At 46.5% G+C, this 113,952-nt stretch overlaps 2 protein-coding genes across 6 annotated transcripts in view; both read right to left on the bottom strand.

Moving 5' to 3' along the window:
* The window catches only part of cep89 (centrosomal protein 89), a 121,279-nt gene extending 92,049 nt beyond the window's left edge, over nt 1-29,230 (bottom strand). The window contains exons 1-10 of one of the 5 annotated variants that reach the window (XM_029768561.1): nt 28,843-29,229; nt 26,521-26,627; nt 23,101-23,256; nt 22,306-22,516; nt 21,538-21,610; nt 16,954-16,988; nt 12,157-12,214; nt 11,431-11,520; nt 9,098-9,298; nt 7,624-7,766 (exon numbers count right to left, since the gene is read on the bottom strand). In XM_029768561.1, the coding sequence (XP_029624421.1) occupies nt 7,624-7,766; nt 9,098-9,298; nt 11,431-11,520; nt 12,157-12,214; nt 16,954-16,988; nt 21,538-21,610; nt 22,306-22,516; nt 23,101-23,256; nt 26,521-26,627; nt 28,843-28,884 (1,116 nt within the window). In that variant the 5' untranslated portion in view covers nt 28,885-29,229. Of the gene's footprint in view, nt 1-7,623; nt 7,767-9,097; nt 9,299-11,430; nt 11,521-12,156; nt 12,215-16,953; nt 16,989-21,537; nt 21,611-22,305; nt 22,517-23,100; nt 23,257-26,520; nt 26,628-27,979; nt 28,573-28,842 lie in introns of those variants that run through there. The other 4 variants (XM_029768557.1, XM_029768558.1, XM_029768560.1 and 1 more) reach the window with 4 other exon arrangements.
* Nucleotides 29,231-39,779: 10,549 nt separating this feature from the next.
* Nucleotides 39,780-94,257, bottom strand: LOC115202554 (rhophilin-2). Its single transcript, XM_029766676.1, has 16 exons — nt 94,193-94,257; nt 92,541-92,733; nt 84,381-84,496; nt 74,137-74,265; nt 65,116-65,191; nt 55,709-55,786; nt 55,451-55,575; nt 54,551-54,717; nt 51,931-52,118; nt 50,822-50,978; nt 48,783-48,902; nt 47,930-48,124; nt 44,907-44,983; nt 43,130-43,279; nt 41,794-41,949; nt 39,780-40,211 (listed from the first exon to the last, which is right to left on the bottom strand). Exons 1-16 carry the CDS (start codon nt 94,255-94,257, stop codon nt 39,951-39,953), a joined length of 2,253 nt encoding a protein of 750 aa, XP_029622536.1. The 3' UTR covers nt 39,780-39,950.
* Between the last annotated feature and the right edge of the window lie 19,695 nt (nt 94,258-113,952).

Raw genomic sequence — 113,952 nt, 5'->3', positions numbered from 1 at the left:
CCAGAGCCTTATGGCCAGAGCACTACTATAGACCAGAGCACTACTATAGACCAGAGCACTACTACAGACAAGAGCACTATTATAGACCAGAGCACTACTATAGACCAGAGCACTACTATAGACCAGAGCCTGATAGCCAGAGCACTACTATAGACCAGAGCACTACTATAGGCCAGAGCACTAATATAGAACAGAGCCGTATGGCCAGAGCACTACTATAGACCAAAGCCTTATGGCCAGAGCACTACTATAGACCAGAGCACTACTATAGACCAGAGCACTACTATAGACCAGAGCACTACTATAGACCAGAGCACTACTTTAGACCAGAGCACTACTATAGACCAGAGCCTTATGGCCAGAGCACTACTATAGACCAGAGCACTACTATAGACCAGAGCACTACTATAGACCAGAGCCTTTTGGCCAGAACACTACTATAGACCAGAGCACTACTTTAGACCAGAGCACTACTATAGACCAGAGCCTTATGGCCAGAGCACTACTATAGGCCAGAGCCTGATAGCCAGAGCACTACTATAGACCAGAGCACTACTATGGACCAGAGCACTAATATAGACCAGAGCCTCATGGCCAGAGCACTACTATAGACCAGAGCACTACTAGAGACCAGAGCCTTATGGCCAGAGCACTACTATAGACCAGAGCCTTATGGCCAGAGCACTACTATAGACCAGAGCCTCATGGCCAGAGCCCTACTATAGACCAGAGCACTTCTATAGAACAGAGCACTACTATAGACCAGAACACTACTATAGACCAGAGCACTACTTTAGACCAGAGCACTACTTTAGACCAGAGCCTTATGGCCAGAGCACTACTATAGACCAGAGCACTACTATAAACCAGAGCACTACTATAGACCAGAGCCTTATGGCCAGAGCACTACTATAGACCAGAGCACTACTATAGACCAGAGCACTACTACAGACCAGAGCACTACTATAGACCAGAGAACTACTATAGACCAGAGAACTACTATAGACCAGAGCCTGATAGCCAGAGCACTACTATAGACCAGAGCACTACTATAGGCCAGAGCACTAATATAGAACAGAGCCGTATGGCCAGAGCACTACTATAGACCAAAGCCTTATGGCCAGAGCACTACTATAGACCAGAGCACTACTATAGACCAGAGCACTACTATAGACCAGAGCAGTACTATAGACCAGAGCACTACTTTAGACCAGAGCACTACTATAGACCAGAGCCTTATGGCCAGAGCACTACTATAGACCAGAGCACCACTATAGACCAGAGCACTACTATAGACCAGAGCCTTATGGCCAGAGCACTACTATAGACTAGAGCACTACTATAGACCAGAGCCTTATAGCCAGAGCACTACTATAGACCAGAGCCTTATGGCCAGAGCACTACTATAGACCAGCGCACTACTATAGACCAGAGCACTACTGTAGACCAGAGCACTACTGTAGACCAGAGCCTTATGGCCAGAGCACTACTATAGACCAGAGCTCTACTATAGAACAGAGCACTACTATAGATCAGAGCTCTACTATAGACCAGAGCACTACTATAGACCAGAGCACTACTATAGACCAGAACACTACTATAGACAAGAGCCTTATGGCCAGAACACTACTATAGACCAGAGCACTACTATAGACCAGAGCACTACTATAGACCAGAGCCTTATGGCCAGAGCACTACTATAGACCAGATCATTACTATAGACCAGAGCACTACTATAAACCAGAGCACTACTATAAACCAGAGCACTACTATAGACCAGAGCCTTATAGCCAGAGCACTACTATAGACCAGAGCACCACTATAGACCAGAGCACTACTGTAGACCAGAGCACTACTGTAGACCAGAGCCTTATGGCCAGAGCACTACTATAGACCAGAGCTCTACTATAGAACAGAGCACTACTATAGATCAGAGCTCTACTATAGACCAGAGCACTACTATAGACCAGAGCACTACTATAGACCAGAACACTACTATAGACAAGAGCCTTATGGCCAGAACACTACTATAGACCAGAGCACTACTATAGACCAGAGCACTACTATAGACCAGAGCCTTATAGCCAGAGCACTACTATAGACCAGATCATTACTATAGACCAGAGCACTACTATAAACCAGAGCACTACTACAAACCAGAGCACTACTATAGACCAGAGCCTTATAGCCAGAGCACTACTATAGACCAGAGCACCACTATAGACCAGAGCACTACTATAGACCAGAGCACTACTATAGACCAGAGCCTTATGGCCAGAGCACTACTATAGACCAGAGCACTACTATAGACCAGAGCACTACTATAGACCAGAGCCTTTTGGCCAGAACACTACTATAGACCAGAGCACTACTTTAGACCAGAGCACTACTATAGACCAGAGCCTTATGGCCAGAGCACTACTATAGGCCAGAGCACTACTATAGACCAGAGCACTACTATAGACCAGAGCACTACTATAGACCAGAGCACTACTATAGACCAGAGTCTTTTGGTCAGAACACTACTATAGACCAGAGCACTACTTTAGACCAGAGCACTACTATAGACCAGAGCCTTATGGCCAGATCACTACTATAGACCAGAGCCTGATAGCCAGAGCACTACTATAGACCAGAGCACTACTATGGACCAGAGCACTAATATAGACCAGAGCCTTATGGCCAGAGCACTACTATAGACCAGAGCACTACTAGAGACCAGAGCCTTATGGCCAGAGCACTACTATAGACCAGAGCCTTATGGCCAGAGCACTACTATAGACCAGAGCACTACTATAGACCAGAGCCTTATGGCCAGAGCACTACTATAGACCAGAGCACTACTATAGACCAGAGCACTACTATAGACCAGAGCACTACTGTAGACCAGAGCACTACTATAGACCAGAGCCTTATGGCCAGAGCACTACTATAGACCAGAGCACTACTATAGACCAAAGCACTACTATAGACCAGAGCCTTATGGCCAGAGCACTACTATAGACCAGAACCTCATGGCCAGAGCACTACTATAGACCAGAGCCTCATGGCCAGAGCCCTACTATAGACCAGAGCACTTCTATAGACCAGAGCACTACTATAGACCAGAGCACTACTATAGACCAGAGCACTACTTTAGACCAGAGCACTACTTTAGACCAGAGCCTTATGGCCAGAGCACTACTATAGACCAGAGCACTACTATAGACCAGAGCACTACTATAGACCAAAGCCTTATGGCCAGAGCACTACTGTAGACCAGAGCACTACTATAGACCAGAGCACTACTATAGACCAGAGCCTTATGGCCAGAGCACTACTATAGACCAGAACATTACTATAGACCAGAGCACTACTATAAACCAGAGCACTACTATAGACCAGAGCCTTTTGGCCAGAACACTACTATAGACCAAAGCACTACTTTAGACCAGAGCACTACTATAGACCAGAGCCTTATGGCCAGAGCACTACTATAGGCCAGAGCACTACTATAGACCAGAGCACTACTATAGACCAGAGCACTACTATAGACCAGAGCACTACTATAGACCAGAGTCTTTTGGTCAGAACACTACTATAGACCAGAGCACTACTTTAGACCAGAGCACTACTATAGACCAGAGCCTTATGGCCAGAGCACTACTATAGACCAGAGCCTGATAGCCAGAGCACTACTATAGACCAGAGCACTACTATGGACCAGAGCACTAATATAGACCAGAGCCTTATGGCCAGAGCACTACTATAGACCAGAGCACTACTATAGACCAGAGCCTTATGGCCAGAGCACTACTATAGACCAGAGCCTTATGGCCAGAGCACTACTATAGACCAGAGCACTACTATAGACCAGAGCCTTATGGCCAGAGCACTACTATAGACCAGAGCACTACTATAGACCAGAGCACTACTATAGACCAGAGCACTACTGTAGACCAGAGCACTACTATAGACCAGAGCCTTATGGCCAGAGCACTACTATAGACCAGAGCACTACTATAGACCAAAGCACTACTATAGACCAGAGCCTTATGGCCAGAGCACTACTATAGACCAGAACCTCATGGCCAGAGCACTACTATAGACCAGAGCCTCATGGCCAGAGCCCTACTATAGACCAGAGCACTTCTATAGACCAGAGCACTACTATAGACCAGAGCACTACTATAGACCAGAGCACTACTTTAGACCAGAGCACTACTTTAGACCAGAGCCTTATGGCCAGAGCACTACTATAGACCAGAGCACTACTATAGACCAGAGCACTACTATAGACCAAAGCCTTATGGCCAGAGCACTACTGTAGACCAGAGCACTACTATAGACCAGAGCACTACTATAGACCAGAGCCTTATGGCCAGAGCACTACTATAGACCAGAACATTACTATAGACCAGAGCACTACTATAAACCAGAGCACTACTATAAACCAGAGCACTACTATAGACCAGAGACTTTTGACCAGAGCACTACTATAGACCAGAGCACTACTATAGACCAGAGCCTTATGGCCAGAGCACTACTATAGACCAGAGCACTACTATAGACCAGAGCACTACTACAGACCAGAGCACTATTATAGACCAGAGCACTACTATAGACCAGAGCACTACTTTAGACCAGAGCACTACTTTAGACCAGAGCACTACTTTAGACCAGAGCCTTATGGCCAGAGCACTACTATAGACCAGAGCACTACTATAGACCAGAGCACTACTATAGACCAGAGTCCTACTATAGACCAGAGCCTTATGGCCAGAGCACTACTATAGACCAGAGCCTGATAGCCAGAGCACTACTGTAGACCAGAGCACTACTATAGACCATAGCACTACTATAGATCAGATCCTTATGGCCAGAGCACTACTATAGACCAGAGCACTACTATAGACCAGAGCACTACTATAGACCAGAGCCTTATGGCCAGAGCACTACTATAGACCAGAGCACTACTATAGACTAGAGCCTTATGGCCAGAGCACTACTATAGACCAAAGCCTTATGGCCAGAGCACTACTATAGACAAAAGCACTACTATAGACCAGAGCCTTATGGCCAGAGCACTACTATAGACCAGCGCACTACTATAGACCAGAGCACTACTGTAGACCAGAGCACTATTGTAGACCAGAGCACTACTATAGACCAGAGCACTACTGTAGACAAGAGCCTTATGGCCAGAGCACTACTATAGACCAGAGCACGACTATAGACCAGAGCACTACCGTAGACCAGAGCACTACTTTAGACCAGAGCCTTATGGCCAGAACACTACTATAGACCAGAGCACTACTATAGACCAGAGCACTACTATAGACCAAAGCACTACTATAAACCAGAGCCTTATGGCCAGAGCACTACTATAGACCAGAGCCTTATGGCCAGAGCACTACTATAGACCAGAGCACTACTATAGACCAGAGCACTACGATAGACCAGAGCCTTATGTCCAGAGCACTACTATAGACCAGAGCACTACTATAGACCAGAGCACTAATATAGACCAGAGCACTATTATAGACCAGAGCACTATTATAGACCAGAGCACTATTATAGACCAGAGCACTACTATAGACCAGAGCCTTATGGCCAGAGCACTACTATACTACTATAGACCAGAGCACTACTATAAACCAGAGCACTACTATAGACCAGAGCACTACTATAGAACAGAGCCTTATGGCCAGAGTACTACTATAGATCAGAGCTCTACTATAGACCAGAGCACTACTATAGATCAGAGCTCTACTATAGACCAGAGCACTACTATAGACCAGAGCACTACTATAGACCAGAACACTACTATAGACCAGAGCCTTATGGCCAGAACACTACTATAGACCAGAGCACTACTATAGACCAGAGCACTACTATAGACCAGAGCCTGATAGCCAGAGCACTACTATAGACCAGAGCACTACTATAGACCAGAGCACTACTCTAAACCAGAGCACTACTATAAACCAGAGCCTTATGGCCAGAGCACTACTATAGACCAGAGCACTACTATAGACCAGAGCACTACTATAGACCAGAGCCTTTTGGCCAGAACACTACTATAGACCAGAGCACGACTATAGACCAGAGCACTTCTTTAGACCAGAGCCTTATGACCAGAGTACTACTATGGACCAGAGCACTACTATAGACCAGAGCACTACTATAGACCAGAGCACTACTATAGACCAGAACACTACTATAGACCAGAGCCTTATGGCCAGAGCACTACTATAGACCAGAGCACTACTATAGACCAGAGCCTTATGGCCAGAGCACTACTATAGACCAGAGCACTACTATAGACCAGAGCCTTATGACCAGAGCACTACTATAGACCAGAGCACTACTATAGACCAGAGCCTCATGGCCAGAGTACTACTATAGACCAGAGCACTACTATAGACCAGAGCACTACTATAGACCAGAGCCTTATGGCCAGAGCACTACAATAGACCAGAGCACTACTATAGACCAGAGCCTTATGGCCAGAGCACTACTATATAGTGCACTACTTTAGACCAGAGCCCTATGGAACCCTATTCCCTATATAGTGCACTACTTTTTTGCCCTAAGCGTGTCAGGTAGGTATAGTTAGGGTAGTTATAGTTAGGGTAGTTATAGTTAGGGTAGGGTAGGTAGAGTTATTGTTAGGGTAGTTATAGTTAGGGTAGGTATAGTTAGGGTAGTTAGAGTTAGGGTAGTTAGAGTTATAGTTAGGTTAGTTCTAGTTAGGGTAGGTATTGTTATAGTTAGGGTAGGTATTGTTATAGTTAGGGTAGGTATAGGTATAGTTAGGGTAGTTATAGTTAGGGTAGTTATAGTTAGGGTATGTATAGTTAGGGTAGGTAATGTTAGGGTAGGTAATGTTAGGGTAGTTGAGGTAGGGTAGGTATAGTTAGGGTAGGTATAGTTAGGGTAGGTATAGTTAGGGTAGTTATAGTTAGGGTAGGTATGTTAGGGTAGTTATAGTTATAGTTAGGGTAGGTATAGTTATAGTTAGGGTAGTTATAGTAGGTATAGTTAGGGTAGTTATAGTTAGGGTAGTTATAGTTAGGGTAGGTATTGTTATAGTTAGGGTAGGTATAGTTATAGTTAGGGTAGTTATAGTTAGGGTAGGTCTAGTTAGGGTAGGTCTAGTTAGGGTAGTTATAGTTAGGGTAGTTATAGTTAGGGTAGTTATAGTTAGGGTAGTTATAGTTAGGGTAGTTATAGTTAGGGTAGTTATAGTTAGGGTAGTTATAGTTAGGGTAGGTATGTTAGGGTAGTTATAGTTATAGTTAGGGTAAGTATAGTTAGAGTAAGGGTAGGTGTAGTTATAGTTAGGGTAGTTATAGTTAGGGTAGGTATAGTTAGGGTAGTTATAGTTAGGGTAGGTATTGTTATAGTTAGGGTAGGTATTGTTATAGTTAGGGTAGGTATAGTTATAGTTAGGGTAGTTATAGTTAGGGTAGGTATAGTTAGGGTAGGTATAGTTAGGGTAGTTAGAGTTATAGTTAGGGTAGTTATAGTTATAGTTAGGGTAGTTATAGTTATAGTTAGGGTAGTTATAGTTAGGGTAGTTATAGTTAGGGTAGTTATAGTTAGGGTAGTTATAGTTAAAGTTAGGGTAGGTATAGTTACCTCTTCTTTGCCCAGGGGTCTGAAGCGTGTCTGGTAGCGACTGAGCTCCACGTTGAGGCGATGGACGGTCATCTTCAGCCTGTCGTTCTCGTCTACCAGCTCCTGGCCTTGCTGCCTCAGACTCAGCAGCTCTGCCTGTTCACCTGCAGGGGGCGCTACAGTCAGTGTCTGGTCCACACAGGAAGTACAATGCAGAATACCTATTATCCAGGAAGTACAATGCAGAACACCTATTATCCAGGAAGTACAATGCAGAACACATATTATCCAGGAAGTACAATGCAGAACACCTATTACCCAGGTTACATCCAGAGATCCAGTTGATAACAAACTGAGAAATCATGAAAGCTGGCTTCCATAGCTGGGTTGTAGGTCTCCTGTCTCTCCCCTCCTCTACACTGTCTCTCACGGCCTCCGTCTCTCACGGCCCCCAGTCTCTCATGTCCCCCTGTCTCTCAGGGCCCCCAGTCTCTCCCCTCCTCCCCTCCTGTCTCTCACGGCCCCAAAGTCTCTCACGGCCCCCAGTCTCTCACGGCCCCCAGTCTCTCACGGCTCCCAGTCTCTCACGGCTCCCAGTCTCTCCTCTCCTGTCTCTCACGGCCCCCTGTCTCTCACGGCCCCCTGTCTCTCACGGCCCCCTGTCTCTCAAGGCCCCAGTCTCTCACGGCCCCAGTCTCTCACGGCCCCAGTCTCTCACGGCCCCCAGTCTCTCACGGCCCCAGTCTCTCACGGCCCCCCGTCTCTCCCCTCCTCCCCTCCTGTCTCTCACGGCCCCAGTCTCTCACGGCCCCCAGTCTCTCACGGCCCCCAGTCTCTCACGGCCCCCAGTCTCTCACGGCCCCCAGTCTCTCACGGCCCCCAGTCTCTCACGGCCCCCTGTCTCTCACGGCCCCCTGTCTCTCACGGCCCCCTGTCTCTCACGGCCCCCTGTCTCTCACGGCCCCAGTCTCTCACGGCCCCAGTCTCTCACGGCCCCCAGTCTCTCACGGCCCCCAGTCTCTCACGGCCCTCAGTCTCTCCCCTCCTCCCCTCCTGTCTCTCACGGCCCCCAGTCTCTCACGGCTCCCAGTCTCTCACAGCTCCCAGTCTCTCACGGCTCCCAGTCTCTCCTCTCCTGTCTCTCACGGCCCCCTGTCTCTCACGGCCCCCTGTCTCTCACGGCCCCGTCTCTCACGGCCCCAGTCTCTCACGGCCCCAGTCTCTCACGGCCCCCCGTCTCTCACGGCCCCCCGTCTCTCCCCTCCTCCCCTCCTGTATCTCACGGCCCCAGTCTCTCACGGCCCCCAGTCTCTCACGGCCCCCAGTCTCTCACGGCCCCCAGTCTCTCACGGCCCCCAGTCTCTCACGGCCCCCAGTCTCTCATGGCCCCCAGTCTCTCACGGCCCCAGGGTTTTTCCTCTCCTTGTCACCCCCCTTCCACCCCACCTTATGTCCTCTCCCCTCTTGCCCCCTCACCCCCCAGTATCCACCCCACCTGCTGTAGGGACAGGGGCCTTGCTGAGATCCCGCTCCAGACTCTGGACCCTCTGGTGGCTCCTCTGCAGCTGCAGGCTCTGTTCTGTACACCTCTGTTCCAGCAGCCTCCTGTCTGCCCCCAGGGCCTGGTTCTGCTCTGTTAAAGACCGAACCATCTCCTTCTGCATGTCCAAAACCTCTCTGTAGGCACTGCTGGCCTCTGAGTGTGGCAAGGTGTATGGCACAGCACAGCAAGACACAACACACACAGACAGAGACACACAGACAGAGAGACACAGACAGAGAAACACAGACAGAGAAACACAGACAGAGACACACAGACAGAGACACACAGACACAGACAGAGAAACACAGACAGACACACACACAATGACAGAGAGACACAGACAGAGAGACACAGACAGAGAAACACAGACACACAAAGACAGCGACACAGACAGAGAAACACAGACACACACAGACAGAGACACACAGACAGACAGAGACACACAGACAGAGACACAGAAAGCAAAGAGGAAAAGGAAAGAAATAGAAGAGTTGATGAGAACATAAATACTGCGAGGAAAGGTCCAGACAACACAGATATATAATACTGCGAGGCCAGGTCCGGACAACACAGATATATAATACTGTGAGGTCCGGACAACACAGATATATAATACTGCGAGGCCAGGTCCGGACAACACAGATATATAATACTGTGAGGTCCTGACAACACAGATATATAATACTGTGAGGTCCGGACAACACAGATATATAATACTGCGAGGCCAGGTCCGGACAACACAGATATATAATACTGTGAGGTCCGGACAACACAGATATATAATACTGCGAGGCCAGGTCCGGACAACACAGATATATAATACTGTGAGGTCCTGACAACACAGATATATAATACTGTGAGGTCCGGACAACACAGATATATAATACTGCGAGGCCAGGTCCGGACAACACAGATATATAATACTGTGAGGTCCTGACAACACAGATATATAATACTGTGAGGCCAGGTCCGGACAACACAGATATATAATACTGTGAGGTCCTGACAACACAGATATATAATACTGTGAGGTCCTGACAACACAGATATATAATACTGTGAGGTCCTGACAACACAGATATATAATACTGTGAGGTCCGGACAACACAGATATATAATACTGTGAGGTCCGGACAACACAGATATATAATACTGTGAGGCCAGGTCCAGACAACACAGATATATAATACTGTGAGGTCCTGACAACACAGATGTATAATACTGCGAGGCCAGGTCTGGACAACACAGATATATAATACTGTGAGGTCCTGACAACACAGATATATAATACTGCGAGGCCAGGTCCGGACAACACAGATATATAATACTGTGAGGTCCAGACAACACAGATATATAATACTGCGAGGCCAGGTCCGGACAACACAGATATATAATACTGTGAGGTCCAGACAACACAGATATATAATACTGTGAGGTCCAGACAACACAGATATATAATACTGTGAGGTCCAGACAACACAGATATATAATACTGTGAGGTCCTGACAACACAGATATATAATACTGTGAGGTCCTGACAACACAGATATATAATACTACGAGGTCCTGAATGACACTGAGCCTAAGGATGACTGTGTCCCGGCTGACTCTAAGGATGACTGTGTCCCGGCTGACTCTAAAGATGACTGTGTCCCGGCTGACTCTAAGGATGACTGTGTCCCGGCTGACTCTAAGGATGACTGTGTCCTGGCTGACTCTAAGGATGACTGTGTCCTGGCTCTGAGCCTAAGGATGACTGTGTCCTGGCTGACTCTAAGGATGACTGGCATACTGACAGGAGAGGACTTGATAAGTAGACAGACAGGAGGAACGGTTCTTTCAAGTATCACAGAATAAAATAAACAAGGGTTCTACCTGCAACCCAAAAGTTTTTTTTCGGCTGTCACCATGGAGACCCTCTGTGGAAAGGGTTCTACCTGCAACCCAAAAGGTTTTTTTCAGCTGTCACCATGGAGACCCTCTGTGGAAAGGGTTCTACCTGCAACCCAAAAGGTTTTTTTTCGGCTGTCACCATGGAGACCCTCTGTGGAAAGGGCTCTACCTGCAACCCAAAAGGGTTTTTTCGGCTGTCACCATGGAGACCCTCTGTGGAAAGGGTTCTACCTGCAACCCAAAAGGTTTTTTTCGGCTGTCACCATGGAGACCCTCTGTGGAAAGGGCTCTACCTGCAACCCAAAAGGGTTTTTCTATAGGGATAGCCAAAAAAAACATATAGTTTCTAGAAAGAGGTTTTTGTCAAGATGTACGTCTCTCTCTCTCTCTACCTGATGGTCCATCTCTCCTGCTTCCTGAACTATTGGTTTTCTGGGCTGAAGACCTCTTCTTAGACGCAGGAAAGATTTCTTCTGTTAAATCTGAGAGAAGAAGTAGTTTAGGAATTCACACAGAGTCAGTGTAATTCCTCTCGTCTCCTCCCTCTCACATTTCCCTCTGAAATATACAACTACTGGCAATTAGAAAGCCAGAGAGAGGGGAGAGAGAGGGGAGAGAAAGAGAGGAGAGAGTAGGGTAAGAGAGAGGAGGGGAGGGTAAGAGAGAGGAGGGGAGGATAAGAGAGGAAAGAGGAGAAAAGAGGAGAGAAAGAGACATAGAGACTGATCTAGATTAGCCTACAGTCTAACACCTAGCCTAGATCAGCCTAGATCAGCCTACAGTCTATCACCTAGTCTAGATCAGCCTAGATCAGCCTACAGTCTAACACCTAGTCTAGATCAGCCTAGATCAGCCTATCACCTAGTCTAGATCAGCCTACAGTCTAACACCTAGCCTAGATCAGCCTACAGTCTATCACCTAGTCTAGATCAGCCTACAGTCTATCACCTAGTCTAGATCAGCCTACAGTCTATCACCTAGTCTAGATCAGCCTACAGTCTATTAGACTGTAGGCTGATCTAGACTAGGCTGATCTAGAGAGCTGGTATGGAGAGGATGGGAAATATAATGGGAGTGTTTTTATAGGCGGTCTCACTGGACCAAAGACAGGTCCTTACCTGGGGAAGGCATGCTTCTACGAGACGAAGGCCTCTGCTCCAGTTTGGGTGATGTGGCCTGGGGGAGAGAGAGGGATCGTGAGAAAAAGAAAGAGAGAGAGATAAATCAAATCAAAGTTTATTTGTCACGTGCGCTGAATACAACAGGTGTAGACCTTACAGTGAAATGGTTTCTCTGCCCTGATAATGTTGAGGGAACGTGTGTCTGGTTTCTCTGTCCTGATAATGTTGAGGGAACGTGTGTCTGGTTTCTCCGCCCTGATAATGTTGAGGGAACGTGTCTGGTTTCTCCGTTCTGATAATGTTGAGGGAACGTGTCTGGTTTCCCTGTCCTGATAATGTTGAGGGAACGTGTGTCTGGTTTCTCCGTCCTGATCATGTTGAGGGAATGTGTGTCTGGTTTCTCTGCCCTGATAATGTTGAGGGAGCGTGTGTCTGGTTTCTCTGCCCTGATAATGTTGAGGGAACGTGTGTCTGGTTTCTCTGCCTTGATAATGTTGAGGGAACGTGTCTGGTTTCTCTGCCCTGATAATGTTGAGGGAACGTGTGTCTGGTTTCTCTGCCCTGCTAATGTTGAGGGAATGTGTGTCTGGTTTCTCCGTCCTGATAATGTTGAGGCAACGTGTGTCTGGTTTCTCTGTCCTGATCATGTTGAGGGAACGTGTGTCTGGTTTCTCTGTCCTGATAATGTTGAGACAGCGTGTCTGGTTTCTCTGTCCTGATCATTTTTAGGGAATGTGTGTCTGGTTTCTCTGTCCTGATAATGTTGAGGGAACGTGTGTCTGGTTTCTCTACCCTGATAATGTTGAGGGAGCGTGTGTCTGGTTTCTCTGCCCTGATAATGTTGAGGGAACGTGTGTCTGGTTTCTCTGTCCTGATAATGTTGAGACAGCGTATCTGGTTTCTCTGTCCTGATAATGTTGAGGGAATGTGTGTCTGGTTTCTCCGTCCTGATCATGTTGAGGGAACGTGTGTCTGGTTTCTCTGCCCTGATAATGTTGAGGGAGCGTGTGTCTGGTTTCTCCACCCTGATAATGTTGAGGGACGTGTCTGGTTTCTCTGCCCTGATAATGTTGAGGGAGCGTGTGTCTGGTTTCTCTGTCCTGATAATGTTGAGGGAACGTGTGTCTGGTTTCTCTGCCCTGATAATGTTGAGGGAACGTGTGTCTGGTTTCTCTGCCCTGATAATGTTGAGGGAACGTGTGTCTGGTTTCTCTGCCCTGATAATGTTGAGGGAACGTGTGTCTGGTTTCTCTGTCCTGATAATGTTGAGGGAACGTGTGTCTGGTTTCCCTGTCCTGATAATGTTGCGGGAACATGTGTCTGGTTTCTCTGCCCTGATAATGTTGAGGGAACGTGTGTCTGGTTTCTCCGTCCTGATAATGTTGTGAGAACGTGTCTGGTTTCTCTGCCCTGACAATGTTGAGGGAACGTGTGTCTGGTTTCTCTGTCCTGATAATATTGAGGGAGCGTGTGTCTGGTTTCTCCGTCCTGATAATGTGAGGGAACGTGTGTCGGGTTTCTCTGCCCTGATAATGTTGAGGGAGCGTGTGTCTGGTTTCTCTGCCCTGATAATGTTGAGGGAGCGTGTCTGGTTTCTCTGCCCTGATAATGTTGAGGGAGCGTGTCTGGTTTCTCTGCCCTGATAATGTTGAGGGAACGTGTGTCTGGTTTCTCTGCCCTGATAATGTTGAGGAAACGTGTGTCTGGTTTCTCTGCCCTCATAATGTTGTGAGAGCGCACGCCTGAGCATAAAAGTAACTGGCCTGCAGCACAGAAATGTGCAAAAGTGTTTTTCTAACATCCATTGTGAATGATAAAATATTACAACTGTAGTTCCTCACAGTAAGCTGTGAGTGGTTGACTCGCTGATAGCCTGTTACCTGCAGCTGAATGGGAGGCGCACTTCGGGGGGGCTTTACTTGGCTCATTGAGCTCTAGCGACTCCTTGTGGTGGTCCGGGCGCCTGCAGGCTGATTCCTGTCGTCAGTTGAGCGGTGTTTCCTCCAACACATTGGTGCAGCTGGCTTCCGGGTTAAACGGGCGGGTGTTAAGAAGCGCGGTTTTGCGGGTCATGTTTCGGAGGATGCATGTCTCCACCTTCGCTTCTCCCGAGCCCGTTGGGGAGTTGCAGCGATGAGACAAGATCGAAATTGGATATCACGAAATTTGGGAGAAAAATGTGGTCAAATTTTTTTTTATATATTACATTTAATGTTTAACTCCAGCAGCGACCGGCTAAGGGGCGGCGACCGACCGGCTGACGGACAGCGACCGACCGACTGAGGGGCAGCGACCGGCTGAGGGGCAGCAGGAGAAATCCGGCTCAAAACAGGCTCTGTATGCTGTGTTTCGCTGCATCAGCAAGACAGAACAGCCGTCTCCAGTAACACAAGGGGTGGCGGTCTGTGTCTATTCGTAAATAACAGCTGGTGCGCAAAATCAAATATTAAGGAAGTCTCGAGGAGTATTTTATCAATCAATCAATCAAATATATTTATAAAGCCCTTCTTACATCAGCTGATGTCACAAAGTGGTATACAGAAACCCAGCCTAAAACCCCAAACTGCAAGCAATGCAGGTGTAGAAGCCTACTAAACTGTCGACCACACAATTTACCAACAGAGTTTCCATCTATATTTTTCGTAGCTGTTTATTTATCACCACAAAACTGATGCTGGCTCTAAGACCGCACTCAACAAGCCTTATAAGGACATAAGTAAACAACCCAAATGCTCATCGAGGGGGTGCCCCTAGTGGCCAGGACTCATACAAAACCAGAGACCACCTTTAATCCACACAGAGAGACACGTACAAAGTTCTCCCTCGCCCTCCATTTAGCAAATCTGACCATAATTCTATCCTCCTGATTCCTGCTTACAAGCTAAAACTAAAGCAGGAAGTACCAGTGACTCGCTCAATACGGAAGTGGTCAGATGACGAAGATGCTAAACTACAGGACTGTTTTGCTGCACAGACTGGAATATGTTCTGGGATTCATCCAATGGTATTGAGGAGTTTACCACATCAGTCACTGGCTTCATCAATAAATGCATTGATGATGTTGTCCCCACAGTGACTGTACGTACCACAACCAGAAGCCATGGATTACAGGCAACATCCGCACTGAGCTAAAGGTTAGAGCTGCCGCTTTCAAGGAGCGGGTCTCTAACCCGGACACTTATAAGAAATCCCGCTATGCCCTCAGACGAACCATCAAACAGGCAAAGCGTAAATACAGGACTAAGATTGAATCCTACTACCCCCGGCTTCGACGCTCGTCCGGATGTTGCCGGGCTTGCAAACTATTACGGACTACAAACGGAAGCACAGCCGCAAGCTGCCCAGTGACACGAGCCTACGAGACAATCTAAATAACTTCTATGCTCGCTTCGAGGCAAGCAACACTGAAGCATGCATGAGAGTACCAGCTGTTCCGGACGACTGTGTGATCACGCTCTCTGAACTTTAAACAGGTCAACATTCACAAGGCCACAGGGCCAGACGGATTACCAGGACATGTACTCCGAGCATGCACTGACCAAATGGCAAGTGTCTTCACTGACATTTTCAACCTCTCCCTATCCGAGTCTGTAATACCAACATGTTTTAAGCAGACCACCATAGTGCCTGTGCCCAAGAACACTAAGGTAACCTGCCTAAATGACTACAGACCCGTGGCACTCACGTCTGTAGCCATGAAGTTCTTTGAAAGGTTGGTCATGGCTCACATCAACACCATCATCCCAGAAACCCTAGACCCACTCCAATTTGCATACCGCCCCAACAGATCCACAATCTCTATTGGACTCAACACTGCCCTTTCCCAGAGTGGCGCAGCGGTCTAAGGCACTGTGGCGTCACTACAGATTCGGGTTTGATCCCGGGCTGTGTCGCAGCCTGCCGCGACCGGAAGACCCATGAGGTGGCGCAAAATTGGCCCAGTGTCGTCCGGGTTAGGGGAGGGTTTAGCCGGCCGGGATGTCCTTGTCGAATCAGGCGCATGCAAGATGACTTCGGTCGCCAGGTGTACGGTGTTTCCTACGACACATTGATGCGGCTGGCTTCCACGGCTGGCTTGACTCGGTACCGGTACCCCCTGTATATAGCCTCCACATTGACTCTGTACCGGTACCCCCTGTATATAGCCTCCACATTGACTCTGTACCGGTACCCCCTGTATATAGCCTCCACATTGACTCTGTACCGGTACCCCCTGTATATAGCCTCCACATTGACTCTGTACCGGTACCCCCTGTATATAGCCTCCACATTGACTAGTCTAAAGTAGTGTACTATATAGGGAACAGGGTGCCATAGGGCTCTGGTCTAAAGTAGTGCACTATATATAGGGAATAGGGTGCCATAGGGCTCTGGTCTAAAGTAGTGTACTATATAGGGAACAGGGTGCCATAGGGCTCTGGTCTAAAGTAGTGCACTATATATAGGGAATAGGGTGCAATAGGGCTCTGGTCTAAAGTAGTGTACTATATAGGGAACAGGGTGCCATAGGGCTCTGGTCTAAAGTAGTGCACTATATAGGGAATAGGGTGCCATAGGGCTCTGGTCTAAAGTAGTGCACTATATAGGGAATAGGATGCCATAGAGCTCTGGACTAAAGTAGTGTACTATATAGGGAATAGGGTGCCATAGAGCTCTGGTCTAAAGTAGTGCACTATATATAAGGAATAGGGTGCCATAGAGCTCTGGTCTAAAGTAGTGCACTATATAGGGAATGATTTGATGCACACCAATCCAAGGGAAAAAATGACAGCAGAAACATAAAGAGCGTGTTACCTTCTGAACTGGTGACCGTTGAATCTCAGCTTCCTCTGGAATACAGAGCTTTATTAATTATGGGAAACATCTGTTGAATCTCAGCTTCCTCTGGAATACAGAGCTTTATTAATTATGGGAAACATCTTTTGAATCTCAGCTTCCTCTGGAATACAGAGCTTTATTAATTATGGGAAACATCTGAATCTCAGCTTCCTCTGGAATACAGAGCTTTATTAATTATGGGAAACATCTGTTGAATCTCAGCTTCCTCTGGAATACAGAGCTTTATTAATTATGGGAAACATCTTTTGAATCTCAGCTTCCTCTGGAATACAGAGCTTTATTAATTATGGGAAACATCTGTTGAATCTCAGCTTCCTCTGGAATACAGAGCTTTATTAATTATGGAAACATCTGTTGAATCTCAGCTTCCTCTGGAAAACAGAGCTTTATTAATTATGGAAACATCTGTTGAATCTCAGCTTCCTCTGGAATACAGAGCTTTATTAATTATGGGAAACATCTGTTGAATCTCAGCTTCCTCTGGAATACAGAGATTTATTAATTATGAAAACATCTGTTGAATCTCAGCTTCCTCTGGAATACAGAGCTTTATTAATTATGGGAAACATCTATCTCAGCTTCCTCTGGAATACAGAGCTTTACCTCAGCTTCCTCTGGAATACAGAGCTTTATTAATTATGGGAAACATCTGTTGAATCTCAGCTTCCTCTGGAATACAGCTTCCTCTGGAATACAGAGCTTTATTAATTATGGGAAACATCTGTTGAATCTCAGCTTCCTCTGGAATACAGAGCTTTATTAATTATGGAAACATCTGAATCTCAGCTTCCTCTGGAATACAGAGCTTTATTAATTATGGGAAACATCTGTTGAATCTCAGCTTCCTCTGGAATACAGAGCTTTATTAATTATGGGAAACATCTGTTGAATCTCAGCTTCCTTTGGAATAGAGAGCTTTATTAATTATGGAAACATCTGTTGAATCTCAGCTTCCTCTGGAATTCAGAGCTTTATTAATTATGGAAACATCTGTTGAATCTCAGCTTCCTCTGGAATTCAGAGCTTTATTAATTATGGGAAACATCTGTTGAATCTCAGCTTCCTCTGGAATACAGAGCTTTATTAATTATGGAAACATCTGTTGAACCTCAGCTTCCTCTGGAATACAGAGCTTTATTAATTATGGAAACATCTGTTGAATCTCAGCTTCCTCTGGAATACAGAGCTTTATTAATTATGGAAACATCTGTTGAACCTCAGCTTACTCTGGAATAGAGCTTTATTAATTATTGGAAACATCTGTTGAATCTCAGCTTCCTCTGGAATACAGACCTTTACCTCAGCTTCCTCTGGAATACAGAGCTTTATTAATTATGGGAAACATCTGAATCTCAGCTTCCTCTGGAATACAGAGCTTTATTAATTATGGAAACATCTGTTGAATCTCAGCTTCCTCTGGAATACAGCTTCCTCTGGAATACAGAGCTTTATTAATTATGGAAACATCTGTTGAACCTCAGCTTCCTCTGGAATACAGAGCTTTATTAATTATGGAAACATCTGTTGAATCTCAGCTTCCTTTGGAATACAGAGCTGTAATTTTAACCTTTATTTAACTAGGCAAGTCAGTTCAGAACAAATTCTTATTTATAACGACGGCCTACCAAAAGGCCTCCTGCGGGGACGGGGGCTGGGATTAAAAATATAGGACAAAAACACACATCACGACAAGAGAGACACCACAACATAAAGAGAGACCTAAGACAACAACACAACATGGCAGCAACACAGCATGGCAGCAACACAACATGGCAGCAGCACAACATGGCAGCAGCACAACATGGCAGCAGCACAACATGGCAGCAACACAGCATGGCAGCAACACAACATGGCAGCAACACAAAACATGGCAGCAACACAAAACATGGCAGCAACACAACATGGCAGCAACACAACATGGCAGCAACACAGCATGGCAGCAACACAGCATGGCAGCAACACAACATGGCAGCAACACAACATGGCAGCAACACAACATGGCAGCAACACAGCATGGCAGCAACACAAAACATGGCAGCAACACAAAACATGGCAGCAACACAAAACATGGCAGCAACACAGCATGGCAGCAACACAGCATGGCAGCAACACAGCAACACAGCATGGTACAAACATCACTGGGTACAGACAACAGCACAAAGGGCAAGAAGGTAAAGACAACAATAGATCATGTGAAGCAGCAACAACTGTCAGTAAGAGAGTCCATGACTGAGTCTGAATGAAGAGACTGGAGATACATGGCCATTAATCATTATGCATCCTGTTCCCTACATAGTGCACTACTACAGGGCTCTGGTCTAAAGTAGTGCACTACTATAGGCCTCTGGTCTAAAGTAGTGCACTACTACAGGGCTCTGGTCTAAAGTAGTGCACTACTACAGGGCTCTGGTCTAAAGTAGTGCACTACTACAGGGCTCTGGTCTAAAGTAGTGCACTACTACAGGGCTCTGGTCTAAAGTAGTGCACTACTACAGGGCTCTGGTCTAAAGTAGTGCACTACAACAGGGTTCTGGTCTAAAGTAGTGCACTACTACAGGGCTCTGGTCTAAAGTAGTGCACTACTATAGGGGCTCTGGTCTAAAGTAGTGCACTACTACAGGGCTCTGGTCTAAAGTAGTGCACTACTATAGGGGCTCTGGTCTAAAGTAGTGCACTACTACAGGGCTCTGGTCTAAAGTAGTGCACTACTACAGGGCTCTGGTCTAAAGTAGTGTACTATATAGGGCATAAGGAACCATTTGGGACAATAATGTGTTGATGGCAGTGACTCCATGAGTCAGATTACAGAATACTATCACAGACTAGATGTACTGTTGTGGCAGACAGACAGGAAGGGAGACAGGCAGGCAGGCAGGCAGGCAGGGAGACAGAGAGGCAGGGAGACAGACAGGCAGGCAGACAGGGAGACAGACAGGGAGGCAGACAGGCAGACAGACAGGCAGGGAGACAGGCAGGCAGGCAGGCAGGGAGACAGAGAGGCAGGCAGGCAGGGACACAGGCAGGCAGACAGGAAGGGAGACAGGCAGGCAGGCAGACAGGCAGGGAGACAGGCAGGGAGATAGGGAGACAGGCAGGCAGGCAGACAGGCAGGCAGGGAGACAGGCAGGCAGACAGGAAGGGAGACAGGCAGGCAGGCAGACAGGCAGGGAGACAGGCAGGGAGATAGGGAGACAGACAGACAGACAGGCAGACAGAGACAGACAGACAGACAGACAGACAGACAGACAGACAGACAGACAGACAGACAGACAGACAGACAGACAGACAGACAGGCAGGGAGACAGGCAGGGAGGCAGACAGGCAGGGAGACAGGCAGGGAGGCAGACAGGCAGGGAGACAGGCAGGGAGACAGGCAGGCAGGCAGGCAGGCAGGCAGGCAGGGAGACAGAGAGGCAGGGAGACAGACAGGCAGGCAGACAGGGAGACAGACAGGGAGGCAGACAGGCAGACAGACAGGCAGGGAGACAGGCAGGGAGACAGGCAGGCAGGGAGACAGAGAGGCAGGCAGGCAGGCAGGGACACAGGCAGGCAGACAGGAAGGGAGACAGGCAGGCAGGCAGACAGGCAGGGAGACAGGCAGGGAGATAGGGAGACAGGCAGGCAGGCAGACAGGCAGGCAGGGAGACAGGCAGGCAGACAGGAAGGGAGACAGGCAGGGAGGCAGACAGGCAGGGAGACAGGCAGGGAGACAGGCAGGCAGGGAGGCAGGCAGGGAGGCAGACAGGCAGGCAGGGAGACAGAGAGGCAGGGAGACAGACAGGCAGGCAGACAGGGAGACAGACAGGGAGGCAGACAGGGAGGCAGACAGGGAGACAGACAGGCAGGCAGGCAGGGAGACAGAGAGGCAGGGAGACAGACAGGGAGGCAGACAGGCAGGCAGGCAGGCAGGTAGCCAGGCAGGGAGACAGGCAGGCAGGCAGGGAGGCAGAGAGGCAGGCAGGCAGACAGGCAGGCAGGGAGACAGGCAGGCAGGGACACAGGCAGGCAGGGACACAGGCAGGCAGGCAGGCAGACAGGCAGGGAGACAGGCAGGGAGACAGGCAGGCAGACAGGCAGGCAGGCAGACAGGCAGGGAGACAGGCAGGGAGACAGGCAGGGAGGCAGGCAGGGAGGCAGGCAGGGAGGCAGACAGGGAGGCAGACAGGGAGATAGGGAGACAGGCAGACAGACAGACAGACAGACAGACAGACAGACAGACAGACAGACAGACAGGCAGGCAGACAGGCAGGCAGACAGGCAGGCAGGCAGGCAGGCAGGCAGGCAGGGAGGCAGGGAGGCAGGGAGACAGGCAGGGAGGCAGGGAGACAGGCAGGGAGGCAGGGAGACAGGCAGGGAGGCAGACAGGCAGGGAGGCAGACAGGCAGGGAGGCATTCCGTGACCTCCAGTGTCTGAGGCCATATAGTCTGAATAGTGAGTGCAGAGTGTGTGTGTGTGTGTGTGTGTGTGTGTGTGTGTGTGTGTGTGTGTGTGTGTGTGTGTGTGTGTGTGTGTGTGTGTGTGTGTGTGTGTGTGTCTACCTGGAGGAAGAGGAGACACTATGTCGAAGGCGGAGTCATCAGTCTCCTCTTTTCCCTCTGACAGAACATCACTCTGGAAAAACAGAGACAAGGATTAACACACACACACACAGACACACATACACACACACACTGTTAATACACACACACACACACAACCCATAAAGGGCTCCAGACTACCTGTTTTACAGGCTGGGTGTAGATGTCCATAACCCAAACCCCTTCCTACCTGTTTTACAGGCTGGGTGTAGATGTCCATAACCCAAACCCTTTACTACCTGTTTTACAGGCTGGGTGTAGATGTCCATAACCCAAACCCTTTACTACCTGTTTTACAGGCTGGGTGTAGATGTCCATAACCCAAACCCCTTACTACCTGTTTTACAGGCTGGGTGTAGATGTCCATAACCCAAATCCTTTACTACCTGTTTTACAGGCTGGGTGTAGATGTCCATAACCCAAACCCCTTACTACCTGTTTTACAGGCTGGGTGTAGATGTCCATAACCCAAACCCCTTACTACCTGTTTTACAGGCTGGGTGTAGATGTCCATAACCCAACCCCCTCACTACCTGTTTTACAGGCTGGTTGTAGATGGCCATAACCCAAACCCCTTCCTACCTGTTTTACAGGCTGGGTGTAGATGTCCATAACCCAACCCCCTCACTACCTGTTTTACAGGCTGGTTGTAGATGGCCATAACCCAAACCCCTTCCTACCTGTTTTACAGGCTGGGTGTAGATGTCCATAACCCAAACCCTTTCCTACCTGTTTCACAGGCCGAGCGTATACGTCATATCTGTCTCTGGTAGGACTTCTCCCCTGGCGATCCAGAGATTGGTAGACATGACCATCTTCATCTGACAGAACCGATCTCTCTACGTACTCCTCTTCGTCATCATCATCATCATCATGGTCTTCAGAGAGCCCAGGGGAGGGTAAGCGAGGCCGGCCAGCCAAAGACTCTGGCCATCCGTCTCTAAATAAAGACATGAGAGAGAGATCACAGATCTATTCCTCTGGTATCACTGATTTACATTTCCAGCTTTGGTCACTGAGGGTAGACTACTGTAAGTGACCTACTACAGATGTAGGATCTTCATTTGATCATCATGTTGTTGCAGGAATTTCTTTGTTGTTGTGTATTCGAGGTTTAAAAAAGGTTGCTAATGTTTATAATTTTCCACTTTAAAAAAAATGTTAGACGTGATTTGCCCTAATGAGAAATATATCAACCACTACAATCTATAATCCACATAATAAACTCACATTTCCTGTTGCTGCAGGATTATTTTCCTGCTGTGAAAAACTGGGTCAAATTAAGATACGCCATCTGTAGGTGGCACTGCAGGCTCTTTCTCAATTTATCTGTCCTCGACTCCTCCTCAAAACTCAAAACGTATTGGAGAAGAACGTCTGAGGACCCTGAACCTTCAACCTTCTCCTCCAACACGTTTAAACGAGACGCTAGGAGATAGGACGCAAGGAATCGCGGGAACAATTGGTCGTCAGACTCAAGTGACGTTGACGGAATCCTGAGTGATACCAACAAGCAAGGCCTACCTGGTGTAGAGCGCTGTGCTGGCGTAAGGCTGGAACGTGGCGTGTGTCTCCGAGAGTGAGCGGTCACTCTCGGAGAAGGATCTGGGGCGTGCAGGAGGTAGGGCGATGGTCCGGCCGGTCAACGACGACGACAAGATGGCGGCTGCCAAGGCAGACCTGTAGTACGGACATTGAGCAAAGACAAGTTAAAGAGGAAGTGGAGGATACAGATTAAAAGTAGAAAACACAATGTCACTATGGATTAGGGTTTCATTAAAACACAGACGGAATGAGGTTATCTGTAATAACAGGTTTTAGTACAGATGGAATGAGGTTACCTGTAATAACAGGTTTTAGCACAGATGGAATGAGGTTACCTGTAATAACAGGTTTTAGCACAGATGGAATGAGGTTACCTGTAATAACAGGTTTTAGTACAGATGGAATGAGGTTACCTGTAATAACAGGTTTTTAGGACAGATGGAATGAGGTTACCTGTAATAACAGGTTTTTAGCACAGATGGAATGAGGTTACCTGTAATAACAGGTTTTAGTACAGATGGATTGAGATTACCTGTAATAACCGGTTTTAGGACAGATGGAATGAGGTTACCTGTAATAACAGGTTTTAGTACAGATGGAATGAGGTTACCTGTAATAACAGGTTTTAGTACAGATGGAATGAGGTTACCTGTAATAACAGGTTTTAGTACAGATGTAATGAGGTTACCTGTAATAACAGGTTTTAGCACAGATGGAATGAGGTTACCTGTAATAACAGGTTTTAGCACAGATGGAATGAGGTTACCTGTAATAACAGGTTTTAGCACAGATGGAATGAGGTGTCATGACGTTGGCCTCTTTGGGTACAGGAAGGACAGTTGACCCCCTCCCCTTTGTACCATCACCCAACCTACCTTCCCCCCAACCCAGGGTTGTAAAAATTCCAAGAGGAGAATCTACTACAACATGTTTCATAGAGAGACAAAGGAAATTCTTCCAACTCATAGAATTGGAGAACCGAGTGACATGTGTGTTCTGGAGAAGATATGGAAGATTGATGAAGACTCCAGCTACGAACTGATCCGCTTGGTACAATTTTGTGATACTCAGAAGAGACAATATAGCCATATTACCATAAAACTGTTTATATAATAGCCTCAGCGATGCGACTGGCATCATAATGGTTGTATAAAATGTATTAATAAGGATAAAGCTATTTGTAATACATTGAGATGCTAAGTACTGATGTTAATGTGATAGAATTGTATTTCTGTAACCAAGTCTAACTCAGTCATAGGCACGCCCCCAGGGACACATACAGGACCAGGCGTCATTTGACAAGCCTGTTCTATGGGCACTATAAAACACCCCCTGATTTACATTTCTACAGACCAGGCCTCCACTCCATTGCGAGAAGTGGGCCAGTAGGTTTTATCATCCAAGTACTCTACTGAAAGTGAACCATACCACGTGGTTAACTTTTAGACTATCGATATCGACAGAATAAGAACAAGTCTTTGATATTAATTATTAGTCTGCAGCTAAGTAAATTATATCATCGAACGCGAAGACCAACCACATCCATTCTATGACGACATTAATGAATGTCACTCTGAAAGATCCATTCTAACCGAGAGAGAGAGAGAGAACGCTGACAAACTCTCCATCAGAACATAACTCTTCCAAAGGGATCCCGACGACACATGAGCGTAAATATATATTGATTGCAATTGTTCCCGAATGAGTGAGCCTTCAATTGTCAATTGTTAATATTAATGAACTCTGTGTAACTTCTCAGCTTACCGTTTATGACCCATTGTCTAACAGACCAGCCATGCTTGTTAGCCATTAGGGCACATTACTATACCAATCCTTTGTGACGATAATTACTGTTTGTATGTTTTCTGTTAATTACTTAGTGTAGTAAATAAATGATTTTAAGACAATTGATGTATGGATGATTTTAGTAAAGACTGGGTTCGTGCAGATACAACAATTTACGACGTTTGGGAATGAGACTGGACGCGAGGTAAAATACACCATTCAAACCAGAAGATAATCGGCCTATATTATAATATAGGAAAGTTATATTAGGAAAATTATAACTTTGTAATCTGAATATTTTTCTTGGTGCCCCGATCTCCTAGTTAATTACAATTAAACGATTAATCAGTTTAATCGCGTGATAATAATTACAGGGAGTTAATTGATAAACCTATCTTCAGTTTAATGGTACCCAAAGACACGACAGAGGTTACCTGTAATAACAGGTTTTAGGATAGATAAGTCAGAATTCAGATAGTCATTGATACTTACGTGTACAATAAGTCATCTGAGAGTCATGGCAACAAGGTGAGAAGGAAAAAGGATGACAGAAGAGGGTGGAAGGGAAGAGGAGACAAGGAACGAGGAGACAAGGAACGAGGAGACAAAGAACGAGAAGGGAAGAGGAGAGAAGGAAAGTGGAGACAAGGAACAAGGAGGGAAGAGAAGATAAGTGGAGACAAGGAACGAGGAGACAAGGAACGAGAAGGGAAGAGGAGAGAAGGAACGAGGAGACAAGGAACGAGGAGACAAGGAACGAGAAGGGAAGAGGAGAGAAGGGAAGAGGAGAGAAGGAACGAGGAGACAAGGAACGAGGAGACAAGGAACGAGGAGACAAGGAACGAGGAGACAAGGAACGAGAAGGGAAGAGGAGAGAAGGAAAGTGGAGACAAGGAACGAGGAGACAAGGGATGAGGAGACAAGGAACGAGGAGATAAGGAACGAGGAGACAAGGAACGAGGAGACAAGGAACGAGGAGACAAGGAACGAGGAGACAAGGAACGAGAAGGGAAGAGGAGAGAAGGAACGAGGAGACAAGGAACGAGGAGACAAGGAACGAGAAGGGAAGAGGAGAGAAGGAAAGTGGAGACAAGGAACGAGGAGACAAGGGACGAGGAGACAAGGAACGAGGAGATAAGGAACGAGGAGACAAGGAACGAGGAGACAAGGAACGAGGAGACAAGGAACGAGGAGACAAGGAACGAGGAGACAAGGAACGAGAAGGGAAGAGGAGACAAGGAACGAGGAGACAAGGAACGAGGAGACAAGGAACGAGGAGACAAGGAACGAGGAGACAAGGAACGAGGAGACAATGAACGAGGAGATAAGGAACGAGGAGACAATGAACGAGGAGATAAGGAACGAGGAGATAAGGAACGAGGAGATAAGGAACGAGGAGACAAGGAACGAGGAGACAAGGAACGAGAAGACAAGGAACAAGGAGACAAGGAAAGAGGAGAGAAAGACGTCAGACAGAGTTGAGGGTGCATCCCAAATGACACCCTATATAACCCACTATCCTACGGGCCCTGGTGAAAATGTGTGCATTATAGAGGTAATAGGATGCCATTTGGGATGCGGATCCGTTTGTTAGTGTATATTCCATATAGGTACCTGGGTCTCTCCGGAGAGGGGTACGGGCTGCGGGGGGGAGGGGTACGGGGTACAGCAGGCCTGGGGGCGATGGTGGCTGCAGGGATCAAGCCATGAGCTATGTGCTTCTAAATAAAAACAACCACGGGAAAGCTCGTTAGGGGAAACGTTCACGACAACACAGTGAAGGTGAGTTGATGAGGTGTGAGGAGAGATATCGATGTTACATGGAAGTTGATGATTGTGGAGTTGACGAAGACTATCTTTGAGCGAGTGGACGGAACCACATCATCACTTCCACACACACACACACACACACACACACACACACACACACACACACACACACACACACACACCTAAAAAGAAAGGCACTTCAAAACCACTTCATTCTAGACAATTGCTTTTCTGTTTGTCATACAGTGTTCAATGTAAAGGGGAGAGAGGGGTTAAGTGGAGCCATCTTTTACATACAGGATCACTCTGGAGAAATGCTCACCATCCAACCTGACAGAGCTTGAGAGGATCTGCAGAGAAGAATGGGAGAAACTCCCCAAATACAGGTGTGACAAGTTTGTAGCGTCATACCCAAAGAAGACTTGAGGCTGTAATCTCTGCTTCAACAAAGTACTGAGTAAAGGGTCTGAATACTTACGTAAATGTGATATTTCAGCTTTTTTAATTCTTTTTTAAATATAAATTAGCAAACATTTCTAAAAACCTGTTTTTGAGTTGTCCTTATGGGGTAGTGTGTGTAGATTGATGAGGGGGAAAAAAACTATTTAAATCAATTTTAGAATTAGGCTGTAACCTGAAAAAAATGTGGAAAAAGTCAAGGGGTCTGAATACTTTCCGAAAGGCACTGTAACCACTCCAGGACCCCTGGACATTGAATAAGGTACTGACCTGTATATACAACCACTCCAGGACCCCTGGACATTGAATAAGGTACTGACCTGTCTATACAACCACTCGAGGACCCCTGGACATTGAATAAGGTACTGACCTGTCTATACAACCACTCCAGGACCCCTGGACATTGAATAAGGTACTGACCTGTATATACAACCACTCCAGGACCCCTGGACATTGACCTGTATATACTTGCATTCTTGTGTTCTTTAACTCTCATCCTAGTTCTTGTGTGGTCTTTATTCTTACTTGTATTTTGTATTGTATTTTCTGTTATAATTATATATTATTATTACTACATTGTTGGGAAAGAGCTCTCAAGGTAAGAATTCCACTGTTCTGTTTTACACCTGTTGTATCCTGTTCAAGTGGCGAATTAACTTTGAAACATTCATGCTGGGTTTAGAACCTCATATTGAAGCATAGAGAGCCCGACTAACGTAAAGAACAAACTTAAAATGATCAACTTCTTTGGGTTTAGATACAAAGCATCATGAATCCTTTAAATAATACATTAATTTGACCTGGTGAAATCCGTTTGTTTTGTTTTTTTACCTAACTTGCTTACCACTTTCTCCATGAGGTTTCTTCCTTCAACAGACTCCATGAAATTACTTATCTCTTCCTAAATAGCCTATTTGGTCAAATTATGAAATTTTGTGGATGGTTTCCCTAGAAACAAGGGTGGCTCAACTTAACCCACTCTCCCTATAGCTATTAAATACATTTGGTATATAAATATTATAGCAAAAAAAGTTTAAAATGTCTAAATGTTTTTTTTTTGTTGACTAAATCTCAAGGATGAGAGACATCAGCTCCCATCAATCATTAGCAGCTGGCTCAAATCAGTTCATCACTGAAGTAGCTCATTTAGCTTAAGTTGAAGTAGCTCATTTAGCTTTAGCTGAAGTAGCTCATTTAGCTTTAGCTGAAGTAGCTCATTTAGCTTTAGCTGAAGTAGCTCATTTAGCTTTAGCTGAAGTAGCTCATTTAGCTTAGCTGAAGTAGCTCATTTAGCTTTAGCTGAAGTAGCTCATTTATCTTAGCTGAAGTAGCTCATTTATCTTAGCTGAAGTAGCTCATGTAGCTTAGCTGAAGTAGCTCATTTAGCTTTGCTGAAGTAGATAATTTAGCTTAGCTGAAGTAGCTCATTTAGCTAAGCTGAAGTAGCTCATTTAGTTTTAGGTGAAGTAGCTCATTTAGCTTTAAGTGAAGTAGCTCATTTAGCTTAGCTGAAGTAGCTCATTTAGCTAAGCTGAAGTAGCTCATTTAGCTTAGCTGAAGTAACTAGCGACGTTAGCTAGAAAAAGCGCTAACTAAAGCCATTTCCACCAAGCAGAGAGGCATGTTGGTTAGCTAGCTAACCAGTCTAGTAAGAAGCATAGCTGTCTTGAGAGTCCAAGAGTGAGGGGGTGAAAAAACTTGACTTACAAAGGCTTTCTTTTCACTTCTCCTGAAGCTAAATTTTGACATCCTGTCCTGATGTCGAATTTATGGTTGATTTGGTTGGAGGAAGACGTCTCTTGATGTTTGTTGTTTTTAGGCACTATAATAAAGAGTAGCTAACTAAGTAGATAAAAGACAACAACAAAAAACATTTGTATTCACAGTCTTCTGCTTTCATCTGTTTTTCATATTCAACAAGCGTCAAGATATCTTTACAGAAGCCAGCTACCAGACTCGTATCCAGACGCTTTGCACCTCAGTACAACGGCTAATTTCATTGGCTTATAGTAAAATTAGTAGCCACTCACCGTGTAGCTTTAATCCTCTTAGCAACGCCACCATTTCTCATTTTACACACACTGCACGTCTCATAACAGCAGATGGCGCTATCAGACCAGGTTGGTTTGACCATACAGGGACATGAAATGTACATTTTTACATTTTAGTCATTTAGCAGACGCTTTTATCCAGAGCGACTTACAGTAGTGAATGCATACATTTCATACATTTTTTTTCGAACTGTAGATTCTCTCTCTCTCTCTCTCACTCACTCACTCACTCACTCACTCACACACACACACACACCCGCATGCACACACACTAGTGAAAAAAGTATTTAACTGGTCGAACCAGATTTTAATTATGTACAGAATGTCTAGCCTACTTTTTCATTTCATGCTTATTTCCTGTGATTTTCCTTCTGCAGACTGGAAAGGTCTTATAGCTACTGTAACGTTGGACTCATAGACTACCAATTTCCCCTCATTCCTCTCTCTCTCACACACACACACACTCACTCACACACACACACACACCCGCATGCACACACACTAGTGAAAAAAGTATTTAACTGGTCGAACCAGATTTTAATTATGTACAGAATGTCTAGCCTACTTTTTCATTTCATGCTTATTTCCTGTGATTTTCCTTCTGCAGACTGGAAAGGTCTTATAGCTACTGTAACGTTGGACTCATAGACTACCAATTTCCCCTCATTCCTCTCTCTCTCACACACACACACACACACACACACACACACACACACACACACACACACACACACACACACACACACACACACACACACACACACACACACACACACACACACACACACACACACACACACACACACCACTCTGACATCAGTGCTGGCCTGCAGAAGCCTTCTCTCTTTAATAACTCAGCCAAACCATCCAACCCACAACATCAGAAAGTGGAATCTGGGAGTAATTTAAAACCCATTAGGTCTCCGCAGGCTCTGCAGTGCCCACCGTTCTCATGCTTCTAGTATTCCACAGAGGTGAGAAGGCATGGACATGTTTTAGCGCTTAAAACATATATTATCTGGGTTTGAGGAAGGTAAACGGGCGTGAATTACAGTAGTGAATAGGCCTATATGTAATACTATACGGGTATACAGTTAAATACATATGGATGATACAGCTTTGTTTTCTCCTCTCTTCTCAAAGCTATTGAAAGTATAAAATAAAGACCAAAACAGAACTTCTTTCATAGTCTTTTATAAGAGTAGCCTACATAGGATTTCAGTTGGAGTTTCTGGCTTCTGCTTACAGTGTTGTTGTCACCTGTCTTTCAGCTGTCTATCCCCATGTTAACAACATGGGCTAGTCTCCCTCTCTCAGGTTGGGGTGGCAAGTGCACTATAGCTGTTGATCATATGAGAAGACGGACGGCCAGCCAGCCAGCCAGCCAGAAACAGGAAGTACAGGAGACCAAGTCTTAGTCTTGAGAGAGGAAAGTCACACTGGGCTACATCTGAATCACATGGCGTTCCCAGACCAACACAGACAGAGAGGGATTTGTGCTGCAGTTTCAACAACACTTTCCATGAGGAATAGGGCCAGACTGGCGGGGGGGGGGGTCAATGACAAAAAAATCTGATAGATTTTTAAGTAGACAAATGTTTCTAATTAAATGCATTTTGGTTCTTTAGCAGATGCTCATGTCCAGAGTGACTTACAGACAGTGTATTCAGCTAGAGTATAACTTTTCCCATTATGCATGTAATATCAATATCCAATAAACCAGTGGAATAAAGTACTTAAGGGAAACATACTTTAAAGTACTACTTAAGTAGTTATTTGGGTTTATCTGTACTTTATTTATCAGAACTTTATTTTACTTCACTACATTCCTAAACAAATTGGGTGTCAGGGAAAATGCCACGGATTAAAAAGTATAATTGTTTAGGAATGTAGTGAAGTAAAATAAAGTTGTCAAAAGTATAAATAATAAAGTACAATTACATTTTGAATGCTTAGCAAAACTGGAAAAATTGTCAAATTCACGCACTTGTCAAGGTCATCCCTACTGCCTCTGATCTGACGGGCTCACTAAGCACACATGCTTCCTATGTAAATTATGTCCTAGTGTTGGGGTGTGCACATGGCTATCAGTACATTTTAAAAAACTAAGACAAATGTGCCATCTGGTTTGCTTAAAATAAGGAATTTTAAATAATTTATACTTTTACTTTTGATACTTAAGTACAGTATATTTTAGCAATTACATCTACTTTTGAGCCATAAGTATGTTTTAAACCAAATTCTTTTAGACTTTTACCCAAGTAGTATTTTTTACTTCAAGTAGGATTTTACTTTTACTTGAGTCATTTTCTATTAAGGTATCTTTACTTTTATTAAAGTAAGACAACTGGGCACTTTTCCCACCACTGCAATAAACATGGACTGTATGTTAATTAAGCAATAAGGAACAAGAGGCAGTGCGGTATCATGAACAGGGCATACAATTCACTTTTTTGGTCCAGCAGCCACTGTGGCAGGTCGATTTAAAAATCCAAAAAATGTTTTTTGCTGCTAAAATTACACCAACAAAACGCAAACAAAAAAACAAATGAACATGCTTTGTAATGTTTCTAAAGCAAAACATGTATTACTAGTAAGAAGTAGCTAATGTGGTATATTGTTTAATTGAATTTATGTGAGCCGAGTCTTACAATCAAAATACTGTATCACAGATGAGACAAAAATGTTCACCTGCCCCTTTAAGGAGGGAGATTCGGCGGTAGTGCGACTAGAGTCTGTGGCTTTGAGATTGAGTCTGTTATATTCCCTAGTGGTTGAACCTCAAACATAGAAAATCAGCCTAGCTTGTGAACAAAACAATGTAAATAGCCAAGAAACACAAGGACAAATTCTCACTTCAGTAGACTTTCGTTTCAAGTAAATTAGACCGACTTTTATGCCTGTGGCGCGGCGCTTCTAAAACTGAATCTTTCACTTTACCCTTGTGCAGTAATAGGCTATATTATAAGATTTGTAGTTCTTTTTGATTTTGTGCGATTAATTTACCAGCTATGAAACAAAAAAAACGGGGAAATACTTTGAAAACAGGTACTGCATGCAGCATTTGACTATAAATGTCATCATGTTTGACGATTTTTATTCACAAATGCGAGTGAAACGCTCGCCATGTGGATCCCCTCTCCAACGAGGCTGGTGGGATAAACATTTTACCCTCCTATGCCAAAGTCTACCCTCCATTTGGCAGGCGTCATTTTAGGCCCTGATCATGAATATATTCACCAGGTGAATTAGTTGGGAAAAGCCATTTATTTGCCTGTGACTGTATTCACGATACAGCACTGCCTCAGTCTTTAATTATAAGGACTGGTCGTCCGTTCTTTAACAAAATTGCTGCTATTCAGTCTGAATAAGGTTCACTAGCTAGCTAGCCACCTTGGGCTAACTCAACACTGTCACACATTAAACCTGGAAGGACAGTACAATAACTGCATTTTCCTTTCAGCTTTTTTTCTATTGGCATTTACTTGGATATGTCCATGATAATGACATTGATATGTGATGTCAACTGGCTCAACAACAAAAAAGTTGTCTCCTCTCATCTGCACATTGTTCACTGTGGTACAAAACTGCAGAGATTGACATTTCAAAGTGAAACATGTACCAAACTAAATGCTAGGTTTATATTAACCCCCGCTGTACCAAACCTAATGCTAGGTTTATATTAACCCGTACCAAACTAAATGCTAGGTTTATATTAACCCCCGCTGTACCAAACTAAATGCTAGGTTTATATTAACCCCCGCTGTACCAAACCTAATGCTAGGTTTATATTAACCCCGTACCAAACTAAATGCTAGGTTTATATTAACCCCCGCTGTACCAAACTAAATGCTAGGTTTATATTAACCCCTGCTGTATCAAACTAAATGCTAGGTTTATATTAACCCCCGCTGTACCAAACTAAATGCTAGGTTTATATTAACCCCCGCTGTACCAAACTAAATGCTAGGTTTATATTAACCCCCCCCCCTGTACCAAACTAAATGCTAGGTTTATATTAACCCCCGCTGTACCAAACTAAATGCTAGGTTTATATTAACCCCCGCTGTACCAAACTAGATGCTAGGTTTATATTAACCCCCTGTACCAAACTGAATGCTAGGTTTATATTAACCCCCGCTGTACCAAACTAAATGCTAGGTTTATATTAACCCCCGCTGTACCAAACTAGATGCTAGGTTTATATTAACCCCCTGTACCAAACTGAATGCTAGGTTTATATTAACCCCCGCTGTACCAAACTAAATGCTAGGTTTATATTAACCCCCGCTGTACCAAACTAAATGCTAGGTTTATATTAACCCCCCCCCTGTACCAAACTAAATGCTAGGTTTATATTAACCCCCGCTGTACCAAACTAAATGCTAGGTTTATGTTAACTCCCGCTGTACCAAACTAAATGCTAGGTTTATATTAACCCCCCCCCTATACCAAACTAGATGCTAGGTTTATATTAACCCCCCCTGTATCAAACTAAATGCTAGGTTTATATTAACCCCCGCTGTACCAAATTAAATGCTAGGTTTATATTAACCCCCGCTGTATCAAACTAAATGCTAGGTTTATATTAACCCCCGCTGTACCAAACTAAATGCTAGGTTTATATTAACCCCCGCTGTACCAAACTAAATGCTACGTTTATATTAACCCCCGCTGTACCAAACTAAATGCTAGGTTTATATTAACCTCCGCTGTATCAAACTAAATGCTAGGTTTATATTAACCCCCGCTGTACCAAACTAAATGCTAGGCTGGAAGCGAGGGGAAATAATGTGTGAGTTGAGATAAATACAATAGATGATTCAGACAGCAACATGCGATTCTAGTTTAAATAAATACAAGAGATGATTCGGACAGCAACATGCGATTCTAGTTGAAATAAATACAAGAGATGATTCGGACAGCAACACGCGATTCTAGTTGAGATAAATACAAGTGATGATTCGGACAGCAACACGCGATTCTAGTTGAGATAAATACAAGAGATGATTCGGACAGCAACACGCAATTCTAGTTGAGATAAATACAAGAGATGATTCGGACAGCAACACGCGATTCTAGTTGTGATAAAATACAAGAGATGATTCAGACATCAACATGCGATTCTAGTTGAGATAAAATACCAGAGATGATTCGGACAGCAACACGCGATTCTAGTTGAGATAAAATACAAGAGATGATTCGGACATCAACACGCGATTCTAGTTGAGATAAAATACAAGAGATGATTCGGACAGCAACATGCGATTCTAGTTGAGATAAAATACAAGAGATGATTCGGACAGCAACATGCGATTCTAGTTGTGATAAATACAAGAGATGATTCGGACAGCAACATGCGATTCTAGTTGAGATAAAATACAAGAGATGATTCGGACAGCAACATGCGATTCTAGTTCTGACAAATACAAGAGATGATTCGGTCAGCAACATGCGATTCTAGTTCTGATAAATACAAGAGATGATTCGGTCAGCAACATGCGATTCTAGTTCTGATAAATACAAGAGATGATTCGGACAGCAACATGCGATTATTGAAGCCAATTTATGGTTGATCTGCAGTCGCTGTATGGATGGTGCTGCGTCGCCGTACGTCTCGCAAAATTCTAGGAACAATACGAACGGCTTAAATATAGTTTTGCATTAACATGATTGGTTGACGGTAGGTGAGGAGGCGGGAGGTCCTGTAGAAACTCACTTCCTTGACAACGGCTCTGTGTCGCTCTGCGAAGCACTAGAATTACGATTGCCCTGCTTTCTGCAGAGGCCATATCACCGTAAATGCTGCACGGCCAATGCAGACCTTGCTATATTGTATTTACTTTGCCACCATGGCCTTTTTGCCTATACCTTCCTTATCTCACCTCATTTGCTCACATTGTATATAGTCTTATTTTTCTACTGTATTATTGACTGCATGTTTGTTTTACTCCATGTGTAACTGTGTGTTGTTGTATGTGTCGAACTGCTTTGCTTTATCTTGGCCAGGTCGCAGTTGTAAATGAGAACTTGTTCTCAACTTGCCTACCTGGTTAAATAAAGGTGAAATAAAAAATAAAAAAATTGACCATGCAGTACCTTTTAAGGAAGGCACAGTGATTTTTCAGATGGACCTGTTAGCAGGAATAGGTGTGTCTGTGACGGCCAATAAAGCACAGCTTGGGACCGCTGCTCATCCAATCAGCATTTAGGATACATAACAACCAGTTTTTATAATAATGATTTGTCTTTATAAACTGTATAACACTTTGCTCAAACTCACTCCACTATGTGTGTAATGTCCCCTATTATGGAAGGCAGAAAGATGCGTCACCTATTCCGTTTATTCCCGTAGTTTATTGAGATTCAAGTTGACAGAAACATACATCGTGATGATAAAATAACAAAGGTCATTGATCAACAGCAAGACATTGTCACCACAGCTAATTTGTATTGTGCAGTAAGAAAGTAGGTACAGAGTGAAGCCTTGGAAACATCCAAAATGGCCTCCTATCCCCTTGTATAGTGAACTACTTCTAACCAGCGCTCTATGGGCTCACTATATAGGGAAATAGGGTGCCATTTGGGACGCACAACACTGTAGAAGAACATGAGGACTGTGAAGATATATTTAATATATGCCTCCAAAAACAGAGATTATTAATACTTTATATAATCATGCAGTATACTGTATGCCTCCCAACAGAAACAAAAAGATTAATACTTTACAATAATGTATCAACTCAAATCATATCAATTCATACACACATGACGTCAATATGCCCATCAATTCATTTTCCTTCATAATAAAATGTCACTTCATATTTAAAAACATAACTGAGCAGGACAGCGATACATTATAAACCATACTAGCAAGGCAATAGTCAGTAGTACAGTTTAAACAAGCATTATAAAAAAAAAACTGTACAACAACTATTTAGCCATAATTGACTTCAGTAAAGATGAGACGGGCGATAGAAAAGGAATGTGTCTGTCCTGGGTACAACAGGTGTGTTACAATCAAACTAAACCTAGAGTACCTATGACCTGCATACAATATGCTGCTTTGGAGAATTCAGAAAGCCATGAGTGGCATTTCCTGAAAGAAGATGAAACGCAGTGAGAATATATATATATATATATATTTTTTTACATAAACCTTTGAAGACAATGATCTCAGAAAATACATTACAACAGCCAACAGACTTCACAACTTAACCCGTCTACAAACGCTTTTACTGTCCACAAACGCTTTTACCGTCCACAAACGCTTTACAACGTACACACAGATATTCAGATGTTTATTTTTATTTTTTTATTTTATTACAGAAATAAATTTGATTATCAAACGTATAATAATCTACTTTGTAGATAATGAAATAGTGCAACACTGCAGTGTCAGCTAAATGTACAGGTGTACATCCAGTAGAAACCAGTAGAAACTAGTAGAAACCAGTAAAGACCAGTAGAAACCAGCAGAGACCAGTAGAGACCAGTAGAGACCAGTAGAATCACAATGGTGGAATGAAAACAGGGAACTGTTCCCTTCGATGGAACCCAGTCTTAGCGATATTACCATTAACCTGTTATATACGACTATATTAACGTTAGCATCTGCAATACACTGAAAAAAAAAGACAACACAACACCAGTCTCTCCCTTTTACAAAAATATCCTTCATTTGTTAACAGCAAATATTACAAACATTCACAGAGACAGAACCACAGCTGTCCGATTGGTAGGGAGAGTTGTCCTCGCTCGACCAGAAAATGGTTGTCATTAAAATGGCTGCCAGTCAGCAGTACAGGAGGAGTGGGGATGGATATCTGAGTTCCACTAAAGACCAGTTTCATTTAAAGGCTTGTGTTATAGAACTCACTATTACAATATGTCAGAAGCTTAGGTTGAGAGCTATGTCTTGATGGCCCAGAGGATTTTTGTTGTTGGTGGTGGTTTAGTACACTGCTCAAGGCCCCTTTCTCCATCCTGTACACTTTTTCCCCCTCAACCCAGGCCCCCTCTCCCTCTCTCCTCTATTCCCCTCAACCCAGGCCCCCTCTCCCTCTCTCCTCTTTTCCCCTCAACCCAGGCCCCCTCTCCCTCTCTCCTCTATTCCCCTCAACCCAGGCCCCCTCTCCCTCTCTCCTCTATTCTCCTCAACCCAGGCCCCCTCTCCCTCTCTCCTCTTTTCCCCTCAACCCAGGCCCCCTCTCCCTCTCTCCTCTTTTCCCCTCAACCCAGGCCCCCTCTCCCTCTCTCCTCTATTCCCCTCAACCCAGGCCCCCTCTCCCTCTCTCCTCTATTCCCCTCAACCCAGGCCCCCTCTCCCTCTCTCCTCTATTCCCCTCAACCCAGGCCCCCTCTCCCTCTCTCCTCTATTCCCCTCAACCCAGGCCCCCTCTCCCTCTCTCCTCTTTTCCCCTCAACCCAGGCCCCCTCTCCCTCTCTCCTCTATTCCCCTCAACCCAGGCCCCCTCTCCCTCTCTCCTCTTTTCCCCTCAACCCAGGCCCCCTCTCCCTCTCTCCTCTATTCCCCTCAACCCAGGCCACCTCTCCCTCCCTCCTCTTTTCCCCTTTAACTCAGGCCCCCTCTCTCCCCCTCCCTCCCCTGACATGCCAATCAAATGTAAAAACACAGAGATTTCACAAGGCCTACATCAGAACAGCCCACCACACACACAATATTCCTTCATTCAACCACAGTAATTGTCTTAACAAGAAATGACACAAAAATAAAATAAAATAAAATAAAAAAAATCTAATTTTCCTCAGCTTACAGCGCATTGTGTTAGTCTATCACCCACACACACACTCACTACAGACGTATCAGTTCCTGGTTCAAGAGTTACATCCTTCACCTTTTACATAGTGGGATATCTCCATAGTATAACATGATATTATTTACATTAGAATATCAACGTTGTACACACCGAGTATACAAAACATTAAGAACACCTTCCTAATATAGTGTGACAACGCCTTTTTGCCCTCAAGAACAGCCTCAATGCGCCAGGACAGCCTCAATGCGCCAGGACAGCCTCAATGCGCCAGGACAGCCTCAATGCGCCGGGACAGCCTCAATGCGACGGGACAGCCTCAATGCGACGGGACAGCCTCAATGCGACGGGACAGCCTCAATGCGCCGGGACAGCCTCAATGCGCCGGGACAGCCTCAATGCGCCGGGACAGCCTCAATGCGCCAGGACAGACTCAATGCGCCAGGACAGCCTCAATGCGACAGGACAGCCTCAATGCGACAGGACAGCCTCAATGCGACAGGACAGCCTCAATGCGACAGGACAGCCTCAATGCGCCAGGACAGCCTCAATGCGCCAGGACAGCCTCAATGCGCCAGGACAGCCTCAATGCGCCAGGACAGCCTCAATGCGCCAGGACAGCCTCAATGCGCCAGGACAGCCTCAACGCGCCAGAACAGCCTCAACGTGTCGGGGCATGAACTCTACTACCACACCCCAGTTCAAAGGCACTTAAATATTTAGTCTTGCTCTTTCACCCTCTGAATGGCACACATACACAATCCATGTCTCAATTGACTCAAGGCTTAAAAATCCTTCTTCAACCTGTCTCCTCCCCTTCATCGACACTGATTGAAGTGGATTTAACAGGTGACATCAGTAAGGGATCATAGCTTTCACCTGGTCAGTCTATGTCATGGAAAGAGCAGGTTTTCCTGTTGTATAAACACATTTGTTTTCCAGTTAAAATGTGTTTTGTGTAGTCAATAATCAGCCAATCACAGATCCAGATAAAAACCAGCCAATCACAGATCCAGATAAAAACCAGCCAATCACGGATCCAGATAAAAACCAGCCAATGATCCATGGCATTCTATAAAGTCCTTCATTTTAAAAAAAGTATGGAAGGTAAAAATACAGCCAGTACATACATAGGGGTGACATAGGGACTAGTGGAGTATGGAAGGTAAAAATACAGCCAGTACATACATAGGGGTGACATAGGGACTAGTGGAGTATGGAAGGTAAAAATACAGCCAGTACATACATAGGGGTGACATAGGGACTAGTGGAGTATGGAAGGTAAAAATACAGCCAGTACACACAAAGGGGTGACATAGGGACTAGTGGAGTATGGAAGGTAAAAATACAGCCAGTACATACATAGGGGTGACATAGGGACTAGTGGAGATAATTGCACTGTAACATAGCTGGACCAAACCAGTCAGTCTTGCTGTGTTAATACTACAGCCTCTCCTCCTCCATAACCGTGTCCCAACTCTGAGAAGCAACGCACAGTGCATCAACAACAGAGACCACCACTCTAATGTGTAAATAGCACAACGGGCTATGACTGTGCAAAACCTGTATCTTTACTGACTGTGCAAAACCTGTATCTTTACTGACTGTGCAAAACCTGTGCCTTTACTGAAAACACATTATGGGTTCTCAGGCTGCTCCACAATGGGCACCCTATTCCCTATATAGTGCACTACTTTAGACCAGAGCCCTATAGCACCCTATTCCCTATACAGTGCACTACTTTAGACCAGAGCCCTATGGCACCCTGTGCACTACTTTAGACCAGAGCCCTATGGCACCCTATTCCCTATATAGTGCACTACTTTAGACCAGAGCCCATAGACCTCCAAAGTACTGCACTATATGGGGAATAGGGTGCCATTTGGGACCTTAACACAGTATTCTCTAACCCAGTAGAGTGTGGGTGTGTGTGTGTGTGTGTGTGTGTGTGTGTGTGTGTACAGTCCAGTATGTTTCAGGTCCTTCTCTAGTAAAGAGCGGGGTCGTTGTAGGAGCTGGAGGAAGGGAACGTGGGACAGGGTTTGTTCCAAGGCAGTGTTCCAGAGTAGTCTGCTGTAGGGAGGCTAAGGGTGCTGGAGCTCTTCAGATGATTCTTCACGCCCCAGGACAGGAAGGAGCCCTTCTTGGTCACCTTGCGACCCTTGGGGCTCTTGTCGTCGTCGAAGGCCAGGCAGATCATGGAGTAAGTCTTAGGGATACCTCCGCAGTACGTGGCACTCTTAGTGGGCTGAGGGAAGGAAGACAAGGGAGAGAGAGAAAAGGGGAGAGGGAGAGAAAAGGGGAGAGGGAGAGAGAGAGACAAGGGGAGAGGGAGAGGGAGAGAGAGAGAGGGAGAGAGAGACAAGGGGAGAGGGAGAGGGAGAGAGAGAGACAAGGGGAGAGGGAGAGGGAGAGAGAGAGACAAGGGGAGAGGGAGAGAGAGAGAGAGAGAGAGACAAGGGGAGAGGGAGAGAGAGAGAGAGAGAGAGACAAGGGGAGAGGGAGAGAGAGAGAGAGAGAGACAAGGGGAGAGGGGAGAGAGAGAGAGAGAGACAAGGGGGAGAGGGAGAGAGAGAGAGAGAGACAAGGGGAGAGGGAGAGAGAGAGAGAGAGACAAGGGGAGAGGGAGAGAGAGAGAGACAAGGGGAGAGGGAGAGAGAGAGAGAGAGACAAGGGGGAGAGGGAGAGAGAGAGAGGGAGAAAAGGGGAGAGGGAGAGAGAGAGGGAGAAAAGGGGAGAGGGAGAGAGAGAGGGAGAAAAGGGGAGAGGGAGAGAGAGGGAGTAAGAGGAGACGAGGGAAGAAAGAGCGAGGCGAGAGGGAGAGAAAGAGGGAGAGGGGAGAAGAGGGAAAGGGGGAGAGAGGGAGGCAGGAGAGAGAGATGATGACGCGAGAGAGAGAGAGAGAGAGAGAAGGGGAGAGAGAGAGAGAGAGAGAAGGGTGAGAGAGAAGAGAAGAGCGAGGAAGGGGAGAGAGAGATGAAGAGAGAGAAGGGGAGAGAGAGAGAGAGAGAGAGAGAGAAGGGGAGGAGAGAGAGAGAGAGAGAAGGGGAGGGAGAGAGGTGAGAGGTGAGAGGGAGAGGGAGAGAGAGAGAGAAAGGATATTACTACAGTTAAAGATTAAACATTTCTAATTTCTACTGAAATGAGTGAAACTTTATGTTTTTTTTTTTTTTTATCCCCCAAAACTCTGGGTATTGTCACACAATATAAAAGCTTCCTGCAGTAGTTTGACTAAATGAAAAAAAGAGCCCTTTCAAATGGGAAACGGCACCTTCTGTGTGTAATCACCAAGCTGAGAGAGAGAGGAACTCCTCATCGAGAGCTGAGAGTTTGACAGCCCTGATAACAACTTAATGCAATTTATCTGCCATCGCCTGTCGGTCACAACTGAGGAAACAGAAAGGGCGACCTTCCAGGCTTCCTCAGGAGCCAACAAGGACCTCACGGGCTTCCTCAGGAGCCAAACAAGGACCTCGCGGGCTTCCTCAGGAGCCAACAAGGACCTCGCGGGCTTCCTCAGGAGCCAACAAGGACCTCGCGGGCTTCCTCAGGAGCCAACAAGGACCTCGCGGGCTTCCTCAGGAGCCAACAAGGACCTCGCGGGCTTCCTCAGGAGCCAACAAGGACCTCGCGGGCTTCCTCAGGAGCCAACAAGGACCTCGCGGGCTTCCTCAGGAGCCAACAAGGACCTCGCGGGCTTCCTCAGGAGCCAACAAGGACCTCGCGGGCTTCCTCAGGAGCCAACAAGGACCTCCCGGGCTTCCTCGGGAGCCAACAAGGACCTCGCGGGCTTCCTCGGGAGCCAATCAGAGCCAGAGGGCGGACCTTACCATGGGCAGGCCGCTGTCCATCAAGCTAACAACGCGGATGTCGATCCCGTCCTCGTCCACGTCCTTCAGAAGCCGCATCACCTCGCTCACTACCATCCACTTACAGTCCGTGTCTCCCACGGCAACAATGTAGTCCCCATCTTTCAGCCCGTCAACCTGGTAACGGAGAGATAACAACATTTAGTCATGAACAACAGGTGAAAGGAGGCTTTTAACAAGGGGGGGGTCAGTCCCAGATATAACACTGTCTGAAATGGCACCCTAAATAGATCTCTCCTTCAATTCAATTCAAAAGGGCTATACTGGCATGGGAAACGTGTTTAGATTTCCAAAGCAAGTGAAATAGATCAGAAACAAAAAAGTGAAATAAACAATAAAAATAAACAGTAAACATTACCCTCATAGAGGTTCCAGAGGAAGAGAGACCTTTCAGTTGTCATATAAATGTCTATTTACAGTGTTGTAACGATGTGCAAATAGTTAAAAGTAGAAAAGGGAAAATAAATCAACATAAATATGGGTTGTATTTACAATGGTGTTTGTTCTTCACTGGTTGACCTTTTCTTGTTCAGTTCTGGCATTTAGGTCGACCAGACTATTAAATGCCCCTGGAAATGATTGATTTCCCCTCTGGGATGGAGAAGCCGTCTTCATTAAAGTACTAGTGGGGGGGATTTACAGTGTAATCGGGGGAGAAGGGCTTTGGTCAGGGAGGTGACCAAGAACCTGATGGTCACTCTGACAGAGCTCCAGAGTTCCTCTGTGGAGATGGGAGAAACTTCCAGAAGGACAACCATCTCTGCAGCACTCCACCAATCAGGCCTTTATGGTAGAGTGGCCAGACGGAAGCCACTCCTCAGTAAAAAGGCGCATGACAGCCCGCTTGGAGTTTGCCAAAAGGCACCTAAAGGACATTCAGATCATGAGAAACAAGATTCTCTGGTCTGATGAAACCAAGATTGAACTCTATGGCCTGAATGCCAAGTGTCACGTCTGGAGGAAACCTGGCACCATCCCTACGGTGAAGCATGGTGGTGGCAGCATCATGCTGTGGGGATGTTTTTCAGCGGCAGGGACTGGGAGACTAGTCAGGATGGAGGGAAAGATGAACGGAGCAAAGTACATAGAGATCCTTGATGAAAACCTGCTCCAGAGCACTCAGGACCTCAGACTTGGGCGAAGGTTCACCTTCCAACAGGACAACGACCTTAAGCACAAAACCCTCCCCCCTCATTAGCCTAAGTGTGCGTCCGGCTAAATCTTCCCCCCCTTTAGCCTAAGTGTGCGTCAGCCTACCCCCCCCCCCCCCCAGTAACCAGTAGTATAGCAGACTCACAGCGGCAGGGCAGAGTGGGTCCAGGGAGGTAACCTGGACAGGTACAGGGTCTCCTCTCAGGGTGAAGCCCAGGTCTCTGTCCTCCAGTCTTAACCTGACGGTGCGAGGAGCTGTCCAGCGTAGCTTAGCAGAGAACACTGACAGAGGACCCTGGAGGGGGGGGGGGACAGGTTATTATGGAGGGGGGACAGGTTATTATGGGAGGGACAGGTTATTATGGGGGGACCAGGTTATCATGGGGGGGACAGGTTATCATGGGGGGGACAGGTTATCATGGGGGGGACAGGTTATCATGGGGGGGGACCAGGTTATCATGGGGGGGACCAGGTTATCATGGGGGGGACAGGTTATTATGGGAGGGGACAGGTTATTATGGGAGGGGACAGGTTATTATGGGAGGGGACAGGTTATTATGGGAGGGGACAGGTTATTATGGAGGGGGGACAGGTTATTATGGAGGGGGGACAGGTTATTATGGAGGGGGGACAGGTTATTATGGAGGGGGGACAGGTTATTATGGAGGGGGGGACAGGTTATTATGGGAGGGACAGGTTATTATGGGGGGGACAGGTTATCATGGGGGGGACAGGTTATTATGGGGGGGACAGGTTTTCATGGGGGGGACAGGTTATTATGGGGGGACAGGTTATCATGGGGGGGACCAGGTTATCATGGGGGGGACAGGTTATTATTGGGGGGACAGGTTATTATGAAAACTTCCCATGGACACCCCAACCTCGATAGGACTGACAAGTGTGCATCCCAAATGGTACTATGGGGCCTGGTCAAAGGTAGGGCAATATGGGGCCTGGTCAAAGGTAGGGCACTATGGGGCCTGGTCCAAAGGTAGGGCACTATGGAGCCTGGTCCAAAGGTAGGGCAATATGGAGCCTGGTCCAAAGGTAGGGCAATATGGAGCCTGGTCCAAAGGTAGGGTACTATGTAGGGAACAGATGAGGGTACGTTTGGGACACCACCACTGTTAATGTTATTGATTCACCAAGACAAGGTGACTGAGTAAAGAGGCGTATTAACAGAGTTCAACACCACCGCTAATGACTTAGAGTTGACCCGTTCAGTTGGGGTTGGATCACTGTCTCCAGGGTTAATGTTAGTACTGCCATAGTGGTTCTGTTGGATCCCTGTCTCCATGGTTAATGTTAGTACTGCCATAGTGGTTCTGTTGGATCCCTGTCTCCAGGGTTAATGTTAGTACTGCCATAGTGGTTCTGTTGGGGTTGGATCCCTGTCTCCAGGGTTAATGTTAGTACTGCCATAGTGGTTCTGTTGGGGTTGGATCCCTGTCTCCAGGGTTAATGTTAGTACTGCCATAGTGGTTCTGTTGGGGTTGGATCCCTGTCTCCAGGGTTAATGTTAGTACTGCCATAGTGGTTCTGTTGGGGTTGGATCCCTGTCTCCAGGGTTAATGTTAGTACTGCCATAGTGGTTCTGTTGGGTTTGGATCCAGAAAACAGCACCACACCGTCTGGGTGTTCAGAGAAATTTGAACTGAATTTAACTGTTTTAAAAAAAACACAAATCCAGAGCTTTGTAATGCCATTTTCTGAATAAACCATAGACACTTTACACGAAGGGCCGGTTTCCTGGACACAGATTAATCTTAGTCCCGGACTATAAAAAAACTAGTTTAAAGAGTCACTTGTGATTCTCCATTCACCAAGTTTCATAGTCCAGGACTAGGGGTTTTAAAAATCGGTGTCCCGGGGACAGCAACCCTGAAACGTTAGAACGTTAAAAAATTAGTAAGCCCACATACCAGCCTCCGGAAAAAGTCTGTGACTTTCACCTTTGTGGACATGGGTGATTCCATCTCTGCTTTGTGCTCCGTTTTAGCTGAGGAAGGAAAACAGGTCTGTTTATTACCACAACAACGTCCCTCTGGAGTACAGGGAGAGCATGACGACACCGTAAACATTACATCAATACAACATCCTGTACCTACTAAACTGTCTAAAAGGTTATTTCACAATCCACACACCAATGGAACCTACCAATTGTAATGAGGTCCGAGAGAGAGTCAGTCTCTCAGTCTCTCTCAGTCTCTCTCAGTCTCTCTCAGTCTCTCTCAGTCTCAGTCTCTCTCAGTCTCAGTCTCTCTCAGTCTCAGTCTCTCTCAGTCTCAGTCTCTCTCAGTCTCAGTCTCTCTCCTCAGACTCAGTCTCTCTCCTCAGACTCAGTCTCTCTCCTCAGACTCAGTCTCTCTCCTCAGACTCAGTCTCTCTCCTCAGACTCAGTCTCTCTCCTCAGACTCAGTCTCTCTCCAGTCTCTCTCCTCAGACTCAGTCTCTCTCCTCAGACTCAGTCTCTCTCAGTCTCTCTCAGTCTCACTCAGTCTCACTCAGTCTCTCTCAGTCTCACTCAGTCTCTCTCAGTCTCTCTCAGTCTCTCTCACTCAGTCTCACTCAGTCTCACTCAGTCTCAGTCTCTCTCACTCAGTCTCAGTCTCTGTCAGTCTCTCTCAGTCTGTCAGTCTCTCTCAGTCTCAGTCTGTCAGTCTCTGTCAGTCTCTCTCAGTCTGTCAGTCTCTCTCAGTCTCAGTCTGTCAGTCTCTCTCTCTCTCTCTCAGTCTCTGTCAGTCTCTCTCTCTCTCTCTCAGTCTCTGTCTCTCTCAGTCTCTCTCTCTCTCAGTCTCACTCAGTCTCTCTCAGTCTCTCTCAGTCTCTCTCACTCAGTCTCAGTCTCACTCAGTCTCACTCAGTCTCAGTCTCTCTCACTCAGTCTCAGTCTCTGTCAGTCTCTCTCAGTCTGTCAGTCTCTCTCAGTCTCAGTCTGTCAGTCTCTCTCTCTCTCTCTCAGTCTCTGTCAGTCTCTCTCTCTCTCTCTCTCAGTCTCTGTCTCTCTCAGTCTCTCTCTCTCTCAGTCTCTCTCTCTCAGTCTCTCCGTCTCTCTCTCTCTCAGTCTCTCCGTCTCTCTCTCTCTCAGTCTCTCCGTCTCTCTCTCTCTCAGTCTCTCCGTCTCTCTCTCTCTCAGTCTCTCCGTCTCTCTCTCAGTCTCTCCGTCTCTCTCTCTCAGTCTCTCCGTCTCTCTCACTCAGTCTCAGTCTCTGTCAGTCTCTCTCAGTCTGTCAGTCTCTCTCAGTCTCAGTCTGTCAGTCTCTCTCTCTCTCTCTCAGTCTCTGTCAGTCTCTCTCTCTCTCTCTCTCAGTCTCTCTCTCTCAGTCTCTCCGTCTCTCTCTCTCTCAGTCTCTCCGTCTCTCTCTCTCTCAGTCTCTCCGTCTCTCTCTCTCTCAGTCTCTCCGTCTCTCTCTCTCTCAGTCTCTCCGTCTCTCTCTCTCTCAGTCTCTCCGTCTCTCTCTCTCTCAGTCTCTCCGTCTCTCTCTCTCTCAGTCTCTCCGTCTCTCTCTCTCAGTCTCTCCGTCTCTCTCTCTCAGTCTCTCCGTCTGTCACTCACTCACTCACTCACTCACTCACTCACTCACTCACTCACTCACTCACTCACTCACTCTACATGAAGTACATTTGGAAGTCAGTTGTATTGAATCAACAGTAATGTGGAACCAGAGTGAGTAAAAAGGCTTTTAAATAAGGTTGGTTTCAAGAATAAAACAACAAACTGTTCTAGAGTGGCAAGTGATAAGTCCAGAACCGAATCCCATCAAAAACCTATGGTGAACGTACTAAACGACAGAGAGTTTGACTGTGATATTAGGTTGCTTCTTGTGTAAATATTTTCCGTCTGGATTTTAATGATTTGTATGTGCGTCACTTGAGTGGGTTGAGTCACTGACGTGGTCTTCCTGTCTGGGTTGGCGCCCCCCCCCCCCCTTGAGTTGTGCCGTGCCGTGGTGGAGATCTTTGTGGGCAATACTCGGCCTTGTCTCAGGATGGTAAGTTGGTGGTTGAAGAAATCCCTCTAGTGGTGTGGGGGCTGTGCTTTGGCAAAGTGGGTGGGGTTATATCCTACCTGTTTGGCCCTGTCCGGGGGTTTCATCGGATGGGGCCACAGTGTCTCCTGACCCCTCCTGTCTCAGCCTCCAGTATTTATACTGCAGTAGTTTGTGTCGGGGGGCTAGGGTCAGTCTATTATATCTGGAGTATTTCCCCTGTCTTATCCGGTGTCCTGTGTGAATTTAAGTATGCTCTCTAATTCTCTCTTTCTTTCTTTCGGAGGAGGACGTGAGCCCTAGGACCATGCCTCAGGACTACCGGACATGATGACCCCTTGCTGTCCCCAGTCCACCAACTGTTCTGCCTGCGGCTATGGAACCCTGACCTGTTCACCGGACGTGCTACTTGTCCCAGACCTGCTGTTTTCAACTCTCTAGAGACAGCAGGAGCAGTAGAGATACTCTCAATGATTGGCTATGAAAAGCCAACTGACATTTACTCCTGAGGTGCTGACCTGTTGAACCCTCGACAACCACTGTGATTATTATTATTTGACCCTGCTGGTCATCTATGAACATTTGAACATCTTGGCCATGTTCTGTTATAATCTCCACCTGGCACAGCCAGAAGAGGACTGGCCACCCCTCAGAGCCTGGTTCCTCTAGGTTTCTTCCTAGGTTCTGGCCTTTCTAGGGAGTTTTTCCTAGCCACCGTGCTTCTACACCTGCATTGCTTGCTGTTTGTGGGTTTTAGGCTGGGTTTCTGTACAGCACTTTGACATATCAGCTGATGTAAGAAGGGCTTTGTAAATACATTTGATTTGGGTTGATTGATTGGTTGGTTGGTTGATTGATTGATTGATTGATTGATTGAGTTCCCAATAAGAGGTTCACTCACAAATGTCTGGAGCGTCACAAATACATTTGATTGATTGATTGATTGATTGACTCACAGATAATGTCTGGAGCCTCCAGGTAGTCGGTGAACTCGTCTTCTCGGTCGTTGTCATTGAACTTGGCCAGGGAGCGTTTGTGACTGGCCTGGAGGATGTCCTGCAGCACATCCAGCTTCCTGAGGTGACGACACAGACCATGGATCCTCAGACCCTCCTCATGACCCATCACAGCCCGCCGCAGGTGGGCCTTACCTGGGGGAGGAGAGGGGAGGGAAGGGGAGGTGGAGAGAGGGAGAGTCATTAAGGTAGGTGAGTAAGTATACAAGGTGTAGAGTCCAGACAGTCAGGGACTATATAAACGACAGTGTGTAGAGTCCAGACAGTCAGGGGCTCTCTAAATGACAGCGTGTAGAGTCCAGACAGTCAGGGGCTCTCTAAATGACAGCGTGTAGAGTCCAGACAGTCAGGGGCTCTCTAAATGACAGCGTGTAGAGTCCAGACAGTCAGGGACTCTCTAAATGACAGTGTGTAGAGTCCAGACAGTCAGGGACTCTCTAAATGACAGTGTGTAGAGTCCAGACAGTCAGGGACTGTCTAAATGACAGTGTGTAGAGTCCAGACAGTCAGGGACTCTCTAAATGACAGTGTGTAGAGTCCAGACAGTTAGGGACTCTCTAAATGACAGTGTGTAGAGTCCAGACAGTCAGGGACTCTCTAAATGACAGTGTGTAGAGTCCAGACAGTCAGGGACTATATAAACGACAGTGTGTAGAGTCCAGACAGTCAGGGACTCTCTAAATGACAGCGTGTAAAGTCCAGACAGTCAGGGGCCATCTAAATGACAGCATCTAGGCCTCAACCACATAATTAAAGACCTGTGTAAACATAGCATTGGGTTTGGGAGCCTTACCGACGTGTCGTCTCTCCTCTCTCTTCCTGAGGATGTCGAGTGCGGAGCGGCCATCTGGCATGGCATCATACGCCTGGGACAGAGCCTTCTCCTGTTGGTCCTCATCATCACTGGGTCTCACTGGAAACACAGAGACAGGAGACAGGGATTAGGGACACGGCAACACAGAGACAGGAGACAGTGATTAGGGACACGGCAACACAGAGACAGGGATTAGGGACACGGCAACACAGAGACGGGGATTAGGGACACGGCAACACAGAGACGGGGATTAGGGACACGGCAACCCAGAGACGGGGATTAGGGACACGGCAACACAGAGACGGGGATTAGGGACACGGCAACACAGAGACGGGGATTAGGGATGTGGCAACACAGAGACAGGGATTAGGACATGGCAACACAGAGACAGGGATTAGGGATGTGGCAACACAGAGACAGGGATTAGGGACGTGGCAACACAGAGACAGGGATTAGGGATGTGGCAACACAGAGACAGGGATTAGGACATGGCAACACAGAGACAGGGATTAGGGACATGGCAACACAGAGACAGGAGATGGGGATTAGGGACGTGGCAGCACAGAGACAGGGATTAGGGACACGGCAACACAGAGACAGGATTAGGGACATGGCAACACAGAGACAGGAGACAGGATTAGGACATGGCAACACAGAGACAGGACTAGGGACACGGCAACACAGAGATGGGGATTAGGGACATGCCAACACAGAGACAGGGATTAGGGACATGGCAACACAGAGACAGGGATTAGGGACATGGCAACACAGAGACAGGGATTAGGGACATGGCAACACAGAGACAGGGATTAGGGACATGCCAACACAGAGACAGGGATTAGGGACATGCCAACACAGAGACAGGGATTAGGGACATGCCAACACAGAGACAGGGATTGTAGGGATGTAGCCTTGGCTGTTGGCAGAAAGACAGTGTTGGCAGAGGACAGATCCAGCCTGGGACTGTGAGACAGTTTGGTTTGAACAACACAAAAGACGTGTTACATAAATATTTATAACTGACTATGGAGGTACAGACTCAAACTCTACACTGCTCTGTCGCTCTGTCCTCTTTATAAAACTAAAGGTCTCAGTCCTCTGAGCTGCTCTGTCTCTCTGTCCTCTTTATAAAACTAAAGGTCTCAGTCCTCTGAGCTGCTCTGTTTCTCTGTCCTCTTTATACAACTAAACGGTCTCAGTCCTCTGAGCTGCTCTGTCTCTCTGTCCTCTTTATAAAACTAAAGGTCTCAGTCCTCTGAGCTGCTCTGTCCTCTTTATAAAACTAAAGGTCTCAGTCCTCTGAGCTGCTCTGTCTCTCTGTCCTCTTTATAAAACTAAAGGTCTCAGTCCTCTGAGCTGCTCTGTCTCTCTGTCCTCTTTATAAAACTAAAGGTCTCAGTCCTCTGAGCTGCTCTGTCTCTCTGTCCTCTTTATAAAACTAAAGGTCTCAGTCCTCTGAGCTGCTCTGTCTCTCTGTCCTCTTTATAAAACTAAAGGTCTCAGTCCTCTGAGCTGCTCTGTCTCTCTGTCTCTCTTTATAAAACTAAAGGTCTCAGTGGGGAGATTCCACTAAAAGTATTGATGAGAAGAGTCCATTAAATGTCCATTTAAACTGATACCTGAGATTATGTCTTTGGCATGTGAGAAGAAAGAGGGTGAATGAACCAGTCTGTTCCAGTAAGATCCAGGAAACCCGTCTAGTATCTAACAGAACCAGTAAGGTCCAGGAAACCCATCTAGTATCTAACAGAACCAGTCTGATCCAGTAAGGTCCAGGAAACCCATCTAGTAACTAACAGAACCAGTCTGTTCCAGTAAGGTCCAGTAAACCCATCTAGTAACTAACAGAACCAGTCTGTTCCAGTAAGGTCCAGGAAACCCATCTAGTAACTAACAGAACCAGTCTGTTCCAGTAAGGTCCAGGAAACCCATCTAGTATCTAACAGGCATTACACATCTCCCCTCCCTCTCGATCACGCACAGAAGGGATATGATTAGCTAACGGCTTCTCGACTTACACTGGTGGTCCAATAGCGCAGTAGCCAGGAAGTAGTGTGCCAGTGAACGATAGTGGTTGGTCTTGACCTGAGCCATGGTGGACCAGAAGAACGGGACGTTGTCCTTGATGGGAGTCTGGATCATAGACTGGTGTACCTGGTCATAGGTGTCTCCTACCTGAGAGGGACACACAGAGATGTACTGTTATAGTACACATACTACCTGAGAGGGGGACAGAGATGTACTGTTATAGTACACATACTACCTGAGAGGGGGACAGAGATGTAGTGTTATATTACACATCCTACCTGAGAGGGGGACAGAGATGTAGTGTTATAGTACACATCCTACCTGAGAGGGGATAGAGTACACATACTACCTGAGAGGGGGACAGAGATGTAGTGTTATATTACACATCCTACCTGAGAGGGGGACAGAGATGTACTGTTATAGTACACATACTACCTGAGAGGGGGACAGAGATGTACTGTTATAGTACACATACTACCTGAGAGGGGGACAGAGATGTAGTGTTATAGTACACATCCTACCTGAGAGGGGACAGATGTACTGTTATAGTACACATCCTACCTGAGAGGGGACAGAGATGTACTGTTATAGCACACATCCTACCTGAGAGGGGACAGATGTACTGGTATAGTACACATCCTACCTGAGAGGGGACAGATGTACTGTTATAGTACACATACTACCTGAGAGGGGGACAGAGATGTACTGCTATAGTACACATCCTACCTGAGAGGGGACAGAGATGTACTGTTATAGTACACATCCTACCTGAGAGGGGACAGATGTACTGTTATAGTACACATCGCAAATGAAACTATTCCCTATATAGTACACTACTTTAGACCAGAGCCCAATGTCCACCCTATTCCCTACATAGTGCACTACTTTGCACTACTTTACTTTCAGCGTTAAAGGTGAAACTCTCTCAGATGAACCCCCATTAGGGCAAAGCAGATGTGTTGAACGTTACCCATTGAACGTCACCGGACAAATCCATCCATCTAACAGTGGTACTACACACCTGATTTAATCAAGATCAATCCGTCTGTACCAGCCTGTAGACGGTGGGAGAAAGGATTCAACATTATTGTACATGTACCTTGGCAGCCTCTTGGGCCATCTTGAGGAGAGAGAAGAACTCGTTGCGGATGCCAGACAGAGCGATCTTCTCAAACAGACACTCCTGAGCTTGGGCCAGCATCAGCTTGATGAGCATACTGAGCATGGAGGGACTCATGTCATAGCTGGGGGTGTGGGTGAACGTCTCCTTCAGGTGATGGAGGACTCCTACAGGGGGGAGACAGAGAGAGTGTGGGGGAGGTGAGTATGAAGGGACTCATGTCATAGCTGGGGGTGAACGTCTCCTTCAGGTGATGGAGGACTCCTACGGGGGGGAGACAGAGAGAGAGAGGGGGAGGTGAGTATGAAGGGACTCGTCATAGCTGGGGGGTGAACGTCTCCTTCAGGTGATGGAGGACTCATTTCTAATCGTTCCTTACGGATAAAATTTATGCTCCAAAACATGCATGACCCAGTTTTCACACAAGAGTTTACATTTATAAAAAATGAACTTAAAAATGAACGGCGACTACTCCCAGCGTCTGCCGCTAGACGGCGACTACTCCCAGCGTCTGCCGCTAGACGGCGACGACTCCCAGCGTCTGCCGCTAGACGGCGACGACTCCCAGCGTCTGCCGCTAGACGGCGACGACTCCCAGCGTCTGCCGCTAGACGGCGACGACTCCCAGCGTCTGCCGCTAGACGGCGACGACTCCCAGCGTCTGCCGCTAGACCGCGACGTCTCGCAGCTTCTGCCGCTAGACCGCGACTACTCCCAGCTTCTACCGCTAGACCGCGACTACTCCCAGCTTCTGCCGCTAGACCGCGACTACTCGCAGCTTCTGCCGCTAGACCGCGACTACTCCCAGCTTCTGCCGCTAGACCGCGACTACTCCCAGCTTCTGCCGCTAGACCGCGACTACTCGCAGCTTCTGCCGCTAGACCGCGACTACTCGCAGCTTCTGCCGCTAGACCGCGACTACTCGCAGCTTCTGCCGCTAGACCGCGACTACTCGCAGCTTCTGCCGCTAGACCGCGACTACTCTCAGCTTCTGCCGCTAGACCGCGACTACTCACAGCTTCTACCGCTAGACCGCGACTACTCACAGCTTCTACCGTTAGACATTAGGCCTTTGGGGCAGTACTGTCCTAGTTTGGCTTGACTGCCTTTGGGGCAGTACTGTACTGTGGGACATGATTCATGGGGAAACTAGAGAAGCCAGAAGAGGACGAGCCACCCCTCATAGCCTGGTTCCTCTCTAGGTTTCTTCCTAGGTTTTGGCCTTTCTAGGGGAGTTTTTCCTAGCCACCGTGCTTCTACACCTGCATTGCTTGCTGTTTGGGGGTTTTAGGCTGGGTTTCTGTACAGCACTTTGAGATATCAGCTGATGTAAGAAGGGCTTTATAAATACATTTGATTGATTGATTGATTGATTGATTGATTGATTGATTGAGAGTTAATGATTCAGCTTTACCAGTAGCCAGTCAATAGTTGTTCTGACATGACATTTGAAACTATGAAAATGAAATTGTCAACTGGTTTTCTCTGACGGGCTGTTTTTCCCCTAAAACGGTAAACAAAGATCGCACAAGGAAAGAACTGGTCACTGCACCAACTGTGGAATAAGTGACCTACAAACTTACAAAATGTATAAAACTAAATCAAATCTTGTAAACCTCTTGTTTATTTATTTTTATTTTTTTATTTTACCGTTATTTTACCAGGTAAGTTGACTGAGAACACATTCTCATTTACAGCAACGACCTGGGGAATAGTTTCAGGGGAGAGGAGGGGGATGAATGAGCCAATTGTAAGCTGGGGATGATTAGACAGCCGTGATGGTATGAGTGCCAGATTGGGAATTTAGCCAGGACACCGGGGTTAACACCCCTACTCTTACGATAAGTGCAATGGGATCTTTAATGACCTCAGAGAGTCAGGACACCCGTTTAACGTCCCATCCGAAAGACGGCACCCTACACAGGGCAGTGTCCCCAATCACTGCCCTGGGGCATTGGGATATTTTTTAGACCAGAGGAAAGAGTGCCTCCTACTGGCCCTCCAATACCACTTCCTCCAATACCACTTCCACCACTTCCAGCAGCATCATACCACTTCCAGTTGGTTGTAATCCAACTCTGAGTGTACTGTATATTCCACCAGTGTTATTGGCAATGACTAGAGTCTAGCTGTGTTAGTGTAGTAATGGCCACTGGTGTTGTCCAAAATGGCACCCTATTCCCTACATAGTGCACTACTTTAGACCAGGGCCCTATTCCCTACATAGTGCACTACTTCTAACCAGGGCCCTATTCCCTATATAGTGCACTACTTCTAACCAGGGCCCTATTCCCTACATAGTGCACTACTTCTAACCAGGGCCCTATTCCCTACATAGTACACTACTTCTAACCAGGGCCCTATTCCCTACATAGTACACTACTTCTAACCAGGGCCCTATTCCCTACATAGTACACTACTTCTAACCAGAGCCCTATTCCCTACATAGTGTACTACTTATAACCAGGGCCCTATTCCCTATATAGTACACTACTTCTAACCAGGGCCCTATTCCTTACATATTCCCTCTATAGTGGGTACTATGGGCACTAAGGTGCCATGTGGGACATAGCCGACTGTGATTCTCGCGTCTCCTCACCTGCAGCTTTCTGGAAGGCTGCGATGGCATCCTGGAGGCCGTTGGCTGTCTGGCGGTTGGAGCGCGTGCCGATCTGGGTGTAGAGAGCGCCGATGTTGAACAGAATACTAGCCTTCTCCAGAGACAGGTTCTGCTGGCACACCGGGACACCTGTGAACGAGTCATACCTGGGAGAGAGACAGACAGACAGGTCACTAGTGGAATCAATAACACCATGTTGACCCCTAGAGAGACAGACATGTTGACCCCTGGGAGAGACAGACAGACAGAGAGGTCACTAGTGGAATCATAAACACCACGTTGACCCCCGGGAGAGACAGACATGTTGACCCCCAGGAGAGACAGACATGTTGACCCCCGGGAGAGACAGACATGTTGACCCCCGGGAGAGACAGACATGTTGACCCCTGGGAGAGACAGATATGTTGACCTCCGTACCGTGAGACGCCTAAGACAGCGCTACAGGGAGACAGGACGGACAGCTGATGGTCCTCGTAGTGGCAGACCACGTGTAACAACACCTGCACAGGATCGGTACATCTGAACATCACACCTGCGGGACAGGTACAGGATGGCAACAACAACTGCCCGAGTTACACCAGGAACGCACAATCCCTCCATCAGTGCTCAGACTGTCTGCAATAGGCTGAGAGAGGCTGAACTGAGGGCTTGTAGGCCTGTTGTAAGGCAGGTCCTCACCAGACATCACCGGCAACATCGTCGCCTATGGGCACAAACCCACCGTCGATGGACCAGACAGGACTGGCAAAAAGTGCTTTTCACTGACAAGTCGACTGGGTTTTGGAGACAGTCAGGGGAAGCTACTATAGATACCTTAGACCCCTGGGCTGGATCAGACCACGATTGACTGGGCATTGGAGACAGTGAGATGGAACGTACCAAGTAAAGAAGATGCCCATCGGGCGGGTAGCGGAGAAGAAGCGGCTCTCCAGTAGAGGCATGTGGCTGAAGTACTTGGCCAGGGTCTCGATGCCGGCGTCATTGCGACTGGGGGTACGACAGGCCTGTGGGTACGGTGGGGAAAGAGGGTCAAAATACAACAAGACAGGGATGGAGATGTGTGGTGGGTGATTCCATAGAGAAACCCAGTTTCCCATCTGACATGGTAGATTGCTATGAGACCTATGGTGAAAGTACCTGTCTCAGGTCCATCAGGTCAGCAATCTCCTCCTCGAAGCTGGAGCCATCTTCACTGTAGTGCTCCAGGATGAAGTCCTGGGAAGAAAAAAAACACCAGAACAGGGAGACCATCATCAACACACTAATAAAGTCTTGTGATGTCCAGCCACCGACTCATCAAAACACCATCCACTGTCCCATAGAGTCACCGACCCGTCAAAACACCATCCACTGTCCCATAGAGTCACCGACCCGTCAAAACACCATCCACTGTCCCATAGAGCCACCGACCCATCAAAACACCATCCACTGTCCCATAGAGCCGCCACCCCATCAAAACACCATCCACTGTCCCATAGAGTCACCGACCCGTCAAAACACCATCCACTGTCCCATAGAGCCGCCGCCCCATCAAAACACCATCCACTGTCCCATAGAGTCACCGACCCGTCAAAACACCATCCACTGTCCCATAGAGCCACCGACCCATCAAAACACCATCCACTCTTCTATAGAGCCACCGACCCATCAAAACACCATCCACTGGCCCATAGAGTCACCGACCCAATAAAACACCATCCACTGTCCCATAGAAGCCTGTTACAGACCCAACCAAACCTGAGCCCTCCCCAGACCCAACCTGAGCCCTCCTCAGACCCAACCTGAGCCCTCCTCAGACCCAACCTGAGCCCTCCCCAGACCCAACCCAGCCTGAGCCCTCCCCAGACCCAACCCAGCCTGAGCCCTCCCCAGACCCAACCCAACCTGAGCCCTCCTCAGACCCAACCTGAGCCCTCCCCAGACCCAACCCAACCTGAGCCCTCCCCAGACCCAACCTGAACCCTCCCCAGACCCAACCTGAGCCCTCCCCAGACCCAACCTGAGCCCTCCCCAGACCCAACCTGAGCCCTCCCCAGCGGAGGTGTCTCTCTAGCCGCGTGACGATCAGTGTTGCGTCTCCTGACTAGCAGCCAGACGTCATGTCACTGACACTTGGTCATGAAAGCTAGTTGATTACAGGCTAGAAGTAGGGCACACTTAACTGGTCAGACAGATACAGGAAGTCCACGTCTCAAATGGCACCCTATTCCCTAGCGCACTACGTTTGACCAAGGCCCACAAGGGAGGACCCACAAGGGAGGACCATAGGGCTCTGGTCAACAGAAGTGGTCTATATGGGGAATAGGGTCCAATTTGGGACGTAGCCTAAGTCTATCATCTAGATACTGCCGAGTCCTTATCTGCACCTCACAGCTGTATAAAAAGGTGACATCATGGTATTCCCCACCACCGGTAGGCTTACTGTGCTGTTGTCATTTCCTGGTTGACAGAGCCGTGACCTAGTTGACAATAATAAAGCTGTTTGCTGAGGTTTAACTTGATTCTATTGAACCTGATGAAATGCTGAACAAAATGGTTTATGTCCCAATGGCACTGTATTCCCCGTGTAGTGCACTACTTTTGACCAGGGGACAACAGTAGTGCATAAAATAGGGAATTGGTTGCAATTTGGGAAGTAACCCTATATCTATATATCCAGTACATACTAGAGAACAAATGGAGAATAGAGATTGCTGTCAAAGGAATTGATATCAATGAATTGTGAAACAGCTGCTGTACCTTAACTGTACGCCCTGCCTGGACGTCGGCCTGGATAAGGGCACCTGCCTGGATAAGGGCACCTGCCTGGATAAGAGAACCTGCCTGGATAAGAGAACCTGCCTGGATAAGGGAACCTGCCTGGATAAGGGAACCTGCCTGGATAAGGGAACCTGCCTGGATAAGGGAACCTGCCTGGATAAGGGAACCTGCCTGGATAAGGGAACCTGCCTGGATAAGGGAACCTGCCTGGATAAGGGAACCTGTTAAATGATCTGAAATGTAAGGGAATACCCCCCTGATTTGGACAAAATAACATGGGAACATATTGGCATAGCAAGAATCATACACACGATTGCAAAAACCACCCAAAGCGGCCCATCTCCGGGCCAATCATATGGCAATTTTCCGATGGCAATTGCCAATTGTAACACCCCAAATTTCCTTTAGATGGCGAGCGCGCTCCACCTTGGATTTTCATACAGCAAATGATACCCAATTCTTACCCAAGTCTCAGATTTTGATAAAATGATTTTTTTTGTTGAAAACTTATCACCTTATAAAAAAGTGGTTTCTGGACCGTTTTTCGAATTTTTTTCGATTGTTATGTCAATTACACATGTATAAGAGCTGTATGGACATACTGTTGACATATTTTATTGACATAATTTTTTGGGTTGTTTTTGCTTGTGCATAAGGCATATTTTTTGTGCATTTGGAATATGATTTCATAGGAAGTCAAAAGTGACATATTTGCTTGTGCATAAGGCATATGATTTGTGCATTTGGAATATGATTTCATAGGAAGTCAAAAGTGACATATTTATATTTTTTGCCAAATGCCATTAGAAATGTGCAAATGAAATGTCCAATTCTTTTTTTGTCAATTATACATGTATGAAAGTATTGAATGTGCCAAATCAGTATGTTTGTCCGTTTGCCATGTACGATCATAGGAAGTCGGTTTCCAAACCCAAAAGTCAGTGAACCATGGTCCAAATGGCATTTATACTGCCCAAATGATATATATCCCTATGTTAAGCCATGAATCAACGCAGATGGTCTACTTGTCATGTATGATGAGGGAGAAGTGGGACTCTGTTGCTTTTAACATTTTTAACAAATTTGACATGCTCAGAATGCATAATTGACTGGCCCGATGATCTCGGGATGGCCGTGCAGTGACTGTGGTTCCTCTCCATCGCTCGTTGTGTTGATTTCATCATGTCAACTTTGGTGATATTTTCTGCTGTTGAATCATATTGCAAATGCGCGTTACATTTGCAATATTGCGCGTTACGTTTGCAATATGATTCAATGGGCATTTAGCATCACGAATTTAGGCATGCTCAAAAATACTGCAGAAATGCATTATTGACTGGCTCGATGAACTCGGGATGGCCGGGCAGTGACTGTGGTTCCTCTCCATTGCTCGTCACCCAGCAGTCAGCGTCCATCAGTCAATTAGATGTCATTTTGACACCAAACTGATACCATCTGACACCAAATCCACTTTTTCCAACTCGTATAGAAGCCAACTATCATATATGTCAGAGAAGGCCCATAATTCACAGTGCTTTCAATTTTAACCATAAAAAAACATAAAACACATAGTTACGCTATAGCTGCGGGTCCAGCTCTGACATTATGTGTAGGCCTATGTGAGGCGACCCCGAATCCCAAGTTTCGGCTGGATAGGTCATTCGGTGCCCGAGCAATGGCCTTAATTGGTGCTGAAAATCCACTTTTTCAGGGCGTTACTACGGGGTCCCTGAATGAGCTATCGGACAGAGACATTGGGGTCCGTCTCTATGGGCCAAGCCGGTTTCAATGCACCTAGTCTTGCGACTCTGGGACATTTCTACATGTCGCCATGTCCATGATATTCAAAATGAATTGAACATATTGCAAATGCACGAGGCGGTTTCTCGGTCTGAGAACCTTCTAGAGCCCCATAAATGACTGTGCACTATCGACTTGAGCTCTAGAACAGGTTTCTAAAATTTCGGAGCTCTAGGTCTGACGGTTCTTGAATCGTTTGAACGAAAGTAACTATTGAAGGCGGTATAAGCCTCTAAGCCCCACACTATGTACCTATGGCCAAATTGTGTGTGTGTTTTTGTTTTTTTGCAAAAAGAATAGACACACGTTGTCTTTGGGGTAGGCATATACAGAATCCTGAATATGAAGTCTCTACCTTAAGAATTGACTGAATGACACATGGTTGAGTTGCGTGATTTACACTATTTGCAGGTGGCAATATGACAATAGCTCTAGGCTATTTTTAACAACTTCCGGTTGTCACAGGAAGCTCTTGCTTCACACACGTTTTCTTTGGGGTAGACATAAACAGAATCCTGAATAAGAAGTCTCTACCTTAAGAATTGACTGAGTAACAGATGGTTGAGTTGCGTGATTTTCACTATATGCAGGTTGACCATATGACAATAGCTCTAGGCTGTTTTAACCACTTCCCGTTGTCACAGGAAGTTCTTACTCAACACACGTTGTCTTTGGGGTAGACATAAACAGAATCCTGAATAAGAAGTCTCTACCTTCAGAATTGACTGAGTAACAGATGGTTGAGTTGCGTGATTTTCACTATGCGCATGTAATATGACAATAGCTCTTGGGTGTTTTTAACCACTTCCGGTTGTCACAGGAAGCTCTTGCTTCACACACGTTGTCTTTGGGGTAGACATAAACAGAATCCTGAATAAGAAGTCTCTACCTTAAGAATTGACTGAATGACAGATGGTTGAGTTGCGTGATTTTCACTTTGTGCAGGTTATATGACAATAGCTCTTGGGTGGTTTTAACCACTTCCGGTTGTCACAGGAACCTTAGAATCGACACAGGTAGACCTCACAGTAGCCTGATGGATTGTTGTAGAAGACAGGTTCATAAGGCATTCATAACCCACATAGGCGTCAGGTTGAATTTTGGAGAATAGTCTATGTGTTCCTATGGGGAGAGAAGTCATTGCACACAGTTTGATCTAAACACCTTCTTTTCACTGTGAAGTGTTAATGCCACAGGGTCAAGGTTGGTTTGCACAGATCGGGAGGACCTCAGGAACGCTCCTGGTTCCTCTCCATCGCTCGTTGTGTTGATTTCATCATGTCAACTTTGGTGATATTTTTTGCTGTTGAATCATATTGCAAATACGCGGATGCGCATTTGCAATATGATTCAATGGGCATTTAGCATCACAACTTTGGCATGCTCAAAAATACTGCAGAAATGCATAATTGACTGTCCTGATGAACTGGGGATGGCCGTGCAGTGACTGTGGTTCCTCTCCATGGCTTGATGGTGAGTTTTTTAGTGATTTTTTGAAAAATGTCCAAAATGACTAGGGGCGCCCCATACTGGATGGGCACTGATGGAAGGTGCTCCCTACCCAACCGTGGACCCCTTGCACCACCCTAAAGGCATTTAAAACCCTTCTAAAAAATGACTCCTGGTAACCCATTTCGGGTCACCATGTCCACGGATGCGCATTTGCAATATGATTCAATGGGCCTCAACATCACGAATTTGGCATGCTCAAAAACACTAAAGAAATGCAAAATTGACTGTCCCGATGAACTGGGGATGGCCGGGCAGTGACTGTGGTTCCTCTCCATGGCTTGATGGTGACATGAGAGAAGTGGGATTGTCGTTTTTTAGCGATTTTTTGAAAAATGTCCAAAATGACTAGGGGCGCCCCATACTGGATGGGCACTGATGGAAGGTGCTCCCTACCCAACCGTGGACCCCTTGCACCACCCTAAAGGCATTTAAAACCCTTCTAAAAAATTACTCCTGGTAACCCATTTCGGGTCACCATGTGCACTGATGCGCATTTGCAATATGTTTCAATGGATCTCAACATCACGAATTTGGCATGCTCAAAAATACTGCAGAAATGCATAATTGACTGGCCCGATGAACTCGGGATGGCTGGGCAGTGACTGTGGTTCCTCTCTGTCGCTCATTGTGTTGATTTCATCATGTCAACTTTGGTGATATTTTCTGCTGTTGAATCATATTGCAAACGCACGTTACGTTTGCAATATAGCGCGTTACGTTTGCATTATGATTTAATGGGCATTTAGCATCACAAATTTAGGCATGCTCAAAAATACTGCAGAAATGCATAATTGACTGGCCCGATGAACTCGGGATGGCCGGGCAGTTACTGTGGTTCCTCTCCATTGCTCGTCACCCAGCAGTCAGCGTCCATCAGTCAATTAGATGTCATTCTGACACCAAACTGATAGCATCTGACACAAAATCCACTTTTTCCAACTCGTATAGAAGCCAACTATCACATATGTCAGAGAAGGCCCATAATTCACAGTGCTTTCAATTTTAACCTCTTACATCTAGGGGGCAGTAATTTCACGGCTGGATAAAAAACGTACCCGATTTAATCTGATTATTAGTCCTGCCCAGAAACTGGAATATGCATATAATTATTAGCTTTGGAGAGAAAACACTCCAAAGTTTCTGAAACTGTTTGAATGGTGTCTGTGAGTATAACAGAACTCCTATGGCAGGCAAAAACCTGAGATGCTTCTGTTCAGGAAGTACCCTGTCTGAACATTTCTTGCCCTTCTTGATTATCTCTATCGTTTACAAAGGATCTCTGCTCTTACGTGACACTTCTCACGTCAACAATGGAGTCTCACAGCCCGGGAAAAACAGGAATGATGTAATTCAAAGCCCTGGCTGAAGCACACGAGAGCAAAAGCTGAGTGGTCAGTCAATGGACTAAGCCTTAGGCGCGTGACACGCCCCGCCCCCGGCTTTCGGTTTTTTCCTCAGTTTACAGACAGGCAGATTCCCGGTCGGAATATTATCGCTTCTCTACGAGATAAATTGCATAAATATTGGTTTTAAACAGCGGTTGACATGCTTCGAAGTACGGTAATGGAATATTTAGAAATTTTTTGTCATATTTTGCGTCATGCTCGTGGCCGAGATTTTGCGTTGGGATAGTGTCTAGAACGCACGAACAAAACGTCGCTGTTTGGATATAACGATGGATTATTTGGGACCAAACCTACATTTGTTATTGAAGTAGAAGTCCTGGCAGTGTATTCTGATGAAGAACAAGCAAGGTAAGAACATTTTTCTTATAGGAAATGTGATTTTGGTGAAGGCTAAACTTGCAGGGTGTCTAAATAGCTAGCCCTGTAACGCCGGGCTATGTACTTACATTATTGCAAAATGTGCTTCATCCGAAAAGCTATTTTAAAATCGGACATATCGAGTGCATAGAGGAGTTCTGTATCTATAATTCTTAAAATAATTGTTATGCTTTTTGTGAACGTTTATCGTGAGTAATTTAGTAAAATCACCGGAAGTGTTCGGTGGGAATGCTAGTTCTGAACGTCACATGCTAATGTAAAAAGCTGGTTTTTGATATAAATATGAACTTGATTGAACAGACATGCATGTATTGTATAACACAATGTCCTAGGTGTGTCATCTGATGAAGATCATCAAAGGTTAGTGCTGCATTTAGATATGGTTTGGGTTTATGTGACATGATATGCTAGCTTGAAAAATGGCTGTGTGATTATTCCTGGCTGGGTACTCTGCTGACATAATCTAATGTTTTGCTTTCGCTGTAAAGCCTTTTTGAAATCGGACAGTTTGGTTAGATAAAGGAGAGTCTTGTCTTTAAATAGCTGTAAAATAGTCATATGTTTGAAAAGTGTAAGTTTTCGGATTTAGAGGAGTTTGAATTTCGCGCCCCGCCCATCATTGGATATTGGAGCAGACGTTCCGCTAGCGGAACGTGTAGATGTAAGAGGTTAACCATAAAAAAACATAAAACACATAGTTACGTTATAGCTGCGGGTCCAGCTCTGACATTATGTGTAGGCCTATGTGAGGCGACCCCGAATCCCAAGTTTCGGCTCGATAGGTCATTCGGTGCTCGAGCAATGGCCTTAATTGGTGCTGAAAATCCACTTTTTCAGGGCGTTACTACGGGGTCCCTGAATGAGCTATTGGACAGAGACATTGGGGTCCGTCTCTATGGGCCGAGGCGGTTTCAATGCACCTAGTCTTGCGACTCTGGGACATTTCTACATGTCGCCATGTCCGTGATATTCAAAATGAATTGAACATATTGCAAATGCACGAGGCGGTTTCTCGGTCTGAGAACCTTCTAGAGCCCCATAAATCACCGTGCACTATCGACTTGAGCTCTAGAACAGGTTTCTAAAATTTCAGAGCTCTAGGTCTGACGGTTCTTGAATCGTTTGAACGAAAGTAACTATTGAAGAACAGAATCCTGAATATGAAGTCTCTACCTTAAGAATTGACTGAATGACAGATGGTTGAGTTGCGTGATTTTCACTATCTGCAGGTTGCTTATATGACAATAGCTCTTGGGTGATTTTAACATTTTCCGGTTGCTCCAGGAACCTTAGAATCGACACAGGTAGACCTCACAGTAGCCTGATGGATTGTTATAGAAGACAGGTTCATAAGGCATTCATAACCCACATAGACTTCAGGTTGAATTTAGGAGAATTGTCAATGTATTCCTATGGGGAGAGAAGTCATTGCACACAGTTTGATCTAAACACCTTTTTGTGAAGGGTTAATGCCACAGGGTCAAGGTTAGGCTTGCACAGATCGGTTCTCTCACTGTCACCCATAAGCACTTGACATATTGGTGCAGGCCTCATTTTGGGCCTAGTTTTCTCACGGTCGCTGCGCTCATACCGAGCAAGCTACGGTCAAGTGGGGCGTCTCATTGAACTCGTCTCAGCCTAGAGATAATGGTAATGCCATTGCAGGCTCTTTGTGTCTTTAAGCACCGCACTGTGTCACTCCGTCCTTGCTGTGTGTGTGTTTGAGAGAGCTTTTCTTTGACATCTGATGGGATAAATGACTTATTTACAGTTCATGAGGGTTGCCTAGTCACACATATGAAGTTGTGGAAAGATCTGACCTTTTTAACCCTTCAAAACAACCCCTATGACACCATTTTAAGGCATTTCTGGTTGACACAGGAATCTGAACGTTAGGCTCTTATAGAATATTGAGTTTTAGGTGTTTCTGTTAAGAACTGACTTATTTACAGAGGGTTGAACAAGTGTGTGTTGTTTCAGAAAATCACAGAAAATCACAGAAATCTCGCAGAGCTCCGAAACCTGCCTTAACGGACTCATCTGAACACGCTGCAACTGGATATGTAACTTGTTGGGAAAAAAAACCTCTTGTTGTTGAATATCACCAATGTGTCATTGTACAATTTCTCTGAAATGAACATTGGTAAATGCATGGTTCCTTTTCTCCTGACACCGTAGGCTCATGTAGTTTGATGTGAAGCGGTCAAATCAGCACTCTATTTTCCTGTTTGACTTTCAATCCCAGAAAAATAGCCTTAACTCGAAAAGCGTCGAGGCCTCGACTCCATCCTGTACGGGGCCAACTGCCCATTATGCCAAACCCACGCAGACCGAGTTTCGTCTTCGAATTATCTTCCGTTTAGGAGAAAAAGCCGTGTCGCGATTGGTGATATATGTTACATTTGCAATATGATTCCATACGCCCTCTCGTGGAATAATCCGGGACTGCAAGGAAATGACCAAAATTTGAAAATGTAATTAAACGGAAACGGAAGGTCCGAGAGACTCCGTTCGATGACTTCCTGGAAGATCCGGCCCCTGTGAGCAGCCCGACGCCGTCCGCGGATTTATCGGACGTCTAGTAAGGGAGCGTACATTTACAATATGGACTTTCTCACTAACCATACGGATGGCGCACGTGACGTCCCTTCATGTATGTACAGGTAGTGAAATGGAGGTCTGTACTACCTTGAATGACACAGAGAAGTCCATTTCTTTAGTCTCCTTCAGTCCCAGCGGGATGAGAGGGATGCTGGAGGTCTCTCTGGAAACAGGAAAGGAGATATCGTTAACATGTGATACTTAACTGTTATACAGTGATGTTAGTGGTAAATAGCGAGGCTCAGAGTTTTATGGTCCCCGTGGTGGCTCAGTTGGTAGAGCATGGTGTTTGCAACGCCAGGGTTGTGGGTTCGATTCCCACAGGGGACCAGTACGGAGAAGAAAAAAAAATGTATGAAATGTATGCATTCACTACTGTAAGTCGCTCTGGATAAGAGCGTCTGCTAAATGACTAAAATGTACACACATTAACAGCCATATTGTTGAAGTGACATAACAGACAAGTTGGTAGTGTGATGTTAGTGGTGAGGCTCAGAGTTGATATCACAAATTAAAAGGGGTGAATCCGAACTTCCATTTAAGTCACATTTTCACTTAGTAATCCCATTGACATCAATACATAACTAAATTAAATATAAAAAAATTGGGAGAAAGTTTACATTTGCTCTTCAGATTGCAGGCCAGAGGGAACACCCTTTGACAACAGTCTCTCTTTACATACAGACACACCAACACTGCCCCACAATACACTGCAACCCAGAACAAAACACCCAGGGGTATCTGGGTCCACCTTACTCACACCAACACTGCCCCACAATACATTACAACCCAGAGCAAATACCCAGGGGTATCTGGGTCCACCTTACTCACACCACCAGGGCCCCCCACCTTACAGGCTGACTACACCGCTCGCGTTGCAAAATAAATGTAGAAATCTATATTATGTTTATATCTCAGGACAAATTAGCTAGCAACAGCAAGCTAGCTAAATAGGACAAATTAGCTAGCAACAGCAAGCTAGCTAAATAGGACAAATTAGCTAGCAAGTGCAAGCTAACTAGCTAAATTTCCATAAATGTTTAACGCTTTTCAACCTCTCCCCAAATTAACGTCATTGGTTCAGAGTTTGTTTTGATATTTTAACCTGCGTGTTGTGATTGCGTTTTGGTGTGGGGGGGACAAAATACATTTATGCATGATGGCCCACGCGCGGAGCCAGTTTGAGTTCCATGAGGTGTATTTTCTAATCTTTAAAAAAAAAATCTGATTCTACTGCTTGCATCAGTTACTTGATGTGTAATTGAGTTCTATGTAGTCATGGCTCTATGTAGTACTGTGTGCCACCTGTAGTCTGTTCTGGACTTGGGGACTGTGAAGAAACCTCTGGTTGCATATCTTGTGGGGTATGCATGGGGTGTCTGAGCTGTGTGATAGGTTAGTACACTCAGCTTGTCAACACCTCTTACAAAATTAAGTAATGTTGAAGTCAAATCGCTGTTCTACTTTCAGCCATTAAAGAGTTGAAGTCTGTTAAACTGTTGGCGTTTGATTAGCTCAGACCAGAGGGGTCATAATCAGCCCTCATTAACTAACCAGGACAACATAGCCGAGTACTGTCTGGCTCCAGCCCTCATTAACTAACCAGGACAACATAGCCGAGTACTGTCTGGCTCCAGCCCTCATCAACTAACCAGGACAACATAGCCGAGTACTGTCTGGCTCCAGCCCTCATCAACTAACCAGGACAACATAGCCGAGTACTGTCTGGCTCCAGACCTCATCAACTAACCAGGACAACATAGCCGAGTACTGTCTGGCTCTAGCCCTCATCAACTAACCAGGACAACATAGCCGAGTACTGTCTGGCTCCGGCCCTCATCAACTAACCAGGACAACATAGCCGAGTACTGTCTGGCTCCAGCCCTCATCAACTAACCAGGACAACATAGCCGAGTACTGTCTGGCTCCGGCCCTCATCAACTAACCAGGACAACATAGCCGAGTACTGTCTGGCTCCGGCCCTCATCAACTAACCAGGACAACATAGCCGAGTACTGTCTGGCTCCGGCCCTCATTAACTAACCAGGACAACATAGCCGAGTACTGTCTGGCTCCGGCCCTCATTAACTAACCAGGACAACATAGCCGAGTACTGTCTGGCTCCGGCCCTCATCAACTAACCAGGACAACATAGCCGAGTACTGTCTGGCTCCGGCCCTCATCAACTAACCAGGACAACATAGCCGAGTACTGTCTGGCACCGGCCCTCATCAACTAACCAGGACAACATAGCCGAGTACTGTCTGGCTCCAGCCCTCATCAACTAACCAGGACAACATAGCCGAGGACTGTCTGGCTCCAGCCCTCATTAACTAACCAGGACAACATAGCCGAGTACTGTCTGGCTCCGGCCCTCATTAACTAACCAGGACAACATAGCCGAGTACTGTCTGGCTCCGGCCCTCATTAACTAACCAGGACAACATAGCCGAGTACTGTCTTGCTCCAGCCCTCACCAGGACAACATAGCTTGGTACTGTCTGGCATCATGGACCTGTAGTGTTAACCAGTAAACACCAGTATATCCTCACATCGTGGACCTGTAGTGTTAACCAATAAACACCAGTATATCCTCACATCGTGGACCTGTAGTGTTAACCAGTAAACACCAATATATCCTCACATCGTGGACCTGTAGTGTTAACCAGTAAACACCAGTATATCCTCACATCGTGGACCTGTAGTGTTAACCAGTAAACACCAATATATCCTCACATCGTGGACCTGTAGTGTTAACCAGTAAACACCAGTATATCCTCACATCGTTAACCTGTAGTGTTAACCAGTAAACACCAATACATCCTCACATCGTGGACCTGTAGTGTTAACCAATAAACACCAGTATATCCTCACATCGTGGACCTGTAGTGTTAACCAGTAGTCTCATTAAGCAGATTTCCACTACAAGAGAACCGCAGTCTGTCACAAATAAACAGCTACCTTCCTTCCTTCCTTCCTTTGTCACTTTCCCTACATGCTGAAACCAGTTTGATCTGGTCTGAGTGAAAGCACTTGAGGACGAGGGGCAGAAGATGCTGTAAGAACGAGGGAAGTGGGGAAAGGTGATCCTTCTGTTCCGTGTGGGTCTCTCTACCCAACGTCAGGCCGAGGTAGTATAACAGACAGGTAGAATGAAGCTAAGCTGTCTATTGTAGTGTGTTAGAGTACAGGTGAGTTACAGGTGACTAAGGACTGGCGTTGTGCTGTGCTGGGCGAACACACTGTTCTAACACAACACCTGGAGGTCTACGGTGTTCCCACAGTGCCTCTGTGGTGTCGGGCTATAGCAGGGTTCCTTGTAGCATTGTCTCTGGGTGGGTAGACAGAGAGAGACACACAGAGAGAGAGACACACAGAGAGAGACAGAGAGACACACACACAGAGAGAGAGAGAGAGACAGAGAGACAGAGACACACAGAGACAGAGAGACACAGAGAGAGACACAGAGAGAGAGAGACAGAGAGAGAGAGACAGAGAGAGAGAGACAGAGAGAGAGAGACAGAGAGAGAGAGACAGAGAGAGAGAGACAGAGAGAGAGCGACAGAGAGAGAGAGACAGAGAGAGAGCGACAGAGAGAGAGAGACAGAGACACACACAGAGAGAGACAGAGACACACACAGAGAGAGAGAGAGAAACACAGCAGGTGACTTGGTCTCTGTGGAGCTGAAACAGATGCTGATGGGAGACAGCAACAAAGACTGTTCCCATGGCTGGGGTATGTCTGCTTGATATAGAGGAGGGAGAGGAGAGGGTTTGACCTGATATAGAGGAGGGAGAGGAGAGGGTTTGACCTGATATAGAGGTGGGAGAGGAGAGGGTTTGACCTGATATAGAGGAGAGAGAGGAGAGGCTTTGACCTGATATAGAGGAGGGAGAGGAGAGGGTTTGACCTGATATAGAGGAGGGAGAGGAGAGGGTTTGACCTGATATAGAGGAGGGAGAGGCTTTGACCTGATATAGAGGAGGGAGAGGCTTTGACCTGATATAGAGGAGGGGAGAGGAGAGGGTTTGACCTGATATAGAGGAGGGGAGATGAGAGGCTTTGACCTGATATAGAGGAGGGGAGATGAGAGGCTTTGACCTGATATAGAGGAGGGAGATGAGAGGCTTTGACCTGATATAGAGGAGGGAGAGGAGAGGCTTTGACCTGATATAGAGGAGGGAGAGGAGAGGGTTTGACCTGATATAGAGGAGGGAGAGGCTTTGACCTGATATAGAGGAGGGAGAGGAGAGGGTTTGACCTGATATAGAGGAGGGAGAGGCTTTGACCTGATATAGAGGAGGGGAGAGGAGAGGGTTTGACCTGATATAGAGGAGGGAGAGGCTTTGACCTGATATAGAGGAGGGGAGAGGAGAGGGTTTGACCTGATATAGAGGAGGGGAGAGGAGAGGGTTTGACCTGATATAGAGGAGGGGAGAGGAGAGGGTTTGACCTGATATAGAGGAGGTGAGAGGAGAGGGTTTGACCTGATATAGAGGAGGGAGAGGAGAGGGTTTGACCTGATATAGAGGAGGGAGATGTGAGGCTTTGACCTGATATAGAGGAGGGAGAGGCTTTGACCTGATATAGAGGAGGGGAGAGGAGAGGGTTTGACCTGATATAGAGGAGGGGAGATGAGAGGCTTTGACCTGATATAGAGGAGGGAGATGAGAGGCTTTGACCTGATATAGAGGAGGGAGAGGAGAGGGTTTGACCTGATATAGAGGAGGGAGAGGAGAGGGTTTGACCTGATATAGAGGAGGGAGAGGAGAGGGTTTGACCTGATATAGAGGAGGGAGAGGAGAGGGTTTGACCTGATATAGAGGAGGGAGAGGAGAGGGTTTGACCTGATATAGAGGAGGGAGAGGCTTTGACCTGATATAGAGGAGGGGAGAGGAGAGGGTTTGACCTGATATAGAGGAGGGGAGAGGAGAGGGTTTGACCTGATATAGAGGAGGGGAGAGGAGATGGTTTGACCTGATATAGAGGAGGGGAGAGGAGATGGTTTGACCTGATATAGAGGAGGGAGAGAGGTGGGGTACTGCTAGTGCAATGAAAAAGGCCGTGAGCGTTTTTACTTTTCAGTCCAGGGAATTCAACCCAGATATCCCAGAGCACATCTTGGAGTGTTCCATCCCTCAGTAAAAAAAACACCCAAACACAGACCCCAAAGCATTGTGGGTTGTTTTCAGACGTGTTCAACACTAACAGAGTTAACTTGGAGCCTCTCCAGGAGACGTGGGTTAGGTGGTCACTGTAGTCTGGGGCTCGCCACTACATTCTATATAGTGCCCTACTTTTTCACCAGGAAACACATGGCTCTGGTTTAAAGTAGTGCACTATGTAGGGAATAGGGTGCCATAGGGCTCTGGTCTAAAGTAGTGCACTATATATAGGGAATAGAGTGCCATAGAGCTCTGGTCTAAAGTAGTGCACTATATAGGGAATAGGGTTCCATAGGGCTCTGGTCTAAAGTAGTGCACTATATATAGGGAATAGGGTCCCATAGGGCTCTGGTCTAAAGTAATGCACTATATAGGGAGCTGTTTGGGATGCATCCTAGACGTGCTTCATCCTCAGCCAGGCACTGTCTGTGTGTTTTATACAGGTCGTTAGATATCCCTGTTCCGTCTCACACAAACAGCCTTAGAAAAGGAACTGGACCGCAAAAACACACCGACCAAGAGGCAAGTAGGCCAACGCCATATTACAAAGGCTTTTAGGCCTTCTGGGAATCTGTACAAGATAATACTCAGAGAGGACAATGCAGTGGATGGTACAACAGACATATCCCTGGTGAATTGGTACTGTCTGGCACCCTACTCCCTCTGGGTCTGGCACCCTACTCCCTCTGAGTCTAATCAAAAGTAGTGCACAGAGAAATAGGGTGCCATTTGGGCCGGTCAGACCTTCTTACCAGAATTGGAAGAAAGAGAACGTGCTTGGGCCGGTCTCCAGGGACTCTGATTGGGCCTCAGATTGGTCAGATGTTAGCGAGTGCCCTATCAGAACTTTCTGTTTGTTTCTGGTTGTCATGGAGAACATGGCATCTTACTGAGGAGTGTGTGTCTGCATACAGATGGAGGTGTAGTGTGTTTTCCACTGGTGGAAAAATGACCCAACTGTCATACTTGAGTAAAAGTGAAAGTCACCCAGTAAAATACTACTTGTGTAAAAGTCTAAAAGTTATTTTGGTTTTAAAAATACTTAAGTATCAAAAGTGAAAATGATTTCAAATTCCTTATATTAAGCAAACCAGAGGGGGGACCATTTTCTTGTTTTTTTTCTTTTTAATATACGTGGGTAATCTGCCTCTACCATCGGTCCTATTAGCCAACGTACAATCATTGGATGACAAATTTAGATACGATCACGAATATCCTACCAACGGAACATTTAAAAACGGTAATATTAATTTTTCACCGAGTCGTGGCTGAACGACAACAGGGATAACGTCAAGCTGGCGGGGTTTTCGCCGTAACGGCAAGATAGAACAGTCGCCTCCGGTAAGAAAAGCGGTTTCGATCTGTTTATATTTGTAAACAACAGCTGGTGCACGAAATCTAATATTAAAGGAAGTCTGGAGGTTTTGCTCACCTGAGGTAGAGTATCTCATGATAAGTAAATAGTGTGGTCTACGACTTAAGAGATGTTTATCTATCATTTTTCATAGCTTTCCATTTACTACCACAAACCGTTGCTGGCATTAAGATCGCACTCAATGAGCTGTAGAAGGCAATAAGCAAACAGGAAACCGCTCATCAAGAGGCTGCGCGCAAAGTGGCCGGGGACTTTAATGCAGGGAAACTGAAATCCGTTTGACCCAATTTCTACCAGCATGTTAAAATGTGCAACCAGAGGAAAAAAAAAAAAAATTCTAGACCACCTTTACTCCACACAGAGAGAGGTGTACAAAGCTCTCCCTCCATTTGGCAAATCTGACCATAAGTCTATCCTCCTGATTCCTGCTTACAAGCAAAAACTAAAGCAGGAAGCACCAACTAAGTTCAACGTTGTGTGTTCGTTACATTCTGCGATAGGAGCTTTGAAAGGGCATGCTATTTCCAGCAATAACTTGGTTAGAACGTGGAGCATTCGCAAAATGTTTGTAGTGTATTTAGGTTGCTGGTGTTTTATTTAAGGCCCAGTTGACTGTAGTGTATTTAGGTTCATGGTGTTTTATTTAAGGCCCAGTTTTATTTAAGGCCCAGTTGACTGTAGTGTATTTAGGTTCACAGTGTTTTATTTAAGGCCCAGTTTTATTTAAGGCCCAGTTGATTGTAGTGTATTTATGTTGCTGGTGTTTTATTTATGGCCCAGTTGACTGTACTGTATTTAGGTTCACAGTGTTTTATTTAAGGCCCAGTTGACTGTAGTGTATTTAGGTCGCTGGTGTTTTATTTAAGGCCCAGTTGACTGTAGTGTATTTAGGTTCATGGTGTTTTATTTAAGGCCCAGTTTTATTTAAAGCCCAGATGACTGTAGTGTATTTAGGTTGCTGGTGTTTTATTTAAGGCCCAGTTGACTGTAGTGTATTTAGGTTCACAGTGTTTTATTTAAGGCCCAGTTGACTGTAGTGTATTTAGGTTGCTGGTGTTTTATTTAAGGCCCAGTTGACTGTAGTGTATTTAGGTTGCTGGTGTTTTATTTAAGGCCCAGTTGACTGTAGTGTATTTAGGTTGCTGGTGTTTTATTTAAGGCCCAGTTGATTGTAGTGTATTTAGGTCGCTGGTGTTTTATTTAAGACGGGTCCTACGGACTAGTTCACACCCTCTAGCAACAACTGAACTCATTCAACACTCTGACATCAGAAACCAGATTGTAATAAACCCTAGAAGAAGAGAAACGGAGGAGGTCCTATCAGAACTTAATCCAGGAACTTGTCCTCTCCCATCTGGACGACTGCAACTCGCTGTTGGCTGGGTTCCCCTCTGGTGCCATCAAACCCCTGCAACTCGCTGTTGGCTGGGTTCCCCTCTGGTGCCATCAAACCCCTGCAACTCGCTGTTGGCTGGGCTCCCCTCTGGTGCCATCAAAACCCTGCATCTCATCCAGAACCCTGCAGCCCGCCTGGTGCTCAACCTTCCCAAGTTCTCCCATGTCGCCCCGCTCCTCCTCCTCCTCCTCACACTCCACTGGCTTCCTGTCGAAGCTCGTATCCACTACAAGACCGCGGTGCTTACCTACGGAACAGCAAGAGGAACTGCCCCTCCCTACATTCAGGCTATGCTCAAACCTCCCACCCCAACCAGAGCACTCCGTCCTGCCACCTCAGGTGTCTTGGCCCTCCCACCCCTCCCACTCCATCCTGCCACCTCAGGTGTCTTGGCCCTCCCAGCCTAATGGAGGAACCAGCTTCCCCCAGTAGTTTCCAAACGGTTCACCCGATAGGATTGAAAATATCCTCAAATTAGAACTGACAGTCCTTAAATCTCATAGTTAAATCCAAAATGCTGGAGTACAGAGCCAAATCAACAGCTTGTTTCACTGCACCAATACTTTAGAGATCACTGTATGGTTATATTATATATGACGTTATGGCCAATTCTCACGTGACCACATGTAGCATGATAGGTAGGGTGGTTGGGGGTAAAGAGGAGTAGACAGGGCGGCGTTTAAAAAGGGCCGGCGTTTTAAAGGGCCGCCGTTTTAAAGGGCCGCCGTTTTAAAGGGCCGCCGTTTTAAAAGGGGCGCCGTTTAAAAAGGGGCGCCGTTTTAAAGGGGGCGCCGTTTTAAAAGGGCCGCCGTTTTAAAGGGCCGCCGTTTTAAAAGGGCCGCCGTTTTAAAAGGGGCGCCGTTTAAAAAGGGGCGCCGTTTAAAAAGGGCCGCCGTTTTAAAGGGGCGCCGTTTTAAAAGGGGCGCCGTTTTAAAAGGGGCGCCGTTTTAAAAGGGGCGCCGTTTTAAAGGGGCGCCGTTTTAAAAGGGGCGCCGTTTAAAAAGGGGCGCCGTTTTAAAAGGGGCGCCGTTTAAAAAGGGGCGCCGTTTTAAAGGGGCGCCGTTTTAAAAGGGGCGCCGTTTTAAAAGGGGCGCCGTTTAAAAAGGGGCGCCGTTTTAAAGGGGCGCCGTTTTAAAGGGCCGCCGTTTTAAAAGGGGCGCCGTTTACTCACTGCATGTTCTGGTAGACGTCCACTGAGCTGTTGAGTCCCTCCAGTTGTTCCATGAGCAGCTGCAGGTTAGAGTTTATATAGCTCAGCTCCAGGCCGACCATCTCACACACTTTGTTGTTGGACGTCGCCCTGGAGACGGGAAGGGGAAAGGAAAAAGACATGTTAGCGTCCACAATACGAATTGAAAAAAAGGAGGGTTGTAGGAGTATACAAGAACAACGGTATGTGGGAATTTATTCTTCAAGTATTTGAGATACAAACTTTGACAGATATGTATATTGGTCTGGTGTTCACTCTGAAAAGCAGTGATAAGGCTGTCCCCTAGCCATCATCCTACATGGTAAAGCAGTGATAAGGCTGTCCCCTAGCCATCACCCTACACGGTAAAGCAGTGATAAGGCTGTCCCTAGCCATCACCCTACACGGTAAAGCAGTGATAAGGCTGTCCCTAGCCATCACCCTACACGGTAAAGCAGTGATAAGGCTGTCCCCTAGCCATCACCCTACATGGTAAAGCAGTGATAAGGCTGTCCCTAGCCATCACCCTACACGGTAAAGCAGTGATAAGGCTGTCCCTAGCCATCACCCTACACGGTAAAGCAGTGATAAGGCTGTCCCTAGCCATCACCCTACACGGTAAAGCAGTGATAAGGCTGTCCCCTAGCCATCACCCTACATGGTAAAGCAGTGATAAGGCTGTCCCTAGCCATCACCCTACACGGTAAAGCAGTGATAAGGCTGTCCCCTAGCCATCACCCTACATGGTAAAGCAGTGATAAGGCTGGCCCCTAGCCATCACCCTACATGATAAGGCTGTCTCTAGCCATCACCCTACATGATAAGGCTGTCTCTAGCCATCACCCTACATGATAAGGCTGTCCCCTAGCCATCACCCTACATGGTAAAGCAGTGATAAGGCTGTCCCCTAGCCATCACCCTACACAGTAAAGCAGTGATAAGGCTGTCCCCTAGCCATCACCCTACACGGTAAAGCAGTGATAAGGCTGGCCCCTAGCCATCACCCTACACGGTAAAGCAGTGATAAGGCTGTCCCCAGCCATAACCCTGACTAACCTTGTTTTTTTTATCCTACGTAGTAAACAGTGGACTCCAACATGTCAGAACATGTTCTGTTATTTTCACAACCAGTAAAAGAGAGCGTGCGATAAAACCCTGCTGGAACAACGAAGGGTTTTTCCACAGCTGTCAAAGCCCAAACACAAAGTCTCCCACCAAGGAGACGTCTATAAGGTCAGCTGACCAGCACGATGGAGACCTCTGAGAGACCGGTCTCCAGAGAGTCTTTACCCTGGGTGTCTGCTTCACACAACGGGCCTCACAGCTAGCCTGACCTGTCAGTCGGAGAGCACGCACAGACAGACAGCCTATCATCCAGACAGACAGCCTATCATCCAGACAGACAGCCTATCATCCAGACAGACAGACAGACAGCCTATCATCCAGACAGACAGACAGCCTATCATCCAGACAGACAGACAGCCTATCATCGAGACAGACAGACAGACAGACAGACAGACAGACAGACAGACAGACAGACAGACAGACAGAGACAGACAGAGACAGACAGACAGAGACAGACAGAGACAGACAGAGACAGACAGAGACAGACAGAGACAGACAGACAGAGACAGACAGACTCTCACTGACAACTGTTTCTCTTACGAGAAGCTGTGAAGACTGCCGCCATCTTGTCTTTTTACATATTGCTTGGCTTACATACGGAAGGAGGGAAGGACAGACGTACAATTATGAGACTGGCTGTCAGATCTCTAGGGTCACAGGGCACACTGGGCCTCTTGGGGTCACAGGGCACACTGGGCCTCTTGGGGTCACAGGGCACACTGGGCCTCCTGGGTCTCTCTAAAGCTCTGTGTCGGGGGTCAACAATACAGATGAGGCCCAGACTTGATGTATCCCTACCCAGGCAGTAAGATACACCCAGAATGGGTGGGACAGGAAGACTGATGCCCTCTTGGACCAGAGAGTACTGGGCTAGTGGGGCCTGACCCAGGAGAGAGGACTGGGCTAGTGGGGCCTGACCCAGGAGAGAGGACTGGGCTAGTGGGGCCTGACATAGGAGAGAGGACTGGGCTAGTGGGGCCTGACCCAGGAGAGAGGACTGACTGGAACAGAGGACTGACTGGAACAGAGAGGACTGGGCTAGTGGGGCCTGACCCAGGAGAGAGGACTGGGCTAGTGGGGCCTGACGCAGGAGAGAGGACTGGGCTAGTGGGGCCTGACCCAGGAGAGAGGACTGGGCTAGTGGGGCCTGACCCAGGAGAGAGGACTGGGCTAGTGGGGCCTGACCCAGGAGAGAGGACTGGGCTAGTGGGGCCTGACCCAGGAGAGAGGACTGGGCTAGTGGGGCCTGACCCAGGAGAGAGGACTGGGCTAGTGGGGCCTGACCCAGGAGAGTGACAGAGGACTGACTGGAGCCAAGCGAGGTCCATGGGAACTGCTCAGTTGAGGCATAGTCTGAGTCCCTAATGGCACCCTATTCTCTATATAGTGCACTACTTTAGACTACAGCCCTATGGCAAACTATTCCCTTTATAGTGCACTACTTTAGACTAGAGCACTATGGCACCCTATTCCCTATATAGTGCACTACTTTAGACCAGAGCCCTATGGCACCCTATTCCCTATATATAGTGCACTACTTTTGACCAGGGCCAATAGGGTGTGTGTGCCATTTGGGACACAGTTAATTGAGGTTTCCTGACCTGGCTCTGATATCGGCCTAGATGGGCTCAGGGGAAAGAATTCATCCGGCTCGTCACACTACAATTATAATACAGTCACACACCAATACATGGAAACACTTAGACCCCAATGTGTGGTGTGGTCGAGCCTCAGCCATTCTCCTGAATCTGCACATTTTATATTATGGCATAAAGTTCCATGTATTTCGAGGGGTTTTGAGAAGGACCTCTTCCAGAGAGGAAGTGAAGGACCCCTGAGGTCAGACTAGATACAGTGAGTCTCAAAATGGTACCCTATTCACTATATAGTGCACTACTTTACACCAGGGCCCATAGGGCTCGGGCCAATAGTAGTGCACTATATAGGGAATAGGGTGCCATAGGGCTCTGGTCTAAAGTAGTGCACTATATAGAAAATAGGGTGCCATTGGGGACGCATCCACAATGACAGACCCTGACTCCAGTAACTCAGTTCACACAGGAGAGAGACAGGAGAGACAGGAGAGAGACAGTAAAGAGACAGTAAGAACAGTAGAGAGACAGTAAGAACAGTAAGAACAGTAGAGAGACAGTAAGAACAGTAGAGAGACAGTAAGAACAGTAGAGAGACAGTAAAGAGACAGTAAGAACAGTAGAGAGACAGTGAGAACAGTAGAGAGACAGTGAGAACAGTAGAGAGACAGTGAGAACAGTAGAGAGACAGTGAGAACAGTAGAGAGACAGTGAGAACAATAGAGAGACAGTGAGAACAGTAGAGAGACAGTGAGAACAGTAGAGAGACAGTGAGAACAGTAGAGAGACAGTGAGAACAGTAGAGAGACAGTGAGAACAATAGAGAGACAGTGAGAACAATAGAGAGACAGTGACAACAATAGAGAGACAGTGAGAACAATAGAGACAGTAAGAACAATAGAGAGACAGTAAAGAGACAGTAAGAACAGTAGAGAGACAGTACGAACAGTAGAGAGACAGTAAGAACAGTAGAGAGACAGTAAAGAGACAGTAAGAACAGTAGAGACACTAAACACAATAGAGACAGTAAGAACAGTAGAGATACAGTAAGAACAGTAGAGAGACAGTAAAGAGACAGTAAGAACAGTAGAGAGACAGTAAGAACAGTAGAGAGACAGTAAAGAGACAGTAAGAACAGTAGAGAGACAGTAAAGAGACAGTAAGAACAGTAGAGAGACAGTAAAGAGACAGTAAGAACAGTAGAGAGACAGTAAAGAGACAGTAAGAACAATAGAGAGACAGTAAAGAGACAGTAAGAACAGTAGAGAGACAGTAAGAACAGTAGAGAGACAGTAAGAACAGTACAGAGACAGTGAGAACAATAGAGACAGTAAGAACAATAGAGAGACAGTAAAGAGACAGTAGAGAGACAGTACGAACAGTAGAGAGACAGTAAGAACAGTAGAGAGACAGTAAAGAGACAGTAAGAACAGTAGAGTGACAGTAAGAACAGTAGAGACAGTGGAGACACTAAACACGATAGAGACAGTAAGAACAGTAGAGAGACAGTAAGAACAGTAGAGACACAGTAATAACAGTAGAGCCAGTGGAGACAGTAAACACGATAGAGACAGTAGAGACCAGGGGATTATTATCAGGGAGTGACTCCACAGAAATAACCCTGGACAAACCAGTCGGTCTGGTCGGTACACTTCTTTACCTGCTGCAAGGAGAGAGGAGGAACGTAGAACTACTGAAACCCGACAACAGACAGAGAGGCGCCAAGTGAGGGTATAGGGGGAGGACAGAGAGAGAGAGAGGCCAGGTGAGGGTATAGGGGGAGGACAGAGAGACAGAGAGACAGAGAGACAGAGAGGCAGAGAGAGAGAGACACCAGGTGAGGGGAGGACAGAGGAATAAATACAGGTCACCTTTGTAATTCACGTGCCTCTCTCTCTGCCACTCCCCAGGAGCCAGGAATGCTGTCCCATTTCAGGTGGCCAGCCAGGTAGAAAAGACAGGTGGAACATAATCCATCTCTTCAGACCTGCTTATTGTTTTGAAAGTTCAAAGTCCACTACCAAATCAATATAATATAATCATTTATATTATATTGATATAAATTGGAGAGGAGGAGACACAGTGAGGAGGGGAGAGGAGGAGACACAGTGAGGAGGGGAGAGGAGGAGACACAGTGAGGAGGGGAGAGGAGGAGACACAGTGAGGAGGGGAGAGAAGGAGACAGCGAGGAGGGGAGAGGAGGAGACACAGCGAGGAGGGGAGAGGAGGAGACACAGCGAGGAGGGGAGAGGAGGAGACACAGCGAGGAGGGGAGAGGAGGAGACACAGCGAGGAGGGGAGAGGAGGAGACACAGCGAGGAGGGGAGAGGAGGAGACACAGCGAGGAGGGGAGAGGAGGAGACACAGCGAGGAGGGGAGAGAAGGAGACACAGCGAGGAGGGGAGAGGAGGAGAAACAGCGAGGAGGAGACACAGTGAGGAGGAGACACAGTGAGGAGGGGAGAGGAGGAGACACAGTGAGGAGGGGAGAGGAGGAGACACAGTGAGGAGGGGAGAGGAGGAGACACAGTGAGGAGGGGAGAGGAGGAGACACAGCGAGGAGGGGAGAGGAGGAGACACAGCGAGGAGGGGAGAGGAGGAGACACAGCGAGGAGGGGAGAGGGAGGAGAGACACAGCGAGGAGGGGAGAGGAGGAGACACAGCGAGGAGGGGAGAGGAGGAGACACAGCGAGGAGGGGAGAGGAGGAGACACAGCGAGGAGGGGAGAGGAGGAGACACAGCGAGGAGGGGAGAGGAGGAGACACAGCGAGGAGGGGAGAGGAGGAGACACAGCGAGGAGGGGAGAGGAGGAGAGAAACAGGAGGAGGAGGACACAGTGAGGAGGAGGACACAGTGAGGAGGGGAGGAGGAGGAGACACAGTGAGGAGGGGAGAGGAGGAGACACAGTGAGGAGGGGAGAGGGAGGAGACACAGTGAGGAGGGGAGAGGAGGAGGACCACAGTGAGGACGGGGAGAGGGGAGGAGACACAGTGAGGAGGGAGAGAGAAGGAGACAGCGAGGAGGGGAGAGAAGGAGACAGCGAGGAGGGGAGAGAGAAGGGAGACATGCGGAGGAGGGGCGAGAAGGAGACAGCGCGGGAGGGGAGAGGAGGAGACCACCAGCGAGGAGGGGAGAGGAGGAGACACAGCGAGGAGGGGAGAGGAGGAGACACAGCGAGGAGGGGAGAGGAGAAGGGGGGAGGCACAGCGCGGACGGGGGAGGAAGGAGACCAACAGCGAGGAGGGAGGGAGAGGAGGAGACACAGCGAGGAGGGGAGAGGAGGAGACACAGCGAGGAGGGGAGAGGAGGAGACACAGCGAGGAGGGGAGGAGGAGGAGACACAGCGCGGATAGGAGGGGAGAGGAGGAGACACAGCGAGGAGGGGAGAGGAGGAGACACAGCGAGGAGGGGAGAGGAGGAGACACAGCGAGGAGGGTGAGAGGAGGAGACACAGCGAGGAGGGAGAGGAGGAGACACAGCGAGGAGGGGAGAGGAGGAGACACAGCGAGGAGGGGAGAGGAGGAGACACAGCGAGGAGGGGAGAGGAGGAGACACAGCGAGGAGGGAGAGGAGGAGACACAGCGAAGAGGGGAGAGGAGGATACACAGCGAAGAGGGGAGAGGAGGATACACAGCGAGGAGGGGAGAGGAGGAGACACAGCGGAGGAGGGGGGGAGAGAAGGAGACACAGCGAGGAGGGGAGAGAAGGAGACACAGCGAGGAGGGGAGAGAAGGAGACACAGCGAGGAGGGGAGAGAAGGAGACACAGCGAGGAGGGGAGAGAAGGAGACACAGCGAGGAGGGGAGAGGAGGAGAAACAGCGAGGAGGAGACACAGTGAGGAGGAGACACAGTGAGGAGGAGACACAGTGAGGAGGGGAGAGGAGGAGACACAGTGAGGTGGGGAGAGAAGGAGACACAGCGAGGTGGGGAGAGAAGGAGACACAGCGAGGAGGGGAGAGGAGGAGAAACAGCGAGGAGGAGACACAGTGAGGAGGAGACACAGTGAGGAGGGGAGAGGAGGAGACACAGTGAGGAGGGGAGAGGAGGAGACACAGTGAGGTGGGGAGAGAAGGAGACACAGCGAGGTGGGGAGAGAAGGAGACACAGCGAGGAGGGGAGAGGAGGAGAAAGAAACAGCGAGGAGGACGGAGGCACAGTGAGGAGGAGACACAGTGAGGAGGGGAGAGGAGGAGACACAGTGAGGAGGGGAGAGGAGGAGACACAGTGAGGAGGGGAGAGGAGGAGACACAGTGAGGAGGGGAGAGGAGGAGACACAGTGAGGAGGGGAGAGGAGGAGACACAGTGAGGAGGGGAGAGGAGGAGACACAGTGAGGAGGGGAGAGGAGGAGACACAGTGAGGAGGGGAGAGAGGAGACAGTGAGGAGGGGAGGAGACAGTGAGGAGGGGAGGAGACACAGTGAGGAGGGGAGAGGGGGAGACAGTGAGGAGGGGAGAGGAGGAGAAACAGCGAGGAGGAGACACAGTGAGGAGGGGAGAGGAGGAGACACAGTGAGGAGGGGAGAGGAGGAGACACAGTGAGGAGGGGAGAGGAGGAGACACAGTGAGGAGGGGAGAGGAGGAGACACAGTGAGGAGGGGAGAGGAGGAGGACACAGTGAGGAGGGGGAGAGGAGGAGACACAGTGAGGAGGGGAGAGGAGGAGACACAGTGAGGAGGGGAGAGGAGGAGACAGTGAGGAGGGGAGAGGAGGAGGGGAGAGGAGGAGACACAGTGAGGAGGGGAGAGGAGGAGGGGAGAGGAGGAGACACAGTGAGGAGGGGAGAGGAGGAGGGGAGGAGGAGGAGAAACAGTGAGGAGGGGAGAGGAGGAGACAGTGAGGAGGGGAGAGGAGGAGAGGAGAGGAGGAGAAACAGTGAGGAGGGGAGAGGGAGGAGACAGTGAGGAGGGGAGAGGAGGAGACAGTGAGGAGGGGAGAGGAGGAGAGAGGAGGAGACACAGTGAGGAGGGGAGAGGAGGAGACACAGTGAGGAGGGGAGAGGAGGGGAGAGGAGGAGGGGAGAGGAGGGGAGAGGAGGAGACACAGTGAGGAGGGGAGAGGAGGAGACACAGTGAGGAGGGGAGAGGAGGAGACACAGTGAGGAGGGGAGAGGAGGAGACACAGTGAGGAGGGGAGAGGAGGAGACACAGTGAGGAGGGGAGAGGAGGAGACACAGTGAGGAGGGGAGAGGAGGAGACAGTGAGGAGGGGAGAGGAGGAGACAGTGAGGAGGGGAGAGGAGGAGACAGTGAGGAGGGGAGAGGAGGAGGGAGAGGAGGAGAAACAGCGAGGAGGGGAGAGGAGGAGACACAGTGAGGAGGGGAGAGGAGGAGACACAGTGAGGAGGGGAGAGGAGGAGACAGTGAGGAGGGGAGAGGGAGGAGACAGTGAGGAGGGGAGAGGAGGAGACAGTGAGGAGGGGAGAGGAGGAGGGGAGAGGAGGGAGACACAGTGAGGAGGGGAGAGGAGGAGAGAGGAGGAGACACAGTGAGGAGGGGAGAGGAGGAGGGGAGAGGAGGAGAAACAGTGAGGAGGGGAGAGGAGGAGACAGTGAGGAGGGGAGAGGAGGAGAAACAGTGAGGAGGGTCGTGCACCCTGGCCCGGGTTGAGCTGGTCGTGCACCCTGGCCCGGGTTGAGCTGGTCGTGCACCCTGGCCCGGGTTGAGCTGGTCGTGCATCCTGGCCCGGGTTGAGCTGGTCGTGCATCCTGGCCCGGGTTGAGCTGGTCGTGCATCCTGGCCCGGGTTGAGCTGGTCGTGCATCCTGGCCCGGGTTGAGCTGGTCGTGCATCCTGGCCCGGGTTGAGCTGGTCGTGCATCCTGGCCCGGGTTGAGCTGGGCTGGGTCTTATCTTGACAGCCATGTGAGGTATGGCTCATTAGCTCATTGACAGGCCCAGCCAGTCCACCAAAATACCTCACTGTTTTTGTTATGAGGTGTTACCTCAGAGCTACATTCATATCACAGGGATGGAAGCTTTCTGTCAATCACAAGGAAAACATCCCAACAGTTTCTCAACCATCAACTTTATGCAAACCAGCTCTCTATACCTTGTTGTCATCACAACGGAACATCCAGAGGGGACGTCCCCAATCCGCAACGGGACATCCAGAGAGGACGTCCCCAATCCCCAACGGGACATCCAGAGAGGACGTCCCCAATCCCCAATGGGACATCCAGAGAGGACGTCCCCAATGGGACATCCAGAGAGGACGTCCCCAATGGGACATCCAGAGAGGACGTCCCCAATGGGACATCCAGAGAGGACGTCCCCAATGGGACATCCAGAGAGGACGTCCCCAATGGGACATACAGAGAGGACGTCCCCAATCCCCAACGGGACATCCAGGAAAACATCTTTGCTTCACACTTTCACAGCCATCTTTCTAAAAAAAAACAAAGTCTCAGTCGACTGTAAGAAATGAGTCTACGACCACGTGTCACCTAGTCCATGTCAACTATGTTATAACACATGTCACCTAGTCCATGTCAACAATGTTATAACGTGTCACCTAGTCCATGTCAACTACGTTATAACAGGTCACCTAGCTAACATTGGAATCTAGACAATAAACTTAGCAACACACACAAACATGCATTGCCAAAACAAGGCTTCTGCCACCTTCTGGTTTGGAGTATTTTAACAAGGCTGGGTGGCTGATGACTTCAAGGTCTTTGCTGTGTGAACACAAAAAAAAAGATAGGAAAAATTACCTAGAAAGGCAGGAACCTACATCTGCATTACTTGATGATTTGATGATGCATGGGGAAACTAGAGAAGCCAGAAGAGGACTGGCCACCCCTCATAGCCTGGTTCCTCTCTAGGTTTCTTCCTAGGTTTTGGCCTTTCTAGGGAGTTTTCCTAGCCACCGTGCTTCTACACCTGCATTGCTTGCTTGTTTGGGGGTTTTAGGCTGGGTTTCTGTACAGCACCTTGAGATCTCAGCTGATGTAAGAAGGGCTATATAAATACATTTGATTGATTGGCTGCCAACACTCTGTTCAGGAAGTGTTATTAAGTAACGTCGGTAAGAAAACATTTGACATTTCTACCGGTGTTTCTGAGCTATGAGGAATGTTTTGTCTTCGAGTCGCTGTTTGATCTCAAGGAGCTTCCGACAGTTGAGACTGTGGTGACACCTCAGTGACAGAGGGACGACAGACAGAGGGACGACAGATTACTACGGTAATTACTCTAAGGTTACTACCGTAATAACTTGAATAGTTGTTCACAACATCTGGAGACCTCTGCATGGATGGGTTGGATACTGGGACAGTGACTGACTTACCGTACAGGGCCTGTTCTGCTGGAATGGAGACTGCTGTGTGTGTCTTCCTGTTAGTGTACGTGTGAGAGACTGTGTGTGTGAGAGACTGTGTGTGTGAGAGACTGTGTGTGTGAGAGACTGTGTGTGTGTGAGTGACTGTGTGTGTGAGAGACTGTGTGTGTGTGAGTGAGTGAGTGAGTGAGTGAGTGAGTGAGTGAGTGAGTGTGTTAGTGTGTGTGTACGTACCTCAGTAAGTTCTCTGCTCCAGCTCTCATCCTCATCTGTCTAATGATCTGCTGGTTGATACTGGCCCTCTCATTCTGCAGCTTGGAGCGGCCCGTCAGGGCTAGAGGATTACATCCCTACAGGACAGACAGGAAGAGAACAGTCTGTCAGGGCTAGAGGATTACATCCCTACAGGACAGACAGGAAGAGAACAGTCTGTCAGGGCTAGAGGATTACATCCCTACAGGACAGACAGGAAGAGAACAGTCTGTCAGGGCTAGAGGATTACATCCCTACAGGACAGTCAGGAAGAGAACAGTCTGTCAGGGCTAGAGGATTACATCCCTACAGGACAGACAGGAGGAGAACAGTCTGTCAGGGCTAGAGGATTACATCCCTACAGGACAGACAGGAGGAGAACAGTCTGTCAGGGCTAGAGGATTACATCCCTACAGGACAGACAGGAGGAGAACAGTCTGTCAGGGCTAGAGGATTACATCCCTACAGGACAGACAGGAAGAGAACAGTCTGTCAGGGCTAGAGGATTACATCCCTACAGGACAGACAGGAAGAGAACAGTCTGTCAGGGCTAGAGGATTACATCCCTACAGGACAGACAGGAAGAGAACAGTCTGTCAGGGCGAGAGGATTACATCCCTACAGGACAGACAGGAGGAGAACAGTCTGTCAGGGCTAGAGGATTACATCCCTACAGGACAGACAGGAAGAGAACAGTCTGTCAGGGCTAGAGGATTACATCCCTACAGGACAGTCAGGAAGAGAACAGTCTGTCAGGGCTAGAGGATTACATCCCTACAGGACAGACAGGAGGAGAACAGTCTGTCAGGGCTAGAGGATTACATCCCTACAGGACAGACAGGAAGAGAACAGTCTGTCAGGGCTAGAGGATTACATCCCTACAGGACAGACAGGAGGAGAACAGTCTGTCAGGGCTAGAGGATTACATCCCTACAGGACAGACAGGAAGAGAACAGTCTGTCAGGGCTAGAGGATTACATCCCTACAGGACAGACAGGAAGAGAAGTCTGTCAGGGCTAGAGGATTACATCCCTACAGGACAGACAGGAAGAGAACAGTCTGTCAGGGCTAGAGGATTACATCCCTACAGGACAGACAGGAAGAGAACAGTCTGTCAGGGCTAGAGGATTACATCCCTACAGGACAGACAGGAAGAGAACAGTCTGTCAGGGCTAGAGGATTACATCCCTACAGGACAGACAGGAGGAGAACAGTCTGTCAGGGCTAGAGGATTACATCCCTACAGGACAGACAGGAAGAGAACAGTCTGTCAGGGCGAGAGGATTACATCCCTACAGGACAGACAGGAGGAGAACAGTCTGTCAGGGCTAGAGGATTACATCCCTACAGGACAGACAGGAAGAGAGACTGTTAGCGTCTGTACTCAGAGACTGGACTAGTGTCATGAGGCAGGGTGAGAGACCTTGTTGACTGTACTGTTCATGGGATGAAATATAAAAACCCAGAAAAGGCATGCGTTCAGTGAGCTGTACTGGATAGGTGACCAGGTCAAGCTGACGTCGATGACGATAGATGTCTTGGTGACGAACCCAGAACCTCACAACAAGCTGTAATTAAGGACAACGCAGACAGTCCCATGTGCTTCTGCCCCCTCTGTACTTAAACCCCATGGACTTCAGACCTAACTAACTGTTATTCTGGTGTTCAGAGAAACAGGCTGCCAGACCTAACAGAGAAACAGGCTGCCAGACCTAACTACCTGTTCTTCTGGTGTTCAGAGAAACAGGCTGCCAGACCTAACTACCTGTTCTTCTGGTGTTCAGAGAAACAGGCTGCCAGACCTAACTACCTGTTCTTCTGGTGTTCAGAGAAACAGGCTGCCAGACCTAACTACCTGTTCTTCTGGTGTTCAGAGAAACAGGCTGCCAGACCTAACTACCTGTTCTTCTGGTGTTCAGAGAAACAGGCTGCCAGACCTAACTACCTGTTCTTCTGGTGTCAGAGAAACAGGTTGCCAGACCTAACTACCTGTTCTTCTGGTGTTCAGAGAAACAGGCTGCCAGACCTAACTACCTGTTCTTCTGGTGTCAGAGAAACAGGCTGCCAGACCTAACAGAGAAACAGGCTGCCAGACCTAACTACCTGTTCTTCTGGTGTTCAGAGAAACAGGCTGCCAGACCTAACTACCTGTTCTTCTGGTGTTCAGAGAAACAGGCTGCCAGACCTAACAGAGAAACAGGCTGCCAGACCTAACAGAGAAATAGGCTGCCAGACCTAACTACCTATTCTTCTGGTGTCAGAGAAACAGGCTGCCAGACCTAACAGAGAAACAGGCTGCCAGACCTAACAGAGAAACAGGCTGCCAGACCTAACAGAGAAACAGGCTACCAGACCTAACTGAGAAACAGGCTACCAGACCTAACTATGTCAACACACACACACAGAGAGAGATAGATAAGGACACTGACTCATACAAATGAATATAAATGTTACTGGAGGTGAATTGAATAGTCAGTCAGTCTCCGCGGTTAGACAGTCATGTTCCTGTTGTTCCTAAGCCAGTAGTACAGCTGACAGCGTGATAGAGGTGTGTCGTGTACACTGTGTCAACACGTACAGCAGGACGGATAGAACTGATCCGCTTAGCAACACACAGTCGCTAAAATCGTTGTGACGACGCATAAACAGAAACATTAAACCCCAGAATGAAATCAACGACACTACATCAGAAGGGAGGGGACTGACAGGGCTCGGCCCGATGACAACACGCTGATGCTAATGCTAATGCTAATGCTAATACAGCATCAATACCAGTTTATTACAGTCATTCATGACGATGTCAGGAAAATCATATTTATGACCACATTAGACCGTCAAAAGAAAGCTGTAACCTCTATCACAATACCCAGGCAGGAAGCTGTAACCTCCATCACAATACCCAGGGCAGGAAGCTGTAATCTCCATCATAATACCCAGGCAGGAAGCTGTAACCTCCATCACAATACCCAGGGCAGGAAGCTGTAATCTCCATCATAATACCCAGGCAGGAAGCTGTAACCTCCATCACAATACCCAGGCAGGAAGCTGTAACCTCCATCACAATACCCAGGCAGGGAGCTGTAACCTCCATCACAATACCCAGGCAGGGAGCTGTAACCTCCATCACAATACCCAGGCCAGGAAGCTGTAACCTCCATCACAATACCCAGGGCAGGAAGCTGTAACCTCCATCACAATACCCAGGCAGGAAGCTGTAACCTCCATCACAATACCCAGGCAGGAAGCTGTAACCTCTATCATAATACCCAGGCAGGAAGCTGTAATTTCCATCACAATACCCAGGCAGGACTGTATGTTTTTAAGGTGTCGTTGTCCCCAAGGAAACCCCTGCAAGTAAGATATAAGCTGTTATAAACTCTTGCATCCCAAATAGCACCCTATTCCCTACACAGTGCACTACTGGCACCCTATTCCCTACACAGTGCACTACTGGCACCCTATTCCCTACACAGTGCACTACTGGCACCCTATTCCCTACACAGTGCACTACTTCCCTGTGGGTTCCGTTGAAAAACATGGTTCAGTCAGGAACCAGTGTGGCAGGAAGTACAGCTCTGATCCACACAGAGAGATTAGCACATTCCTCTAGCTAGCATCAAAGCTCTCGGAGGGAAAACCTAAACCTGAGTCACCTGACCAGGTGGACTCACTGCTCTTCCTCCTCCTTTACTAAAGGACAGAGAGGGACATGTCACCTGTCTCTTTACTAAAGGACACAGAGGGTCATGTGATCTGCCTCTTTACTAAAGGACAGAGAGGGACATGTCACCTGTCTCTTTACTAAAGGACAGAGAGGGACATGTCACCTGTCTCTTTACTAAAGGACAGAGGGACATGTCATCTGTCTCTTCACTAAAGGACACAGAGGGACATGTCATCTGTCTCTTCACTAAAGGACACAGAGGGACATGTCATCTGTCTCTTTACTAAAGGACACAGAGGGACATGTGATCCGTCTCTTTACTAAAGGACACAGAGGGACATGTCATCCGTCTCTTTACTAAAGGACACAGAGGGACATGTCACCTGTCTCTTGACTAAAGGAGGGTCATGTCACCTGTCTCTTTACTAAAGGACACAGAGGGACATGTCACCTGTCTCTTGACTAAAGGACACAGAGGGACATGTGATCTGTCTCTTGACTAAAGGACACAGAGGGACATGTGATCTGTCTCTTGACTAAAGGACACAGAGGGACATGTCATCTGTCTCTTGACTAAAGGACACAGAGGGACATGTCATCTGTCTCTTGACTAAAGGACACAGAGGGACATGTGACCTGTCTCTTTACTAAAGGACACAGAGGGACATGTCATCTGTCTCTTCACTAAAGGACACAGAGGGACATGTCATCTGTCTCTTCACTAAAGGACACAGAGGGACATGTCATCCGTCTCTTTACTAAAGGACACAGAGGGACATGTCATCCGTCTCTTTACTAAAGGACATGTGATCTGTCTCTTTACTATAAGACACAGAGGGACATGTGACCTGTCTCTTGACTAAAGGACACAGAGGGACATGTCATCTGTCTCTTGACTAAAGGACACAGAGGGACATGTCACCTGTCTCTTGACTAAAGGAAGGACATGTCACCTGTCTCTTGACTAAAGGACACAGAGGGACATGTGACCCGTCTCTTTACTAAAGGCATCTCTGTCACAGACAACATTCTGTCTTCTACGGTCCTAGAGCCTAAAAGGCGATTATCCAATCCCAATCCCAATCCCACTGAAACCCCAAATCCTGACTCCTGTCTCGCATTAAAAATTCCTAACTTTATTCTGTAACCTATAGGCAGCATTATAAAAAGCATGTGTAGCCAACACGTCAAAATATCTCTAGAATATTCCACCCCCCGCTGTCTCGTACTGCTGCCTCGTACTCGTACTCCTGCCTATGTAGAGTTTAGGGTAGAGAACGTGTGATCAACGGTATGAGAGAGTAGATATGAATACAGTTGGTCCACGTTAAGATACCTTGATATTTAAAAAAAACTATTTCTACTCTTCATTTCCCCGTTAGTTCACGAGCTGATCGGCTAGCTTTATAAAAATCATCAAGTCCGTTTAGCCAAATACAGGAGATATTTCGGGTCTTTGCGTTGAAGGAGGTTATCTAGCGAGCTCATTTGACTTTAGTTTGACTGCCGTTACAAAAGTTTTGTATGATGATTCGACAAGGCTATATTCGGAGTATGCAGCCAAGCCGACAAGGGGGCACCGCGGGCCCGTCTTACTTGGGGAGAACCCTGGCGTAGTAACCAGATATTGGTTTTAAACCCTTTCAAAAAAAAATTGACATTTCCGATTTTTTTTGTTGCTGTATTCTCCCAGAAGTCTCTTGAAACTAGGTAGATTTTGGGGGAAAATATGAATCCCTAGTCCCAAGGATGCTTCCTGATTGGTCCTTTAGATACTGCAGCCGGCTGAAATCCATTTAGTCAAATCTGAATCTAAGTTACAGTAGAGAAACAGCATGCTGTAGGGATCGATTTATATCCCGAACCTTCCAGAGTCCTATTAAAAACAGTCCAGAACGGAAACAGTCCACAACGGAAACAGTCCACAACGGAAACAGTCCAAGTTAATCCCAAAGCGTCTCAGAATAGAAGTGCTGATGTAGGACCCCCCCTTTTTATTCATTATTATTTAACAGGCTAAACTGATCCTAGAACAGCACTGCTATACTGAGAGGCGCTTTGTGAAAACAGGCCCAGAACAGAGTCCTATTATTGTGTTCATTAGTAACGGAGCTCAGCCTGGGACAAAGACTCTCAGTCTCTCTCAGTCAGCTAGTCTGGACCAACAGACTGGGACAAAGACTCTCAGTCTGTCTCAGCCCTGTTCATCCAGTCTGGACCAACAGCCTGGGACAAAGACTCTCAGTGTCTCTCAGCCCTGTTCATCCAGTCTGGACCAACAGACTAGGAGGACTGTGTCTGCTGGCCAGGCCACTAACAAGCTCCCAATAACAAGCCCCAAGTTATGTCTGCATCCCAATTAGCACCCGACATAGTGTACTACTTTGACCGAGGGCCCTATGAGCCCGGAGGACAGGGGTCCAATTGGGACGCCGACACAGTAAAAATCAGGGAACAGTTGAATTAGCTGCCTCTCTTGTCTTTGGACAGGCTACTGAAGAGACCCTCTCCACTGAGCCAAACCCATTCAGAATGAGGGAGGGTAGTGTTGTGTAACGTTAACATAAAACGAACATGAATTTAGAGAGAGAGAGAGCAACGGTTCATCATGATAAACATCTCTAAAAACGTTATACAAAAAAAAAGGCTAGAAATAAAAAGGTGAAAGTTCACCCTCATTCACCCACCATGGTTGAGTTCTCTCTGCAGAATCACAATAGAATGCAGCCATCCCGAACCTCAAACATGGTTAAATCATCCCTGATTAAAGGGAAGTAGCTGGAGTCATTCTTAAAAGGGACGGTTCAGTGTTATTTTGCAGTAGTATTAACCCCACACGGGGGGCTTTTTACTGTGTTTCCTCTGACATTGTCCAGACAGACTGCAGAGGCAGGCAACAGTCTGAGGTTGTATACCAAAATGGCACCCTATTCCCTATATAGTGCACTACTTTAGACCAGGGCTATGTAGGGAATAGGGTGCCATTTGGGACACAGCCCCAGCCTCTCTTTCTCTGGGCCAGGGCATGTTGTCAATTTGTGGGTTGGGGACTGGGACAGTCTTGGGCTGATTCTACGTCAATGGTATCTGGCTGCTGTCGCACTGGGGGACAAACGTCCCTACCGCCTGGGGGGGGGGGGGGGAAACAAAGGTCCCTACCACCTGGGGGGGGAACAAACGCCCCTACCGCCTGGGGGGGGGGGACAAACGTCCCTACCGCCTGGGGGGGACGGACGGACAAACGTCCCTAATGACCAGCTCAGGGGAACAGCAGAGGTTTGGGAACCCGGCCTGAAACCACGTTACCATGGCAATCTCACAGGATTATCTGTCGGCAGACCAGGAGTTGAGCAGAGAGTCTGTGGAGCATTTGTTAGAGCAGCATAGTAAATCACTGAGCTCATTCTCACCAAGCAGAGAAGACCGAGACAGAGAAGACCGAGACAGGAGAGACAGAGGAGAGACAGAGGAGAGACAGAGGAGAGATAAGAGAGAGACAGAGAGAAACAAGAGACACACAGAGAGAAACAAGAGACACAGAGAGAGACAAGAGATAGGAGAGATGAGACAGAGAGACAGAGGAGAGAAAAGAGACAGGAGAGACAGGAGAGACGAGAGACAAGAGACAGAAAAAAGGGCCAATGCTCCACTTAACTGAAAACTCCACTTCCACCAGCGCCAAGACACTGTTTCCAAATCACAAATCTGGTTAAAAACATGACCAAATCACCAGTACACTCCTGTATGTCTTATTGCCCTGTGGTTTCCTGAATGTGCAAACCTCTTCAGACAGAGACCGAGCTTTGGCTTGGGAAGCCTGCTTACAGGAGTGGGAAAGGTTGTTGTGGTGTGTGAATACACTATGGAAAAACTCAAAATCAGTGTTCCATGAAATATACTGTTGCGTTCTACACGAGAGAGAGCTAGAGAGAGAGAGACAGAGAGAGAGAGCGCGAGAGAGAGAGAGCGCGAGAGAGAGAGAGAGAGAGAGAGCGAGAGAGCGAGAGAGCGAGAGAGCGAGAGAGCGAGAGAGAGGGAGCGAGAGAGAGGGAGCGAGAGCGAGAGAGGGAGAGCGAGGGAGCGCGAGAGAGGGAGCGCGAGAGCGAGACAGAGAGAATATAAAAGGAGAGAGAGGTCTAACTCCCACCCTCTCCCTTGATCATCAGACTCATAACAGAGCATTAATAGACAGAGGAAGTCTGCTACAAAGCCTAAAGCCAGACTCTCTTCACAGGGAGATCAGGGCAGCTTGACTACAACTAAGAACCCTTTCAACCCCTAACAACGCCCCTTTCAACACTCCTTTCAAACCCCCTTTCAAACCCCCTTTCAAACCCCTAATCATTTTCATCTCCGTACTAACTAGAGGTTGTTGCACTAAGAAAACAAGCCTCCGCCCGGGTGGATACACAAATATGTGACGGCACTGGTTTATCCTGTGAGAACGGTGACAGCCAGAGTCAACATGGTCACAACACGGTGGAGCCACACGACACGGTGGAGCCACACGACACGGTGGAGCCACACGACACGGTGGAGCCACACGACACGGTGGACGACACGGTGGAGCCACACGACACGGTGGAGTCACACGACACGGTGGAGCCACACGACACGGTGGAGTCACACGACACGGTGGAGTCTCTGCCTGGGCGGATGCTCTGGTTTAGCCTGTGAGAACAGTGACAGCCAGAGTCAACATGGTTACAAACACGGTGGAGTCACATGACACCCTATGGGTCCCGGTCAAAAGTAGTGTACAGTCTTACATAGGGAATAGGGTGCTATTTGGGACATAATTCACTAGTCTGTCGTTGAGTAATGGTTATCTTCCTCCATAGATAAAAGGTTTAAACGGGACACAGTAAATATTGACATGTACTGCAACCATCTTATGACTTTGACCTTTGGTCTCCCGAGGGGCACAGTGGTCTAAAGGCACTGCATCTCAGTCACTACAGACACCCTGGTTCGAATCCAGGCTGTATCACAGCCGGACTGTGATTGGGAGTCCCATAGGGTGGCGAACAATTTGGCCCAGTGTCGTCCGAGTTTGGCCCGGGGGTTAGGCCGTCATTGTATATAAGAATTTGTTCTTAACTGACTTGCCTAGTTAAATAAAAGGTTAAATAAATAAATAAATAAGTTACTTTTAATTTTTTTTTAAACAAATAAAATGAGAAAGACACACCAGACAATCTGTACAAATAGTTTTTATGGTGATCTATTTAAATAGGCTATACCCTGGGCTTTTATGGATATCTATTATACAATTGAAGAGTCAACATTTTTAACCACATCCTGTTTGACCAGAAACTAAACCATTTTCTACAGAAACTTCCAGAAATCCCATATTCAATCCCCTAGTGAAACTACATCTCTGAAGAATAACTCAGGTTTCATAACAGGTCTTTCATGGGGCTGTGTCCCAAATGGCCCCTAATTCCCTATAGTGCACTACTTTAGACCAGGGCCCCTATCGTGCACTACTTTATTGTATTTACTTTGCCACCATGGTCTTTTTTGCCTTTACCTCCCTTATCTCACCTCATTTGCTCACATTGTATATAGACTTATTTTTCTACTGTATTATTGATTGTATGTTGTTTTATTCCATGTGTAACTCTGTGTTGTTGTATGTGTCGAACTGCTTTGCTTTATCTTGACCAGGTCGCAGTTGTAAATGAGAACTTGTTCTCAACTTGCCTACCTGGTTAAATAAAGGTGAAATAAATAAATAAAATAAATAAATAACATTTTAGACCAGGGCCCATAGGAGAATAGTGTACCATTTTGACCAGGGCCCATAGGAGAATAGTGTACCATTTGGGACACAACCCTAGGCCTAATGTAAAAAGGAATGTTAAGGGGGGCAACGACCGATGCCTGGCTGGAATTCATCCTCCATAATGCTGTCAGCTCGCTAGAAGACGCCGACCCTACCGGAGGAAAACAACCTCAATACAGGGATGGGACACGTCCCTGTACTCCAAACTTTACCTTTAGGAAAGGGAGGGGAATACCTACTCAGTTGTACAACTGAATGCCTTCAACCTCAAAATGGGTCTTCTGCATTTAACACAACCCCCTCTGAATCAGAGAGGTGAGGGGCTATCGACATCATCGGCACCCTGGGAACAGTTGTTGTTGGGGGTTAACCGCCTTGCTCAAGGGCACAACGGTAAATATCTCCATCTTGCCGGCTCGGGGATTCCAAACCAGCGACCTTTCGGTTACTTGGCCCATCGCGATTAACTGCTAGGCTACCTTCATAACAGCTGTTGTAGTTACTGCTAGCTAGCATGGAGGACAAAAAAAAAAAAAAGGGTAGTTTTTCCTGGGGGAAAAACCACCAGTATTTTAAATCTTCTCGATGGAGCAGTGCAGAACCTGTGGATATAGATTCAGTTTGGAGAACACAGACATATCCCATCCCTGCATTGAGGTATGTTTTACCGACCCATATCTCTCGCCGATTCCACGGCGGGATTAACGTAAACATGATTTGTGCTCGAACCCCTTGAGCAGGTCAGTGTAAACAAGCGTAACAGTAAGGTTGGTATCTTCTAGCAGACTGCCAGCTATCTCTCCAACCCTCGCCAGCTTGTTATCCAGGGGGCATGTAGCACAGAAAATACACACACACACGAGCACACACACAGAGAGGAGCACAAACACACACACCCACAGGCAGGCAGGAAGGAGCACAAACACACCTCAGTAGATAAAAGCATTCCATAAATACCTGATAATGTATTCACAGTAGGCTGTAAGATATAGGTCCATTAGGCTGGCCACTATCTCACACACACACACACACACACACACACACACACACACACACACACACAATACTCCCTAATGGTTTATTTCTTGTAAGCAAAACATTGGGAGCAATAGGACATAACGTTTACGTTCTTTCACCCTGATCCCGTCTTTAAAATGGACCAAGTGATCAGCTGATCATCCACAGATTGAAGAAGAAGGAAATAAATTCCACAAATTAACTTTTAACACCGGCACACCTGTGAATTGAAATGCATTCCTGGTGACTACCTCATGAAGCTGGTTGAGAGAATGCCAAGATTGCCCAAAGCTGTCATCAAGGCTGTCATCAAGGCAAAGGGTGGGGCTATTTGAAGAATCTCAAATATAAAATATATTTTGATTTAACACTTTTTTGGGTTACTACATGATTCCATGTGTGTTATTTCATAGTTTTGATGTCTTCACTATTATTATTCTACAATGTAGAAAATAGTAAAAAAATAAAGAAAAACCCTTGAATGAGTAGGTGTTATACATTATCGGTCAAAGGTTTTGCATCTCTACGATGTTTTAATGTCGATTCTTGCATCTCACCACATTAGTTATGAACATAATGATTTAGCTCTCAGTTGTGTTGTGACAAGGTAGGGGTGGTATACAGAAGTTAGCCCTGTTTGGTAAAATACCAAGTCCATGTTATGGCAAGAACAGCTCAAATAAGCAAAGAGAAACGACAGTCCATCATTACTTGAAGACGTAAAGTTCAATCAATACGGAAAATTACAATAACTTTTCAAGTTTCTTCAAATGCAGTCGCAAAAACCATCAAGCGCTATGATGAAACTGTCTCTCATGAGGACCACCACAGCAAAGGAAGACCCAGAGTTACCTCTGCTGCAGAGGATAAATTCATTAGAGTTACCAGCCTCAAAAATTGCAGCCCAAATAAATGTTTCACAGAGTTCAAGTAACAGACACATCAACTGTTCAGAGGAGACTGCGTGAATCAGGTCTTCATGGTAGAATTGCAGCAAAGAAACCACTACCAAAGGAGACCAATGAGAGGAAGAGACTTACTTGGGCCAAGAAACACGAGCAATGGACATTAGACAGGTGGAAATATGTCCTTTGGTCTGGAGTCCAAATTGGAGATTTTTTGTTCAAACCGGATGATCTCTGCATGTGTGGTTCCCACCGTGAAGCATGGAGGAGGAGGTGTTATGGTGTGGGGGGGTGCTTTGTTGGTGACACTGTTGATTATTTATTTAGAATTCAAGGCACACTTAACCAGCATTCTGCAGCGATACGCCATCCCATCTGGTTTGGGTTTAGTGGGACTATCATTTGTTTTTCAACAGGACAATGACCCAACACACCTCCAGGCTGAGTAAGGGCTATTTTATCAAGAAGGAGAGTGATGGAGTGCTGCATCAGATGACCTGGCCTACACAATCACGCGACCTCAACCAAATTGAGATGGTTTGGGATGAGTCGGACCGCAGAGTGAAGGAAAAGCAGCCAAAAAGTGCTCAGCATATGTGGGAACACCTTCAAGACTGTTGGAAAAGCATTCCAGGTGAAGCTGGTTGAGAGAATACCAAGCGTGGGCAAAGCTGTCACCAAGGCAGAAGGATGGCTATTTGAAGAATCTCAAAATATTTAGATTTGTTTAACACTTTTTTTTTGGTTACTACATGATTCCATATGTGTTATTTCATAGTTTTGATGTCTTCACAATTATTTTACAATGTAGAAAATAAGTATAAAATAAAGAAAAACATTTCTAAAACGTTTGACCGGTTGTGGATATCACCAGAAGATCTTTGACAACCAACTGCCTGATGTTCTAATACGGCCAATGACATTAATGGTCACTGCCACACCTGACAATCAGTCAAACCCATTAAAAACCGCAGATACCGTTATCGGATTAAAATAAAAAACAGAGTATAATCCACTAATCAAACAGGTAGTTTGTCAGACATCAACACTGGTTGCTTTGATAGAGATGAAATCCATCAGAAATCCATCCACTAGGCCGCTATTCATTTCAGTGAAAGCAGAAACACTGCGTTTATAAAAACAGACAAGAAAGAGTCCATTCATAAGTCAACGGGTTTGTAACACATGAATCGTTATGAACGTCCCCTTGCGTAACTGCGCTGTGATCTTTTATCATAAAAACTTTTTTTTTTTTTAAATCACTCACCTTTTTAAAATATCCATTCTGACCACATCGGTCCTTGATTCCGTTGGTCATTATTGTATCCGTCATTCTGAACTTTTTAAAACGCAGCCCCCCAAAAAAAAGCTTCGAAAAAAAAGACGGTAAAAGTGGAATATCGTTGTGAGCCTGTTATTCAACAGGTGCGCTTTTCCCCCGCAGCTACTATTACAATCAGTCACTGGTTCGGTCTCTCGTCTATTCGTTATGTGACATCACTCTACCAGACAGTCGCTATTCTCCACGCAGCTCTACTATAAACCCCACCCTCCGAGAGTGTGACGGTCAGTTATCGGTATCTTTAGTTTCAGTGTGTTGTTTTTTTTGTAGGTAGGAGGGGCTCCAAATCGCTCCTCTTGAGTATTTACTTAATAGGCGTAGCCCTCTCTCTGCCCAGGAACCTGCTTTATTGTTGTACGTGGAAGGATCCTTTGCCTAAAGAGAATGCTTTATAATACAGAAGTATGCAAGAAAACACATTCAATATGTTTGGCTTAGCCTACTTTTCTTCTTTAAAAAAAAAACTTTTCTTCTTGTTTCTCTCACTTACATAGAGAACAGCAACTTATAGCTGCACGCAGCAATGAACGGGGTTCACAAGATGACAAGATCAGAGTGGATTTACAGTGGTTTGAATACAAAACTTAGCATGGTTCCTCATGGTAATGTCTTTGATGACCCTAAAAGGTTTTAAGCTGATAGGCTATTGTGAAGTGGACTAAAGGTGCAACATTCAATAATTGCTCCTCCATTTCCTGGTTGCTAAAATTCTAATAGTTTGCGTTATTTCAGTTTATGTGACAAAACAAGCTACTCAGAGTGTAGAGAATCATTGCACCGTCTTAACCGCTGTGAAATATATTTTCAATAACTAAAAATATAATTTTTTCAGCTGTTTGAATCTGGTGAACAAAACCCGAAAGTAAAAGATGCAAAAATAAAACTTAAGAACAGGAAGCATAGAAAGCATGAGGATGTGGCCGGTGAATACTGACACATTCATGTGCCAGTCGAAACTTGTAAACTCTGACATTTCCGACTTGTTAACTGGTTGTAGTTATACACGTGCAGCGTTCAACCAGTTAACCTCTCTAGGATAGGTGGGACGAAATCGTCCCACCTACTCAACAGCCAGTGGAATCCTGTGGCGCGTTATTCAAATACCTTAGAAATGCTATTACTTCAATTTCTCAAACATATGACTATTTTACACCATTTGAACCTGTTAGGGCTAGGGGGCAGTATTTACACAGCCGGATAAAAAACGTACCCGATTTAATCTGGTTATTACTACTGCCCAGAAAATGGGTGTCTTGTCTTTAACATGGTGTAAAATAGTCATATGTTTGAGAAATTGAAGTAATAGCATTTCTAAGGTATTTGAATAATGCGCCACAGGATTCCACTGGCTGTTACGTAGGTGGGACGATTTCGTCCCACCTACCCTAGAGAGGTTAACCTTTTTGGGATAGGGGGCAGTATTGAGAATTTTGGAAAAAATATGTGCCCATTTTTAACTGCCTCCTACACCAACTCAGAAGCTAGAATATGCATATTATTGTTCAGCTTTGGATAGAAAACACTCTGAATTTTCTAAAACTGTTTGAATGGTGTCTGTGAGTATAACAGAACTCCTATGGCAGGCAAAAACCTGACAAGGTTTCAAGCAGGAAGTACCCTGTCTGACAAGGAGTCGTGCGTCTTGCATCTGTTTATTGAAAAGTAAGGATCTTAGCTGTAACGTGACAATTCCCAGGGCTCCGATAGGCTCTCAGAACCCGGGAAATAACTGAAGATTAACGAGGCAGCCTCAGGCTGAAACACATTATCGGCTTTGGCAAGTGGCGGCTCAGAGGACCTTTGAATGAGGCGCGTGCACGATTCGCTCCTGAGGAGAAATTTTATTCCGCTGTTTAGGCTCAATGCATATTCCGGTCGGAATATTATCACTTTTCTACGAGGTAAATGGCATAAAAAATGGTTTTAAACAGCGGTTGACATGCTTCGAAGTACGGTAATGGAATATTTAGACATTTTTTGTCACGCCAATGCGCCATGCGCGACACCGTGATGAAGCATTCTGATAGTGTCTAGAACTCACGAACAAAACGTCGCTGTTTGGATATAACGATGGATTATTTGGGACCAAACCAACATTTGTTATTGAAGTAGAAGTCCTGGCAGTGTATTCTGACGAAGAACAAGCAAGGTAAGAACATTTTTCTTATAGGAAATGTGATTTTGGTGGAGGCTGACCTGGGTGTGTGTCTAAATAGCTAGCCCTATGATGCCGGGCTATGTACTTAGATTATTGCAAAATGTGCTTCATCCGAAAAGCTATTTTAAAATCGGACATATCGAGTGCATAGAGGAGTAATGTATCTATAATTCTTAAAATAATTGTTATGCTTTTTGTGAACGTTTATCGTGAGTAATTTAGCAAACTGTTAGTAAATTCCCCGGAAGTTTGCGGGGGTTATGCTTTTTCTGAACGTCACATGCTAATGTAAAAAGCTGTTTTTTGATATAAATATGAACTTGATTGAACAGACATGCATGTATTGTATAACACAATGTCCTAGGTGTGTCATCTGATGAAGATCATAAAAGGTTAGTGCTGCATTTAGCTGTGGTTTGGGTTTATGTGACATGATATGCTAGCTTGAAAAATGGGTGTCTGATTATTTCTGGTTGGGCACTCTGCTGACATAATCTAATGTTTTGCTTTCGTTGTAAAGCCTTTTTGAAATCGGACAGTGGGGTTAGATTAACGAGATTCTTGTCTTTAAATAGCTGTAAAATAGTCATATGTTTGAGAAATTGAAGTAATAGTATTTCTAACGATTCAAAAATCGCGCCACTGGATTTCAGTGGCTGTTACGTAGGTGGGACGAGTTCGTCCCACATGCGCCAGAGAGGTTAAAGACAAGACTCTCGTTAATCTAACCACACTGTCCGATTTCAAAAAGGCTTTACAACGAAAGCAAAACGTTAGATTATGTCAGCAGAGTACCCAGCCAGAAATAATCAGACACCCATTTTTCAAGCTAGCATATAATGTCACATAAACCCAAACCACAGCTAAATGCAGCACTAACCTTTGATGATCTTCATCAGATGACAATCCTAGGACATTATGTTATACAATACATGCATGTTTTGTTCAATCAAGTTAATATTTATATCAAAAACCAGCTTTTTACATTAGCATGTGACGTTCAGAACTAGCATACCCACCGCAAACTTCCGGTGAATTTACTAAATTACTCACGATAAACGTTCACAAAAAAACATAACAATTATTTTAAGAATTATAGATACAGAACTCCTTTATGCACTCGCTATGTCCGATTTTAAAATAGCTTTTCGGTGAAAGCACATTTTGCAATATTCTGAGTAGATAGCCCAGCCATCACGGGCTAGCTATTTAGACACCCACCAAGTTTAGCCCTCACCAAAGTCAGATTTACTGTAAGAAAAATGTTATTACCTTTGCTGTTCTTCGTCAGAATGCACTCCCATGACTTCTACTTCAATAACAAATGTTGGTTTGGTTCAAAATAATCCATAGTTATGTTCAAATATCCTCTGTTTTGTTCGTGTGTTCAAGACACTATCCGAAATGGTAAAGAAGGATGACGCGCCCGACGCGTTTCGTGACAAAAAATGTCTAAATATTCCATTACCGTACTTCGAAGCATGTCAACCGCTGTTTAAAATCAATTTTTATGCCATTTTTCTCGTAAAAAAGCAATAATATTCCGACCGGGAAACCGTGTTTTTGTTCAAAGACAGAGAAAATAAAAACATGGGGTCGCCTCGTGCATGCGCCTCAGTCTCAATGTACTCTGATCGACCACCATCCAAATGCGCTAATGTTTTTCAGCCAGGGGCTCCAAAGACATCATTCAGCTTTTTCCCGGTTTCTGAGAGCCTATGGGAGCCGTAGGAAGTGTCACGTTACAGCAAAGATCCTCAGTTTTCAATAAAGAGAGTCAAGAAGCCCAAGAAATTGTCAGACAGGCCACTTCCTGTAAGGAATCTTCTCAGGTTTTTGCCTGCCATATGAGTTCTGTTATACTCACAGACACCATTCAAACAGTTTTAGAAACTTTAGGGTGTTTTCTATCCAAAGCCAATAATTATATGCATATTCTAGTTTCTGGGCAGTAGTAATAACCAGATTAAATCGGGTACGTTTTTTATCCGGCCGTGTAAATACTGCCCCCTATCCCTAACAGGTTTTTAACAAGTTGGACATTTCCAAGTTTAGTTTCGACTAGCACTCTCTCCACTCTCCTCATTTCCTCTCTCCTCTCTCCTTCTCAAAGGTCCCTCCCCTCTGACCTTCTCCTCCAATGGGGTTTGTAAAAGAGATCGGACATGAGGAGTATGGCCCCGATCTGCTCTATAGTTTCTCTATATGATAAGGACACAGTTTAGTGCGTACCATGGGGCCCTGCTATATGATAAGGGCACTGTAGTACGTACCATGGGGCCCTGCTATATGATAAGGACACTGTAGTGCGTGCCATGGGGCCCTGCTATATGATAAGGACACTGTGTAGTGCGTACCATGGGGCCCTGCTATATGATAAGGACACTGTGTAGTGCGTACCATGGGGCCCTGCTATATGATAAGGACACTGTGTAGTGCGTACCATGGGGCCCTGCTATATGATAAGGACACTGTGTAGTGCGTACCATGGGGCCCTGCTATATGTTAAGGACACTGTGTAGTACGTACCATGGGGCCCTGCTATATGATAAGGACACTGTGTAGTGCGTACCATGGGGCCCTGCTATATGATAAGGACACTGTAGTACGTACCATGGGGCCCTGCTATATGATAAGGACACTGTGTAGTGTGTACCATGGGGCCCTGCTATATGATAAGGACACTGTGTAGTGCATACCATGGGGCCCTGCTATATGATAAGGACACTGTGTAGTGCGTACCATGGGGCCCTGCTATATGATAAGGACACTGTGTAGTGCGTACCATGGGGCCCTGCTATATGATAAGGACACTGTGTAGTGTGTACCATGGGGCCCTGCTATATGATAAGGACACTGTGCAGTACGTACCATGGGGCCCTGCTATATGATAAGGACACTGTGTAGTACGTACCATGGGGCCCTGCTATATAATAAGGACACTGTTTAGTCTGTACCATTGGGCCCTGCTATATGATAAGGACACTGTGTAGTGCGTACCATGGGGCCCTGCTATATGATAAGGACACTGTGTAGTGCGTGCCATGGGGCCCTGCTATATGATAAGGACACTGTGTACTGCGTACCATGGGCCCTGCTATATGATAAGGACACTGTGTAGTGCGTGCCATGGGGCCCTGCTATATGATAAGGACACTGTGTAGTGCGTGCCATGGGGCCCTGCTATATGATAAGGACACTGTGTAGTGCGTGCCATGGGGCCCTGCTATATGATAAGGACACTGTGTAGTGCGTGCCATGGGGCCCTGCTATATGATAAGGACACTGTGTAGTGCGTACCATGGGGCCCTGCTATATGATAAGGACACTGTGCAGTACGTACCATGGGGCCCTGCTATATGATAAGGACACTGTGTAGTGCGTACCATGGGGCCCTGCTATATGATAAGGACACTGTGTAGTGCGTACCATGGGCCCTGCTATATGATAAGGACACTGTGTAGTGCGTACATGGGTTTAGGAAAGGAAAATATGCAACTATTCCTAAATACAGGTACATTTCACTGCTCTTATGACTAAAACAAATGCAATATAGACAAAAACAAATAACAATGAAATTAAATATCCGTATAAATATGTATTCATGTTTATTTTCCCCCATTAAAAACACTCTTACATATCTGTCCAGGTCAGAACTGTTGCTGTTAAAATACAATAAACCATTTTCATTCTGAACTGGAATAAACGGATTGATCACATCACACAGATGAATAACAGAACACACACACAGGCTTTTTGATCGTGCAACGCTAAGAAACAGTACAGATGAACAATGATCAGGCCTCCTGTACATCCTCCTGTACATCCTACTGTAGAAATTATCAGGCCTACTGTACATCCTCCTGTACATCCTACTGTACATCCTACTGTAGAAATTATCAGGCCTACTGTACATCCTCCTGTACATCCTACTGTACATCCTCCTGTACATCCTCCTGTACATCCTACTGTACATCCTACTGTAGAAATTATCAGGCCTACTGTACATCCTCCTGTACATCCTACTGTACATCCTCCTGTACATCCTCCTGTACATCCTACTGTAAAAATTATCAGGCCTACTGTACATCCTCCTGTACATCCTACTGTACATCCTCCTGTACATCCTACTGTACATCCTCCTGTACATCCTCCTGTACATCCTACTGTAGAAATGATCAGGCCTACTGTACATCTTACTGTACATCCTACTGTACATCCTCCTGTACATCCTACTGTAGAAATTATCAGGCTTACTGTACATCCTCCTGTACATCATACTGTACATCCTACTGTAGAAATTATCAGGCCTACTGTACATCCTCCTGTACATCTTACTGTAGAAATGATCAGGCCTACTGTACATCCTCCTGTACATCTTAATGTAGAAATGATCAGGCCTACTGTACATCCTCCTGTACATCTTACTGTAGAAATGATTGTTGAAAGAAAGTCTAGGTTGGAACTGTTGCTGTTTAAATACAATTATTATAAAAAAAATATTATTCTGAACTGGAATAGACTGATTGATCACATCTGTAGACCAGAAAACACACACACACACACACACACACACACACACACACACACACACACACACACACACACACACACACACACACACACACACACACAGTCCTAATGAGAGCATGTCTATTCTGGGCTCTGTTTTTATTAACAGTGTAACACTGACGTCATGCTCAGCCTTGAAACTTTTTTTTTAAAGTATGTTAGAGTTGAGAACCCTGACTCACATGGGTATGTGGGTCCAAACTGGACCAGAACATCTACTGGGTTCTCAGTCAGGCAGGAGACCACTTCCTGTTGTAGATGAACAACCCAGAACTGTGTGAGTAGGTTCTTAGTCAGGCAGGAAACCACTTCCTGTTGTAGATGGAACAACCCAGAACTGTGTGAGTGGGTTCTCAGTCAGGCAGGAGACCACTTCCTGTTGTAGATGGAACAACCCAGAACTGTGTGAGTGGGTTCTCAGTCAGGCAGGAGACCACTTCCTGTTGTAGATGAACAACCCAGAACTGTGTGAGTGGGTTCTCAGTCAGACAGGAGACCACTTCCTGTTGTAGATGGAACAACCCACAACTGTGTGAGTGGGTCCTCAGTCAGACAGGAGACCACCTCCTGTTGTAGATGGAACAACCCAGAACTGTGTGAGTGGGTTCTCAGTCAGACAGGAAACCACTTCCTGCTGTAGATCAACAACCCAGAACTGTGTGAGTGGGTTCTCAGTCAGGCAGGAGACCACTTCCTGTTGTAGATGGAACAACCCAGAACTGTGTGAGTGGGTTCTCAGTCAGGCAGGAGACCACTTCCTGTTGTAGATCACCAACCCAGAACTGTGTGAGTGGGTTCTCAGTCAGGCAGGAGACCACTTCCTGTTGTAGATCAACAACCCAGAACTGTGTGAGTGGGTTCTCAGTCAGGCAGGAGACCACTTCCTGTTGTAGATCAACAACCCAGAACTGTGTGAGTGGGTTCTCAGTCAGGCAGGAGACCACTTCCTGTTGTAGATGAACAACCCAGAACTGTGTGAGTGGGTTCTCAGTCAGACAGGAGACCACTTCCTGTTGTAGATGGAACAACCCAGAACTGTGTGAGTGGGTTTACCTCAATCAGTTTATTCCAGTTCAGAATAACAATGATTATTGTATTTTAACAGCAACAGTTCCAACCTAGACTAGTTTTCAAACAATATTTTCTATAGTAATTTTTCATCTTCATCTGTACTGTTACTTAGGGTTGCACTATCAGTAGATAGCTAGCTTACTTTGGTGAATGTTAGCTATTAGCTGTGTACAAGGCCAAGGGATTGTTTGAAAGATAAACTCACATCTACTACTATGAGAGTTAGTACTCCCTTATTTCTGCTTATCATCAACCTGTTATAAAATGACAACAATGCCTTGCTAGCTGACTTTTCCACAGTCAAAGCCCTGTTTCCTGAAGCATCATTCTGCCCTGTTCTGGAATAACTCCCAGGGTTTACCAATCATGCTGCCCTGTTCTGGAATAACTCCCTGGGTTTACCATTATGCTGCCCTGTTCTGGAATAACTCTCTGGGTTTACCATCATGCTGCCCTGTTCTGGAATAACTCCCTGGGTTTACCATCATGCTGCCCTGTTCTGGAACACCTCTCTGGGTTTACCATCATGCTGCCCTGTTCTGGAATAACTCCCTGGGTTTACCATCATGCTGCCCTGTTCTGGAATAACTCCCTGGGTTTACCATCATGCTGCCCTGTTCTGAAATAACTCTCTGGGTTTACCATCATGCTGCCCTGTTCTGGAATAACTCTCTGGGTTTACCATCATGCTGCCCTGTTCTGGAATAACTCCCTGGGTTTACCATCATGCTGCCCTGTTCTGGAATAACTCCCTGGGTTTACCATCATGCTGTGGATATTTAGTCAGGACGTGCCGTTTTATTAATTTGTTCGTTATGCGAGTCTCATTACTAAGCACTTCCCCGCACAAAACACATTGTGGTTCGCTCCTCGTTCTAAGTTTGTAATGAAAAAGAGAGAAACTCATCGCTGTAAATGCGTTTCATGACAATTGAGCTCAGTCAGAATTTGTGGCTATGAGTCTGTTTGATGACAGCGGTGAGTGATGGCGAGTGGGAATAACGAGTCAGTAACGGACAGCGCATCATCTGCCGCTGAACCACAGCACTGCGTCGTGTGTAGCCGAGTGAGCTTTAAGAAAACGGCTGAAAAAAAGATCTGGTAAACCGTGAAGCACACGGGCATCTCCCTATCCCTCTCACAGCCCCTCTCTCTCTACCTCTCCCTCTCACAGCCCCTCTCTCTCTACCTCTCCCTCTCACAGCCCCTCTCTCTCTCCCTATCCCTCTCACAGCCCCTCTCTCTCCACCTCTCCCTCTCACAGCCCCTCTCTCTCCACCTCTCCCTCTCACAGCCCCTCTCTCTCTACCTCTCCCTCTCACAGCCCCTCTCTCTCCACCTCTCCCTCTCACAGCCCCTCTCTCTCTACCTCTCCCTCTCACAGCCCCTCTCTCTCTACCTCTCCCTCTCACAGCCCCTCTCTCTCTACCTCTCTCTCACACAGCCCCTCTCTCTCGACCTCTCCCTCTCACAGCCCCTCTCCCTCTCCCTCTCCTTCTCCCTTTACCTCTACCTCTCACAGCCCTCTCTCTCTCCCTCTCACAGCCCCTCTCTCTCTATCTCTCCCTCTCACAGCCCCTCTCTCTCTCTCTCTCCCTCTCACAGCCCCTCTCTCTCTATCTCTCCCTCGCACAGCCCCTCTCCCTCTACCTCTCCCTCGCACAGCCCCTCTCCCTTTACCTCTACCTCTCACAGCCCCTCTCTCTCTCCCTCTACCTCTACCTCTCACAGCCCCTCTCTCTCTCCCTCTCACAGCCCCTCTCCCTCTACCTCTCCCTCGCACAGCCCCTCTCCCTTTACCTCTACCTCTCACAGCCCCTCTCTCTCTCCCTCTACCTCTACCTCTCACAGCCCCTCTCTCTCTCCCTCTCACAGCCCCTCTCCCTCTACCTCTCCCTCTCACAGCCCCTCTCCCTCTACCTCTCACAGCCCCTCTCTCTCTCTCTCTCTCCCTCTACCTCTACCTCTCACAGCCCCTCTCTCTCTCCCTCTCCCTCTCACAGCCCCTCTCTCTCTATCTCTCCCTCTCACAGCCCCTCTCTCTCTACCTCTCCCTCCCACAGCCCCTCTATCTCTACCTCTCCCTCTCACAGCCCCTCTCTCTCTACCTCTCCCTCTACCTCTCACAGACCCTCACTCTCTACCTCTCCCTCTACATCTCACAGTCCCTCTCTCTCTACCTCTCCCTCTCACAGCCCCTCTCTCTCTACCTCTCCCTCTCACAGCCCCTCTCTCTCTACCTCTCCCTCTACCTCTCACAGCCCCTCTCTCTCTCTCTACCTCTACCTCTACCTCTCACAAGCCCCTCTCTCTCTACCTCTCCCTCTCTACCTCTCCCTCTACCTCTACCTCTTACAGCCCCTCTCTCTCTACCTCTCCCTCTCCCTCTACCTCTCACAGCCCCTCTCTCTCTCCCTCTCCCTCTCACAGCCCCTCTCTCTCTCCCTCTCCCTCTACCTCTCCCTCTCACAGCCCCTCTCTCTCTACCTCTCCCTCTCACAGCCCCTCTCTCTCAACCTCTACCTCTCCCTCTCATGCAGCTGCCAAACTGAGCAGAGACCGCTGCTTAAGCAGAAAGCGCACTGAACAAAGAGAGCAGATGCACTTGGCCAAATCAATTCCACTAATTAATGAAATGATTATAAATGTACACTGACACGTTGCGACCCGCCTTTAAGAAAGGCGGGCCTGTACTGTACCAAGGTTACTGACAGCGTTGGTCAGCCATATTGTGGTTTGGGATATTACTCCTCTCTGTCACCAACAAGTGGCAGGATACTGGGGGGGAAAATACAAACCGATAACATAATTGTCCTCACGTCGTGCGTGCGTGTCTGGGTAATTGGTGTGTCTTTGGTTGCTAGGAAACTGTATGGGGGGAAAACTTGAAAGGTTATTTCTAAGCTCTTCAGAGACAGTTGTTGTTCTTCAAGGTTGTTGCCGTGGTGATTACGTTGTCGATTGCTCAGGAATGATTCCAGCTTGAGGAAGGCAGGCGTTTTCATTAACACCTGGTCTGTCCTTTTATTTATAGGGAACCTCGAATTAAAAACCTTTTTAGAAGTAAAACAATTTATGTGGTTGTCGTCTGAAAACTGTAATATCTTCTGGATTTTTATCCAAATCGGTTTTGAAAAAGAAAATATATATATTTTTTTTAATTCAGATTGAATTGGAATAAAAGGAATAAATAAATTATATAGATAGCTCACAGCGGTTATTGTCACGTCCTGACAGTGCAGACAGTACTGCTGAATCTATTCAATAGGGCATTTCTGTCCCCGAAAGATGAATTCAGCATGAAACCATATAAACAAGGAACATGAAGAAACAACAAGGAACAGACAGAACAACAAACACAGACAGAATAACAAGGAACAGACAGAACAACAAACACAGACAGAACAACAAACACAGACAGAACAACAAAGACAAACAGAACAACAAACACAGAAAGAACAACAAACACAAACAGAACAACAAACACAGACAGAACAACAAACACAGACAGAACAACAAACACAAACAGAACAACAAACACAGAAAGAACAACAAACACAGACAGAACAACAAACACAGACAGAACAACAAACACAGACAGAACAACAAACAGAACAACAAACACAGACAGAACAAAAAACACAAACAGAACAACAAACACAGAAAGAACAACAAACACAAACAGAACAATAAACACAGACAGAACAACAAACACAGACAGAACAACAAACACAGACAGAACAACAAACACAGACAGAACAACAAGCACAGACAGAACAACAAACACAGACAGAACAACAAACACAGACAGAACAACAAACACAGACAGAACAACAAACACAGACAGAACATGAGGAAACAACAAACACAGACAGAACAACAAACACAAACAGAACAACAAACACAAACAGAACAACAAACACAGACAGAACAACAAGCACAGACAGAACAACACACACAGACAGAACAACAAACAGAACAACAAACACAGACAGAACAACAAACACAAACAGAACAACAAACACAGAAAGAACAACAAACACAAACAGAACAACAAACACAGACAGAACAACAAACACAGACAGAACAACAAACACAGAAAGAACAACAAGCACAGACAGAACAACAAACACAGACAGGACAACAAACACAGACAGAACAACAAACACAGACAGAACAACAAACACACACAGAACATGAGGAAACAACAAACACAGACAGAACATGAGGAAACAACAAACACAGACAGAACAACAAACACAAACAGAACAACAAACACAGACAGAACAACAAGCACAGACAGAACAACAAACACAGACAGAACAACAAACACCAAACACAGACAGAACATGAGGAAACAACAAACACAGACAGAACATGAGGAAACAACAAACACAGACAGAACAACAAACACAGACAGAACATGAGGAAATTGCAATCAGTGGTACAATTACCAAGTTACGCCCCCCCACCACACACACCTTAACCATTAATTACATTATTTAACCTTTATTTAAGTGGGCAAGTCAGTTAAGAACAAATTCTTATCTACAATGACGGCCTACCAGGGAACAGTGGGTTAACTGCCTTGTTCAGGGGCAGAACGACAGATTTTTACCTTGTCAGCTCAGGGATTCGATCTAGCAACCTTTCAGTTACTAGTCCAATGATCTAACCACCAGGCTACCTGCCACAATGACAATATTTATTTATTTATTTTAATTTCACCTTTATTTACTAGTTGAGCACAAGTTCTCATTTACAACTACGACCTGGTCAAAAATAATACGTGTTTAGACTCCCTTTTTTTTTGTAGGTGTAAGAAATATATCCTGTTTTATTTGGGAAGTTCACCAAAATGTGTTTCATAAGAATTGAATTGAATGTTATTGAGTTCCTGTTTGAATATGTCCTGTAACTAAATGAAAAATCTTCAGATATTCCTGTCGACAGGTTTCATTCATGTGTCCTTGACTGACACCGTGTGGCTGGTTGACGGTATTGCACCTTTAGCTGTTGTATTATTTCTGTGCACCATTTTCCCCTCAGAATATATATATATATATATATATATATATATATATATGAACTAATGTACAATGCAATAACGTGTAATTTGTCATAATGTGAAGTGTACTTTCGTTGTTTTAACAGTTTCCATGCTAACATTGTTAGCTATGTTAGCTCTCGTCCTGTTAGCTATGTACACTGTTAGCTAGCGTGCTGTCCATACCTACAAGGTTCAACATTTCTCTTGAGCTTTTTTAAAATCTTTTTATGTTATAGGAGTTTGAAAGAAGTCATAAGTTAACTAACACGTAGGGATGTGACGGTGTATGTTTATTCTCTGTCCCAGGGATGTGACGGTGTATGTTATTCTCTGTCCCAGGGATGTGACGGTGTATGTTATTATCTGTCCCAGGGATGTGACGGTGTATGTTATTATCTGTCGCAGGGATGTGACGGTGTATGTTTATTCTCTGTCCCAGGGATGTGACGGTGTATGTTTATTATCTGTTGCAGGGATGTGACGGTGTATGTTTATTATCTGTCCCAGGGATGTGACGGTGTATGTTTATTATCTGTCCCAGGGATGTGACGGTGTATGTTTATTATCTGTCTCAGGAATGTGACGGTGTATGTTTATTATCTGTCCCAGGGATGTGACGGTGTCGCAGAGATGTGACGGTGTATGTTTATTATCTGTCCCAGGGATGTGACGGTGTATGTTTATTATCTGTCCCTGGGATGTGACGGTGTATGTTTATTATCTGTCGCAGGGATGTGACGGTGTATGTTATTATCTGTCCCAGGGATGTGACGGTGTATGTTTATTATCTGTCCCTGGGATGTGACGGTGTATGTTTATTATCTGTCGCAGGGATGTGACGGTGTATGTTTATTATCTGTCCCTGGGATGTGACGGTGTATGTTTATTATCTGTCGCAGGGATGTGACGGTGTATGTTATTATCTGTCCCAGGGATGTGACGGTGTATGTTTATTATCTGTCCCAGGGATGTGACGGTGTCGCAGGGATGTGACGGTGTATGTTTATTATCTGTCCCAGGGATGTGACGGTGTATGTTTATTATCTGTCCCTGGGATGTGACGGTGTATGTTTATTATCTGTCGCAGGGATGTGACGGTGTATGTTATTATCTGTCCCAGAGATGTGACGGTGTATGTTTATTATCTGTCCCTGGGATGTGACGGTGTATGTTTATTATCTGTCGCAGGGATGTGACGGTGTATGTTATTATCTGTCCCAGGGATGTGACGGTGTTGCAGGGATGTGACGGTGTATGTTTATTATCTGTCTCAGGGATGTGATGGTGTATGTTTATTATCTGTCTCAGGGATGTGACGGTGTATGTTTATTATCTGTCCCTGGGATGTGACGGTGTATGTTTATTATCTGTCGCAGGGATGTGACGGTGTATGTTTATTATCTGTCCCAGGGATGTGACGGTGTATGTTTATTATCTGTCCCTGGGATGTGACGGTGTATGTTTATTATCTGTCGCAGGGATGTGACGGTGTATGTTATTATCTGTCCCAGGGATGTGACGTGTCGCAGGGATGTGACGGTGTATGTTTAATCTCTGTCCCAGGGATGTGACGGTGTATGTTATTATCTGTCTCAGGGATGTGACGGTGTATGTTATTATCTGTCTCAGGGATGTTGTGACGGTGTATCTTTATTCTCTGTCCCAGGGATGTGACGGTGTATGTTTATTATCTGTCCCAGGGATGTGACGGTGTATGTTTATTCTCTGTCCCAGGGATGTGATGGTGTATGTTATCTGTCGCAGGGATGTGACGGTGTATGTTTATTATCTGTCCCTGGGATGTGACGGTGTATGTTTATTATCTGTCGCAGGGATGTGACGGTGTATGTTATTATCTGTCCCAGGTGTCATGACGTTGGCCTCTTTGGGTACAGGAAGGACAGTTGACCCCCCTCCCCTTTGTACCATCACCCAACCTACCTTCCCCCCAACCCAGGGTTGTAAAAATTCCAAGAGGAGAATCTACTACAACATGTTTCATAGAGAGACAAAGGAAATTCTTCCAAGTCATAGAATTGGAGAACCGAGCGACAGGTGTGTTCTGGAGAAGATATGGAAGATTGGTGAAGAACCCAGCTACGAACTGGTCCGCTTGGTACAATTTTGTGATACTCAGAAGAGACAATATAGCCATATTACCATAAAACTGTTTACATAATAGCCTCAGCGATGAGACTGAATCCACATGGTTGTATACAATGTATTAATAAGGATAAAGCTATTTGTAATACATTGAGATGCTATGTACTGATGTTAATGTGATAGACTTGGTTACAGAAATACAATTCTAACTCAGTCATAGGCACGCCCCCAGGGACACATACAGGACCAGTCGTCATTTGACAAGCCTGTTCTATGGGCACTATAAAACACCCCCTGATTTACATTTCTACAGACCAGGCCTCTACTCCATTGTGAGTTTGGCCCATAGGTTTGACCAGCCAAGTACTCTACTGAAAGTGAACCATACCACGTGGTTAACTTTTAGACTATTGATACCGACAGAATAAGTACAAGTCTTTGATATTAATTATTAGTCTGCAGCTAAGTAAATTATGTCATTGAACGCGAAGACCAACGAAACAACCATTCGATGATGACATTAATGAATGTCGCTTTGAAAGATCCATTCTAACCGAGAGAGAGACTCTCCATCAGAACTACTCTCCAACAAGAATCAGAACGAAACACTGAGCGTAAATATATATTGATTGCAATTGTTCCCGAATGAGTGAGCCTTCAATTGTCAATTGTTAGTATTAATGAACTCTGTGTAACTTCTCAGCCGACCGTTTATGACCCATTGTCTAACAGACCAGCCATGCTTGTTAGCCAGTAGGGCACATTCCTCTACCAATCCTTTGTGACGATAATTACTGTTTGTATGTTTTCTGTTAATTACTTAGTGTAGTAAATAAATGATTTTAAGACAATTGATGTATGGATGATTTTAGTAAAGACTGGGTTCGTGCAGATACAACAATTTACGACGTTTGGGAATGAGACTTGACGCGAGGTAAAATACACCATTGAAACTAGAAGATAATCGGCCTATACTTTAATAGAATATTATAGTACAGGAAAGTTATATTAGGAAAATTATAGCTTTGTAATCTGAATATTCTCCTTGGTGCCCCGATCTCCTAGGTAATTACAATTAAACGATTAATCCGTTTAGTCGCGTGATAATAATTACAGGGAGCTAATTGATAAACATATCTTCCGTTTAATGGTACCCAAAGACACGACACAGGGATGTGACGGTGTATGTTTATTATCTGTCCCTGGGATGTGACGGTGTATGTTTATTATCTGTCGCAGGGATGTGACGGTGTATGTTATTATCTGTCCCAGGGATGTGACGGTGTTGCAGGGATGTGACGGTGTATGTTTATTATCTGTCTCAGGGATGTGACGGTGTATGTTTATTATCTGTCTCAGGGATGTGACGGTGTATGTTTATTCTCTGTCCCAGGGATGTGACGGTGTATGTTTATTATCTGTCCCAGGGATGTGACGGTGTATGTTTATTATCTGTCCCAGGGATGTGACGGTGTATGTTTATTATCTGTCTCAGGGATGTGACGGTGTATGTTTATTATCTGTCCCAGGGATGTGACGGTGTTGAAGGGATGTGACGGTGTATGTTTATTATCTGTCCCAGGGATGTGACGGTGTATGCTTATTATCTGTCCCAGGGATGTGATGGTGTATGTTATTATCTGTCCCAGTGATGTGACGGTGTATGTTTATTAGCATGTCTCAGGGATGTGACGGTGTATTTTTATTATCTGTCCCAGGGATGTGAACGGTGTCGCAGGGATGTTGACGGTGTATGTTAGTATTCTGTCCCCGGGATGTGACGGGTGTATGTTTATTATCTGTCCCGGGGAATGTGACGGTGTATGTTTATTATCTGTCGCAGGGATGTGACGGTGTATGTTTATTATCTGCTCCCAGGTTATT

Source organism: Salmo trutta, chromosome 12 (genome assembly GCF_901001165.1).
Source record: "Salmo trutta chromosome 12, fSalTru1.1, whole genome shotgun sequence".
NCBI classification, from domain to species: Eukaryota; Metazoa; Chordata; class Actinopteri; order Salmoniformes; family Salmonidae; genus Salmo; species Salmo trutta.
The sequence above is the reverse complement of the archived record's forward strand: the minus strand, read 5'-3'. Positions and strand labels throughout refer to the sequence as shown.

Bases quoted from the DNA above. Each gene is read 5' to 3' on its own strand.
- LOC115202554 (XM_029766676.1), bottom strand. From the start codon at position 94,257: ATGGAGATATTTACCGTTGTGCCCTTGAGCAAGGCGGTTAACCCCCAA. The intron at 74,266-84,380 runs GTACGTACACAC...TCCCGTCTCCAG, and splicing joins GGAGCAGAGAACTTACTGAG to GGCGACGTCCAACAACAAAG. The intron at 52,119-54,550 runs GTGAGGAGACGC...TCCCCCCTGTAG, and splicing joins AGCCTTCCAGAAAGCTGCAG to GAGTCCTCCATCACCTGAAG.